We start from the raw sequence: 143221 nt of genomic DNA on the forward strand, positions 1-143221 counted from the left end.
ATAAATTTTGTGTAGTTTACTGGATCAAAGATATCACAATGTTTTGCAATGCACACATTTATTTACCCTAAGTCTCATAATGTCAATTCAGTTTTGAAATTCAACTAAAATTCAGTGCTGATTTGCAGCACTGAACGTAACTAAGCAAGTAACCAAAAACTCTCTACTATTGACCTCACCCCATTTTTAAGAGGTCTATAAGGGCATAAGAGCACAAAACGTACCTACCGTTCCTGTCCTATTGATTCCTTTCATTATATCCAATTAATATAGTTATTACATACTTATGCTCATTTTTTTAATTTCTTTTTGTCACAACGGTATACACAAACATTGTCATAAATAAAACAACATATCATGAAGAAAATATATAGATATATAAGTAAAAAGATATGCATCAACTATATTAATTTGATATAATGAAGGGAACAATAAGACAGGAACGGTAGGCACTATTGTGCTCTTATGCACGCCCCTTATAGTCCTCTTAGGAATGGGGTGAGGTCAATGGTAGACAGTTTTTGGTTGAAGATTTTGGGATTTTGAGTAGAGACTATGGAGTCAGGTAATGAGTTCCAAGCATTAACAACTCTGTTACAGAAGTCATATTTTCTGCAATCAAGTTTGAATCGGTTGACATTAAGCTTGAATCTATTTTTTGCTCTTGTAATATTGCGATTGAAGCTGAAGTAGTCTTTTATAGGAAGGATATTGCAATAGATGATTTTGTGTGTTAAACACAGGTCATGTCGAAGTCGACGGAGTTGTAAATTTTCTAATCCCAGGATTTCAAGCCTGTTGGTATAAGGTATTTTGTTGTTTTCGGAGGAGCGAATATATGCTTATATATTATATGCTTATATATTATATAGTTATTTTCATGCTTATGCTTATATATACTGTTGTGACAAAATAAATAAATAAATAAAATAAAGTAATGCGGCTTTGCCCAATAAAGGAGATTCTTTGAGAAACAGCCTAACGTAATACTATATCTTCCGGGTGGGGCAAGTTGACAAGTAGTTGTTACTCTTCCCCAGGCAACTCTTTCACAAACAGCAGCTTTTCAGGAATACTCCTTTGATTTGACACCTCCCATCTGTAGGCATTCATACACACACCAACTCTATTTGTGTCCAGAAGTTGAATGGCACTACACAAGTCACGGGATCAACACTTCTTACGTTCTGGGGAAGCCTGTGTACTAACCATTCGTGGGGCTGATTAGGAGGGGGGCACCTCTAATTTAAAGTAACGCAGGTTTGTTTCTCGTGGAACTAAGCTGCAGTTCCATTCCAAGCTTCCCTAAGTATCGACTTTGAAATCAGTATTCTGGAGAAGCATTTGTTCTTTCCTCTTTCTTTAGGTGCTTTGACTCAATTCAAAGAGGCCAAGTCATAATTTAGGTCAGGGGTCTCCAACCTTGGTAACTTTAAGCCTGGAGGACTTCAACTCCCAGAATGCCCCAGCCAGCTTTGCTGGCTGGGGAATTCTGGGAGTTGAAGTCCACCAGGCTTAAAGTTGCCAAGGTTGGAGACCCCTGATTTAGGTGGTTGATGAACCATAGCTTGTGACTCCAGCTGGATTGGGCTAACCCACTGAAACACTATGTGATTCCATGAAATATGGATGTGGAACCTAGAAATGAGAAATTTCCTGACACTGAGAACAATCAACCAGTGGAACAGTTTGGCTTCAAAAAGTGTGTGTGCTCCATCATTGGAGAGTTTAAAGAAGAGACTGGACAGCCACTTGTCAGAAATGGTATAGGGTCTCCTGCAAGAGCAGGGGGTTGGACTAGAAGACCTCCAAAGTCCCTTCCAACTCTTGTTATTCTGAAAGTCAAAAATAAATGACAACTTCCTCCAACAGAAGCTTCAAATAAAATCTCAACATTCATTCTGATAGCATCTGTCAACTCCACGATGAAGTTATTGTGAAGTCCCCATTTAAAACTTAAATTGTATGCCCCCAGTATGTATTTTGAAATATTTTAAGTGTGAGAACGCTGAACATCAAGTATGAACATCAAAACCTACCATAAGTAAAACCTAATGTAATGCACTACACAGACACACACACAAAATGAAAAATTGTGAAAATATTTACAAACCCTTTGCATCCTGGGCATAAATTGTTTCAATTCCTACGTTCAAAACAACACTATAGAGCACTGCAAACCAGAACAACTGGACACAAGAATAGTTCCCCCCCCCCGAAACGCTATCACTCTGCTAAACAAATAATTCCCTCAACACACTTGGCCAATAAAAGAATTCTAAACTATCTAAACTAAACTAAAACCCCAGACGAGTGAAAACATCCAACCTTGGCACATTGAGAATAGAATAGAATAGAATAGAATAGAATAGAATAGAATAGAATAGAATAGAATAGAATAGGATTCTTTATTGGCCAAGTGTGATTGGACACACAAGGAATTTGTCTTGGTGCGTATGTTCTCAGTGTACATAAAAGAAAAGATACCTTCATCAAGAATCATAAGGTACAACACTTAATGATCGTCGTAGGGTATAAATAAGCAATCAGGAAACAATCAATATAAATCGTAAGGATACAAGCAACAAAGTTACGGTCTTACAGTCATAAGTGGGAGGAGATGTTTGATAGGAACGATGAGAAGACTAATAGTAATAGTCATGCAGATTTAGTAAATAGTTTGACAGTGTTGAGGGAATTATTTGCTTAGCAGAGTGATGGTGTTTCGGGGGGAAAACTGGGTAGAAGTTGAAACAGTTTATGTCCCGGATGCGAGGGGTCTGTAGATATTTTCACAGCCCTCTTTTTGACTCTTGCAGTAAAAGGTCCTCAATGGAAGGCAGGTTGGTAGCCATTGTTTTTTCTGCAGTTCTAGTGATCCTCTGAAGTCCGTGTTTGTCTTGTTGGGTTGCAGAATCAAACCAGACAGTTATAGAATAGAATAGAATAGAATTTTTATTGGCCAAGTGTGATTGGACACACAAGGAATTTGTCTTGGTGCATATGCTCTCAGTGTACATAAAAGAAAAGATACGTTCATCAAGGTACAACATTTACAACACAATTGATGGTCAATATATCAATATAAATCATAAGGATTATAGAAGTGCAGTTAGCCCTGATCAGCGCTGCTTATTCCAAAAGCCCGCGTTTTATTTTTTTTATTTTATTTTAATTCATTTTAATTTATTTTAATTAATTAATTTTAAAAGCACGCTTGCTCAGTGCTTTTTTTTCCCAAGCAAGGCTGCCTCCGGGGTGCTTGCAAGCAACGGGATCGCCTCGAGCATCCACGCGCCCCCGGGGTGTGCGTGTTTATGTGCCTGCCTGCCTGCCTCCCGACGCTGTCGTCACCCAGAGGGGAGGGGAGGGGAGGGAAGGGAAGGGAAGGGAAGGGGCGGGAGGGGGGGCGCGTCACGCGGCGACCCTCCCTGCGCATGCGCCAGGAGGAGAGCCGGCCGACGTTTAGGGGGGGCGCTGCGGTTGCCGAGCGGAAGGGCAAAACTCGGGAGCGTCGTGAAGCGGCCCTCGCGGTTGGTGGTTGGAGGGGCACTTTCCGCGTCCGGGTCGTCTTCGCTGGAGCGGCCTGACGGGGCCACCGCCTTCACGGAAGCGGCGCCGGTGGGGATCCAGACCCGTGTCAGGGGGAAGGGAACGTGTGAAAGGGGGAGGGAGGGGGGAGGGGCGGCTTGAGGGCAAGGAGAGGGGAGGGGCGCTCTCTTATTCCCCCCCCTACTTCGCCAACCCCGTCGGCCCAGCCTCTGCGACTGGTACGAAGTCGGGGGGGAAAGAGGGCTCCTGAGCTGGTGCAGAGCGCCCAGTTTTGCAGAGACTTTCGGGGTGGGTGAGGGGATATGTCGGCTTCACTTTCCCCGCAACAAAAACCAAGCGATCCACGCTGCACCCCAAAGACCCGTCTGGTCTGGTGCTTCTTCCGCCAGGCTGGTGGGGAGGTTGGGGATGGGGAGGTGGGTGGGGGGACTGCCACTCCCATCCTCCCCATCCAGCTTCCAGCTCGTGGGGATTGTAGTGTGTGCCCCCCACCCCTGTTAGTCCGAGAAGGCGGATCAATTGATTCCATGTAGCTCTGTGTGGAGGTTTGCCACAAAGTCTCTCTTTTTTTAAAAAGAAATTTTTATTAAGATTTAAAAACAAACAAAAACAATGGACATTGCTCCACCTCTCTGGTTTCTAACATCTACGGCAAGTTCAAGTTACTTGAACTTGACGTAAATGTTAGAAACCAGAAGCAAAATCTACAGCTGTGCAGAGATGGACAGACTTACTCTAGAACTCAGAGATAAAAGCCAATCAAGGTACTATGAGGTCTGGAGTAAATTCTACGAATGGCTTGAGAGGAGAAAAATGCCCAAAACAAGAGACAATGAGTGTCTAGAAATGTATATATCAATGTATGTTGTACTTGTGAGGGTAGAATAGATTTATAAAATATGTATATAGTTGTAGGAATGGTATATAACATAGTATATACTTGATATATAAGGAATTAGGAGATATGTAAATTTGTATATAGATTGAGGAATATATGATATAGTAGCCACAAAGTCTCTTTTATTGTCATTATTTTTAAAATAACGTCTCTCATCTCTTTCCTCCAGTCCCCTCCCACCACTTAATAACGATAGTAACAGAGTTGGAAGGGACCTTGGAGGTCATCTAGTGCAGGGGTCCCCAACCTTGGCAACTTTAAGCCTGGAGGACTTCAACTCCCAGAATACTTTGCTGGCTGGGGAATTTTGGGAGTTGAAGTCCTCCAGGCTTAAAGTTGCCAAGGTTGGGGACCCCTGATCTACTGCAATCCCCTGCTCACCTGCTTTAGATACCTATGAAGGGCAGAGCTTCTTTGATTTAGCATCCTTTAAAAAAAACAACACCTAGGTAGTCCTGGGGGAAAATATTTTACTTTCGTTGTTTATTTGTTAAATGTAATAAGCCGATTTTTTTTCTCCCTGTGACCGATGGTTAAACAAAACTTATTCTCCCTGACTGATGACCTACAGAAGGCATCCTGCTTCTTGACGTTAAAAATCCTTATGGAGATATTTTATAACTGCTTATTCAAGCTTTTAAACCATGTCACATTACGTAGATTAGATTTTAAAAGGTGTTTAGGGGGTTGGTGCTATAATAATAGGTTTGCCCTTAAAATAGTTTGGGTTCTCTTGTTTCATTTTGCTGTTTCAAAGTAGCATACGAGACCAGAAAGAGGATTGTTTGGTGAGGATGTCTAGAGTGATATTTGTTAAAAGTAGAAAATTAATATTAAATTATTATTATTGTTAAAGGCAAAGTTGTTCATCTCTTTTTTGGACAGTTCGTAAGTTTCCTATAGACAGCAAGCTGCTGACTCCACAGTAAATTACTTGGAAGAGTTCAGTGTTTTCTTTTTCCAAGTAACTGTGTTATGATGACAAAGTTTTTTCCCCCCCCTTAAATGAAAATACTGGTGATTGAACCAGCTTTTTGCTTTTGTTTGCAGAACATTTAAACCTGAGAGAATTGGCTTTTTTTCTGGAAAATACCTTCACTGAAAAAATCTGAATGTCCCCAGACAGTGATGCTTGAAACTTCAATAGGAACAGTTATTCAAGAATTGGTTCTAGTATTGTATTCTAACTTTAGTCTGCTCATTTAGGGACTCTGGAATAGGGGTGTGTTAAGGCCTCACATCTCCAATGGTACATACATGCAGTGTGGTAGCTTAGATTTTCTAAGCACATCAGCTTTTTTCTTGGTTTCGTTTGCAAATTTGTAATAAGTAGATGTGTGCGTGTTAGATTTTTGTTGTTGTTGTTGTTAGTTGCGAAGTTGTGTCCAACCCATCGCGACCCCATGGACAACGTTCCTCCAGGCCTTCCTGTCCTCTACCATCCTCTGGAGTCCATTTAAGCTCATGCATGTTAGATTATATTATGGTTATTTGTTTTGTTTTAAATTGTAAATGCCTCACACTTTGTTTTTATGACTATAGCCAGCTAACAAAAAATAGGTTGATTCAGTACTGTAAAAGGTTAAGTGTGTTACAGTATGTGAAGATATCTAGTGGATATTCCTGAGTCAGTGGGAGGAAAGAAACATAAACTTTGTTATTTCCTACTATATCCTTTGTCTACGTCAGCCCACCCTCCAACTGATGCCCCCAATAATTTTTGGATGTTAATTTCAGCCAAGCAAGTCTGCAAGGCATCTGACATAAGATAACTAATCTATCTGGAGGTTATTTGTTATTACTTTTGTTGGAATACAGTCTTTCCAAGTCTGGAATGTCATATAAAAGGAAGGTACAGTGAATGCCGTAATTCCATACGGTGGTTAGAATTGGTCCTCAGAGTTCCACCCCCACTTACATGATTGAAATTTGTGGCTCCCATTGAAGACCAGTTGCAGCACCCCTCAATCACATGATCATAATTTGTGAGCTTTCCTACTAGCTTCCCCAGAAAGTCACTGGGCAAACCAGCAGGGAAGTTTGCAAGTTGCCAATGTAAGTTTCCATCACCTGCACATCCTACTCTAACCACTCAGCATTTGCACTAGCCAGTGCACCCTCCCCAAGCCTTGTCAGGCTTACCCCACCACTCATGTATCCTCCATGCTTCCCATGTATCCTTCCTGAAACTCGCTGTGCCTCCCTTGCTAGGCTGGGATTTTTTCCCTTACATGAAATAAAAGTGGAAGATTTTTTAAAAATACAATTAAGTTCTATAATCTGAATTCTAGCACTAATTATGGTCTGTAGGAGGAGAACAACAGTAGTGATGAGCCGTATAGCATAATACGGGAGGTGTCTACCCAATCGAAGCGTTTCGGCTTATTTACAGTGGTGGAACTAATTACTTCATTAAGTGCCTTCCTTTTTTTTCTTAGTAATGCCATTTGTTAAGAATGCATTTTCCCATTTCTGCTCCAGATAATGTGGTTTGCATTAAACATCATAAATTTCACGTGTGGATTTTGAAAAAGATTTTTTCCCCCTTTATTTTTAAGGGCGCTGATACAGTATTGTTCGATCAGTATTGATTTCTGTAAAAACTGGTATTGTCCATTCGATGCTTGGTCTTATATTATCAGGGCAAGCTGGGCAAAACAAATGGCTTATTTTTTTTTACCCCAACTAAATCAGCTGCTGAGTTGTCTTGAGCATTAGCTTTTAATTTCTGGCGTGTATTGTTGCTGTTGATCTCTCTTTGATTTCCTTCTTCCTTCAAGCTGGGCAAAACCAACACCAAAGGGCTCCACCTTCAGCATATCTACATTCTGCATGACATGTGAACTGAGGATGGATAAACACTATATATATGCCTCTGTCTAAATGACTTGTCAATAAACTTTTGCTATTGAGAATAGTTATCCTGGCATGCTGACAGTGATACCAGGAATGGCACATGTCAAACTCTTGACCCTAATTTTGTGTAGATTGGAGAGTTAACTCTCTCTGGTAGGACATATCAGATAATTACTCTTTTTATATATAAAGTTTGCCATGATTAATAGAAACTGTTAATTGGCTCTCAACAGAATAGGAAATCTTATCTAGTTGGCTGGCTTAATGTTTTAGTTAAAATGTTATGTTTATTTCCTTTGTCTTATTTTGCTTTTTCCCCGTGAACGTCTATAACAATTCCTAACGCTTGATATCTGGGTTTTGTTTTTTTCCCCATTCTTATGAGCCAAATCAGGGACTGACTGTGTTTTCAAAACCAAACTAAGTAGTGTACATGACTAGTGAAACTTGGTCAATCTGAAAGCCCATGTCACAAATTTGGGGGTTATCTGTCTTACCTGGTTGGTTTTGGGAACTAGATAATTACATCATAAAATCAGGTGGCTAAGGAGGGAAATGAAAATATAACTCGTTTTTATAGAACAGTGTCTTATGCATTTTACTTTCTACAGACAACATCTGTTCATTTTCATATTCTATAAATAATTTGGTTTATGTTATTATTCAACAGATCAATCATTATTGGAATAATCACCGATCTGTTCTGTGATACCTTTGGTGAATGGGATGTCACTTCACAGATCTTCCATTATGAGGAAAAGCTGAGCTCCTTCAGATTATTCGGTGAGTTCCATATTTAGGAGGTGGGTGGGAGAAGTAACTTCATTGCTGTCATTAACTAGCATAACAGAGTGCCTGGATGTGTGTCATATTTTTAGAAGCCCCCAATACCTTGGGTGGTGGGGAGGGAAAACCTTTAATTTTTGGGGACAAATGGCCTAGTTGAATGGATTTGTAATTGTCCCCATCCTTCGAAGAAATCCACTATTCAGCCTGCCTGGGGGTTTCTGTGAGTTAAAGTCCACCCAACTTCCAATTGTTAAGATTAAGAAATGCTGATCTAGACCTAAACAGCTGAGGATTGGTGGTTTTTGTCAATATAATGAAAGCATTATACTGCAAGCGTAGTGCTTTCACAGAGACAGGCAATGTCCCACCACAGAAGGGACAGAATGTAAAGGCATTATGCCGTTTGTTCACTGGGTCCCCGTCTCTGGTAAAGGCCTCTGGACTGAAACAATGACATTGCATCAGATTTGCCCTGTTGCTATTCTTTTGAGAATGCCGATAGTTGTGTTACTCATTGCATTTTATCCCGTGCTTAGTAGTTGGATTTCAGTGAGAAGAAAATGAAATCTTCAGAATTGGAAAAAATGATTTCAGAAATGGCCACATGGACCTAAGCTGCACCTTTATAGCAAGGATATTCAGATGCCTTGTGTTCATAACTTGAAGTAATCTATGTTTTGCAAACTTTTAATTTTTATTTATTTATTTATTTTATTTATTTATTTTATTAGTTTGTCAAACATGTACAAGATAGCAGGTTTGAATATGGACATGAACATAGGAAATGAGTACAAATGGGACAGTAGGACAGGGACCTACTGGGTAGGCATGTTGGTGTGCATATGCACGCCCCCTTTACGGACCTCTTAGGAATGGAGTGAGGTCCACGGTCAACAGTTTAAGGTTGAAGCTGTGAGGGTTTGAGGCTGTAACAACAGAGTCAGATAGAGCGTTCCAGGCTCTGTTGCTGAAGTCGTATTTTCTGCAATCGAGTTTGGAGTGGTTTACCTTGAGTTTGTATCAATTGCTTGCCCATGTATTATTGAGGTTGAAGCTGAAGAAGTCATTAAAAGGTAAGACGTAGCAGACAATTTTGTATACTAGGCTTAGATCAGACCGCAGGCAGCACAGTTCCAGATTGTCCAAGCCCAAAATTTCAAGTGTGGTGGCATAAGGGATTCTATTGTGAGTAGAGGAGTCAAGTACTCTTCTTGTGAAATACCTCTGGACCCATTCAATCGTGTTAATGTCTGATGTACAGTGTGGATTCCAGGCAGACAAGTTGAATTTGTGAATTGGTCTTGCAAAGGTTTTGTATGCCCTAGTTAGCAATACAATGTTACCGGAGAAGAAGCTTTGAAAAATCAGGTTTACAATTCATAATGCCTTTTTGACAATGCTGTTCCAGTGAGTTCTGGGGCTTAGATCGTTTGAGATGAGTACTCCTAGGTCCTTGACAGAGTGAGGGTTGTCTACGAGGTCGTTTCTGCCCAACTTGTATTTGGTGTTCTGATTTTTATTGCCAATGTATAGGACAGAGCATTTGTTAGTTGAGATTTGGAGTTGTCAAATGCGCGACCATTCTGACACATGGTCAAGGTCTCTTTGTAGGACAGCAGCATTGTCAGTGATGTTAAATAATTTTACGTCATCAACGAAGGGGATGCAGCTGCTTTTAATATGATCACATAGGTCGTTGATGTAAAGCAGAAAAAGTGTGGGTCCTAGAACGCTGCCTTGGGGGACACCACTGTTAACTGGTGCTGGATTTGATAGGGCCCTCCCTATTTTGACTACTTGTTGCCTATTTGACAAGGATCCAGAAATGCCATAAGAACTTAGTTTTAACAGTAGTTTGTCGTGCACCACTGAATCAAAGGCTTTGCAGAAGTCTATGCAAAATGTGTCTGTTGCTTTACCCTGGTCAAGATGTGTGGTCCAAATGTTTCTGCAGTGTAGGAATTGCAGATTACAGGACAAATTTTTCCTGAAACCAAACTGCTTGTTAGGAAACAGGTTGTTTGTCTCTAAATAGAGGGTGATGGATTGATTTATAATTGATTCCATGATTTTACAGATGACGCAACACAATGAGATTGGTCTGTAATTTTCTACTAAACGTGGGTCTCCCTTTTTAAAGATAGGTGTGGCTAATGACCATAGGTCGGACAAGGAGCTGATTCTGAAAGATACTTCATAGATTGTACTTAGACAGTCAGCTATGGCAATGGCAAGCTTTTTTTAAGAAGTAGGCACATAATCCATCGGGGCCAAGAGATAGAGATGGCTTTAGGTTACATAGTGCCGTTTCAACGTTATCTATTGTAAAATCAGTATGTAGTAAATTGTTACAATTAGTTATGCTACGACTAGAGAAATGTGGGGCAGCAGCCATTGCTGTCAACAAAGACTGAACTGAAGAACATATTGGCCTTACCAGCTTCATTGTTACATTCTTCCCCATTAGGCCCTTTTAAGGGTGGGATAGTTTTCGAGTTTGGCATTTATGAAAGTATAGAAGGCTTGGGTGGATTTCGAGTGTAACAGCTCTTCCTCCTGTTTGATGATTGGTTTGATTTGATGGTGATTGGCACATTCTGCCTTTATCTTACAGCATAAGGCTTTATAATAGTTTTTAAAGTTAGCCACATAGCTAGTTTTGTTTTCTCGCCAAAGAGATTTTTTTTTCTTGGATTGTAGCTTTCTTATTGTTATCGGTAATTTGGTTTTTTTTTACTTTAGGGGTTGTTATTATTGGTACATACAGGTTAATGACTCTATTGATGTTGATCAAAAAAGTGTTATAATAATCTTCTGCAGTATTACAACCTGTGAACAGAAGGTGCCAATCGAGATGCGAGGTCGACAGCTAAGAGATCATAGTTGGCTTTTTTAAAGTTATAATTTGGAATCCCATCATTATGACCCTCTTTGCAAGGACATAAATTGAGGCAACAATCAATCATGCTGTGGTCACTGTTGGAAAAAGTTTTTTTAACTTGTAGGCCATAAATAGACTATTGCAGATGATGAGATCTAAGCAGTGTTTTTTGTTACCGCTGTTCCAGCCCCAGAGTTGTAACAGCATTGTACAGGGTTGCATGTATAGGTTCAGATGTACATTCATTTAAGGTCCAAATAATAAGAGGCAAATTGAGATCACCAAGAAAGATAAAAGATAATTCTCTTATGAGGGACATTTTCCAGATGCTATCATCTGAAGGTTTACTTAGATTGTAGCATTTTTTATCACAAAGTAAAGAAATATTAATTGTAATTATGAGGCACTATTCTCTTTCACTTCAATCAGTATGTAATAATAACAGTATGTTTTCTCCAGTCAAAGATGACAGGTAAAAATGGCAAAAGGCCTGGAGAAACTTCTAATCCAAATTCTACATTTTGTGTCTTTTATTTCAGCAATAAAATAGCTTTCCTTCTACCAGGCTTAGCCCTTGTCAACCAAGGAACTACTTGAACGTTATCCTAATAGTTAAGCACATTATCAAGGGAACTTGTGTAATTGAGAGGTTATGTAAGTGTCTATGAGGAATATCTTTTTTAGAGTACAAGAAACTGTCATTTCAGTTTGGCAGACTTATCAGCTGTTCCAACAGCATCATTAAAGGCCTCTCAAGGACTTTCTTACCTTCTTTAAATTACATGAAACAACTGTGAAATCTGCATTCATCTGTGTTTGTAACAAGTCAATTTTCTTCAGGGATGAAATACTGTGCAGCTTATCGATAACTCCTGGGGCTTCAGTTTTTTCCTGTGACTTACCTATGCTTCTTGTATGGACAGACATGGAAGCTGAATCAGTAAGTACCTGAATTTTTTATTTTTTATTTTGACAGTATACTCTTATGGATTGCTTATTTTATTTATATTGTTGGAAATGTATAAGGCCACCCAGCCCTATAACAATTGTGGGTGGTAAAAAGTAAAAACAAATACAATAACATTAAAATGAAAAGAACATCCAAACACTGTAAGACAAGCAACCCTTACAAGACAAATTAGCCTGTTCTTCCAGGTATATTGCTTTAGAGAATGTCGTCCCCTAGTGGGTGAAATTTAATCTCCAAATTGTTATTTTGAAAATTAAAGATACATGGAACCTCGTTTTGATGTTCAGTCCATGATGAAGCTGAGGCCTGAAGCTTCAAGCTTGCCATAGTTTTCAGGGACTAGGCAAAAATATATAGGTACAAGTAAAAGAGAGCCAAAAGTTGTACAATCTGGCATTTAGTCTGAATAGATTATACTGCTTGTCCAAGCAGTCAGTTCCCTTCTTTTTAACTTGATTTGATTGATTGATTGATTGATTGATTGCATGCCATCAGGTCAGTATAGACTCATAGTGACTATCTCAGTATATTTTCTCCAGGACAATCTGCCCCTATAGTGACCCTTTAGCTTGGGGGTATCAAACTGGCGGCCCAGAGGTCACGCTCCCCCCAGCTCCGTGAAGGGAGAAAACTTCGCGAAACATTATGTGATGACAACATGATACAGCAAGTTTGACACCTGTGCTTTAGGTCTTCCGGTGGCGAGTCCATCACTATGGCAATTGAATTCATCCATTTTGCTGTTGGTCCTTCTCCTTTTTTTTTCTTCCATCTTTCCCAGCATCATAAACTTTTCCAGAGTGTCAGGTCTTCACATTATGCGCCGAAAGTATAATCTCACTTGGACATTTGTGTCTCAAGTGAGAACTCTCAAGATAATTTTATTTGATGATCTATTTGCTCTGTGCACCTGTTTAATCATAGTGCCATCAATATGCCAGAGCTGGAGAGTTTGAGCAACATCCATAGGTGTCTTCTTAGGAAGCTTTCTTGAAGCCTCTCCATCCATCCAAATTTTATTTTGAGTGCATCGACCTCCAGTTACTGGGCTAACTGCTCCCATGCCTTGAATGTTTTAGATTCTGCTCCAAATTGTTCTTTATTTCAGGAATCCTCACCTCTTTAAGACTATTGGGTAACTGCAGCTAATTTGGAAAAAACCAATTAGACTGTATTTAGCTGCTATCTGTCAATCCGGTAGCTGATCATGCTGGCCAAGATGGGAGCCAGTTTGGAACTGAGACAACATGCTCTGCTCACCAGTCTTCAAATGGTTGGACTTCTCCCCTCTTCCCCTTTATGATCTGGCCAAGCCCAAAGGTCCTTGATCCCAGACAGCTGCCTAATGGGTTGAGCCTTTTCTCAACCTGTTGAGATTTAATACCTTGCCTTCAGCATTGCTAGACAGGAGACCAGGCCTTGCAGGTCAAGACCTTGAGGTAGCCACAAGTGTTGTTGCCCTGCCCTTTTCACACAGGCTGGCATTCAAGACCTAATTGGCCCCCTGTTGCTAAATTGTTCCAGCAGGTCAATCAAGGAAATGTGTTGTTTCTTCCAGCTGAAACCTCTGGAAACATAGCTAAATTCTGTGCTGTTGCCATTGCCATTTGGAGAAAAAAACATTCAGCCCTTACCCCCAACCCAAGTTCCATCGGTTCAGTTTGTTTATTCCTTTGACCATGGATGATGGTTAAAAAAGTTCCCCAATTCACAGGCCCTCCTCCCACACCGAGACTATTGGCCCCTTTTGCTTTTATCTGTTTCTATATCTTTCAGTGTTTTATGTTTTATAGCGTACATACATATGCTCATTTGGGAAGTTTAATCTCTTTTTATTATGCTGGTTTATGACCGTAATAAATGTTAATTATCATCATCCTCAAGTGAGAATTCCAAAGCACAATTGTCGCATTATAATCATTACGTCAGGGTTCCAAGTTATACATGCCATTCAGTAAGAACTCTGAGGCAGGCAAATTCCTCAAAGGACATTTTATTGGGACATATCAAGCTCTAAGTTGCTGCTGGTTTTTCCCCTAATTAAAAGTAAAACTTCATCACTTTCCCCCCCCCCCCCGAATCTCCAGTCACATGGTCCAATCAGCATACAGTGCAGTTGCTAGGTGACCTCTTCTCCACCTTTTGAACACCTGTCCCAATGTCCTTGATTCTCATGGGAAAGAATTTTATTTAGGCTACAACACCCCAGCTATCTCTATACCCTCCTCCCTGGCACTTTCGCTCCAGGCTGTGTCAGCCCTGAAGCAGTGAGAAGAAAACCTCCCTAGAGAAAACTAACAAAAGAAAAAGGTTCAGCCAACTTCAAGCTTGTCACATTATATGAGTTGGCTCTAGTTTTTTTAAAAAAAATTTATTTATTTATTGAGATTGTACCCTTGTGCAGGAACCCCAATGGCAGACCCAGGCCCAAAAAGGTTTGCCAACCTGTCAGTTACAGTCACTATTAATCTTTCTAGAATAGAGGCAGAGTTCACTTGCCATAATAATAATTTTTGACATATTATGACACAGTATCATATGCAGGGGTGAAATGCTCCCAGTCCAGTAGCGATGGTGGCGGGTGGTTCGGAGAACCAGTAGCAAGAATCCCTGCCCCCCTCCCATGCCCAGCTGAGCCACGCGATCATCAAAGTTTTTTTTTTTTTAACTTTTAAAAGCATTTTTTCTTTGGCCAAAAAAAATGCTTTTAAAAGTAAAAAAAAGCCTCTGATGATCATGCGGCTCAGCTGGGATCGTCAGAACCCTTTAAAAGCATTTTTTCTACAAGCTCTTCGGCCGAAGAGGTTGTAGAAAAAATGCTTTTAAAAGTTAAAAAAAAAAAGTTGGCCATGCCCACCCAGTCACATTACCCACCACCACCAAGCCACAGCCACAGAACCAGTAGTAACAAATTTTACATTTCCCCACTGATCATATGGTATAATTTATTTTGACAATACTTACGTTTTCCGCCCTTATCTTGGCAATTTATATCCTAGCAAAGCATCAGGATAGAGAAGTCTCACTTGTTCCTTTTGCAATTCAAGCTCAGTTACAGAATTGTGGGGAGGCCTTCTAATTCCCACATTGTCTTTATTCCACCATTAAATTACTCTGTTTGCTGTATTTAATCTACATACTAAAATTTCTGAAAATGAAATTTGATGTCCCATTTTTAAAGAAAAGTTCTGCAGCCTTTAGTGACTAATAAACTGCCTGCAGAAAAACTTTTTAAAATGATCAGGCACAAAATGATCAGTAAATAAGCTCCCCCCCCCCCAGGATGCACCAGCTGTATTTATAAAGCCAGTTGTTTTCAAATTCCTTAGTACAATTATAAAGATAAATTCCCTTTAAACAGAACTATCCCAGACCAGCAGTTAATACTATGGATCAAAATATGTTGTATGATATTTCTTGATAATAGCAATTAAATTGTATTAAGGCTGCTGTCTTTAAAACATTTTTATTTTGAATTGTTTCCTTCGTATTTTTCTGATTCATATAATTCACTTTGTATTTGTAAAACTAGCTGAACTAAAAAGCAAGTGACCAAGTCATCACCTGCTTTTCTGTGTTAAACTTTCACTTGATTTGATAAATGACAATTGAACTAATCAGGGTCGTAGTAGCTTGCTGGTGACCTGCAGACAGAAAGAGTCTTCACAGTGTTGTTGTGACTAGGATAGATTACAATGGCAAGACAGATTTAGGATGAAAATTTTGCCCATTGGCCAGTAGTATCCCAACACATTAACATCTAAGCAACAGGAAAGATGCTGCGAGATGTTTGAGCAAACAAGAGCAGTGAAAGAGTCACTCAAGTTCCTTTGAGGGATTTATCTAAAGTTTTGGTTACTCCTACCATTGTTTTGTGAAGATAGTAAAGTTAAGTGCAAGTGCCCAGTATATTTAATCTCTTGCATGAAACTGGGAAGACAGTGGTGTTTTTATTTTATTTTATTTATTTATTTATTTATTTTTTTGATTTTTATACCGCCCTTCTCCCGAAGGACTCAGGGCGGTGTACAGGCAAAATAAAACAGATAGTACAATATACAATTTAAAATGCAATTAAAAAACTTATTTTAAAATTGGCCTGAAAAGTATACACTGAACTAAAAACCCCATTTAAAATTAGTTAATAAGAATTTAAAATTTAATAAAATTCAATTTAAGCCAGCCCCGCGCGAATAAAAAGATATGTCTTCAGTTCGCGACGGAATGTCCGAAGGTCAGGTATTTGGCGTAAACCCGGGCGAAGTTCGTTCCAGAGTGTGGGAGCCCCCACAGAGAAGGACCTTCCCCTGGGGGCCGCCAGCCGACATTGTTTTGTTTACAACTACCCCTTATCTATTGAATAATTGCATTTAATGTTGTATTGGTTCCTCAGACAATACCAATTTGGCAGAACAAACCCTATGGTTCATCTCGCAGTTTTGTGAGAAGAATTGGAACAAGCCTTCCTTTAAAACCATGTCCCAGAGCTTCCTTCCAGGTAAAGTTGTGTATTTGTAATTGTGTATCCAGGTCATGGTTGTCCCAAAGGTGTTTGTTTTTTTTCTCCAAAAAAGCTCCTGGACTTTCTTGGTGTTTTCTTTGAAAACGTTTTGCTTCTCATCCAAAAAGTTTTCAAAAATTTTTCAAAGAAAACGCCGAGAAACTCCAGTTGCCTTTTTTGGGGGGAAAAAACCTTTGGGATAGTTACTGATAAAAGTCTGTTTAATATTTACTACCATGTTTCCCTGAAAATAAAACACCATCTTATATTTTTTTGAACCCTGAAATAAGTGCTTGGCTTTATTGCCAAGTGCTCAAAAGCCCGATTGGCCTTATTATCAGGGGATGTCTTTATTTGGGGGGAAACAGGGTAATATGTTTGGAACTTTTTTTGGAAGTCCTAACTCTGTTTATCATATAGCTTTCAGATTCTATAGAAAGCCTTTAGAACAGGGTTCTCCAATCTTGGCAACTTTAAGCCTGGAGGACTTTGGCTGGGGAATTCTGGGAGTTGAAGTCCTCCAGGCCTAAAGTTGCCAAGGTTGGAGACTCCTGCTTTAGAAGAAATGTGGCTACTTGCTAAAAAACACTCTTTATTGACTATAGAACAATTTTTGATATTTGATGTAACAATATTTGCACAAAGTAATTCACAACCTAGTCTTACATGCATTCTGGAGAACCTGATCCCTGATTAATACAAGTAGGTTTGTAATACTCTAATACTGTAATAATAGGATACTGTCTTCAGTATCAAGTGTATTAAGTAATAATAAACATCAGATAGGAAAGGGCTACTTTGATCATAGAACTTAAATTATACAAAACCAAAAGGCTCCCCACCCATCCCAGCATTCTCAGCAAAATGATCCATTAGTAATCCTAACCAAGGCTTGAATATTGGTGTATATTTTCTAGGCGAAAACCTGCTATCTGTCAAACCTTAGATGGCATCAGCTGACCTTCCAAATTAAATGCTGTTATTAAGCCTGGAATCTTCTAAAATTTCAGTACTCTCATATTTCATGAGATCACAGGATTGAGGAAGCAGAGACTGTGAAATTTAACGATCTGAATAGATGTCATGTGATCAATTTTATGGGAATAGAGCAAGGTCACCAACCTTTCAGACCTCAGGGACCACTAAATTCATAATTTTAAATCCCGTGGACCACTAATATGATCTGCCTAGTGACCGGTTGGGTGGGCGTGGCTATGTGGTCATGTGATCGGGTGGGCATGGCCAACTCAGTGTCATTCACGTTGAGGGGTGCCTCACCAGCTTCTACTCGCCTCTCCTCTCCAAGTCACTTTTCGCCTCCCCGCCTGGGCTGTTTAGGGCCCCAACAGGAAGCAGTTGTTGGAGGTAAGCAGCCACCACGAGAAAGAGTTGGCAAAACAACTGGCTCAGTTAAAATTGGATCTGGCCAAGAAGGCTAGGACTACGAGCGTAGGCTTTCCAAGCAAAGGTAAGACCTGCAAGAGTGCAAGGCCAGATACTGGGGGTTCAGTGGGCTGAGATGGTCAGGCAGTTCCAAGCCATGATGCAGTCCCATTGGAACAAGGCCCTCCGGCTCTTCACCACCAGTGGCGCTTCTCTCCAGCCTTCGACCAAAGCCCCACTCCACGAGTCTGAAGCAGACCCCAGGTTGGAATTTCTGCCCCCCCCTGCCCCACACAAAAAGACCCCAAAGGGGGAGAGACTCTCTGCAGCAACACAAATGTTCATTGCACATATCCGTCCCAGGGGCCGTGGTTTGAAGATCCCTGATTTAGTGCAATATAGAAAAGGCAAATAATTTTTCTACGGACCACCAAAATTTTCTCATGGACCACCAGTGGTCCACAAACCACCCATTGGTAACCGCTGGAGTAGAGGACAGTGCCTTAAAAGGTTGCCAGCCTGCGCTTGTGAGGACACCTATATTTGTAGAACATTACTATTAATCATTCTGTTGTGGTTCCAGGATTCATTTCTGTACACAATACTTGCATAAGAGTTGCTTCTCCAGCTGGGATGAAGCTTTCAGAAAAAATAATTGTCTTATTGTCTTTCTCATCATTTGCATTGCTGTAGGCTTCGGAGGCAATGAGTCACCACGGGGCAGCTTTTCTAGTTTCTTGCAAAGCACACATGCTGGGAAATTTTTATGTGTACTGCACAAACACCTCATGCGTAGATCGAATGCTTTGGGCTCAAGTCTACCCATTCCATGATTGTTTCCAATCTCAAAAAGAACTGAGTGCATCTTTTCAGCATGTTTTTTTTTGTGTGTGTGTGTGCAAAGTAGCTGCTTTCTCTAAATGACCTTCATTTACTCACCCTCCTACAGAAATTGCCCACTTGTGATTTTCTCTTTAAGAGCAAAGTCGCTGTGCCATTCTACTGACAGAAACAGTTGAAACAGGAGAGCTAGTGTGTTCTCCGGGGAAAACGAACAAGTGATTTATTACAGTCACAAAGACAAATAAAGCAAACAAAGCAAGCCACCCACTTCCTCGCTCCTCAAGAGTCAGTCAAAATATGGGTATTTTCAATCAACAGCTGCCAAAATGTGTGATTACCTAGAAAAAGCAGGCAATGAGTGACAGTTGAGCTGCTTCAACCTGTATCACTTTATTACCGGGGTGTGCAAAAGAGGTGTGCCCTCTACAGATGTTTTCAGCTACAACTGCTATAAGGTAGCCAGCATGGCTGGTGTCAGGGATGACAAGATCCCCTAGCTCAGGGGTGCCCAACCCCCGGCCCATGAACCTGCACTGGGCCACAGCATGCCGGCAACCAGTCTGTACAAACAAGCACAGCCCCATCCATGGGATGCAGGCAGCATGTAAAACCACACCCCCTCCGGTCCACAGAAAAAACTCTCCCCACAGAACTGGTCCCTGATGCCCAAAACTTTGGGGGCTGCTGCCCTAGTTTACAATAGCTACGAAAGGCATGGCCAACTGGAATCCAGAACAAGAGTGCCTGATAGAGCAGCGGTCACCAGCTGGTGGTCCATGGACCACTAATGGTCCGTGAGAAAATTTTGGTGGTCTGCAGAAAAATGATTTGCATTTTTTATATTGCACTAAATCAGGGGTCCTCAAACTACGGCCCCTGGGACGGATACATGCGTTTGTATTGCTGTGGAGAGTCTCTCCCCCTTTGGGGTCTTTTTGTGGGGTCGGAGGGGGGCAGAAATTTCGACTTGGGGTCTGCTTCAGCCTCCTGGTGCGGGGCTTTGGGCAAAGGCTGGAGGGAAGTGCCGCTGGTGGCAAAGAGCTGGAGGGCCTTGTTCCAGTGGGACTGCCTCATGGCCTGGAACTGGCTGACCATCTCAGCCCGCTGAGCCTCCAGGCGCCGGTACCTGGCCTTGCATTCCAAAGGTCTTCCCTGTGCTCGTAGTCCTCAGTGAGGAGCTTCTGCTGAGCCTCCTCAGTCAGATCCAATTTGAACTGAGCTCTTTTGCCAACTCTTTCTCATGGTGGCTGCTTAGCTCCAACAACTGTTTCCTGTTGGGCCCTAAGGAGCCCAGGCAGGGAGGTGAAGAGTGGCTGGGAGGGGAAAGGCGAGTGGAGGACGGTGAGGTGGCCCTCGACATGAGTGATATTGAGTTGACCATACCCACCCAGTCACATGACCACCTAGCCACACCCACCCAGCCAGTCATTAGCCAGATCATATTAGTGGTCCGTAGGATTAAAAATTATGAAGTCCCTGAGATCCAAAAGGTTGGGGACCCCTGTGATAGAGGGATGAAGATGTGCTTTTTTCAGATTATGCTGTTTTTCTAGATTCACCAGATACTGGTTTTCGGTACCCTTCTTTAATTGGGCAGATGTAATTTCTAGAATTCTAATCCAACCTGGACCCCAAGGGGAAGCAGGAATTCATTCATAAAAGTGAAGACCTTCCGTAGGACAATGCTTAAAACTTGGTGCTGAGTGTAGCTAATGAGGTTGGTGTCTTCTCTCCTCTAGCCACTACCAGACATTTCTGATTTCTATTTCAATGACACCCCCCCTGTCCCCACTCTGGCAGATGTTGCCTGGATTGCCTCCGATGATGAAGAAACCTATGCCAGAGTCAGGTAGGTGGGGTTCCTTCTCCTTTTTCTACTCTGTTGACTTCTAAAGTAGAACATCCCCAGTGCGGGAATCGTACCCAGGAGAATCAAAAAGGGGTCATCCTCTTGTTCTAGACTTAAATTGTGTTTTTATCGTCATTGTTGGATAGCTTCTCCAAGGCCATCTTTGTGGTTCTCCTAATTAGACAAGCGAGGATCAGAGATGGCTGTGTGCTTTCATACAATTCATCGGGACTGTCCAGCAAAACCACATTTTGAGGTTATGTGTTAGTTCTGAGTGACTGTGGCTGGCTGCGTATGAATGATCCCTGGGGAGAATCTTCAGCAAATGTATCTTTTTTCCAGAATCACCCAGCAGCTGCAGAAGCCAGGAAAAGGCATTGCTTTAAGGCAGGGGTCTTCAACCGTGGCAACTTTAAAACTTGTGGACTTCAACTCCCAGAGCAAAGCTCTCGGCTAGCTCAGCCACAGTTGTGTCAAACTCCATGAGAAGAAACAAGCCAACTTGGTTTTCTTTTCCAATAGTGACTTCGTTTATTGGGTCTGCTACAAACCGGGCCTCTCAGTACAAAGTCAGCGCTGAGATCTTCTGCCTCTCAACCCCTTTTAAACATCCTGCGCTGCTCATGCCCCGCCCCATGGCTGAACTGCTCCATTGATTGGATGCCCGGCTGCTCTCTCCCTCCTCGTCTGACAGCCTCAGCTGCCACGTCATCTGCCAAATCCCGAAACTAAAGCAGCTCTTTGTGATGCCCAGCCCTTATCTCCCTCTATCCCAGCCGCCAGTGTGATGATCCCCTTCCCATGCTTCCCAAATGCAGATCCCTGCACCCCTCGAACAAGTCCTCGATAAATCATCCCTTTGGATCTTTGATTAGGGGCTGCTTCCATGATCCAGATCCCTGTAGCATCATGTGTCGAGCCGGAGCTGGGCTCAACAAAAGCTGGCTGGGAGTTGAAGTCCACAAGTCTTACAAGTTGCCAAGGTTGGAGACCCCTGCTTTAAGGCATTCCCAGCGGGTGCTTTCTGTGCCTCTAAAACAACAATGGCAAACATTTAGGGGCTCAGCATATGAAATGCCCCCAAGATCCAGCGCTCCCTGAGATCTGCCACATACCGCCTCCCTTCAGGCAGTGTTCTCTTTCTGTTGGCAGGCCTTGGTTCTCAAAGCAGCTTTGGGGAACCCTTTTCGGTAGGCCTCGCAAGCTCTGAAAACTGAGCGGAGGCATGCCCCGTACTCATGCCACTTCCAAAGAGTCCAGAGGCTATACAAGAGCACACCGTATTCTCATGTAGTCTCTGCAGCTTCATACAAGAACAGGGTGTGCTTTCAAGAATAGTTGTTGGGAGTTGTTTAGTGCTGTTGTGTCACACCACACACCCCCGTCTCACAGTATGTGACACTCTTTGATAGGGATGTTATAGGTTTGTCATCACTGATTTACAGTCTCTGTGAAGCAAAAGCTGTTTGCATTGCAGAGCCCTTCAGTTCAGGATAGCTGTTGGTCAGGGTCTGTTTCACTGAAATGTTGGGTTCTTGACTTCCAGGACAGACACACGTCCACTCAAGCACAGATGGAAACCCACTCCATTCTTCGTTATTCAGCGGAATGCTTCGGTCCCAAATCTGAGGAAGCAAGAAGAAAAATTGCTGGCTCTGAAGAAGCCATGTTTACCTGCCTTGAGTCGAACCACAGAACTCCAGGAAGAATTGAGTCTCCTGCGGAGTCAGATCGCTAAAATAGTTGCTGGAGATTCAGGTAAATGCCCAGCATGTCATTATTGGAAGCATCATAAGGTAAAGGTAAAGGTTCCCCTCGCACATATGTGCTAGTCGTTCCCGGCTATAGGGGGCAGTGTTCATCTCCGTTTCAAAGCCAGCGCTGTCTGAAGACGTCTCTGTGGTCATGTGGCCGGCATGACTAAACGCCAAAGGTGCACGGAATGCTGTTTCCTTCCCACCAAAGGTGGTCCCTATTTTTCTAAATGCATTTTTATGTGCTTCGAATGGTTACGTTGGCAGAAGCTGGGACAAGTAACGGGAGGTCACCCTGTTATGCGGCGCTAGGGATTCAACCTGCTGAACTGCCGACCTTCTGATTGACAAGCTCAGCGTCTTAGCCACTGAGCCACCGCATCCCCAGTGGAAGCATCATACTAAGAAATAAAACCGAGCCAAAATATCAACACTTTACAGATAGTCCTTGATTTCCAATCGTTCATTTGGTGACTTTGAAGTTGCAACAAAATGGGACTTATGTCCAGTCCTTGCACTTAATGAGCATTGCAGCATCAACCACAGGGTGACGTTATCGAAATTCAGGCCTTTGGCAACCTTCATATAATTTACAACAGATGCAACATCCTGGGCTCATGTGTTTAGCATCTGCGATGTTTCTCTCTTCAACAAGAAACATCTTTTACCTCTGCATTCTCTTGTAACTAAAGAGCCAATTTAATGTCTGCCACTAATTTAGAGGTTGAACTCCGCGGGATCAACCTTTCATAATTTATAAACTATTGTGGTGTATTTTAAAAGTTTACGCTCTTCGACAGTCTCTCTCCTCTTTGGAGAGTCTGTGGTCTGGGCCTGGAATAATTGCAGCAGCCTTGTTATTTAAACACTTATCTGATGGCTGCTGGTGATGAGAGGCCCCAGGCAGGCACGTGAGTGGGTTGGCAGAGCTGAAACATTGCTGTGTTCCTCTCTTGCTAGTCTGTTTAGTGTCTATGCCAACTTAGCTGCCTCTGAGGCCAACATCCATACCAAAACTATTAAACCCTCTTAGCTAATCATGTCACTGCCCTCTTAAAATGGAATTTAACTTACAACTTGATTATCCTCCTGAAAGCAGAAAAGGTGGAAAAATGGGGAGAAACCGGTATGCTTAATGCAGCTGTAATGCAGTTACTACAAATAGCCTCTCATGGTTAAAGCAACAGAGTCTGTGGAACCTTCTGGAAGGAACACAGCGAATGTTCCTTCTACTCCTTTGATGTCCGTTTGCTCCTGTAGCCTGTGTGGCCTGCAAAATTTTCACCCTTCTAGGCTGAAAGGCAGATTCTTCTGCTTTGTGGGTTTTTGTTTTTTTTTCATTCTTGTTTTAGAGGCTGTTAAAACAACCTATGAAAAGAAGCTGTTTCTGGCATGCAAAGCAGGCAGTCTTAGTTCTTATTAGGGGAAAAAATTCTTTGGGTGGTGTTTTGTATCTCTTGTCTATCTGGCACTGATAACTAGATTCTTCTGTTGACCTTATGAGAGAGGAACTGTAGATTTTGGATTATTGTTTCTCAACCTCAACAACTTTAAGACCTATGAACGTCAGCTCCCAGAATTCCATATCTGACTCTGTAAATGGCTTAGAGAGGGCTGAGAGAGCAATAGCAAGTGCTATTGCTATTTCTCTCCTCCTTTCCTTGGCCTTGTGTCAGCTTTGGAAGCCATATTAGCAATGGAAACTTCCATGCTGCCACCTTCTCGTGTGTGGGAAAGTAGGAGGGGGGGATTTAGTAGAGGGAATGTAGTTAGACAAAATAGCATTCTTCCTTTCGGTCAAGGTCAGGACAATCCTGCATGGTCCAATCACGGAGGGTGATTGGACCATGTGATCAACTGATGAGTGAGGGGATGGTTGGGAGGTTTTGAGGGAAAACCCGGAACTCTCAGATTCAGGTTTTTCCAGATGTGCCAGTATAGCTACTCTAATAAATGGAACTTTGAGAAAATGCCTGGCTCAGAGTTTTTAATTGAAATTGGGGTTTTCTGGAACGTTGATACCTTTGTGATGCAGTGGTTAAAATGCAGTATTGCAGGCTGACTCTGCTCACTGCCAGCCGTTCAGTTCTCGCCAGCTCAAGGTTGACTCGGCCTTCCATCCTTCCGAGATCGGTAAAATGAGGACCCAGATTGTTGGGGGCAATAGGCTGACTCTGTAAACTGCTTAGAGAGGGCTGTAAAGCGCCGTAAAGCGGCATATAAGTCTTAAGTGCTATTGCTTTTGCAAGAACAAAACCCTTGATATGGCAGCCAGTTCATGTCTCCTTACATTATTCTTTTTTTTTCAGCTTCCTCTTCATTAACACCAGAGTTATTATCTCCAGGAAGTTCAAATGTCTCTTCTCCTTTGCCCTGCTTTGGACCCTCATTCCAGTCTACAACTTCCTTTGTCATTAGTGACATCACAGAAGAGGAGGCTGATTTAGAAAGCCCCGAACTTCCATCTGTTTCCATGGTTTGTTCTGCAACTTCTGAATTTTGCAAAGGCGACGCGAAGGATTCGGACGACGATGACACAGTGTCTCTCTCAAAGGCCAGTAGTTTTGCGGATATGATGGGCATTCTGAAAGACATTCATAGAATGAAACAGAACAAAGACTCGTAAGTCCTTTTCTCTGAATATTACCCAATATTAATCCAGACAGTGACTTGCATGTGAATCACTGTGTTTTCATTTCCAAAACAGTAGCTAATCCAGATCATAGTATGGCTGCATTCACACAACACCTGAACCTGGCGCTCAGATTAATCCACAAACGCATCACATAGTAAGTTAACCAAACGGCGTTGCACCAGTAGAGTTAAAATTAGACCAGCGTAGTGTAGGTAGTCCTCAATTTACAACCACAGTTAAGCCCAGAATTAATATTACTAATGAGAAATTTGTTAAGTGAGTTTTGCTGCATTTTACAACTTTTTTGCCATATTTGTTAAGTGAATGGCTGCAATTAGTAACATGATTGTTAAGTGAATCTGGCTTCCCTATTGACTTTGCTTGTCAGAAGGTCACAAAAGGGGATACATGGCCTCAGGACACTGCAACCGTCATAAATATGAGTCAGCTGCTAAGCATCCAAATGTTGATCACGTGATCACGGGATGCCACAAAGGTCGTAAGTGTGAAAAATGGTCGTAAGTCACTTTTTTCAGTGCTGTTGTAATTTTGAACGGTCACTAAATGACCTGTCGAGGACCACCTGTACCATACAGTTTCACTTGGGCTTGGCATATTGATAAGTAGGCACCAACGTAGTAACTGGCTGTTAATATTTCCCTTCCACACAACCTTGATTGTTATGAAACCTTTCTGCACGATCCAAGTGAAGATCAAATTGTTTAAGGAGCAGGTTGATGAATACAGACCACTTAATGAAGTCGCCTGTTGATGATGACATTAGGAAGAAGAGGAGGACCTACCAGATTAAAAAGGAATGTTTGGTTGACTATCATACTTCCTGAGTTTAGAGTGGGTTTTCTTAATCTCAATTTCTAATCCTTCAAAATGGCTCAGGGAGCAACTTGGTACAGATAGTCCTTGATTTGCAATTGGTCAAGTAGCATCATTCGAAGTTCTGATACAGTCCCCACCAAAGTTACTTGCAGCCCGGTTCCAAAGTTCTGCACCACCCACCCACATAACTTCCTCCCACCCCCATGGTCACGTGCACTTCAGGTCCTTGGCAGCTGGCCTACATTTACATGTGACCATATTTTACAACATTTACAACATTTTTTTTTCTGAAACCTGGCTCCATTATAGTTGTAAGTCAAGGACTGCCTGTAATGTGTGGATGTTGTGACCCAGGCCCAAGCAGGTAGTAGTAGACGCACTCAGTTCAAAAACAGACAGACTTTATTGGAACATAAAGTCCAAACTAAATCAAAGCAAATTCTTCATAACACAATTTTTCAGTCTTATCACCAACCTTGGTCTAATTAGGCAAACTGCCAAAGGCTTTTCTTGGCAAAAGTTCAAAAGTAGAAGATGCCGACAAATAAATACAGCAAGACAAGGAGCAATTCTATCAACGTTGTTTTCCGGAAAAGAGCCCAAATGCTGTTGCTGGTCTTTTAAGCCTTATGGGAGGGGCCAATCATCTCTTGGCCCTATTCCCGAGTTGTCCTCTTTGCTTGAGCTGCTCTTGCCTTCTGGCAGCTCTTCTCATGCGTGCGTTAGGAACAGGCTCCTCCTATTCCTCTGCCTCACTACTATCAGTCTCTGGAGGCTCCGGAGTCCGCACATCACTCCCCGATGACCCTGGCCCCACCTCTGCCTCCGACGCAGAGCCCTCATCCGGGCCTTCCCCAGCCTCCACGACTGGCCCATGTTCTTCCTCAGCCTCATCACTATCCGACTCCATTGCCAGCTCCGCAGACTACTGGAGGACCATAACACTGGGGCAGAACAGAACTGCTGAAGGAAGTGTGGAGTTCTCTAAAGGATGCTTTTCCATAATATTGGAGCTTAACAGCAATTGTATTTTAAATCCTCCTGGCACCTTTTAATATGCTCATCCATTGGGATTCTTGCTCTTACCTTAAGTTAATTAAACCAGTAAACAGAATTACCTCATTGTCAGGGGAAAACTGCGTGAAAACTAGAGCTGGATCAGATGTGAGAAACACATTATAAATAAGTGAGCTCACATTTAAATATGTTTAATTCCAAACCCCCATGCCAGTCTCTTAGTAATAAAATTGATTTCCTGGGAGTTGAAGTCCCTGGGTCTTAAAGTAACCTGAACAAACATGGTTGCTTATTGCATAGAATTTTCATCGTATTGTTTCGGATTTGAGGGCAATGCATCTTTTGTGGTCATTGACCATAAATATGCCATATGAGCTGCGGTGGCAGCAGTGCTTAAGAGTTCAGTACTGCAGGCTAATTCTGCGTGCCTGCCTGCAATCTGGCAGTTCAAATCTCACTAGGCTCAAGGTTGACTCGGCCTTCCATCCTTCTGAGGTAGGTAAAATGAGGACTCAGATTGTTGGAGGCAATAAGCTGACTGTAAATCTCTTAGAGGAGGCTGTAGAGCACTATGAAGTAGTATATAAGTGCTATCGTGTTTCCCCGAAAATAAGAGCCTGTCTTATTTTTTTATTTTTTTTAAAATCTATTTTATAGACAAACATACAATACATAATCAATCATTCATTCATCTGAGTACATCTTTTGTGTCATCTTGTTCCTCCAATATTAATCATTTCATAATATCATTGTTTCATTTATTATAACATTTCATCCACATTTCATGCTTTACTATTAATACATTTATCAATCTTTACAATATTACCTTATAAATATATCTTCTCTAACCAATGATAAAATTGTCCCCATAGCTTAAAGTATTCAGATTCCTCTCTTCCTTTAATTGTCAAAGTTAATCTATTCATTTCTGCACAATCCAATATTTTCTTAATTACTTCCCCCTCTGTAGAGATTTTCTCCGCTTTCCATCTTTGCGCAAATACTATCCTTGCTACAGTTCTTACATTTTTTTGAACCCTGAAATAAGCGCTTGGCCTTATTGCCATGCGCTCAAAAGCCCGATTGGGCTTATTATCAGGGGATGTCTTATTTTGGGGAAAACAGGGTATTGCTGTATCCTTAGAAGGACTTAGCTAACCAGTCTACACCATTAGCACCCTAAGACATCTTGCTCTGAGCACCACCACTCCCCAGGAGCCCCTTCCCACTCTTACATTCCACTCCATGGTGGGCCTGATTGTTGGGAGCAAAAGAGGCAGGGCTTCACCTGGGATGATACGGGAAGAGAAGTCTCTGCTAGGCAATGAAAGAAAGACTGTTGCAGGCAAGGAAGTCGAGAAGGGAAAGCTAATGAGAACAAGCCAAAGGAAAGAAAAAAATCTAAGCCAGTGTTCTCAGCCTTGGCAACTTTAAGACCTGTGGACTTCCGGAATTCCCCAGGCAGCCATGAGGAATTCTGGGATTTGAAGTCCGCAGGTCTTAAAAGTTGCCAAGATTGAGAAACCCTTTTTAGTTGTAGATCATACCATCTTAGCTGTGATCTTGGAAAAAAATAAACCACTTGGGTAATAAAATTGATGAAAAGGCTGCCAGCTTATTTTAGAATCTTGGTAAATATTTTAGAACGTTGGTAAATAATTCAGGAACGGTTGCAGCTTATGAAAATCTTCCCATACTCTTATGTAACATTCTTCATCTGGTATCTTCCTTTTAGGAACAGAAGTTTACTGAAAGAAGAGGATCCTGCGATTCTTATAGCAGACGTTTTAAGAAGGAAATTTGCTTTGAAAGATGAAGATGTAAATATGAAAAAGAACTGACAGTTATGTTCATTTCTTACGTTAGTATGCTTCTTAAGATTTTTCTCTACAGTGGCTGCCTTCCTTGAACATTAAATATCCTTTAGGGGTTAGGCTTCCTGTGTGCTTTTATGCAAAAGGAACACACTAAGTGAGAGAAACTGACGTTTTGCTGGTTTTTTCCACACAGCCAAACGATATAACATTTTTTTTAAAGGGCAAAACTTTTCCACATTCTGAACTGAAGCGTGAATACGGATTCTTTTAAAGTTGGATTTGCCAGTGGCCGACAGTGATGCTTTTCATTTAAAAAAGAAATTCATGTTATAGTCTTGCTGCAGATCTGAAGCCTGTGAATACGTAAACTCTGGAGTCCCACAATTTTGTTTCGTAAAGGTCGATTTCTGAAAAGTTCCTATTTTCTGCAGCCTCTCTCCACAACCAGCATTCTTCAAACAACTGACATATAGTTGACTAAAGATAGAATCAAGAGTCTAATCTAAGCATTGAATTTAAAATCTGGTTGTTGATGATATACACTAGGGGTCTCCAACCTTGGCAACTTTAAGCCTGGCGGACTTCAATTCCCAGAATCCCCCAGCCAGCAAAGCTGCCTGGGGAATTCTGGGAGTTGAAGTACGCCAGGCTTAAAGTTGCCACGGTTGGAGACTTCTGATATACACTAAAGCTGTGCAGCACTACAGATCTGAAAGTAGACTTGGAGGCCACCTGTCAACACCTCCTTAAATACATCTATGGAGTTGCTGGCAAATTGAGAAGCACACACCTGTGTGCACTCCAAAGTATCTTTACCCCTTTGAATTCAGGCTGCTACCCAGTCTTGTAATTCAGCTCTGTAAAGCTAAAATTGCTCTTTTTCATTTGTTGAGGCAGAGCACAACCACCTGCAGGCCTCACTCTTTGCTTTAAGCTCAGGGACCAGGAGGTTAAATTAACACACAAGTGGAAGAATAGCACACAGTCAAGTTTCTAGTGGGAGGGCAGCAAAATAACCAGTGAATTTGATAAGATACTTTAGCACTGGTGGGGATGGCCAGCACAGTCCAAGAGTGGCTTAGTTTGTTGTGCTGGCATTGCAGAATAAAACGCTATTACAAAGACCAGTTTTGCAAAGTTTGGTCCGGGCAGAACATTTTTTTTTTCTTCATGGGGTTGTGGCACAGCTGCTTTAATGATGTTTGCAATTTATCTTCATGTGCATCTACAAACATCTCTAGTGAAGCATCTATGACCCAAGAACCCTCAAAGCAGTTCCTCCCCCCCCAAGAATTTGCAAAATAATGCCTTGGACGCCATGGCATTTTTTAAAGCAATTGGAAAGACTTTTCTAGGGCTTGTCTGCATGTTTAAAAATATTACCAACTAATAACCTTTCAGAACCTCCTGGCAATTTTTAGAAGGGCAAAAGTGTGGAAAAGTTTTTGCAGTATATTTTAAAAGCCTTTTTGAGCACTGGCCGGTCCTTTTGTCAGCAGCAATTGTAGCATGATAGTTTGTGATGCTGCCACTGTTATCTAGGGGAACCACGATGGTTTAAATCACTAACTTCAACCCTCAGGGAATTTATAACACTCTTTCCCATGGCGCACAAAACAATTTTCCACTTTTTACCCATTCTTTTCTCACTGTTAATATTCTATTGAGTTATTTAAAGATACTGTAAAGCCAGATGTAGAGAACCTGGTGCTTTCCAGTCATTTTGGGCTACAATTCCCAAAAGCACTTGCCATTATAGCCTGAGGTTCAGGCTGATTGGCATTCAAATCCAAAGCCTCTGAAGAGCATCAGGTTCTCATTGCGGCGGAACCAACTGCGAGTCCTGTTCATACTCATTGATCGGAGTTCTTTGTAAACGTACAAACTGGTGTTCTCGTCTTAAAACATCGCCTGAAGGGACACAAGAGAAGGAACCCCATGTTGGCAGGCTGGATCTTGCTGAAATTGCATGGGGTCAGGTGCACTAGCTATGCAGTTTGGTAGGTCTATTTTTTTTTAAACAGAAAACAAGACACTTCCCCCCTCCCCTCCATTTTGAAGCAGAAAGGACTGGTCAGCAATACCAACTTTTAAGTGGTGCTGTGGCTGATGGGTCTAGTTTAAACCCATCTTAGTCGACCTTTGAGCTACCTGAATAAAAGCTAGTCAAATCCCATCTCGTGGAACAATTCTAGAGCAGCCCGACGTCTTTCTAGAACACCAGGATTCAGATTCCATTCCTCGGGTTTCTTTTATTAGCTCACACACCAAAGAAAGCATGTTGAACAAAACAAGGTTAGGTATGCAACACACAGCCACAGGCAATATACAAAGGGGGCCTTTAAGCCAAGTTTGTTTTGTAAGAAGGCACAGAGCAGTTATCTCACAGAGCAATTACGATTTTAGTGTTTAATGACTTTGTTGCCTTCCGAATCCTCTGTGAATAGCAAGTCATAACATGACTTTTCACTATGTTCTGTCAGAGGAGGAACGCCGCGCCTGCCCAGAGACCCAGGGGGGCGTCTGTCTCCAGCCCAACCGTCCCTAAAGCAGCTCCTGTTATTGAAGGCGCTTCTTACAGGGGTCCTTTTGCCCCACCAGAGAGCCTTTGGCAAGGACGGCTGGCTTCCTTCTCCTTCAGGGCGGTGCAGAATTACTCTGCAGCCCTCGGAGTCCTGTGTGAACAGCCGCTGAGTTGAAACAAGGGAGCTGTTCTCATAGCTAGTGTACTTTCTACAGGATCCAGTTTGGTTGAAATCCAAATATGCTGCTTCTGGTAGGTTTTCTTCCAGTTCAGGATCCATATTTTCAGAGTCAGAGGAGTCCACAAAAGTAGCACCCACCCAAGAGGAAGGGAGTCTGCGCCGTTTCTCTGCATCTGCTCTTTGGTTCGAAATTATTTTAAGACTTGGGCTTCTCTGAGAAAACAAAGCGGGGCTCTCTTCTCTTTGCCAGCCATCGTTTTTCTTTTTCAGGGGGGACACCGGAGCCACCTGCTGCTGAAGCGGCCCCTTTTCTTCCAGATGCTGAATGAGATCTGTAGTTAGAAAAGCCTTCTGAGCAACAGGGGGGCTGCTGGCATGGCTCTGTGCTCGAGCGGGGAGAGAATTGCAGGTTGCTGCCTTTGCAGGTTGCCTTTGGCGGTCCTGCAGGCTCGATGGTTGAAGGACAGAAGCCCAGGCCCTGGTCCTTTCCCCTCTAAGCAATTCAGAGTCTTTTAGATTGACAACGTTGTTTGATGCGGAGGTCATTAACTGCTTGTTTGGTTCTGTGGGTTTTTCCCCTGCCAAAAACAATGGAATCCGAATCAGCCAGAGATCAAATACACAGCCTTTATATAGCCTAGCAGTCTAGGGAAATAGCAAGTTCTTTTACTTCAAGAGCCAGAGATACATGACGGGTGGGGATGCTATCAATCCAAAATCCTATTCTGGATCCTTTGCTCCGTCTCTCAAGAGTCTACCTGATTCAAGAGACCAGATGTTTTCCCTGCTAGATAGATGAACTGCCCTTGGAGGAGACCCCGTCTCCCTGTTTGATTTACTGTGGTCCTCAGAAGCTTTGCCAAGACAGGGACTTAGGCAAAACCCTTGGCCAATCTAAAGCTTGTCTAGGAGGGGAAGATGGTTTAATTCAGGAAAAAAGTGTGCCTTAGTCTCTGTGTTTAAAAGGAAAAGTTTGGGGGATGTGTTTGTTGTTGCAAAAACCTGACTGGCTAACCCGCGAAACAAATAATACAAATACTGATCAGGCTCTTCTTGTAACTACTGCTATGCCTGAATGATCAACATGTCTTTCTTACTAGGTCTCAATTATTCCCTCTTGCTCTTCTGTGGAATTGAAAGAAGCAACCAACCAAGAAATGTTATCTAAAGAAAAGACTTGGGTGGGGGGACTCCAAATGTTGCTGCTTTCCTCAATTACCTTTTCCCCAGTTTTTGAAGTGGTAAAGAATACGTAGTGCAACAGGAGGTGTTACACATCCTCCATACCTTTTAGTAGTATTAATGCAGCAGAGACACAAAAGTATTTTGGACGACGTTGTGTGTTTTGTATGTCTTTGCAGTGAAGAGTGCGATGGAATAGCAAATAATAAATCCTGTTATATAGAGCTTGGCATGTGCAAGTTATTTGAACTTACTCCTTAACTTACTACTTACTATCTGGCCTTGAAAATGTGCAATGACTGTAGCTGCTAAAATATTGGGCGAAAAAGCTGACCACTAGATGGCACTAAAAAGTTTACATTTGTTTATCTTTTTGCTGCCATCTAGTGGTGGGGCTTTCTGTAATCCTGATGTGGTAGTTGAAGAGCTTCCATTTTCACAGTGGTTATATCCAAGAAAGTTCATAGGCCTCCCCATCTCTCTCCACTTTTCAAAAGCAGACTGCAGCATTTCTCTAATAATGGGGAGATGCAGGAGTGGGGTGAGGGGCTGAAATGCAATTTCTGACTTTGTTTAGGGCCATAGGGCCATTACATGATAGTAAATAGACATGGTTGAAATTTTCAGGAGTTAAGGATGTGCCTATAATTTCCTGCCAGGACAAAGACTCTGGTAGGCAAACTGTTTCAACTGCCACCTTTAAACTCCAAAATATTTCCACATCCCACTGGAAATGTGGCCAATAGCTTCCAAGTGTCAGCAAAGCTACAGTCTGCATCCCCATCTACCTGCTACTTGGATAACAGACCACGAACCCCCTCCATGCCAGTTCATCCTCCACAACTGGCAACTCTCCTAAGTCAAGGTACTGCAGAGGCATTTCTGGCAGGGTTGATGACAATTCGCCAGCTTGCTAGGGCCAACTTGCCACGGGACAAAAGTTAGATTAATACCAAAGAAATGGAATAGGATCATTAAAGAAAGGATAGAATGAAAGGCGAATGACACCCCCCCCAAAAAAATATTTATTTTAAATAATTGAATTGTTAAATTGTCCATGGTGAGATGGCTGCAGAGTTGGCTAGGGCGAGTTGTCCCATTCAGCTTCTATCAAGGGAGAGGCTCCAACGGATAAGACCCCTCCTGGCATTAATGGGGAGATTAAACCTGGGTGGGTGGGAGTACTACGTTTCCCAGAGACCTAAGATTCCCATTTCTGCCTCATTTTAGCAGGAATCCAGAAGTTCCTTGCTGCATTTGTGACGTTGTTGGAGCAGAGTGTAAAGAAATGGAATTTCTACCAGCTTAGATAGCATGGACTATATCCTGTTTAGTGCAAATTATAACGGAGAGTTTACATTGTGCTAAGCCACTGTTCCTTGCAACCTTAGTGGCCTTATGCCAGAATTTGGCAGACTAGAAGATGATGGCTTAGCACACCCTGTAACTCCACGATGAAAAGAGATGATGGCCATGTGCTCCAGTTCCCTTTGGGCTGACCGGTGCATAGCCTTCATTGCATTCGTACACAAGCATAAACTTAGAAATATTTATTTCAGTATAAAGTATTTTCACTCATTATTCCAAAGCCTAACTCTGAACAATTTCATACGTGTAAGGTCTCCTCTTCCCCCCCAGCAAACAAAATAAAGCAAATAGTGGATTTCTTTACTGAAGGATTATGGAGGAAGAAATCGTGTTTTGGGATCCCTTATTTTACCCAACGTAGTTAACAAACCTACAAGCTGCACTTACACAACACGGTACGCTTGATTTGTCTATGGCGGCTTAGAAAAGAACTTGGGCCATTTGGTCTGTGGATGTTACAGTGCAGTGTGCATAATGAATCAAATTGGTAATTATTTCTGTGAAGACAATTCTCTTTCCATGTCATGAGTACCTTACAATTGTTCCTGCTTGGGAGAAAAAAAATCAAGACTGTACCTGCTTTCTGAGCAGTGAAGAAAGTAGAAATAGTGGTTTGTTTAGTGCATGGATGAGGTGGTCCAATTATTGCAGCAGGACGATGGGATTTCTGGCCCAGGAGAGTTAAGGGTGACTTAGTGGCAACATTCTAGAGGGAACAAAACACAGAATTAAGAGCAACTGTCCTCATGCACTACTTTTAGCATATTGCATACACTAGTTAATCCCAAAGCCTAAATGAATAATGATTTACTTATATAAAACCAATGTCAACAGTATCTGCAAGCAGAAACTGTAACAAATAATCATAGTGCATGGGTGTCAAACTATCGTGACGTTTTTTCCCTTCGTGGAGCCGGGTTGGGCATGGCCTGCATGTGGCAAATCCGGCCCATGGGCCACGAGTTTGACACTCCTGTCATACTGTACTGTGATTTCCTCTATTGACGGAAAACCTTCCTGGCAATCATATCTTCTTCTTGATAAATGCTATCACACTATGACTAACTTCGGTTCCTTCCTCCCACCATGGTTTTGCAATGTGTGACCAGTAATTAAAATAACCTGATGTTTTTTCAACAACGGGTAGTCCTCGGGTTATGATCGTAATGGAGCCTGCCCAGCACGATGATGATCATGACAGTCGTAAAGCAAATCAGCCACGTGACTGATCTAATTTTGCCACCTTGTTTTGCAGCATTTAACATAATAACAGAGTTGGAAGGGACCTTGGAGGTCTTCTAGTCCAACCCCCTGCCCAGGCAGGAAACCCTATACCATTTCAGACAAATGGTTATCCAACATCTTCTTAAAAATTTCCAGTGTTGGAGCATTCACAACTTCTGCAGGCAAGTTGTTCCACTGATTGTTTTCACTGTCAGGAAATTTCTCCTTAGTTCTAAGTTGCATCTCTCCTTGATTAGTTTCCACCCATTGCTTCTTGTCCTGCCTTCAGGTGCTTTGGAGAATAGCTTGACTCCCACTTTTTGTGGCAACCTCTGAGATATTGGAACACTGCTATCATGTCTCCCCTAGTCCTTCTTTTCATTAAAGTAGGCATACCGAGTTCCTGCAAACGTTCTTCATATGTTTTAGTCTCCAGTCCCATGGTGATTTGTTAAACAAATCACCACGGTTGTTAAGCAAACCAATGGTTTACTTTGAGCATGGTTTTGCTGAAAAGAATTGCCAGTTTTCAGCAAAACTGTGATAATATGCAGTCACATGACCATGGAATGCTGCCAAGAGCCGTAAATCTAGCCTGGCCAATGAACATTTGAAGTGCAGTCATGTGACCACAGCCCCCCCGCTCCCTCCCCCCAACCATCATAACTTCAAAAATGTGGGTCACAAGTATCCCCCAGGTAGGTCCATCATAATTACAAATGGTTGCTAAGCAACCAATCTCAAATCAAGGGACTACCTGTATGGCATCGTAATACTGGTACTTAATCTTATTGTTTTATGTGACTCTTGTGGCTCAGACTGTTAAGACAGTCTGTTATTAACAGCAGCTGCTTGCAATTACTGCAGGTTCAAGCCCCACTAGGCCCAAGGTTGACTCAGCCTTCCATCCTTTATAAGGTAGATAAAATGAGGACCCAGATTGTTGTGGGCAATAAATTGACTTTGTATATAAATATACAAATAGGATGAAGACTATTGCTAACATAGTGTAAGCCGCCCTGAGTCTTCGGAGAAGGGTGGGATATAAATGCAAATTAAAAAAAAAAAAAACTTTCAGCTATCTTTCCAGCAATTCTAAAAGGTCAAAGTCAAACTAAGGTAAGATTAATAATATGTCTGATCTAGCGCTGCTTATGGACTTCCTAGGTGCTTGCCAACTTGTTCATCTCCTCAGACTTCCTGTTTGATAACAGTATTCCAGAGTTGCAGAGATGAGTAAATTGCCATTTGAAATTAGAGAACAAGAAGATAAGCAATATCACAAAATACGGGATTTATTTTATCATTGGTTAGAAGGAAAGATATGCTAGAAAAGAGTTAAAAAAGGTCGAGGTCAAGAGAAGTAATTTGAATTAATTTAGGAGAATGGAATGAATAATGTTATTAGACAAAATACTATTGTTTAATTAAAAATTGAAAGAGTAAGAGACTTGGACAACGTAAGACAGATGAATGAAAGAGATGTTTATTTTGAAATTGCACAAGAAGATATCTAAACACTCCACCAGCACATCGTCATTGGATTGATGAGATTTTTATGTTTGTTTGTTGTAAAAAAATAAAAACTTTAAAAAAAACCCAGTATTTCAGAGTAGATACTGGCTAAGCTTTTACATCCTAAATCGTGATTCACTTAAATAACCCATCATTGACAAAATCACAACGGTCTGGTTTCCTATTCAATTTATGATAAATAGAAATCACAATATACCAGCCCCAATCAGGCAAGTTCATCCAATACATTAACCTCAAAACAAGTAAGCCATGATGGCTTAGCTTGGTGTATGAACCAGGCCACAAGGTCTCCACTATCTGAAGGCCTGGAAAGACGAGAAGTTTCAGATTACCCGCACAATGAAATAATGTGTGTTCTTTTTGCTGTTCAGCTTTAACAGTGTATGAAATAAACTATCTTAGTGCATTAGAGCCAGTTTGGTCTATAGATTAGTGCAGGGGTCTCCAACCTTGGCAACTTTAAGACTTGTGGACTCCAACTCCCAGAATACCTCAGCCAGCAAAGCTGGCTGAGGAATTCTGGGAGTTGGAGTCCACAAGTCTTAAAGTTGCCAAGGTTGGAGACCTTGGTCTAGTGGTTAAAACACCAGGCTAAAAACCAGGAGGCTGTGAGTTCTAGTTCCTCCTAAGGCATAAAAGCCAGCTGGGTGATTTGGAGCCAATCATCAAAAGATCAAGAACCTTCTAGTTCTGCTTTAGAGATGAAAACAGGCTGGTTTCAACACACCTTTCAGAGTTATTATAGGGAAAATAGAAAGACGGACAAGTATTGTGTATATTCACCACCTTGAGTTATTTATAAAAAAATAATAAAGGTGGGATATAAATAAATTACCATCACTTTGCGTCTTTTGAGTGCTGAAGGATCCAGCCACACATCGCAAGAGTCCTGCAGCTTTCCAACAGCGTTTCTGCCTTTCCTCTTCATTTTCTGCCTTCGGATTACATGGAATATCCTCCAGGATGAAAACAAAGAGAAGACGCACATCAGGGAACTCCTCAAAACGCATCCTAAAAGTATCGAAGCTCGGGAGGACGTTTGTGAACAAAAACCAGAGTGCAAAATCAAAGAATCCCAACTGACTTAACCTTTGTAATGCTGAAATGTCCAAGAATCTTAACCAATTTGTAAGTGCAACTTCCTCATGGGCTTTTGAGTGTGCTCAGATTAAGGTTACCTATGCACAAATTCCTTACCAAATCACTTGGCCACCAAATTAACTCACCCATTTGCACATCTACTCAACCATAAAGTAATCAAGACTGACTGGATTTGCACACATACAAAAAATTAAAAATCATAAAATTAAAGGTGGGCATGTTTGCTCAACCTTGACAACTTTTAAAGTGTGTGGGCTTCAATTCCCAGAATTCCCCATCCGGCCATACTGTAATTGTAATGTCTTCTTATTTTATTTATTAATTGTAATTCTTAATTCTTCTTAAAATAGGATAGAAAGGCTCATGAAAAGAAACTCCAGGCATTCAAACAACTAAAAACTCCCTTGTGCTCAGCTCCATTCCAAACAACAATACCGACCATGGTCAGTACTAGTTTTCCTGGCAGCAATATAGCATGTTCTACCTTCCTCATTTTTCAACTCCCAAAATATTCCACAGCCCCGGAATCTCTTGGTGGTCTCCCACCCAAAGATCAACTAGGCCCAACACTGCTCAGCTTTGGACTGACTTTGCTCAAAGCAAGCCTGCTCACACATGTTTATTAGACATACACCCCACACAGTGGTGAAAACCATTTTTTAAACTATCGGTTCTGTGGGCGTGGCTTGGGGGGCGTGGTGTGGCTTGGGGGGCGTAGCAGGGGAAGGATACTGCAAAATCTCCATTTCCTCCCACTCCAGGGGAAGGATACTGCAAAATCTCCATTCCCACCCCACTGCAGGGGAAGGATACTGCAAAATCTCCATTCCCATCCCACTCCAGGGGAAGGATACTACAAAATCTCCATTCCCACCCCATTCTGGAATCAGCCAGAGGTGGCATTTGCCTGTTCTCAAACTATTACTCAAAATTTCTACTACTACTATTACTACTACTCAAACTACTCAAAATTTTCACTACCGGTTCTCTGAACTACTCAAAATTTCAGCTCCCAGTTCTCCAGAACCTGTCAGAACTTGCTGGATTTCACCCCTGACCTCACATCAGGAAAGGACAGGTAGGCTGCACCCCGGTTTTATGAGAAGTCTCTGCAGCACAAGTCCCAAACTTCTCCCAGGAACTGCTCTCTTAAGGTGCTATGGATGGCCCCCCTCTGCCCAAAGGGACCTCTGGGGTTGGATGGGGAACCTTCTCAAGTCAGAAGTCTGTAGAGATTCTCAGTCATCCAGGTCATGGTTGTCCCAAAGGTGCTTTTTTTCAGGAGGCAACTGGATTTTGTTTTTTCTTTGAAGACGTTTCGCTTCACATCCAAGAAGCTTCTTCAGCTCCAACAGGTCTCCACTATCCAGTCAGAGCTGAAGAAGCTCCTAGGATGAGAAGCGAAACGTCTTCAAAAGAAAAAAACAATTAAGTCCAGTTGCCACCGGGGAGAAAAAAAGCACCTTTGGGATTTCTCAGGACAGCAAATCTCAACTCCACGGTCAGGATTCCCCCGTGCAAACGCTGTTCACCTTCATGCGTACTCCTATGAGTAATTCCCTTGCAACCCTTATTACAGAGGTCTTCAAACTTGGCTGCTTTAAGGCTTGTGGACTTGAAAGCTTGTGGACTTGAGTTGAAGTCCACAAATCTTAAAGTGGCCAAGTTTGAAGACCTCTGACTTATTAGGAGCTCTCTGCATGAAACGAAGGGTTTGCAGGCTTAGCTGCCTCTTACCAGCCTCCTCTTCCTCCATTGCAGGGTAGAACAGGCTCCAGTTCCAGGAACTCTTCCGGACTCCCAGTTTCGTATTTCCCGCCACCCTGGTCCCGCCCCTCGTGGCTAGGAACCGCCCAATGGCAGAAGCGCCTGTTTACCACGCCCCCTTGGTGCCTTTCTGGGGGCGGTATCAGTCAGGGGCGGAGCCCCGCCTGGGGAAAAGCTCCAGTTCCCGTTTGCGCCTGCGCCGCTTCCAAAGGCGTGCTCGCTTGCAAAAAAAAAGGAGGTTTAGGAGTTGCGCCGATGTTGTGTGGTCAGCGCCGGATCCCGCGCAAGGGGCCGTGGGGGCACCTGACTTGCCTCGTCCGTGTTGTTCGGCTCCGTTGCAGCTGATGCAAAAAAAAGAAAACACCCGCCAGAGCTGCCCGCCCCGCCATGCATGAAATCCGAGCAAATCATCCTCGAAAGCCTTTAGACGTGTCTGGGGATGCGCTAACTCGCCACTTCGTTCCCATCACTCATCTCCTTCCACTGATGACTGTAATTTTGATGCTGGTATCCTTACGATTTATACTGATATTGATTGTTTCCTAGTATGGTTTGATTACTTATTGTATCCTATGACCATCATTAAGTGCTGTAAGTGTTGTGCCTTGATGAAGGGATCTTTTCTTTTATGTACACTGAGAGCTTATGCACCAAAGACAAATTCCTTGTGTGTCCAATCACACTTGGCCAATAAAAAATTCTATTCTATTCTATTCTATTCTATTCTATTCTATTCTATTCTATTCTATGACTATCATTAAGTGTTGTACCTTATGATTCTTGATGAAGGTATCTTTTCTTTTATGTACACTGAGAGCATCTGCACCAAGACAAATTCCTTGTGTGTCCAATCACGCTTGGCTAATAAAACTATTCTATTCTATTCTATTCTATTCTGTTCTATTCTATGACTATCATTAAGTGTTGTATCATTAAGTGTTAAATTTGTACCCTATGACTATCATTAAGTGCTGTAAGTGTTGTGCCTTGATGAAGGGATCTTTTCTTTTATGTACACTGAGAGCATATGCACCAAGACAAATTCCTTGGGTGTCCAATCACACTTGGCCAATAAAAAATTCTATTCTATTCTAAAACGGGAATGAGAGGTGCAGGCCATTATCCCTGCCAGCTCATTTCGTTTTCCAGCAATCTCCCGGGTTGGCTCCCCACCCCACATCCCTGTTCTTCACATGGGGTGGCTGGGTTCACACGAGACGCTGAGCTGCAGATGCAGCGGCTGCCCAAGCGGTAACTCCCGCCCTTGTTTCTGACGACAGGTTGTTTTGACCTGCAGTTCAGAGTTGAGGAAATGTTTGTAGAGATTCTCGGTCATCCGGGTCAAGGTTGTCCCAGAGGTGTTTTTTTCAGAAGGCAACTGGACTTTCTTGTTTGTTTTTTTCTTCTGAAGACGTTCCGCTTCTCATCCAAGAAGCTTCTTCAACTCTGAAGAAGCTTCTTGGATGAGAAGCGATGAGAAGCGAAACGTCTTCAGAAGAAAAAAACAAACAAGAAAGTCCAGTTGCCTTCTGAAAAAAACACCTCTGGGACATTTGAGGAAATGAATTAGTTCGGTAACCTGGTTGAGCAAGTTGTATAAACACAGCTGGTATTGGGGCTTTGAGCAGTCCTGATTGTCCATCACCATCCTTGCCCTCTTCCTTGGTTGACCTTCTGCTCATCTTTCCAATGACATTGGATGTATGCATGTGTGAATTCTGTTTTCTGTTCATGTCACAAAATGGGCTGATATATTTATCCTACTCATTTATTTATTTATTTATTTATTTATTTATTTATTTATTTATTTATTTATTTATTTATTCGAATTTTTATACCACCCTATCTCCCGAAGGACTCAGGGCGGTTCACAGCCAGATAAAAACATGCAAATAATACAGGTAAAAACAACAATTAAAAAACTTATTAATTAGGCCGAATTAAAAATATCACTAGAATAAAATAATATAAAACCCCATTAAAAACTAAATTTAAAAACTAAAACCCTAGGCTAGCCCTGCGCAAATAAATAGATGTGTCTTAAGCTCGCGGTGGAAGGTTCGGAGGTCAGGAAGTTGACGAAGCCCTGGGGGAAGCTCGTTCCAGAGGGTGGGAGCCCCCACAGAGAAAGCCCTTCCTCTGGGTGTCGCCAGTCGGCACTGCCTGGCGGACGGCACCCTAAGGAGTCCCTCTGTGAGAGCGTACGGGTCGGTGGGAGGCGATCGGTGGCAGTAGGCGGTCCTGTAACTAACCCGGCCCTATGCCATGGAGCGCTTTAAAGATGGTAACCAAGACCTTGAAGCGCCCGAAAGGCCACAGGTAGCCAGTGCAGTCTGCGCAGGAGTGGTGTAACATGGGAGCCACGAGGGGCTCCCTCTATCACCCGCGCAGCTGCATTCTGAACCACCTGAAGCCTCCGGATCACCTTCAAGGGGAGCCCCATGTAGAGAGCGTTGCAGTAATCCAAGCGAGATGTCACGAGCGCATGAGTGACCGTGCATAAGGCATCCTGGTCTAGGAAGGGGCGCAACTGGTGAACCAGGTGAACCTGGTAAAAAGCTCTCCTGGAGACGGACGTCAAATGATCTTCAAACGACAGCCGTCCATCCAGGAGAACGCCCAAGTTGCGCACCCTTTCCATCGGGGCCAATAACTCGCCCCCAACAGTCAGCCGCGGATGCGACTGACTGTATCGGGGTGCCGGCATCCACAGCCACTCCGTCTTGGAGGGATTGAGCTTGAGCCTGTTTCTCCCCATCTAGACCCATACGGCTTCCAGACACCGGGACAGCATTTATGCCATGTTGTCTTTAGTTTTTGAAACATTTTATAAACCAACATGTTTTTTTTTAGATGTCATCAATGTATACACAATGTATTGAGATAGTATAAGTTCTCCTGCTTGAGGAGGGGGCTGGACTAGAAGACCTCCAAGAACCCTTCCAGCTGTATTCTATTCTAAATTCTAAATTATACACTCGCAGCTCTCTCTTCCAGTGCTTAAGCTGCAGTTTTATACAGGCAGCCCTTGACTTGCAACCATTTGTTTAGTGACCGTTTGAAGTTACAACAGCATTGAAAAAAATGACCTATGACTCTTTTTTCACACTTACAACCGTTGCAGCCTCCCCGTGATTAAAATTCAAGCACTTGGCAACTGGGGTGTATTTATGACTGTTGCCCTATCCCAGGTCATATGATTACCATGGTATCTCCCTGGCCAACTTCTGATAAGCAAAGTTAATGGGAGAAGCCAGATTTGCTTAATGACCACATGATTCATTTAACACTGCAGTTATTCAATCAATCAATCAGATTGGAGCTGAAAGGGACCTTGGAGGTCTTCTAGTCTAACCCCCTGCTCAAGCAGAAGATTCTATACCCGTGATGGCGAACCTATGGCACGGGTGCCGGAGGTGGCATGCAGCGCTGTCTCTGATGGCACGGGAGCTGTTGCCCCAGTTCAGCTCTGCTGCGCATGCACAAGAGGCAGGGGGCATGCAGAGGGCCCCACATGTGCATGTGTGGGGGGCAGGGCATGTGCGGGTGGGGCACATGCATGGGGACAGGGTGCATGCACGGTGCCCATGCACCCATGCATGGGGGCACATGCACGGGGCATGCGCACATGCACAGGGTGGGGTGCATGCACGGGCTGCACGCACATTGCATTTGCGCACATGCACAGGGTGGGGTTCGGGCGCACGGCACGCATTTGCGCGCGCACACACACACACACACACACACACACACACGCTTTGGGCACTCAGTCTGGAAAAGGTTAGCTAGCCATCACTGTTCTATACCATTTCAGGTAGGTGGCAGTCCAGTCTTTTCTTAAAAACCTCCAGCGATGAAACTTCTACAGCTTCTGGTGGCAAGCTGTTCCGCTGGTTAATTGTCCTCACTGTTAGGAGGTTTCTCCTCGATTCCAGATTGCTTCTCTCTTTGATTAGTTTGCAGCCATTGTTTCTTGTCTTCTGGTGCTTTGGAAAATAAGTTGACCCCCCCTCCTCTTCACTTAACAACTGTGACAAAAAGGTCATAAAATGGGGCACAACTAACTGAACAACTGCCTTACTTAGCAACAGAAATGTTGGCTTCAATTGTGGGTGTAATTTGAGGACACCTATAGTGCAACTATTGTATCAGGTTAATGGAGAGGTAAGTCCGAACAGGAATAGCTACATAAGGTTGCGACAAACCAGAGGTGGGTTTCAGCAAGTTCTGACCGGTTCTGGAGAACCGGTAGCGAAAATTTTGAGTAGTTCGGAGAACTGGTAGTAAAAATTCTGACTGGCCCCACCCCCCATCTATTCTCTGCCTCCCAAGTTCCAGCTGAACTTGGGAGGAAATGGGGATTTTGCAGTAACCTTCCCCTGGATTGGGGTGGGAATGGAGATTTTACAGTATCTTTGCCCTGCCACACCCACCAAGCCACGCCCATCAAACCATGCCACACCCACCAAGCCACGCCCATCAAACCCTGACATGCCCACCAAGCCACACCTACAGAACCAGTGGAAAAAAATTTTGAAACCCACCACTGCTACAAACATCCATGGTAGATCTATCTGTTGCCTATCTATCATCTTTCATCTGTCTGCATCCATCCATCCTACCTTTTTTATCATTTTCCTACAGTCAATCACCTTTGCTTGGGGTGGATGAAATAAACAGGACTTCCTTTTTTTATCATCCCTAAGATTTATGCAAAAAAATAATAATAACCCAACCTGGAATGAATATTGCTTTTCCTTTCATCCTTCAGCCCCCATTCCCCCGCCCCGCTTCCGCCTTCCATTGTTTTCTGAGCAGACGGGCAAATTTCCAGCAAAGGCTGAGTTGCAGCCAAGGACTGTAAAGAATTCTACTATCTAATATAAGGGCTGCAATAATTTTGACAATTACACGATGTCAGCCAACAGAGATTTCAAGCTGAGGGAAGCTGTCCAGGGCATCACCCAGATAGGGCAATGTTCCTCAACCGTGGTGACTTGACGCTGGGTGAACTTCAGCTCCCAGAATTGAAGGTGGCTGGGGAATTCTGAGAGTTGCAGTGCAACACAGCTTCAAGTCGCCAAGGTTGAGGAACCCTGAGATATGGTGAGCTATCTAAGGGTAGCCCTGTGACCTCATAAGGCTCAGAAGTATTCTGAGTAAAATATTTTTATCAGTATTTTTATCATTTTATCAGTATTCTGGTAAATAAAGCTGAGTTTGGAGTTGGCTTTGCGGTAGATCAGATTCAGTACAGGTCATTGAAATCGGATTGTAAGAGATCAAGGGGAAGAAGGGAGCCTGGCTGTCATTGGAGGGAATCTTGAAGGACACATTCAGTCCATGGGGGCCCACTTCTTTGTAAGAAGAAAGGGAAAGATCAAAGCAAAGCAGAACATCAAGGCTCCCTTCCCACCCTTTGACCAGCTGTGGGCGTGGGAGGCATCTGCTCCCATTCTTCTACGCAAGGAAGGAATGCGTTGAATTTCTGGGGTGTGTCTGTGTGTTTTTGCATTTTCTTCCCACGAACTAAACAACCATTTGTCCCAAGGGTGCTTTTTTTTTTTTCTTTTTCAAGAGGCAATTAGACTTTCTGGTTTTTCTTTGAAGACGTTTCGCTTCTCATCCAAGAAGCTTCTTCAGCTCTTCTTTAGAAAAAAAAGCACCTTTGGGACAACCGTGACCTGGATGACTGAGAATCTCCGTAGACATTTAAACGATGATATTTCTCTCTCTCTCTCTTCCATTCTCTCTCTCTCTCTCTCTCTCTCTCTCTGTATTTGTGTCTCTGTCTCTCTGGGTGTCTGTATCTCCCTCTGTCTCTCTGTCTCTCTCTCTCTGTGTCTGTCTGTCTCTTTTTCTTTTTTTGTCACAACAGTATATACCAGTGATTCCCAAACTGTGAGCCGCGGCTCCCCAGGGAGCCGCGCTATCGTCATGGGGGCGCCGCGGAATATCTGCGCCCGCTGGGTCCGGCGCTGATGCGCCATTTCTGGGGCGTCTGGGGCGCATGCGCAGTTGCAGGTCGGATTTCCGGGGGAGCCGCGGGCGAAAAAGATTGGGAACCTCTGGTATATACAATCATCAACATAAACAATAATTCATCATGAGAGAAAAAGTATATATAAGTAAAAGTATAAGTAAAAGTATGCATATAATACTATAATGAAGAGAACCATGGGACAGGAACAGTAGGCACTTTTGTGCTCTTATGCATGCCTCTCTCTCTCTCTCTCTCTCTCTCTCTCTGTGTGTGTGTGTGTGTGTCTCTGTCTCTCTGTCTGCCTGTCTCTCTCTCTCTCTCTATGTGTGTGTGTGTGTGTGTTTGTGTGTGTGTGTCTGTCTCTCTCTCTTTGTGTCTGTCTCTCTGTCTGCCTCCCTGTCTCTCTCTCTCTCGGTGTGTGTATATGTGGGAAGGTCTAATCAGGAAGGGTGCCAGATGTGTGTGCAGGAGAAGAAGACTACTTCTTCTCCTCAAAGACTACTTCAGCTTTAACTGCAATAATACAAGAGCAACCAATAGATTTAAACTTAATGTCAACCGCTTTAATCTAGATTGCAGAAAATATGACTTCTGCAACAGGATCATCAGTGCTTGGAATACTTTACCTGACTCTGTGGTCTCTTCCCATAATCCCAAAAGCTTTAACCAAAAACTTTCTACTATTGACCTCACCCCATTCCTAAGAGGACCATAAGGGGCGTGCATAAGCGCACAAACGTGCCTACCGTTCCTGTCCTATTGTTTTTCTTTTCTTCTATATCTTTATATACTATATAACCTTTCTGTATGATAGTTACATATATTGTTGTGACAAAATAAATAAATAAATAAAAATAAATAAATAAATAAAATAAATAAAGAAGCCGAACATAATCAAGATGCATGCAGAAAGGGCGGGCCTTCAATTGCCTGGGTGTGGCCACCATCTTTATGTTTTGGACTCCGTTCAGCCACACCTGATGTCTGCATATTTTTTGACTCCACAGGTTCCTGTTTTTGTTCTCCTGTCTTGTTGTTTCTGAGTGTCAATTCGTGTCCTGGTTAGCCCAAAAAAGATGGGTCCATGTTAGGTATGCATGAAGTGGCCCAAAACACTCAAGAGTTGCTGCCCCACCCTTTGGTGGATTTTTTTCTGTATTTTTCCTCTCTGCATCCCCACCCAGATTTGAGAACAATTAATCAAAGGAACGTCTGACCTCCCAGAGTTGTTACTCCATCGCTGGAGGTTTTTTAAGAAAAGATTAGACGACCATTTCTCCAGCCCTATGATTCTAAACTTAAGTCTTTCTTTTCCTTTTTGGAAGGAATTATTTTGGAGGATTATTCTACCGACTGGCCGAGTTTCATCATCTTTACATAATTTCTTGAGTTCAAAAGAATTAAAACTCTCACCATTAGTGTAGAGATCATTTGGAAAAAAAATCCATTTTTAGATATCCTAGAATTTATGCCTACCACAAACCTAAAATTTGGCTTTCTTTTCCTGTTTTCCTGCCAGCTCTCCAAAGAATTGAAGGATCGATCTTTACAAGATCTCCTTTGTACACTGTAGAATTTTTCAAAGATCAGGAATATTTTCTACTTTCTTGCAGCTTACAATTTTTTCAGGGAGAACATTTTCTTGCCTTGTTTTCTTCTTCTTTGTTTCGCCAAAGCTGCCGAGTGAATCTGAGTGATCTAATTGTGTTGGTATTTCACTAAAGTTTAACTACTGTATACAGTTGTTTGTTAGAGAGGACATGCAGTGACCTTTTCATTAATGCAGATAATTTGGCTTTGAATCCTCTGCTTGTATTCACTCCCAGGCCAGAATAAACACAGGTGGCTCAGGGACAGAAGCTTTGCTAAGGGGACTGCAGGGCAAAATAGACCCCCAGGAGGAAAGTCATTGGTGTGCTGATTGAATTACAGGTATATAGCCTTCCCAGACTTCAATTATGGGCAAAAAAGAATCTTATTTCCAGTGGGGAGAAAGTATAGGTACCGTGTTTCCCCCAAAATAAGGCCTTGTCTTATATTTTTTGAACCCCGAAATAAGTGCTTGGCCTTATTTTCAGGGAGGTCTTATTATCTTGGGGCGCGTGGAGCAAGATGGGGCTCCTCTTGCCGTCTTACCTGATTTCCAGCTCTGCGTTTAAATATTTTTGGGGAGGGCTTATTTTCAGGGGGGGGGAAGGCTTATAGAATAGAATAGAATAGAATAGAATAGAATAGAATAGAATAGAATTGAATAGAATAGAATAGAATAGAATTTATTGGCCAAATGTGATTGGACACACAAGGAATTTGTTTTGGTGCGTATGCTCTCAGTGTACATAAAAGAAAAAGAAAAAAAAACCTTCATCAAAAGTACAACATTTACTACACAAATGATGGTCATAGGTTGCAATTTAACCCTTAATGATAGCAACAAAAAGTTACAGTCATATAGTCATAAGTGGAAAGAGATTGGTGATGAAAACGATGAGAAGATTAATAGTAGTGCAGATTTAGTAAATAGTTTGACAGTATTGAGGGAATTATTTGTTTAGCAGAGTGATGGCCTTCGGGAAAACACTGTTCTTATGTCTAGTTGTTCTGGTGTGCAATGCTCTATAGCAGCGGTTCTCAACCTGTGGGTCGTGACCCCATTGGGAGTCGAATGACGATTTGCCAGGGGTCGCCTAAGACCATCGGAAATATGGGAAGTATACTGGCGAGTCGAAGAATCTCGCTCCAATGGTTGACTCCACAAGCCAGCTGCAGGCTCTTCAAATCGCTAGCTGAATTCGGCTTCAGGCGCAATGAATTAAAAGAGAGAGAAATCTTTGCTCTGATGTCTCCCTCTCAAGCCAGCTGCAATCACTCCCAATCGCTAGCCTAATCTGGCTTCAGGCGCGATAAACTTAATAGGGGAGGAGTCTCCGCTTTAATGCCTCCGTCCTCAAGGCAATTGCAAGCAGTTCAGATCGCTAGCCAATAAGGCTTCAGGCGCGATAAATTCAAAACGAAAATAATTTTACGGTTGGGGTCGCCACATTGTGGGGAATTGTATTAAAGGGGTCGCAGCACTATAAAGGTTGAGAACCACTGCTCTATAGCGTCGTTTTGATGGTAGGAGTTGAAACAGTTTATGTCCTGGATGTGAGGGATCTGTAAATATTTTCACGGTCCTCTTCTTGATTCGTGCAGTATTAAGGTCCTCAATGGAAGGCATAAAATAAATATTTTAGCGCATGGGCTCAAAAGCCCGACTGGGCTTATTATCAGGGGATGTCTTATTTTCAGGGAAACAGGGTAGTTGACCATATGTAATTGACAGGTGGGATTTTATCATAGATTTTTTTAATCTGATATTTATTATTTTATTCTAGAATTTGTAATTGTATATTTACTGAGTGTTTTTATTTGTTCTGGTCTCTGGTCTATGATTGTAATAAATTGAGTCATAAATATCATGTAATAAATATAATCAGGGGATGTCTTATTTTCAGGGAAACAGGGTAGTCCTCGACTTACAACCACCACAGAGCCCAAAATTTATGTTGCTAAGTGAGAAATATGTCCAGTGAGCTGTGCCCCCTCTTATTATTATTTTTTTTCTTACCATTTTTGTTAAGCGATGCACTGCAGTTGTTCAGTTAGCAACACGGTTGTTAAGTGAATCTGGCTCCCCCAGTGACTTTGCTTGTCAGAAGGTCGCAAAAGGGGATCACACGACCCTGGGACACTGCAACCGTCACAAATACAAACCTGTTGTCAACGTGTAAATCACGTGACCCTGGGGAGGCTGCAATGGTCATAAGTGCGAAAAATGGTCATAAGTCACTTTTTTCAGTGCTGTGGTAACTTTGAACGGTCACTAAACAAACTCTTGTAAGTCAAGGATTACATGTCTTATCTGCTGAAATTCCCCGTTTTATTGGTTCTGCGTACTGGATTGGGCTCACATCCAACACCGAGTCAAAAATTTTTAAAATCATCCTTTGTTGAATAAAACCATAGCAGAGTCATTCCCATACAAGGCTATGTCCCTCTGATGACCTCTGCCTTTGTAATAAAGACTGATTTTAATGGGACGTCACTGTGGTTGGGTTTATCTGTTGGGCCAAAAAGAAATTATTGTGATATTTAACCCCAGAAGAACACCGTGTGAAGGAATTTGGGCACTCTTCCAGACCTCCTCCCCATTAACTGCTATGTTTTCCATCGGGTTACACCAGGGGTCTCCAACCTTGGCAACTTTAAGACTTGTGGACTTCAACTCCCAGAGTTCCTCCCAGAGTTTGCTGGCTGAGGAACTCTGGGAGTTGAAGTCCACAAGTCTTAAAAGAGCCAAGTTTGCAGACCCCTGGGTTACACCAAGGAGCCCTGGAGGCACTGTGATTAGAATGTGGTATTGCAGGTAAATTCTTCCCACAGCCAGGTGTTCGATCCTGATGGGCTCAAGGTTGACCCAGCCTTCCATCCTTCCAAGGTTGGTAAAAATGAGGACCCAGATTGTTGGGGCCGATATACAAATAATGCTGACGTTGCAAATACACCCAGAGAGTGCTGCAATGCACTATGGGGCAGTATGTAAGTCTAAATGTTAGTGCTATTCATATGTAACTTCAGGTAGTCTTCGACTTACAACAGTTCATTTAGTGACCGTTTGAAGCTACCAAAGCACTGAAAAAAGTGACTTATGACTGTTTTTCACAGTTACGACCTTTGCAGCATCCTCATCAGGGGTGAAATTCAGCCGATTCTATCCAGATCGCGCGATCTAGTAGAGCCGACTGCGCGAAGCCCCGCCCACCCACGCAGATGTCATGATGTCCCTTTTTTGTGATGATTTTCAGCCTTGGCACATGTGCAGAAGGCTTTGCGCATGCGCGGAGGGTGGCGCATACACATTTGTGAACCGGTAGGGAAGATAAGTGAATTTCACCCCTGATCCCCACGATCATGCGATCAAAATTCAGCTGCTTGGCAACTGGTTCATACTTATGACCATTGCAGCATGGTAAAATCCTTCTTGGAGTGACACCGGTTCACTGCCTGCGCATGTGCGGTGTGCGCCAAAAGCACGCTCTGTGCACGCATGCACTGTGCGCACATGCGCAGTGTGTACCAAATGCCCGCTTTGCATGGAAAAAGGCGGCTTCACTAGGTAAGTAGAACAGCGAGGGGGCGGGGAATAGCTGTGCCGCGTGATTTAGCTTTTCTGGAAAGCAGGATTTCCTGCTTTCTAGTGAAGCTAAACCGCGCGGAACAGCTGATCGTCGGAAATACCGGTTCAGATGAACCGGTAGCTTTTTTTAACTATCTGGTTGCGTGAACTGGTAGTTTTTATCACTACCGGTTTACCTGAACCGAAGTGAACCAGTAGCATTTCACCTCTGCGTTGCAGTGTCCCCAAGGTTGTGTGATCCTCCTCTTTTGTGACCTTCTGATGGGTGAGCCAGATTCACTTAACAACCTTGTTACTAATTTAATGACCACAGTGATTCACTTAATCACACTGTGGCAAGAAAAGTCATAAAATGGGGGCAAAACTTAATTAACTAATTACTCACTTAGCAACATAAATGTTGGGTTCAGTTGTGGTCGTAAGCCGAGGACTAGCTATATGTGTGAACTAGCTATTGGAAATAAATTATCTGTCCAAGCTCTACCCTTCCAGGTGGAAGACAGGAGAAGGTCACAGTAATTTATCCGCACATGATCTCAAAATGCCAGGGGTAAGAGATGACAATAAACCTTCGGTGGCCCAGCATGTGACACAAACCTTTCTGAACAATGGTGTCATATATCCTCCATGAACGATCCTATTTCTGAAGAAGCAGATGCGAGACTGCAAAAAAAAATGCTTCCCCTTATTAACGGAAGAAGCCTAACATGTCAGAAGAGGATCAGATAAGAAAAGACGACAAAGACGGGGAGGAGAAGTATTTGGCTGTCATTTGATTAGGAACCATTCTGATTTTGCATTTTCCAACCAATCAACCAACCAAAATGCAGCTATTGTTCTACATTCGTGTTTTTCCGGACAATAAAATGTGATCTGTCGACAAAAAAAAAAAAAAAAGCTTGAGAAAAGTCTGTGTGAAAAATTCATAATAGTACATTGTTTATGTCTGTCAAATTTAGAGACGGCTCATCTCACACAGCAAAATGCTGACATTAAAGTATAGAATTGCATTGAATGAGGAGGAGAATGGTTTACCCAGGGGGTGGGCTTCAAAAATGTTAGCAAGTGGTTCTCTGTCCGGTTGCTGGGTGGGCGTGACCATGGTGAGTGTGGCCTAGTCGGCCTCCTGCACCATGGGGGGAGCGTTTTTGCCCTCCCCGGGCCCTGAAGGCTTTCCTCAAGCCTCTGGGAGGGCAAAAATGGCCTCCCCAGGCCCTGGAGGCCAGAAATGGGCCTGTTTCCACCCTTCTCGAACTTCCAGTAGGCCCGTTTTTCGCCCTCCCCGAGCCTCCACACGCGCCCTGCACTTACCTGCATCCAAAACCGGCCATGTGGGGACTCCTGGGAGGTGTTGGCAGGGGCAGCCAGGAGTGGGAATTGGGGGTTCTCCAAACTGCAGAGAATCTCAGCTAGAGGTTCTCCCGAACCCCCGGCAGCCCACTCCTGGGTTTACCCAGACCGTCCGTTAAAGAACAACAATCCAGAAGGTCTCTGTCTTGAGACATTGCAGCAAAATAACATATTTTAGTGCAAAGCTACTGGGGAGAGCACAGCTTTTCCAACAGGCCCAGAGAAATCTGTACAAATGCTCTTGTTCTTTAATCATCCAGATTGTAGGAAGTTTGCTCCTTTCTTCCATTAATTGCAGTGGCTTGATGCCAAAGTAACCCTCTTCCCTCCTGTTTATTTTAATTTTAATGGGAGGTATTTTCAAAAGCTCCGCTGGCGTGGTAGAAGGAAAATGTTCACCTCTCATCTTGGTCCTTGCAAAAAGTCTGGGTATTAAATCCCATTATGTGCTTCAGAACAGGGGTCTCCAAACCTTGGCAACTTTACGACTTGTGGACTTCAACTCCCAGAATTCCTCAGCCAGCGCATGCACTGGCTGAGGAATTCTGGGAGTTGAAGTCCATAAGTCGCAAAGTTGCCAAGGTTGGAGTCCCCTGTTCCAGACCATCCTGCTTTGAATTCCCCTATTGCTCTTTAATAAGCCAGAATCAATCAATCTATCTATGTATCTATCTATCTATGTATCTATCTATCTCTTTCTTTGTTTCTTTCTTTCTTCCTTCCTTCCTTCTTTCCTTCCTTCCTTCTTTCTTTCTTTCTTTTTCTTCCTTCCTTCCTTCTTTCTTTTTCCTTTCTTTTACTCTTTCTTTTTCTTCCTTCCTTCCTTCCTTCTTCCTTTCTTTTTCTTCTTTCTTCTTTCTTTCTTTCTTTCTTTTCCTTCCTTCCTTCCTTCCTTCCTTCCTTCCTTCCTTCCTTTCGTTTACCCTGAAAAAGCAGCCATGCAACTTTTATAACTCTTGTCAGTTTCCCCCCCCCCCCCAGTAGAGCTGTTGTGAAACCAGCTTGTTTTGATTAGGTTATGGCTCAATATACCAGCCAGAAAATGAGTCACTTCAGAAACCAGGGGAAGCTTCGTGAATGATGACAACCAGCATCGGGGAATCTAATGTTTACACAGAAACTCCAGAGCTACTTACAGCTTTCTAAAACAGCTTGTAAACCAGACCTTCTGTCAAAGCGATGTCAAATTTTAGTGGAAAGCTTCCTCCACCCTCAGGAGGAATGTAGTCTGGCCTGATTTTTTAATTTTTTTAAAAAAAATTATGTATTTAAAGAATTCATAAGGCTGCATTCAGAATTTGGGATTTTCTGCCACATACATCCGTAAACATGACAAAAAAATATTTTTTTAAAAAAGGTCTATAACTAATACAGGTAGTCCTCGATTTATAGCCATTTAGTTTAGCAACTGCTCCTCAAACGTATGACTGTGGCATCATCCCCACACTTGCGTGATCAAAATTTGGGCACTTGGCAACTGGCATATGTCTACAACACTTGAAGAGTCCCTGGGTCATGTGATGGCCATTTGCAATCTTCCCGAGTCCCTCAATTTTGATCATGTGATCATGGGGATGCTATGAAGGTCATAAGTAGGAGGACTAGTTGTAAATCAGTGCCATTGTAACTTCAGGTGGTCACTAAATGAAAGGTTGTAAGTCTAGGAATACTTAATCTTTTTTGCAGCCTGCGAACCAGTCTCTCACTCTTGGAAGATCATCAAGAAGCAGCCTAGTCTAACAGGTCCAAAGGAGATCATGACACACAATCATTTTTTTTTCTTCCAATGGTCTTTGGAGTTTCCATCCTCAAATAAATGGATTCTACTTGCTGTCTGTAGCAGGGTGCTGCAGACACCACAGCCGACCAATGGAGCAGACATCCAGGGCTTACTTAGAATTACAGGATAACAGAGATGGAAGGGACCTCGGAGGTCTTCTAGTTCAACCCCCTGCTCAAGCAGGAAACCCTATATCAGTGATGGCAAACCTTTTCAGCACCGAGTGCCCAAACCAGAAATTGTGTGCATGTGTGTGCATGTGCGTGCACCGGAGCACCAAGAACCTGAAGACCACCTGGCCGGCACGCATCTTTGGGTTTCCTGCATACACATACACGTAGGTCAGCTGGTCTTCGTGCATGCTGGAGCACCGGAAACCTGAAGATCAGCTTGCTGGCGCGTGCATGCCTATTTTTTGCCCGTTTTTTGGTGCCATTTTCAAGCCATTTTGGGCTGTTTTCAGGCCATTTTCCAGTCTGTTTTTTGGGCCATTTTCTGGCTCTATGACACCCACGACTACCAGCTGGCCGGCATGCATGTGTGCACCAGAAATTAGAAGAGCAGCTGGCGATGGTGTGCGTGCCCACAGAGAGGGCTCTGTGTGCCATCTCTGGCACGCATGCCATAGGTTCGCCATCACGGCCCTATATCATTTCAGACAAACGGCTGTCCAATCTCTTCTTAAAAAACAGGGTTGGAGGATCCACAGCTTCTGGAGTCAAGCCGTTCCATTAATTGTTCCAACTATCAAGAAACTTCTCCTTAGTTCTAGGTTGGTTCTCTCCTTGATTAGTTCCCATCCGTTGCTCCTTGTTTTGCCTTCTGGTCCTTTGGAAACTAGGTTGACACTCCCCCCTTTTTTGTGGAAGCCCCTCAAATATTGGAAGACTGCTATCATGTCACCCCCTAGTCCTTCTCTTCATTACAGTAAACATGGCTTAAGTCTAGGGCGGGGTGTCAAACTTGATTTCATTGAGGGCCGCATCAGGGTTGTGTTTGACCTTGGGAGGCCAGGGGTGGGCGTTGCCGAGGGCATGGCCAGCTCGATGTCACTCATCAAGGCTCCGTTTTGGGCTGCAACAGCCTCTTGCAGCCTCTGCCCACAAAAACAGAGCTCAGGGAGGCTGTGTGCGGCTGGCCTGGGCTCTGTTTTTGCTGGCAGAGGGCTGCAGGAGGTCATCGTGGCCAAAAATGGAGCCCGGGTGGCAATGGTGGGTTTCAAAATTTTTTACTACCGGTTCTGTGGGTGTGGCTTGGTGGGCGTGGCATGGCTTGGTGGGCGTGGCTTGGTGGGCATGGCGGGGGAAGGTTCCTGCAAAATCCCTATTTCCTCCCAATCAGCTGGGACTCCAGAGGCAGAGAATAATGGGGGCGGGGCCAGTCAGAGGTGGTATTTACCGGTTCTCCAAACCACTCAAAATTTCCACTACCGGTTCTCCAGAACTGGTCAGAACCTGCTGAAACCCATCTCTGCCGGGTGGGCTGTGTACGGCCTCCCAGAGCTCCATTTTTTGTTGACAGAGGGCTACAGGAGGCTGTCGTTGCTGAAAACGGGAGGGCCGCACACTGGCAGAAGCACCACAGTGTTGTGACCCAGACTCGAGCAGGTAGCAACAAACGCAGTCCTTAATGAAAATAAACTTTATTCAAGCAGCTGGGAATTGACCCATTCCCAGCGTCATGAAACTCAAAAGAAAGCAAAGGCTTCTCACACAAAACAGTCTGTCATTATTTCCAACCTGGTCCAATTTAGATAATTGCCAAAGTCCTTTGCAGATAAGAGTCTCGAGCAGAGAATGGAGAGCTGCCAAGGTCTTCTCAGAGAAACATCCAGAGCAGAGAATGGGACGAGCGCAGCTCCAACGTTGTTTTCTGGGAAACTGAGACACCGATGCCTGTCTCCTTTTAAACCTTATGGGAGGGCCATAAGGTTCCCCTCGCACATATGTTCTAGTCGTTCCCGACTCTAAGAGGCGCTGCTCATCTCCGTTTCTAAGCCGAAGAGCCAGCACTGTCCGAAGACGTCTCCGTGGTCATGTGGCCGGCATGACTAAACGCCAAAGGCGCATGGAACACTGTTCCCTTCCCACCAAAGGTGGTCCCTATTTTTCTACTTGCATTTTTTACGTGCTTTCGAACTGCTAGGTTGGCAGAAGCTGGGACAAGTAACAAGAGCTCACCCCGTTACGCGGCACCAGGGATTCGAACCGCTGAACTGCCGACTTTTCGATCGACAAGCTCAGCGCCTTAGCCACTGAGCCACCGCGTCCCATTTAGGCAGATAAGAGCTCCCAATTATTTTCTCAGTGCAGTGGGGTGGATTTGTAAGAGACTCTGGCTGAAGGCGTTCGCAGTCCGATAAAACTGTGGAGAGGATATCCCCTCGGCTTCTAAAGCGGGGCTTTGGTTCAAGCGAGGAAAACAAAGTGTGTTCTTTTTATTAGAAACAGCAGCTTATGGTTGCACCATGAAAAACGTCTCTCATCATTTGCTGGAAGCTGCTTTAGAAACATTCAAGGAAGTATCTTCGGGCGTGGCTGGCTCGTCAAAAGCCATTTCAGATTCACAAGTGTTTGCCTGCAGAGTCACGAGATGGTTTGCAGGGTCCTGAAGAGGGGCCCCGAGGGGGAAGAGACCCATTGGGGCAGTTCTCCTCCAGCAGGGACGGCCACAGAGTGAAGTCAGATATTAATTCCTGTTTATCTGATGCGGCCAACAGGCAGAAATGTTCTTCTCTGTTGTATAACAATGAGGCATCTTTCGTTCATTGTTGTTCTGAAATCTACCAGCTGGAGTCAAAAACAAGAGAACTTCAGGAAGGGGTTTCTGGGTAGCAGCAGTCTCCTCCCCTATCTTTAATAATAATAACAGTAACAGAGTTGGAAGGGACCTTGGAGGTCATCTAGTCCAGCCCCTTGCTCACGCAGGAGAGCCTGTACTAGGGATTTGAACCGCCGAACGGCCGATCTTTGTCATCGACAACCTCAGTGTCTCAGCCACTGAGCCACCTAGTTAGGCTAAATGAAGGAGGTCTGCAGCTCCAGATTTCCCCCCCACCCCCACCCCCACAAAACAACTCCATCACCTTTTAATTCACTGCAACCCTGCGATCATTGACTAGAGAAAGAGCCAGCGCCGAAGAGAGAATTTTTGCGGGCGATTTTGCCAAATTGCCCTACAGATGAGAACATTCTGTTTTGTTAAATAGGGGACCTCAGATAAGCGAGGTCCCTAACCTTAATCATCATGGCAGAGTACAAAGCTTATCGTTTGCGCCTACTTATCTCGCACCAAATGTGTGTAAATATTCTAAGTGGGTCATCAAGATCAAGAGCTAGAAGAGGGGCCACTGGGGGATTTTCCAGGGAAGCTGGAAACAGTTTGGATTACATCGGGCCCTTCAGCCTTGATCTCGGTCCTTCACCAAATATCTTTGGGGCTGCTCAGGTGAGGAGGCTGGCAACAAGGACAGTGGACCTGAGCTGATGACCTCTGGTCCAGCCAGGCAGTGGCAGCTGGTAAAGCTCACGAGGAAATTTAAAAAACCTAGGGGGGCAGGGGGCAGTCTTGTGGGAAGTTCTTCTCTGACTTGGAAGTGTTGGAAGAAATGTCCTTCGGGGTTTGGTTCCAAATGGGGGGAAAAAGACACTGGATTCATGGAAGTTGCTTGGAAAGAAGGTTTATTGATGAACAGGATCACATGCCTTGGCGATCTTGGGCAAAAAAAGGGAAGAGATGTGGAGAATCCCTGGGTTTTATACCCTCTCTGGCTTTGAACTTCCTGGGGCGCAGGAAGGGTATCCTGACTGGTTGCTGTCGAGAGGTCATAGCTAGCTTTTTAGGTTGTCTGTGTGTTAATGGTTGAATCTTGCTGGGTGATGCAATGAAGGGCAATTAAATGGCTCTGCCTGAAGGAGGTATATTTTTGTTATGTAGAATAGATTGGCCCAGGCCTTAATGGCCCAATAACAAAAGTGGGGGGGGGCTGAGTTTCTGCCTCCCTTTTAGGGGAAATATTCTGCCCTTTTAATATTTCCTAAATTATCTCATTTTTAAGGAGAGGGGTGGGTTTTAACTTCCTACAGACTTCAGTGCCATCATGTTTAATCAAGAGGGCTGGGGATTATGGGAGTTTAAACCTAAGACTTCTGGAGAAGACCATTGGATGGAGAGAAGGCTACCCTGAAAGCTACCAGCACAGCAAGGCTGATTTTCCTTGACAAGTCAACAGGACTGAAGAGCAACTCAAAGAACACCGCTCCAATTCACTAGGAAAGCCAGCTTGGTCTAATGCAGTGCTTCTCAAATAGTGGGGCGCGCCCCCCAGGGGGGGCGCGAGGCTCCGTAAAGGGGGGCGCATTTGACCTCGGCAAACACTGTCATAACAAGCTATTGATACTATTTACAGTCGTGCGGGGGGCGCGAAAAATGTTTTCTTCTTCCTAGGGGGGCATGACAGAAAATAATTGACAAGCACTGGTCTAATGCAAGGGTCAGTAACCTGTGGCTCTGGAGCCGCATGTGGCTTTTACATCCCTCTGCTGCGGCTCCCAATTGCCAGTCAGCTCCACAATTGATAGGGCATTCAGTTAGGATAGGTAGAGGAAAAAGGATGTCATGCTAGGAGGAGACACTGTGATGGGGGGAACTGGACTTCCAGTTGGTTCCAGAATTGAAAGGGGGGCTCCAGGTTAGGGCCTCTGTGGTTCTTTGACTGTTTAAGGTTGCCAACCCCTGGTCTAACGGTTAAGGCACCAGACTAGAGACCTGGAGATTGTGAGTTCTAGTCCCGCTTTAGGCATGAAAGCCAACTAAGTGACTTTAGGCCAGTTATTCTCTCAGCCCAACTCATCTCTCAGGGTGTTGTTGTTGCTGTTGTGGGGGAAATAGGAGGAGAGGGTGTTGTTGTTGTTGTTGTGGGGGAAATAGGAGGAGAGAGGAATATTGTATATGCTCGTGGCTTAGAGTTACTTGCAAAGTGATAAAGGCAGGATAACATAAAATATAAATGCAAAAATATCCACAATTTGAGTATCGATTGCTGCAAACTTCCTTAAATTTGTTAAGGAAAACGGATTCTTTTCTCATTCAGGGCAAGTCCTAACTTTCCACTCGGATGAAACTAAGCACATGAAGAAGGCAGATTCCTTCTCTGTGAGCAATAGACGTATTTTTGCAATAAGATTTCCTAGTTCCAGACTTGACCTTGTCAAAAGGACGAGTTAAACCGCAGAGTTGGAGAAATTGTCCCTGACATTTCTGGGAACTTAATGTTTTGTTACTTCCCTGGTTATTATTATTATTATTTTTAAAGAACAACGGAAACCATACATTGTCTGCCTTTTTGTAGTGCATTTGGTTGCTTTTGCGTATTCAATGATTTGAGGCTTGTTTTTTTCTCTCTTTCCACATTTGGCATCCTGGAAAACTGAAAGAATGTAGAGGAGGCGTCTCTTCAGATCTTAATCTACCTGCTTCTCTTAAGGAAGACTAGACAGTGTTTTTGTTTATTTAAACACACACACGTCATGCAACTGTTGTGTGTCGACATTTAGAGCGAGCTTGAAATGTGGTCATATTGCAGCAAAAATTTCCTGAATCTGTCAGCCACTGTTGTCATTTTTGAAATCAGACAATGAAACAAGTTTATCTCCAGAACAGAAAGTTTTGCCCCTGAACACTGTGATGTTACCTAGATTTTGCCTGTCTTCATACATAATTCCCAGAATTCTGTAGAGCTAACAAACATGTCCCAATTTCTTTTGGCAAATATCAAAAGAACTTGTGTGTTGCATTTTTCTTATGTTAGATTTTCTTTTTTTCTTTTCTAAATCAGCCTTGGTTCTCTAGAATAGATGTCGCTTCACTACAACTCCCGTTATCCCAAACTAGCTTATTGTGAGTCAGGTTTTAGCCTAGTGAGATTTCGAAGACCACAACTTGAAAACGGTGGTGGTTGGAACTGCAGGGCCTAGCTGCTCAGATAGACGGCTCTTGTTCATGAGGTGCAGCGCCTTCTTTGCTAATACCATCCTTTTTTTTTCTCTGCTCACATTCAGCTGACGTTGGAGCAAAATAACTAGGAGGAAGAGGCGGAAATGCAACCCACGTTACTCCTTAAGCCCCGAGTGGATTCTTCAGATGTTCACTGTTCACATCAGTGGTGGGTTTCAAATTTTTTTACTACCATTTCTGTGGGTGTGGCTTGGTGGCTGTGGCATGGCTTGGTGGGTGTAGCTTCGTGGACGTGGCAGGGGAAGGATACTGTAAAATGTCCATTCCCACCCCAATCCAAGGGAAGGTTACTACAAAATCCTCATTTCCTCCCGATCAGCTGGGACTTGGGAGGCAGAGAATAGATGGGGGCGGGGCCAGTCAGATTTTTTACTACCGATTCTCCGAACTACTCAAAATTTCCGCTACCGGTTCTCCAGAACTGGTCAGAACCTGCTGAAACTCACCTCTGGTTCACATCTTCTCTAGATGACAGTCCTTAGATCTTTCATTTCCTTCTCCTTTCTCCTTTCCTTTCCTCCTCTTCTTTCTCTCATTTTCCCTTTTCCTTTCCCTCTCCTCGCCTCCCTTCTTCTTCCTCCACTCCACTCCTATCTTTTTGGTCTCTTTCAACTGCATCCCTCCCCTCCCCTGTAGGAACAGCCTGTTCTTTTATGTAGCCAAAATGTTTAACACCCCCCACAAGCAGCCCCCTCATTAAAATAGCCCAGCAAAGGCTGGGGGGAAAAACCCATTCCTTGAATTCTGTCTGTAGCAGAATGGGATATGGACTTGCAAGTACGCATAGGAGCTTCCCTCCTGGCAACATTTGGCTCCAGCCGAACACCCTCCTCTCCCCCACTGATGAAGGTGTTGTGGGATAAATGAAGCAGAAGGTTAGAATATCTGGCTTATAAAATGTTTTTTTTTAATAGAAATAAGTGGAGGCGTCAAAGCCCACCAACATGTACAAAATGTAGGAGAGACAAGAAAACAAAAATCAACAGACACATGTATCCAGAAACTCCTTTTCTACAAAAATTCTGCAGTGTGATTGAAAAATCATCTTTCAGCATCCAGGACAATTGGTGGTAGAAAGATTTCGGCCCAGATGTACACATCCATAAATATCATCCAGTCCAGGGGTCTCCAACCTGGTCAACTTTTAAGACTTGTGGATTTCAACTCCCACAATTCCTCAGCCAGCTTTGCTGGCTGAGGAATTCTGGGAGTTGAAGTCCACAAGTCTTAAAAGTTGACCAGGTTGGAGACCCTTGATTTCCAGTCCAAAGTCTTCGAGCTAGGAAGCTTTGTAATTCTGATAAGAGAGGGGAGGTTGGACAAGAGGTGGTTTATAGCCTGGGAAAAACTAAATTGACAGGAAAAGCTTCTGGCTTTCCCCTCCTCCTCATCCTACGCTATTCCATTTTTCTAACTGATTTTTCCCCAAAACCCTGAATTTATAAGGAGATTGAACCTCGTGCTTTTTCACGATGGTGTCACCAGATCTTTGGACTCGGGGGAAGAGAAGACAGCACAAGGCCCCTTATTGTTGATGTCGAACACACCAAGCTAAACTTCAACTGGCTTAATGTATCTCCAACAGAGCTGGCTCGTTTTTGGGAAGACAGATAAAGCTCAAATACAGAGGAGGGGTGGAATCTCATAGGTGGATCAGGTATTTGACAGACAGATCTGACCCAGATATTTGATTCTTCCCTTTAGGATTTGTAAAATTGGTTCTTTGTACCTTATCTTAAGCTTACTTTTGGTCACAGATTATGGTTGTGGGGTGGGGGAGATACCTCCCCTTTCCCCAATTCTGGCAGTCTGCACTCTCAACTTTGGACACAAGGCAGGCAGGGAATAAAGGCAGGGCCCACCTGTGGTCTAAATATCGAACCATACTAGCCTTTTGCAAAGGTCGAACCACATCAAATTGCTCCGCTTTAGAAAACCCAGGATGAGTCTTGGTGTTGCACAAGTTGTCCGCACCGTGTCTCAGTCTGCGCATGTCGCTCGGCTAGTATTCCCCACAGGAGTTGGGACTTCGGCGTCCATCATTCCCACGGGTTTGGGGAATGCTAATGTAACTAATCAGTGTTTGGGTCTCAACCAACCAAAAACATGAGTAAAAGTGAGTTGGGACAAAGTTAAATCCCACTGCATTCAGGGGAAGCTGGTCATGGGCTCCCATGCTTGTTTACACAGAAGTAGTAGGCCCCAGGGAATTTAGCATGGCTGAAATAAACAGACCATCCACAGCCAACCTGTGATGAAGAGTCCCCAAGTTATTTCTCAACAGACTGTGTTTAGGGATTTTAATTTTGACTCTCCTGCTAAAAATAAGACGTGTGTTTGGTAAATGGAAGATGCAACCTCATTCCTCTTAAGAGGCAAACATAGTGACACTCGTGTTAAGCTTATTTCCTTACTTGCCGGTAAGCCATGTATTGGAATTTGGAATAGTCCAAAACATGAGGAAGAACGTACATGGTATTCTTTGGCATATGATCCCATAACAGCCACAAACGTAGACGGGGTTTTAAAAGAGGGTTGAAGATATGCTCATAGAAGAGTAAGGCCCAATAAAATGATGCCTTCTCAGAGTGCAATCTGGTTGGGAATCGTAGAGTTGGAAGGGATCTCAAAGACCTTCAAATGCAGGGACTGCCACGTGGTGGTATCATGAATGTTTGCCATGGGAGAAGGGCCGCTCTCAACCCTTGGCATTACCATTTTTAAAAGGGCATATTATAGCTGACAATGAAGCCTCAACTCTGTGTTAAAAAAAACAAAACCTAGAGGAATAGATCTCAAAGGTAGTCGATGAGCAGATAGTTAAAAATTTGATACAAGGAACCCATAGATAGTTGGGAGGAAGGGGTCTCCAGAGCAGGGGTCTCCAACCTTGGCAACTTTAAGAGTTGTGGACTTCAACACCCAGAATTCCTCAGCCAGTTTTGCTGGCTGAGGAATTCTGGGAGTTGAAATGCACAAGTCTTAAAGTTGCCAAGGTTGGAGACCCTGCTCCAGAGCAGTGCTTTAAGGTCTGTTAGCTCAACCCATTCCAGTTGCATGGACTTTCTTCTGAAAACGGTACCCATCAAAACCCATCTCTTCCCCCTTCTCAAATCTCACTTTGACCAACAGAGATGCAGCCTTGGTCCACGTTCTCCTCTCCAAACGAGCTTACCACTGCATGAAAAGCATCACAAGTAATAACCATCCCCACATACAAAGTTTTGAGTAGACAGATGCTCTTCTGAAGGCACATCCACCTGGCAGGTTTCCCAAGGCCTGGCTCAGGGTAGACAAGCAAGAAGTCCCAGATGGTTTCCCGAAACAAGGAAGGATGCTTTCGTCTGGATATTGCAGAAGGCAATCCTGTGAAGGCACCAGTGCTGCATGACGAGCGTCCCCCAAGTAGGGTGCAGAATTGTGGGACTGCATAGTGCAAAGGTGCTGGACAAAACAAAACAAAACAAAAAAAACCCCAAATCAGTGAAACCCAGAGCAAGAGCTATTTTTCTTCAAAATATGGAGACTAGGAAGTCCTCTCCTCCAGGGGAAGTGCTGGTTAAGTGCCATTTCTAATCTCTCTTCCGGAAGCTCTTCCACTACTTAAAAAAAGGAAAGAGACCCAAAGGATATATTCAGGTATTTCTCTGTGCGGTTCATGGCCGATAAGCCGACAGTGGAAGAAAACCATTCCACCCATTACTCCCTCAAGCATTGCTGAAATGGAGGAAGTTGGTCTGCTCCATCTAGTTCTGATATTCAGAACCAGTTCTGGGCATCAGGATCCTAAAACCGATCCTTCTGGCCCAGGGTCCCATTTGTGGATCTGGGAACTCTGATAATCATCAAGTGGATTCCTAAAAGGCCCAAAGGCTGCCAGCTCTGATTCAGGAAGAAAGCTGGATGTAGCGGTATACCAACAACGTATTCTCCCTTCAATCGGAGGCAGGAGAGTTACAGTCCCGCCCTCCAGGAAACAAAACACAAATTCCTTTCCATCAAAGAGTTTGGTCACTTCCTTTGTGATGCAACTTCCCACTTATCATCTCAATTGCCTGGACAGAGCAACCCGCAAGCAAGATCTCCAGTGCAAGAGGAAGGGAAGATCCCAGCAATAGCTACCTATCCTATTCAGTTTCCTAAACAACAGCAGGACAGACATTCCCAGAGCAAGTGCACCTAAAGAAGAAACTGGCGGTAAATTCCCAGCAGCCGGCGTCCTCTGAACTCAGTCCCGCTTTGGCCAGACTTTGTGCTTGACTTTGACCGTCATGTAGAGGGCGGTGAGGCCACAACAAGCCATCACCACAAGGCACATGATGGAAAAAAAGGGAGCGAAGTCGCCGTGCAGGTCAGCGTAAATGTGCCGCCTAGTCCGGTAATCAAGAAGCACCGCCTCTAACTGGATGAAGGTACAAAATATGAGGAACATGTGGAAGAGCTGGTGGCCTTGTCCAACAAAGTGACACTTCCCAGGAAACCACTTCTCAGGGTAGGGGTAGGCGAAAAAAAAGGCTGCAACCAGGAAGCACAAAACGTGGCACTTATGGTACGTAGCAGCCAAGTCACTTTGCCCAGAGATGGTGGTGGTGTAGATACGATGGAGCACAGGGCTGATGTCTAAAGCATAGGCTACAGCGGAGGGCATTTCCTGGCAGAGCCTGCCCTGCAGAGGGGAGAGGTGTGGACAACGGTATTTGGCATAGCAGGAACCAGCACAGGACAACCAAGCCAACCCCACTGCGCCTGGAATGTAGAAACTGGAGATCCAGGCGTGCCATTCTGGCTCAATGGCGTAGTAATAATGCACCAAAGCGCTACTGTACTGGTAGGTGGCTACCCCTACATAGTCCAAGAAAAAGAAGGTGTAATGGCAGAACTCAGACTTGGCTTGCAAGAGATGAGCCAAGGTGCTGAAGGTTGAGTAGATGATGGAAGACACAGCCACGATGCAGAAGGGCTGCGCATGCGGGTCGCCCACAAAATCCACTATCTGGGAGAGTTGCCAGAACCGCCCCACCAGCATGAAAGCCGCCAGCAGATGAGTCCAGACGTTGAGCGCTTCGTTGTGCTGCTGGAAGAGGGACAGGAAGTAGAAGGCCCAACTCCGGTGGAGGGGTCGGTAGCCGGCGTGGATGTAGGGCTTCCGGAAAAGCTGGGGCACCTCCGAGGCTGTCACCGTGCAGGATGGAGCAGGCAAGGCCTTGGACAGAAGTTGAGGGATTTTGCACAAGTGCTGGAGGTTGATGAAGAGGTGGCTGAGTTTTTCGGATACAATCGTTGCCATGACAGGAAAGAAAGAGACCTTGAAGTGGGGGGGAAAAAAGACATTCAGTGGGAGATCACAGCAAAGCCAGCAGGACTGATTTTGATCAGCATTCTAGGACAACGGAAGTGGCGGGCCAGCAGGCCATTGGGAGGAAGCAGATGTGTGCACCAACACCCCCCCCCCCCGGTCCACACACAAACACAATTTGACAGGAACTTAAGACTGCGACCACCTGGTGCCTCTTCATCTGGAAATTAAGCTTTGCTGCTAAATGCAGCAGGACTTGCTTTTAAGTAAACACACCCGCTACTACACCGCTTGGAGACAACCAAAACAGGAGTGCAAAAAAGAACAAACTTCAAGACAGCCAAATAGGACAATGCTTGGGGCTTTTGGTTTTACCCCAAACAACCTGGAGCATTTGAAAGCAAGACTTGAAAAGTCAGAAATTGGAGGCTTAGAGGAGCAGCGGGCCAGGCAGAAAACCTCAGTAGATATAATCTAATTGATCACAAACCATTCTTCCCTTGATTCAGATTTGACAAAACACTCCCATCCAGGCACCCGTCTCAGTTTTCTGAAGAGTCCTCTAAATAGTCCAAGAAGAATTCATTCTAATTCTAAAGTTTCTAAATTGTCAAATTGCATAAATCCAGATCAATCTAATCCAGGGGTTCCCAACCCCTAGTTTGTGGAACCAGGCCATGCAAACAAGTGAAGCCACAACTGCAGGATGCTGGCAGCGCACAAACCCACGCCCCCTCTGACCCATGGAAAAACCTCTGTTCTGTCCCTCCCCTACTTCAGTCCGGGAGGCCCAAGTGATGACTTAATTAGCTGGCAATTGAGTCCACGGCAGCTATCAGCTCTGGCAGCAAACTAGCGAGCGTCTGCCAAGTTTGTTATCTTTTCTTGATGCCAGCGAGTCAACCAGGAAACCAGGAACAAACAGTACTTCAGCTGAAGTTCTCTCTAAGCAGTTGATTTGTTCGCCATGGAGTAGTATAGCAGCCCCTGCTGCTTTTATACCCTGTGGGGTGTGGCTCCGTGACTCAGCACTTCCTAGGCGTGCCCCACCCCTGCTTCTGTTGTTCCCACCTCTCCTGTCTATGAAACCTAGGGTCCAACCAGGACTGATTGTCCTCAGCTGGGTCTGGGAGCATTGCCTGGGCGGGGGGAGATACAGGAGACAGAGGCCTCGTTATTTCTTCCACCTGGCCTGCCTCTGGCTCCTGGAGCTGAGCCAGGGAAGCCGGCCCTACAGAAGGGAGCCCTGATGGCCCTTCCCCCTCACTCTCTGAGTCACTCTCCAGGCCTGGGGTGGGGGGCTAGAGCCACAACAACCTCTCTCCAGGGAACCGGTTCCTGGTGGCCAAAAGGTTGGGGATCACTGATCTAACCCAGATACATAAATAAGGGATGAGTAAATCAGATGGGTGCAGGATGTGAATGCACCCAACACCTCGACTTACGAAGCACAATTGAGCCCAACATTTCTGTTGCTGAGTGAGACCATTTGCGAAGTGACATTTTGCCCCATTTTACCACCTTTTTTCCCACAGTTGTTAAGTGAATCACTGCGGTTAGTAAGCCGGTTGTTAAGTGAATCTGGCTTTCCCATTGAGTTTGCTAGTCAGAAAATTGCAAAGGTAACCAGGTGACCTTGGGATACAGCAACATTCGTAAGTATGAACCAGGTTACCAAGCATCTGAATTTTAATCATATGATCATGGGGATGCTACAAGGGTCATAACTCTGAAAAACGTTCATAAATTCCCCCCCCTTTTTAGTGCCGTTGTAACTTTGAATGGTCACTAAGTGAACTGTTGTTAAGTTGAGGAATACCTGTACAAAATTACTTACAAGCTTCCTGGATCACACTTGATAAAATTCTGCTGTACAGCAGGGGTGTCAAACTCAAGGCCCAGAGGCCGGATCCAGCCCACGGGGTGCTTAGATCTGGTCTGAGGGGCTGCCCTGGAAACAGTTGCCTCTGTCAGGGAAAACGGAGCTCGGGAGGGCAGCGGGTTGCAGGAGGCCGTTGGAGGCAAAAACAGAACTCGGGAGCCCGTTTTCGCGGGCAGAGCACTTGGGCTACCACAGGTGCCCCCGACACAAGTGATATCAAGGTGGCCAAGCCCCCTTGCCAAGCCCACCCTAGCCCTCCCGAGGTCAAACACAACCCTGATACGGCCCTCAGTGAAACCCGTTTGAAACCCCTAAAAGTAAAGGTTCCCCTTGCACTTATGTGCTAGTCATTCCCGACTCTAGGGGTCACTGCTCATCTCCGTTTCAAAGCCGAAGAGCCAGCGCTGACCAAAGATGTCTCCGTGGTCATGTGGCCGGCATGACTAAATGCCAAAGGCGCATGGAGCGCTCTTACCTTCCCACCAAAGGTGGTCCCTATTTTTCAACTTGCAATTTTTACCTGCATCTGAACTGCTAGGTTGGCAGAAGCCTGGGACAAATAACGGGAGCTCACCCCGTTACGCGGCACTAGGGATTCGAACCGCTGAACTGCCGATCTTTTGACTGACAAGCTCAGAGTCTTAGCCACTGAGCCATCACGTCCCTTGAAACCCCTGCTGTACAGCAAGGGCCGGTGAATAGCGCAGGCTGGTAAAGCCTGTTATTAAGAACACAAAGCCTGCAATTACTGCAGGTTCAAGCCCGGCCCAAGGTTGACTCAGCCTTCCATCCTTTATAAGGTAGGTAAAATGAGGACCCAGATTGTTGGGGGGGCAATAAGTTGACTTTGTAAAAATATACAAATAGAATGAGACTATTGCCTTATACACTGTAAGCCGTCCTGAGTCTTCGGAGAAGGGCGGGATATAAATGTAAAGCAAAAAAACATTCAGAGGACTGGATTGTGGATTGCCTAAAAACGTACACAAATGAAATCAGGGTCAGGCCTAAAAAAGCAAAGGGTTCCTAACTTAATGGAGATGGAGAAAATTACCGAAGAAATGAGAGGGGCTCAGCTCAGGAGCTGCATTTGTGTGTCCACAGGAGAGAAAGAGAGAGAGAGAGAGGGAAGAGATCATCCTTCTTAAAAGACTGCCTGCTGCAGCACATCTGCACCACCTAACAGCTGGTTGTTTTGTTTTGTTTTTTTCCTTCCTCTAGGCTTGTTTTTCTCTCCTAGCCAGAAGACAAATGTGCAGGGCTAGCGGTCTAAAGGAGGCATCAGCGACAATGCACGTGATGAAGTCTTTCGCCAGGCAGCAGTGAGACCAAATAAGCTTTTTCAACATCACGAGCGTGTTGCTGTGGGCCGCTTTGACAGGCAGAGAATGCGATGCGCCTGGCGCGCCACTCAGGAGCAGCAGGGCTGGGCAGAGGCATTAGTTCCACGACTCTTTTCTTTAAACTGCTGTTCAAGAAGCCTGTCTAAACCTCCAGTAGATTAAAAATAAAAATAATAATAATAAAAAATCCCTCAGTTTGAAAATGATTGCCAGGCATCATATTTATTCTGGCAGCTTTGTTCTGTTGCACAACACAAGAAGCAGATTGGTTACTTCCTCAAATGTCTTCTTCAGTCTGAATGCACTTTCTGGATGGGAAGCAGATGGGCCAGGATTACATTTCACTATCTGTCAGATGCCAGAAGCCGACTGAGATTTTACTCTCAAGAATCAGGTGGGTTGTCCTTGATGAGATCGGGCGAATAACGATCAGTCGCCTTCTCTGCATCGCTTCTCCCCAGTCAGAGGTCCTCCAGGTGTGTTGGACTCCCACCATGTTAAGTACAGAATAGAATAGAATAGAATAGAATTTTTTATTGGCCAAGTGTGATTGGACACACAAGGAATTTGTCTTGGTGCAGATGCTCTCAGTGTACATAAAAGAAAAGATACGTTCATCAAGGTACAACATTTACAACACAATTGATGGTCAATATATCAATATAAATCATAAGGATTGCCAGCAACAAGTTATAGTCATACAGTCATAAGTGGAAAGAGATTGGCGATGGGAACTATGAAACGATTAATAGTAGTGCAGATTCAGTAAATAGTCTGACAGTGTTGAGGGAATTATTTGTTTAGCAGAGTGATGGCCTTCGGGAAAAAACTGTTCTTGTGTCTAGTTGTTCTGGTGTGCAGTGCTCTATAGCGTCGTTTTGAGGGTAGGAGTTGAAACAGTTTATGTCCAGGATGCGAGGGATCTGCAAATATTTTCACGGCCCTCTTCTTGATTCGTGCAGTATACAGGTCCTCAATGGAAGGCAGGTTGGTAGCAATTATTTTTTCTGCAGTTCTAATTATCCTCTGAAGTCTGTGTTTTTCTTGTTGGGTTGCAGAACCGAACCAGACAGTTATAGAGGTGCAAATGACAGGTGATGGACTTGGCAGTCAGACACATCTGGAAGCACTTGGGGGAAGGAAAGGCTGCCTGGGCTGACCACATGAAGATCTTGTAAAAAGCACAAGCCGTGTTCACACAATTATGCTTGACCTCACCCGGGGCCTCAAGAGGACCACTTTCGAGCAAAGATACAGGAGTAAAGTTCTTCACAACTGTAATGGCAGCTTCCATACAATGGGAAGTGGGTAGGAATAATCCAAATTCATCATCTCCATCTTTTTTTCATTCCCTTCTTGCAGATTGCAATAGCACTTAGACTTATATACCGCTTCATAGTGCTTTTACAGCCCTCTCTAAACTGTTTACAGAGTCAGCATTTTCCCCCCAACAATCCTGAGTCTTTATTTTACCAACTTCAGAAGGACGGAAGGCTGAGTCAACCTTGAGCCAGTCAGGGGTTGAACTGCTGGCAGTGAGCAGAGTTAGCCTGCAATATTGCATTCTAACCACTGCACACCATGGAAGGAAGGAAGGAAGGAAGGAAGGAAGGAAGGAAGGAAGGAAGGAAGGAAGGAAGGAAGGAAGGAAGGAAGGAAGGAAGGAAGGGACAACAGCAATACTACCTAGACTTATATACCACTTCACAGTGCTTTTACAGCCCTCTCTAAGCGGTTTACAGAGTCGGCATATTGCCCCCAATAATCTGGCTCCTCATTTTATCCGCCTCGGGAGGATGGAAGGCTGAGTCAACCTTGAGCCTGGAGAGATTCGATTTGCCAAATTGCAGGCAGCCGGCAGGCAGCAGAAGTAGCCTGCAGTACTGCACTCTGACCACTGCGCCACCACGGCTCTTGATTTTATCTGTTTTATTTCTGTAAATAAACGAATGATAATAATAATAATGCTCATCGGTTTTAAGAACATAATCTTCATCCCCCATAAGAAAGCATTCTTGTGTAACCTTCAACCTTCCATAGTTTTGGAGAGGATGATCAAAGGACTATCTCCGTTTACGGTGCTGCCTTTATTAACAATACTCTTGCTAACTAACCACTTTGGATGGCCAGAAAGAGAGGAATGCTTTCTTTTGGTGGGCAGAAATATCTAGGCGAGTTCGCCATATTTGGTGCAGAGTAACTGCCATAAATGGCCCTAGGATTTACAAAGGACATCTTGATTTATTCCCGTGGGATGCGGCTTGTTATTTGTTTTATTAGGTGTGTAGGAAGTATTAACTTTGTGTTTGAGTTCTATCCAAGCATATCTGTAAAAGGCAAGCAAAGAAAGTCAAGGTGCAAATCGTGACCTTGTTGCTTTTTAATGCCCGTTGTGCACAGGAGGCAGAGCTTAGACCGCAATGTGTAAAGAGGGCGGAATATGACCTAGAAGACGGAGATATATGCAGGAACAGTTTCCTGGCACAAAGGACAGAAGCATATTTTAAGTCCGCAAGGAAATAACATTTTGAAGAAGCTCAGGCAGAGTGTTCCCTAATTCACTGAAGTAAAAGCTCCAGCATAATCAGACGTGCAAAATTCTGTTATTACGGCCAACATCTCAGTAAAAGTAGTTTTGGTGTTCCTGGGGAGCACTGGCGGAAGGACGGAAGGACGCCTTCCCTAAGTAAACTAACAAGAGCAACACCGTACAAATCAGGAAAATGAGCTAGGAACAAGGTAAAATGGGCTAGAGAAACAATTGAGTTGGTCAAAAGGATTAGGAAAACTGGGTTTTTGGGGTTTTTTTAAAAAAATATTTTTAAGTACATATGTGTGAGTTGCAGCTTAATGGCAAACACGTGGCCACAAATGGGTATGTCTAGTTTAATGAAAAGAAGGACTAGGGGAGACATGATAGCTGTGTTCCAATATCTCAGAGGCTGCCACAAAGAAGAGGGAGTCAAACTATTCTCCAAAGCACTTGAGGGTAGAACAAGAAGCAATGAGTGGAAACTAATCAAGGAGAGAAGCAACCTAGAACTAAGGAGAAATTTCTTGACAGTTAGAACAATTAATCAGTGGAACAACTTGCCTGCAGAAGTTGTGAATGCTCCGACACTGGAAGTTTTTAAGAAGATGTTGGATAACCATTTGTCTGAAGTGGTGTAGGGTTTCCCACCTAAGCAGGGGGTTGGACTAGAAGAGCTCCAAGGTCCCTTCCAACTCTGTTATTCTATTTCTATTGCTAAATGCACTTTCCATGGGGCCAAGGCTGTCTGATATCTAGTAAGGCTTCTACTAACTTGCATATTTGTTGTGGCGTCTTGCAGCTAACATGGGCTTTCCCTAACATTATCAGGCTACAAACAATGTGTGTTGCAAGGGAGATTCTAAGTGCTGGATAAGTATGATAAGGAGGGTGAAAGCCCATGGAGGGGAGGAGGGGGGAATTGGAATCTATCCACCTAACAAACACTAGCAAAACCCGAAACAGCAGAGTCACAACAGACAGCTTTGGAAGCAAGATGTCGGTTTCTGGATTCCAAGGCCTAAAGATTAGTCCCAGGCTTGGTGGAACACAGGAGAAGCAGGACACGCTGACCGTCTTCGTGTAGCACCCTCAACCTGGCTACACGTGGTCCTCAACGTATGACCACGACTGCACCCAAAATTTCTGTAGCTGAGCAAGACAGGTGTTAAATGAATTTTGCCCCACGTTATGATCCGTATCTTGCCATAGTTGTTAAGTGAATCATTGCAGTTTTAATAACACCGCTGTTAAGTGAATCAGGCTTAACTTTGCTTGCCAGAAGGTCGCAAAAGGGGATCACATGATCCGCAACTGACCTAAATACATGCCAGTTGCCAAGCATTCAAATTTTGATCATGTAATTATGGGATGCTGCAATGGTGGAAAGTGTGATCATAAGCAGGGGTGAAATGCTACTGGTTCACACTGGTTCGAGTGAACTGGTAGCGGCAGCAGCGCGAGGCTCCGCCCACCCGCCCGGACGTCATTACTTCCTGGTTTTAACCAGGAAGTAACCTGTTTTTTACCTTCTGCGCATTCGCAGAGGGTCCAAAATCGCACACGAACTGGTAGGGAAGGTAAGTAGATTTCACCCCTGGTCATAAGTTGCTTTTTTCAATGCCTTTGTAACTTCAAATGGTTTCTAAACAAATGGTTGTCAGGCGAGGGCTACCTGTATTTAAGGAACTGTTTTTCAGCTTTATACACAGCATGGAATTTCCAACCAAACAGGATGGATTCATGAAACACTGCAAACCAATTAAAATGAAGCCATGATTAAAACTAACCAAGTTTAACATGCTGCGTGAATGCAGCATCTAGGGTTAACACAGGCTAGGACAAGAGGGTACATGAACAGAATAACAGAGCTGGAATGGACGTTTGAGGTCTTCTAATCCAACTCCCTGCACAAACAGGAAATCCTATACCATTTCTCACAAATGGTAGTCCAATCTCTTCTTAAAAACCTCCAGTGTTGGAGCATTCACAACTTCCAGAGGCATGTCATTCCACTGATTATTTGTTCTAACTGTCAGGAAAATTCTCCTTAGTTCTAGATTGGTACTTTCCTTAATTAGTTTACATCCATTGCTTTTTTGATCTTCCTTCAGGTCCTTTGGAGCAGAGGTCTCCAAACTTGGCAACTTTTAAGATTTGTGGACTTCAACTCCCAGAATTCCTCCTCTCAGAATTCTGGGAGTTGAAGTCCACAAGTCTTAAAGTTGCCAAGGTTGGAGACCCCTGCTTTGGAGAACAGGTCAGTTCCCTCTTCTTTGTTTCTCCCTCTTAGATATTGGAATACTGCTATCATGTCACCCATAACCTTTCTTTTTCATTAGACGTACCCAGTTCCTGCAATTGGTCTTCATATATTTTAGCTTCAGCCCCCTAATCATTTTTGCTGCTGTTCTCTGCCCTCTTTCCAAAGTCTCAACATTTTTTTTTTTACATCATGGTGACCAAAACTGGACGCAGTATTCCAAGTATGGTCTTACCAAGTGATTATAACGTGGTATTAACACTTCACGTGATCTTGATTCTAACCCTCTGTCATCACCAAACATCCGATCATCACTGAACAATTTTTCACGATGATTCAAAAAATGGCAACCAGAGACCTATAAAAAACTCTCGTTTTATAAAACGAAGGAAAACCCAACTACAAAATCTATCTGGATGGGCCCAGGTGTATGCATCTCCCGTGTTAAGTGCCAGGGAAATCAAAGGGATCCAGGCAGTTCAAATGAGTAATAAAGATTTATTGCAAGCTTAAGCTCTCTACAAGAATCTGAACTACTAACAGCCCAAGCAAATTGGCGCTAGATGAAGATCACAGGAATTCAAGGAGGGCTGGGTTTAGACCTCTTGTGGGAGTGAAGGGACTCGAGACTGATGACGTGTTTGACCCCCTCCCTCAGACTCAGCTTGGTCATCTCCTACCCTTCTTCCCTAGCCTCCTTTTCAAATTCAGTATTCAATTGCTTTGAGAGGTTGTTTCAGAAAGGTGGATGTCTGCAGCCAGGCAGGGAGGAAGGGCGGTAGGCAAGGGAGTGCCAAGATGAAGGGCTACCCGCACTGGCCCGCCCGGGTAAGCGCCGCCACCCAGGCTGAAGGGAAAGCACTGTGGGTTCTGCGGTGGCGTGACATGACTGGGCCTGGCCCTCTCCCTGCGCAGGAGGCTTCCACCCCTCTTGCTCTGCATTGCCTTCCCAACAGCAGATGGGAGGGCGGCTGCGGCTGACTTGGGATGGAAACACGGAGAAATGTGCGGCGAAGCAACTTCCTTTTCCTCTCCAACTTCTGTTAGCAGAGAGAAGGAAGAGGCGGCAGCGGAAAGAAAAGGGCCAATCGCAGCCGGCGTGGTTTCCCAGGTTCCCTTCGCCTGGCTCGCCTCAGCCCGCCAAACACACACTTAAGGAGGTTGCCTTCAGACAAGCTTCAGAGCCCGAGTGGTACTTAGAAAATAGGAAGAGAACAAATGGTCAAGGGCTCGCAAAAATCTCTGAATGCATTTCATTCATTTTAAATCTTTATTTTTCCTTTTCTGTTCTCAAACACCACCCAATGGAGACGACTTCCGGTGTCCAGAGGCAACGGTCGTCTGGAGGCTTCTCCTGCCCCCAGCGCCCGAATCCGGCCGCCGCCGAGGCCCCTAGGGGCCAGGTGTTCCGAAAAGGACACCTGCCGCACGGACGGCTCGCCAGGGGTCTCCCAGCCGACATACAGGACTGGGGGGACCGATGCTGGCGCGCCCTAGGCTCGGCGGGGTTTGGAGGCCACGGGCCACGGCCATTACTTTGGTCGTCGCCTGGGCCGCTGTGCCCGGTGACACCGGGGCTTTGGATTTATAACTGCAGCAGCCTGGTGGTGAACAGGGAACGGAGAAGAATTGAGGAATGGAGAAGGGAAGGGGATATCGGTAAACGCGAGTGGAGTGCCCGGGAGTGCGGGGGGGTTTTCCTCCCCGGCGGCGGGAAGGAGCACGAGTCATTCTGGAGAGAGGAGAACTTAAAATAAGAAGATTACCGGTTTTGTGGAGCTCTGGAGAGAAGAGGTGATGGAGAAATTTAGGAGGGAGGGTTTGAGGCCCCCCCTCCCTCTGGGGAACAGTGGTGGCGCCCAGCTTCCGCCTTCACTATGAGAATCTTGATGACATCACTTCCCTTCGGCTTCCTGGTTGACTAACTGTACTCTGGACTCGTTGCTCCTGTGAGTGCCCCCTGGTGGATCCGGAGGAAATTACAAGGATACTGTGCTTGCCTGAGGATTTTGAATTTTTTTTTAAATGGCAAAAGGTCAGAGACCAACTGCTGGAGAGATGGAGAGAATTCTGGAAAAGTTATCCAATATGGACAAGAAACTGGATGATTTGCAAAGAGGCCAAACGGAAATAAGAGCAGAAATTGTGACTATCCAAAAGGATTTAAAGGATACTCAACAAGTCTCAGCAGAAAACAAGCAGAAAGTGGAAGGTCTGAGGGTGAGATGCGGGGAGTGCAGAAAAAAGAGGAGACGACAGGCAATGCTGTGCTTGGACTACAGATGGATAAAATGTCTTATTTCCTTAGGTTTCAAAATTTGGAAGAAGTGGACCAAGAAGATTTGAGAGATGTTGTGACTAAATTGTTGGGAGAATTTCTTGGGAGAGGTGTTGATTTCATGAATTGGGATGTGGATCGAGTTTATAGAGTTAATTCACAATATGCACGCACGCATGCAGTTCCCAGAGAGGTTCATGTCAAATTTGTGAGAAGAGAGACGAGAGATGAAATTTTAGAAAACATAGGAGTGGGGCACTGACTTACAGGGGCAGGGAGATAGCCATTCTGAGGCAGATTCCCAGACAGGTACGTGAAATGAGAAAGAAATATTACTTTTTGTCAAGCAAATTGTACCAGAAGGGAGTAGGCTTCAGATGGCTGATGCCAGAGGGATTGATGATTTTCCGGGAGGGCATTACGAAAAAATTAGTACAATTATGGAGGCTACGGCCTACGTGGAGGAACACAAAGCCCTCCTGGAATCAGATGACCCAGGAATTGAAGAAGGGGAGGTTATAGACCATGGGGGGAGGCGGCTGCCGCTGTTGCGGCCCTGGAGTTGGGTCAGGCTGAACCCAGAGTTCTGAGATCCAAAACTAGGAAGTGATAAAGATATTTGGTATTGTGTTGGTTTTCCTTATTCTCTTTTGTATGATATTCTGTTTATTCTTGACCCTTCTTTATTGCGTATGTAAGATTTGTAAACTTAGCTACTTCGTGTCACCTGCTTGCCATATGGCTGTTGTATGTGTTAAAAAATTTGAGCAAAATTCTTATCTTGGATGAGAAAAATGAAAATTTACCATACCTGATATGTATTTGTATAAATCTTTTTTGACCAATAAAAACTTTTTGAAAAAAAAAAAAAAAAAAAAAACACACCACCCAATAAGGGCTAGTTAAAATAGAAATTACACTCAGATTTTCCCTCAAAGCGATGGTGCTCAAACCCGATTGCCTTCTGTATAGAATCCTATACAGCAGGGGTCTCCAACCTTGGCAACTTTAAGACTTGTGGACTTCAAGTCCCAGAATTCAAAGCAAAGCTGGCTGAGGAATTCTGGGACTTGAAGTCCACAAGTCTTAAAGTTGCCAAGGTTGGAGACCCCTGCTTTACAGCAACAGAGCGTGGGATAAGGGTTTATATGAGCATATCAGGAATACAACGTCACTCATGAAAGGAAGTATTTTGCATGTCCCCTACTACACAAAAGGATTCAGTTTGGAGGTATTTATTCATATGGCAGCTGAAAACGGAACCTCCATCATCAGAAATAGGATAGCTACACCTCGACACTGGAGTGGATGTTGTTGAAAAATCGTGAAATTATACTTTGGGTTTAGAATAGAATAGAATAGAATAGAATAGAATGGAATGGAATGGAATGGAAAAAATAGAATAAAATAGAAAAAAGAATAGAATAAAATAGAATAAGAATAAGAATAGAATAGAATAGAATAGAATTTTTTATTGGCCAAGTGTGATTGGACACACAAGGAATACGCTCTCAATATACATAAAAGAAAAGATACCTTCATCAAGGTACAACACTTACAACAGTAATGATAGTCATAGAATGGAATGGAATAGAATAGAATTGAATAGAAAATGGAATGGAATGGAATGGAATGGAATAGAATAGAATAGAATAGAATAGAATAGAATAGAATAGAATAGAATTTTTTATTGGCCAAGTTTGATTGGACACCCAAGGAATTTGTCTTGGTGCCTATGCTCTCAGTGTACATAAAAGAAAAGATACCTTCATCAAGAATTCTAAGGTACAACAACCCACACCAACAAACTTTGTGACGATTTAATAGCCAACAGATGGGACAGGATATCTTAGGTGTTTCAAATGTAAAATTAGATCTCCAAAGAAAGTCGCATTTTTGACAAAAAAAAATGAAAATATTTTGCAGATGAAATAATTAGAGCATTTTTAAAAATAAATAAATAAACAAATCCCTGGCTTTGATTTCCCTTTGAATAATACCATGCTCAGCCTTAGTCCCCCTGGAACTGTTGCCCCTGCCTTACAGTTTTCAAAGGCAGCTTTTCATCTCCTGCCAGAGATGGCTAATTCAGTGCTCTAGCCAATGCTTCATCTGACTCAGATCGCTTCATGAAATAACAGAGATGGTCTTGCAACACTTTAAGGGGAAAAAACACCCCCCCCCCAGTCTACTCTGAATCCAGCAAGCACAGCCAATGGAAATTCACCGGGTGTTTGGTGAGGCCAGATTAAAATCCACAGCCAGGATCGGGATCTTTTGTGGACTATGGGTAGCTGTGCTTTTTTTTAATTTTGTTTTGTTTATATGCAACGCATCTCGCTAGGGAGTGGCTCGGGGTATGTGGGTGTCTTTTTATTTTATTTCTTTTTTTAATCTGGTTTCCTGGGGACCCACTGGCTGGATCTGGTGTTGCAAAATGAGATTATTTGCGAGTCGGGAACTCAGTTTTCTGGGTGGGTTTAAACAGGTCCTAACAAATCCATTTTGGTCTCCCCCCCACCCCGGCAAGAAAACCTATGCACTGAAAATCAGCAAATGTGCAGTTGAATATTTTCTGCACAATTAATGGTGCTTTCTGGTTGCTATAAAAACCAGTTAACCAGGTCCGGTCAATTCTCTGGTTTTGCCCTACAGAGCAGTGGGGTGGGGGTGGTGAAACCCCCCCCCTTTAAAAAAAATGAAGAAAGCGCGCCCGTTCTTTGCTTCACACTCAGAAAAAGACATGGCATGTATTTTGCATAATTCCTCCCTAGGATTCTTCAGAAATTCACCTTCCTTCCTTCTTTCTTGGTACACTGGAAAAAACTGGTCAAAGCCAATCAGCATCAGTTACACCCAGGCAGGTCAGCCTTTAACCAGGTTGAGAAGGACTCAGCAGATCCAACTGCCGTTTGTGCAAAGACTTTATTAGTGTTACCTCCTGTTTTGTCTTCTTGTCTGACCGGACCTGCTTAAGATAACAACTGGAGGGCACTATTAGCAGTGCCACAAATATTCAGGCTTCTTGTAGCTTTGTGAGTCACGCAAACCAAGCACCTTTATGACCCCATTTTCCCGCACGCAAGCCGAAAATCGGGTGGCCAGGCAGGTCCTGTGAAGACAGCCAGGGTTGACGCCGAGAGCTGTGGTCCTCACGCATCCAGACGGTGCCTGAGCCATCAATGCTGATGCATGGGGCCTGGTCTCTCCTGTCATCTGCTGTTTGTTCCTTTCTACTTGGGATCTTTCTTGATCTACAGCCAGCATCTCAGCAAGTGACTTCAGGTGGCATACATCGTAAAACATAAAAGCAATTAAAACAGTAGCAAGCCCTGAAGCCTGGGGGGGTGGGCTTCAAAAATTTAACCAAGGGATTCTCTGCCCAGTTGCTGGGTGGGTATGGCCATGGTGGGCGTGGCCTAGTTGGCCTCCTGCACCCTAGCGGGGGTAGGTGGGGTATTTTTGCCCTCCCCAGGCTCCAGAGGCTTTCCTCAAGCCTCCAGGAGGGCAAAAATGGCCTCCCCAGGCTCTGGAGGCCCTCTGGAGGCCGAAAATGGGCCTGTTTCCAGCCTTCCCAAACTTCCAGCAGGCCCATTTTTCGCCCTCCCCGAGCCTCTTAGCTGCATCCAAAACAGACCCCGTGGGGACTCCTAGGAAGGGAAGGGCGGGGTGAGCGGGGCCAGCTAGGAATGGGATTTGGGGGTTCTCCGAACCGCACAGAATCTTAGCTAGAGGGTCTCCCGAATCCCTGGGAACCCCCAGCAGCCCACCCCTGCTCTGCACCAAGTAAAACTGTGGATAATCGTACAGCCAAGAAACGGGGGGGGGGCAGGCCTGGGCACAACAAAGAAGGCTCCATGATGTTGTGAAAGTTGAGCAGGCTAGGGGTCATGCTGATATCTGAAGGGGGAAGTTCCCCAAGGGCAGAACTATGGCAGAGAAGGTGCCACTCCTAGTTCCTGCCAGACAACGTTCCTTGGCTGATGGGACCTGCAGCAGGTCCAACCTGCCTGACCAAACTGGACAGGTAGAAATGACAAGAAGATGGATCTTCAGGTAATCCAAGCCAAGCCACGGAGGGCTCTAAAGGTGACAACCTCTCGGTATAAAACAGGGACCGCAATATCTTTTAGACATGCAAACCCGGAACACCACATATTTGCCTGCCTGCCTGCCTGTATTTGTTCACTATCAGCAACCTTCTAACAAAACAGCTGTAACAAAAGAAACTAGCCAGAAGAGGTTTGAAAAGGAAAAAGGAGTTGATTCATCATGTCCCATTCTAAACAAGGCTGCAGGGAGCTAAAAGATTAACACAATATAGCCATACATGTTGGCACAAGCCTTAATTCATTCCCATGATCCTTATCACATTTATTTATATTTATTTTAATTTCAACACAGCCTGACTCTCAAAGGCCTCTTGGGCACTTCCCAAGAAACACTATAAAACAAGAAAAGAACCAGCAAAGATCTTCAAAGACTATTACTGTAGGTCTGAATTGAAGTAATTAAGTAAAATAGTCAAAGCCAGATTGGCTCAGACATGCAGCCCCATGAAGGCAGCTGCTTTGGGGTCAAATCTTACATGCTCCAGCTCCAGACAGAATATTTAAAGGCCAAGGACACAGATAGTTCTGTGAAAGCTCATCTGGAAAACACCAATCTTGTTATGTAGACCAGTGGTTGTTAATTAACAGCATGCGTCTCACTGAAAGACTCAGAAAGAGTTCAGGCGAGCTACAAGGTGAAGAATTGAAACCCAAATCAACTCTTGAAAGCTGCTGTAAAGGATAACATAATAATGGGATGCTTAAACATGTATGTATATCAGGAGGAAAAATTATTTATTTTAATTTATTTATTTGTCTATCCAACTTGTATCCCAGCAAAGGTGACTCTAGACAGCTTGCAAGAAGTTGAATAGAATGCAGCACAAAACATTAACACAATAACTAAAGATCTTAAATTTAAAAAGTCAGTTAAAATAAAACTAAGCAGGAGGGAGGGGGGAGCAAAGTGCATACAGGGAACAGGTGGGGTGTTCTCTGTACTCCATCAGCCACCTCCAAAGTGCCACACCCCCATCGGGATCACAGACTAGTTGGCATAGCCATGACTTCAAGGCCTTTTTGGAAAGCCAAAAGGATGGGATGGGTCAGATCTACTGCAGAGAGCAGGAGCCATGGCAGAAAAAAACTCTTTTGGACCCCATCAGCTGAGATCTCTTGGCTAAGCTGGTCTGTACTGCAGTAGGCCCCTTCTACCTGCACAGGTGGGGCTGGCTAATCCCATGGAAGAACCAGTTTCTCAGATTTCTATCAAGATCCAGGTTCTTTGATCACAGTGATAGGTGGAAGGCAAAGATGCAAAGGAGTTGAGAATCAGTGGTACAATCTGTACAAACTTTCTCCGAAGGTGGGGAAAATGCATTTAAATACAATCCTTTTCTTCATCCTTGAACTTGGTTTGAACATGGTACATTCTGTCCTACACATGGAGAACTAGCACAGTAAGAAGAAAATGTTAGTTCAGTGCTTGGAAAAGTGCAGTGGATCAGATTTTTTTTTAATCCACACCATATTTTCTATGATATTATGTTATATTCTACCCACAGATGATTATTCTGTATCACTAATAATCAATTCGTTGGGAGACCAATTTTGAGTTTCCTTTCTGAAATTCTTTGGGGTTGTCTAGCCTCTTCTCATCAATGCAGTATAAGAATTGGGTTCTGCGTCCGCCTTAGCCATAAAATCTGGCTGGGGGACTTTGGGTGAGTCCCTCTCAGCCCAACCCATCTGACAGGATTGTTGTGGTGGAAAATGGGAGGAAGGAAGAAAGATTAGGTATGTCCATTGTTTTGACTTATTTGTAAAAATAACAAAGGATCAAAAATAAAAAAATAAATAATAAAATGAATAATCTTAAAGCATAATCTCCTTTCGGTTTCTTGCATGACGTACTTTCCCAACCAACAAGGGCTTGTCATGGATGAGTTGAATTTTGACTCCCATTGCTTCCACCCTCAAATTTTATTTTTCTCTGGGCCAATTTAATATCTTCCTGTTGGCCTCATTAACCCTTCTCTGAAGCTCCACTGGCAATTTGGAAAGCCACAGATGGGCTATCTGAGGAGGTGGTTTAGGTAGAAGATAGACTTAAATCCCCATAACCGTGGAGCAGAAAAGTCCGTTTTATAAAACTGAACCACTGGAGCAAAACTGGGGCGATCCCTTTAAATAAAAAGCAAGCACATCCAGAACCAAAGTCAGCACATTCACCCAGTCTCGTGCTATGTACCATGTCACTGACAATGGAACAGCTTTCTGCTTTTTGAATAATAACCCTCCCTGTGCCATTTCTATTACTATTAGAGGGGTGGGGGGAGAAAGAGTATTATTATTGTTATTATGGCTGGTCACCCAATCAGTCAGATGTCTAGACTCGATTTGGCATTTTTACCCACCTTTGGAGGAAGCTCCCTTGGGATAGGCGAGTGCTGTTCTTTGATGGTGTTCAAGGTATATTATTATTTATAGTAGTATTATAAGCAGAAGGTGAAGGAGAAGCATCAGCTGCAGCTTCCTTGTTCTTCTTTCATAGCCTCAACAGCCACCCAAGTTTATATGGCAGGAGGCAGATTTAAGTGCCACTCGATTAATAAAAAAAAAATAAACCACTAACACAGTAGCACTTTTTTTGCAAAACAGGCAGATTAGCTCTGAAGAGTACCTCCCAGTTACATAACTCAACATGGTGGAAAGGAGGGTGTGTGTGTGTGTGTTTGGATGTTTCCTTAGAAGCAATTCAAGAATCCGTGCACAAACTTAAAAGGCCCTGCCCCTCCCCTTCTGATTTTAATATATACATGCTTTGGGATTCGAGCGGCATTAACAAGCCACCGAAATTGTCCTCATTGTAGTTTGTTTTTCTTTTCTTTGGTGTCTCCAGCTTAACCCGCTTTCTCCAAGCCTTCCCAGCTGTCAGAATGTCCGGCCAACAAAGGGTGGGATAGTGGTCAACCCACACTTTCCCCACATCGAAAGGTTACCAAGTGAGGAAGGCCAAGGAAAGGATCCTTTTCTCCCCACTCTTCCCATAGTTGAGAAGGCCGGGCTGCTTCCAGAGAGACTTCAAAAGTCATTGAGGCTGCATTGTACACAAACAGGTGAAGCCTAAACCGCACAATGGCTTGGACCAGGGGTCTCCAACCTGGGCAACTTTAAGCCTGGCGGACCACCCAGGTTGGAGACTCCTGGTCTAAGCAGTTTAGGCTGATGGTTCAAGTCCCAGAAAGCCAAGCAGAGCAATCTTCTCCACAAGCTGTTTTCAAAGAATCCAAAGCTACCCAAGGGGCTGGGAGTAACCCAACAGCAGCCCCCCCCCAAAGAATAAACTTGTAGTGGTCTGAGCAAAACCTCCTCTTTTGGAACAAAGGTTAAGGTATCAGCAGGACGCTTAGCCGCCCTCCAGGAATGCTGAATTGTAGCTGTGCCACCCGTGTTTATTGACCATAGCAAGGGTGGCGCTGAGGGTAATAGACCTTTATAGTCCAGCAGCACCGCCGGAGGGCAGGAGTTTTGACAAGCTTGCAAAGAGACGGGCGAAAGTTCCAAAGCCCCCCCAAAGGTGGCAAAAGCAGACCATCCTGCCTTCCTATCCAGGGTGATTCCCAAGTAAGCCCTGCTGAGCCCACTGGAAGGGGAAACGGCACGCGTGGCTTTTTTCACAGACCTCCTTTGCGAGAAGCTGCCGCTTGACTTCCTCCGAAGCGGAATCCTTCAGCAGAAGTTGGTCTTGCCTCGGAGTCGAAAGCAGAACCCCCCCCTCCCCACTCTCACACCCCACCCGCGACACACCCGTCCTCGCCTCGGTTCACCCCAGGCGCTAAACTCCAAGCGGCTAGCCTCTTAGACCGCGCGGACCCGCCCGGCTGGAACCATTCATAGTTTTAGGAAACCACGAGGACACGCCAACACCGACTGCAAACGCGCGTTAGGGCGCCCGGGCATCGTCTAAAGCTGGGCTTTGCCGAGCAACTCGCTCGCCTCCTCCTCCTCCGCCAAGACCGGGAGGCTTGCAGCGTCCCAGTTTTCCCCTCCTCCAGATGCGCCCCCTCCCCGTTTTTTTTTTCTTCTCCTTTTCTTTTTTACTGACCTCCTCCTGGCTCCTTCCCGAGGATGCTGGTCGGAAAGCCGAAAGGGCTGCGAAAAGCACAAAAGCAGGAACGGGAGAAGGGCCCCGGTCTCGCAGGGGAAGGCCACCTCTCTGCGGCAAGAGAGCCGCCTCTCCCTGGGAGACCCGCCTCGCCTGTTTTTTCCTTTTTCCCACGCAGCTGCGCGGGCACGAACCAAACAGAAGCAGCGCCGCCGCCGCCGCCGACTCCGGCCGGCCCGGCGCTGCGCCCCCTGGAGGTTGCAGGCCGACGGTTCCCCTCCGCCCCCCGCCCGGTGAGGAAGCCGTAAGGAAGAGAAAGCGAGAACGCAGCGCCATCCGCCCCCAAGCCATTTCCAGGGCGCGCTGCTTCTTTTACGCCTCCTGGCAAGGAGAGCACCACTAACTCTGGCCAGTAACTTCCTTTGGGTCCAAATCCTGAACGAGAGGAATTGGGGACTGGGCTTTTCGTCTATCCACTTGGAATTTCTCTTGGGGTTGCAAAAGGGCGAAGGAAAGTCATGTTTGTAGTGGGGTCATGTCTCGAGAAGATGAAAAACTTGACACAGTTTGTGGTCTGCCCAGATCTTGACAAGAAGGCATATCTAAAGTGAGACAGCAGCTGAACCATCAACTGGGGAACTGCTTTTTTTTTTTCAAGAGGCAACTGGACTTTTTGGGTTTTCTTTGAAGACATTTCGCTTCTCATCCAAGAAACTTCAGCTTTTTCTTGGATGAAAAGCGAAATGTCTTCAAAGAAAAACCAGAAAATCCAGTTGCTTCCATCCTTTATAAGGTAGGTAAAATGAGGACCCAGATTGTTGGGGGCAATAAAAGTTGACTTTGTATATAATATACAAATGGATGAAGACTTTTGCTTAACACAGTGTAAGCCGCCCTGAGTCTTCGGAGAAGGGCGGGATATGAATTCAAATTAAAAAAAAAAACCAGCTTTGGGACAATCATGACCTGGATGACTGAGAATCTCCATAGACATTCAGGCAACTGCATGTTGCATAGGAAGTTTTGAAGCCATCCATATGTGTAGTTTAGACATCATTTTGTTAGGTGAAGCCACACAATTCGGTTGAAATAAACAAATTAAACTAACCATTAATTTTGAATGCTGTTTCCAGTTAAGTTGGTGCTACGTAAAGGTAAAGGTTCCCCTCGCACATATGTGCTAGTCGTTGCCGACTCTAGGGGGCGGTGCTCATCTCCGTTTCAAAGCTGAAGAGCCAGCGCTGTCCGAAGACGTCTCTGTGGTCAAAGGCGCACGGAACGCTGTTACCTTCCCACCAAAGATGGTCCCTATTTTTTCTACTTGCATTTTTACGTGCTTTTGAAACTGCTAGGTTGGCAAAAGCTGGACAAGTAATGGGAGCTCACCCCGTTACACGGCAGCACTAGGGATTCGAACCACTGAGTTGCCGACCTTTCGATCGACAAGCTCAACGTCCTAGCCCGAGCCACTGCGTCCCTGTACTACTTAGTCCCTGTGCTACTTAGAACTTCCATATTCAAGGCATCTGTTCAATTATCTCAGTGGCACAAACATTTATTTCAAGTCCAATCAAATCCAACTTCAGTCATTCCCAGCCTGGCTCCTAACTGAAGTATTGGCTGACTAGGAGCATTCTGCGTTGTAAGCCAACATGCCTGGAGGTAAGCCAGGCTACAGAAGGCTGTTCCAAAACATGGATGGAGACTGGAGCTGTGCTGGTAAAAAAAACCTGTGGTATTACCAAGATTCTGTGATACTATCTGTTCTTCAAGGAATTGTGATCCAGAAGGGCCTCCAAATTATGGAGAAGCAGACGCCTAGTAAATGTTTTTAAAACCCCACAACCGGGGTGGGTCTTAAAACCCAGAGCCAATCATGCTAGGAATGAATATGGAAATTGGCACAGCTTCCTGGGAAACTTCTGACAGCAACACCTGTCAAATGAAGAGATAGGTATCATCAGGAAGTTACTAAGACTGACTGGAAGTGGGCTCAGAGAAAGGAGAGCCATGTAAAACTGTGCCTCTTACTTCCCAAAGCCAGCCCAGAGGGATACCAAGACTGATAATACTGAAAGCTACTGAGAGATCAATGGAAATTGAATGCACTACTCCCAGGATGGGCTGACCAAAGGTCTTTAATTAGTAGTCATTGCCATCTCAGTCTATGGTCAGACCCAAATCCTGACTTGGTCTAGATAATCTCCTTCTTCAGGACCCACCTGGAGCTGCAGACTGACCACCTTTTCAACAGAAAGGTGGAGACTGGATGACAGTTGTTCAGATCCATTGGGTTCAGTCATGGTTTCTTAAGCAGGGGGGCAGCCACCATCTCTTTAAAGACAAATGGAACCATTATCTCCTGCAGAGAAACATTCACTATTGCATGGACCCATTCACCTGTTATTTCCTGGAAGATTTTAATCAAGCTGGAACAGGGATCTAAAAGATACAAGTCAAGCTTATAGTTTCGGGGATCCTGTAACTTAAATCGGGGCCAACAGGTTCAAACTCTTCCTAGATAACTGGGCAAGACTCTGGAAGCATGGTATCACAGAATGCCAAAGCCAATAAGAAGTTATGTCTATGACAAAGGATTGATGTAACACACCCCAACTCCAGATTGTACTGCTGCTGCCCCAAGGTCTAAAGTATGGCCTTATTAGACCTACACCTTCCTTTAGTCATCAACCAAACAGACCACCTTCCACACACCTTATCCCATTCTAACCTAGGTGTGTTTATGAAGAAGCCACCAGCCTATAAAGGAGAGGTAAACTTGGGATACAATGCTGCAGCCATTGTCAGAAGGAAAAACAATGGCAATTACCTTCTTCTTCCACCTGATGTGGTGGGAAGTCTTGGTAGCTTCAGTGATGATGAAAGGAACACTGGATGGAGTAGGAGATTCACCTCTGTAAGTAAAGTCAAAAGGGAACCAGTACACAGTACAAGAGGAAACGAAGTGGGGCTCAGTAGCTTCAAAATCAAACCCAGAAAAGGCAGTGGCAAGCTACAATATTATTGTTTATTCCCAACATCTGTTTCAAGAAATATAAATGCAGACACTATATACGGATATCTTCTAATACAATATCAAAATTAAATTGACTGCACAATAGGAAACAGATGATGATGAAGTACAATCTTGTTATCCAAGACATTTCCAGATGCAAACTGTGGAATGAATGAATTTTTATTTTTTTATTTATGACTTTATCCACCTCCTCAATCCAGACGTCTCTAGGCAGCCCAGATACCAATAATAAAATTTATACAATTACAAATAGAAAATGATACACTATCAAAACTAAAGCCACCACCAGTGACTTGACAATCATTACCCAAAGGCATTCCAAAGAACTGGGTTTTTCTCAGCTTCTTCCAAGACCACAAGAGTAGAGCCCATCCCTTGTCTGTCACAGGAGAGCCCCATACAAAATGCCTACTGTCTGTCCCCCTCCTCTTGGATGTAAACAGCACTCTGGCCATCTGCACAATAGGTGGTTTTATAGATATCCAAGGCCCAAGCTGAATTGCTGCCTTTCAGAAGTAGCAATCACAACCACTTGGAAATGCACCAAAAGCTAGTACAACTTGGACAACCACAGTGTAACCTTATCAACAGCATCACCAAGCAGTAGCTATCTGCTTTGCTGAGGGGAGAGGGAGATGGGAAGAGAGAGAGAACCAACTCTGCCACAAGCAAATTAGGAGAAAACTGAGTTTTAAGGTTTTTTTTTATTGCATGCCACCTAGGGTCACCTTTATAAGATGGACAGCTTATAAATTAAACCATCCATCTCTTTTCTGAAACAAAACTGCAATTCCCCAATGTAAGAACATTTTAATTCAAATTAAGAATTATTCAAATACATCAAGAGGTATTCCAAGCTTTCAAAATGAACTTTTCCAATTGGTATTTTTCCAATGTTATCCCCAGATGTTTTAAGACTACATCTAGTAACTGCTGTGGATATTGGCCAAATTAAGCTAAAGTATTTTAGAATTCTGAGCGGCATCAGCTTGAAGAGGTTTCTATTGCTAAATCGATACTTCCTAAGGCTAGGATCCAAAGTTATACAAGCATTATATTACTGTATGAGCGAGATGTATGGCAGGGCAATTTCACTTGAATATCTTTCTGTTTTCTAACCTTCCTGATATAATTTAAGTAAAATCCAAGATACAACAGCATTTAGACAGGAAGCAACTGAGGAAAATAACTGATGTTTCTCCAATTGGGAAGCATGGATTAAAAGTGTAAAAATATCTTCCTTTCCCATTGAAAGGAAGGAAACCTCATGCACAAATCTTGTATTTGAAAACCAAGACTTTTTACTTGAAGCAATATTGGTGCTTGTATCATGACAGGATGTATTTATTATTCCTAAGTAACATACTTTATGCAAGCGCACACATGCAGAAAGCAAAACATATAGCCTTTGTTTTAAAAATGTTAGCCTACTTAAGAGTGTTTATTTATATGCTTTCTGAAGTGTTCTCAATATTCTGACTCCAACGGCTTTGCATTCCACCCAAAAAACCTGTTAAATATTAATTCACCTATTTCGCATTGCAGAATGCAACAGCACATTAATTCAAGCTCTAACTTCTGCATTGGTTTGCTTGAAATTTTAGTTCACCAGAATGATGCAAAAATTGGGGGGGGGGGGGGGAAGAGGTTTTCAGTTGTTAAGCAAATCTTTCAAATTAAGTTACAGGTAAGTTCTGGAGACATGTTTTTCAATAACAGAATATACCGTGTTTCCATGAAAATAAGCCCTCCCCAAAAATATTTAACACATGCGCAGCCAATCCCAGCCATTTCCTCTGGTTAGGGTTAGGGAAATACAGCTCGACATCAAGTAAGACAGCAAGAGGAGCCCCATCTTGCTCCACATGCTCCAAAATAATAAAACCTCCCCGAAAATAAGACCAAGCGCTTATTTCGGGGTTCAAAAAAATATAAGACAGTGTCTTATGTTCAGGGAAACACGGTATATTTAAAGCTTAGAAAAGACAAAGGTGCTCTTAAAAGATTTGCAATGGTTCCCTTATTGTGGTTAATATGTTTTGTGTAACATTTTATCTGTTTTTCAATTACAATATTTTTTAGAGTATAAAACACACCTGATTATAAGATGCAGCCTAGTTTTTGGGGAGGAAAATAGGAAAAAAAATCTGCCTACCAGGTATTCATCTGGCTAGCGTCCTTAGTCTGCTCAGCTTCAGTGCATTAGTTTGCTGGTTTTGAGAGTGTGCACGCTTTTTATCCCCAGCTTGGGGATAAAAAACAGCTGCTAAAGCACAACTGATTTTTGGAGAGAGAAGTGCCTTGCTCCTAGTGCCTTGCTAGGGTTGAAAAAAAGCTTCTAAAGAACAGCTGAGAGTCGGAGGGAGCAGGCACAGTAAGATTGCCTCGTTAGGGCTGAAAAAAAAAGCTACAAAGTATAAGACGCACCCAAATTTTCAGTCTCTTTTGGGGGGGGGGGGGAAGTGTCTTATACTCCGAAAAATACAGTAAGTGTTGTAAGCTATCCAGAGTCACTTTTGTGTGAGATGGGTAGCTGCATAAATATAATAAAATAGATTTGGACCCTTAGTGAAACATACTTTCCATTATCTTTGCAACAATGCACATATGGTTTGCAATTACCCTTTTCCGACATTTTTAACTTCTGTCAGCCTAGCAGCCTAAAAGTATCTTGACAATCTCCCATTCAAATATTAACAAGGTCTGATGCCAATATGCTTTTTAATACAGTCAAAGATCAGGCAGATGTCTCTATCTGCTGAGATCCACACTTACCTGAACACTAACAGTCTCACTGTAACTAACCGAATCATTACCAAATAGACAAGCATACCATTTATACATCAAAGCATTTCTTTTTTAAATTCTTGCTCTTTAGTGCTATATTTATTTTATGTTGTTTTAATAAAATGTACCTGACAGCTAGCTATACTACTTCAAATATGTGTTTTTGATAGCATTTTCTGAACCCAACAAACACTTTCAATAAATTTCTAATAAGCTTTTATAGTGGCAAAACATTCACTATCTAAAGACAGCAGAAAAGTGCACCAAACTTGATTAAGTCTATTTATTAATAACTGACTAAGTCTAAGATACAGATATGGTAATTATAAATTTTATTATTTTGATGAAATGAGCAAGGAGATCAAGCACATATATCTGAACACAGGCATGCACAGAAGCAGTTTTACGTTTAAACTATTAAAAATTACAGCATGAACCACTTGGCACCAATCATATATTTTAATTAAAACATCCAAAGGCCTGGGGATGGCATATCAGATAAATGTTTCTCATATCAAGGTAAGATGGCTACAATCACAATTTTAGTTAACCCAATCAATTCTCTTTACTGCAGCTAATGAAAAACTACTTTTAAAAGTGTAAAGATGTTGAAAAAGTATTTTAACTGCAGTAACCAATTGCCACACTGGGTTCCTGAAGCTTAAATGTATGCTTTTTCCCCCAACATAATCCAGTATGCAACATACCATTCTTGACTATATAGTTACCACTACTATTGCCACATGAGGGCGCTTTTAATTCCCATATCCATTCTACAACAATGATACAAGTTAAACAGATACTATGCCAGGCTTTTGTCATCATCCCAAGATACGAACATTTTTGATGGCATATATTAAGCTTAGTCTTACTTTAACAGTATCTCTAGAATCAAATTGTAAAAGCAGCAGAACCAAATGTTCTTACCTAATAAGGTTTGAACCTACAAGTGCAATTATTTTTACTGTTTTTACAAAGTAAGTTTCCTTTTTGTGTGCTGTTTAAGGAAAGCTGTTCTTTATTTCTAAACTTAATTTTGAAGATACCCTAAATTTTAAGAGACTTCATCCCTTTGAATTCATCCTATGTTAACAAGGAATTATTTGTTTTTGTTGCAAGTACTAGAATAGTCAAGAAGGGAGGTGGTTCTGGGTTGTCTGAATAAATAGCAGCTGACAACTGCTAAGGTAGAAGACAAAGCTCTTATTGTAAACCTAGAACAATAGGCAACTGCACAGAAAACAGTACTAAGGAATATTATGCCACTGTATTTAGTAATAATTTGTAGATATTTTAATATTGCATTCCAATATTCTAGCTATAAATATGCTTGAACTGCTTATGTAGTAATGCTAGTTTCAAAAACACTCACCTGTGATAACAGCATTGTGCAGCTTTATTAAATCACTTGGTTACAGTAATATCTTAAGACTGACAGATTCTGAAGTGTAACAGATTCAGCATGAACATTACACTACATATTCAGTTCACAAAAATGTCAGAGCTGAACATAGCACTAGCCATCAATCCAGGAACAAATGCACTGGAATAGAAGAAATGCAACAAGATAGCTACACTGGAAAGACAACAGTTTAGAAAAAGAGTGAACATGAAAGGGCTCCCCTCTAATTCCCCAAATCAAGTGTACAGTCAGATCTAACTATACAGCTCTACATCAGTTTCTAGAAACTTAACAAAAAACACTGGCCAATACAGTCTTTGGATATTTAGACAAAGGGGAGAAGTTAATTTCCATTATGAAGTCAGTCGCTTTCGTTCTCACCAGGTTCTTTGCCTCCTTCTTTGTTCTTTCGTACTTCTTCAATATGCTTTTCCTAGGAAAGGAAAGCAAAATTAAGAAAATGAGAAAACAGTAAATTCTTCAGAAATTTTAAACTAACACTGTCCAAATAAATTGGATTACAACTAATCTTTGGCTCTGCTGTGGGGAATTCAGTGAGCAATTTCCTGATGGTAAATGGAATATAGGTATATACTGGACTGAGAACACTGATTATCGATGTAACAAAAGACTAAGTCTTAAATAACCTACATATAAATTCTATACAGATTATATTCGATTTTTTCAGATTGTAGTAGTGATGGGCTCAATAATATATTGAGAATTTTCATTCCAGCTGGCTAGCTTTAAGATGGAGTAATTTTTATTGTTAAAATCTGCCATAGCAGTCTAAAGCATAAAATCTCTGGAGGGCCAGGGACAGGGGTTATTCCTCTGCCCTGGTCCTATTAGACCTCTCAGCGGCTTTTGATACCATCGACCATGGTATCTTGCTGCGCCGGTTGGGGGGATTGGGAGTGGGAGGCACCGTGTATCGGTGGTTCTCCTCCTATCTCTCTGACCGGTCGCAGACGGTGTTGACAGGGGGGCAGAGGTCGACCGTGAGGGACCTCACTTGTGGGGTGCCGCAGGGGTCGATCCTCTCGCCCCTTCTGTTCAACATCTACATGAAGCCGTTGGGTGAGATCATCAGTGGCTTTGGGGTGAGATACCAGCTGTACGCTGATGACACCCAGCTGTACTTCTCCACCCCAGGCCACCCCAATGAAGCTGTTGAAGTGCTGTCCCGGTGTGTGGAAGCCGTACGGGTCTGGATGGGGAGAAACAGGCTCAAGCTTAATCCCTCCAAGACGGAGTGGCTGTGGATGCCGGCATCCCGATTCAGTCAGCTGCAGCCGCAGCCGCAGCTGACTGTTGGAGGCGAGTTACTGGCCCCAAAGGATAGGGTGCGCAACTTAGGTGTCCTCCTGGATGATCGGCTGTCGTTTGAAGATCATTTGACGGCCGTCTCCAGGAGGGCCTTCCACCAGGTTCGCCTGGTTCGGCAGTTGCGCCCCTTCCTTGATCGGGATGCCTTGTGCACAGTCACTCATGCGCTCGTTACCTCTCGCTTGGATTATTGTAATGCTCTCTACATGGGGCTCCCCTTGAGGTGCACTCGGAGGCTTCAGTTAGTCCAGAATGCAGCTGCGCGGGTGATAGAGGGAGCTACGCGTAGCTCCCATATAACACCGCTCCTGCACAGACTGCACTGGCTACCTGTGGCCTTTCGAGTGCACTTTAAGGTTTTGGTTACTATCTTTAAAGGGCTCCATGGCTTAGGGCCTGGGTACTTACGGGACCGCCTGCTGTTACCACATGCCTCCCACCGACCCGTACGCTCTCACAGAGAGAGACTTCTCAGGGTGCCGTCCGCCAAGCAATGTCGGCTGGCGGCCCCCAGGGGAAGGTCCTTCTCTGTGGGGGCTCCCACACTCTGGAACGAGCTTCGCCCGGGTTTACACCAAATACCTGACCTTCGGACATTCCGTCGCGAATTGAAGACACATCTTTTCATTCGCGCAGGGCTGGCTTGAATTGAATTTTATTAATTTTAAATTTTTATTAATTAATTTTAAATGGGGTTTTTAGTTTATTGTATATTTTTACTTCTCAGGCTAATTTTAAAATAAGTTTTTTAATTACATTTTAAATTGTACATTGTATTATCTGTTTTATTTTTGCCTGTACACCGCCCTGAGTCCTTCGGGAGAAGGGCGGTATAAAAATCAAATAAATAAATAAATAAAATAAATAAATAAAATCAAGCATAAGTCTATCGTGTTACAGCATTTTTACAGTTGCAAAATTGTTTTTTTATTGAGGAAAGACTAGGTTTGATCCTTTTACTCTATAAACATAAGTTATTTGGACAAAGCCATGTCTAGATGAACCTACTGTGTTGGAATCTTGCTAATCTCAATTCACAAGATTTTTTAAAAAGAAGTTTCTTATCAAATTTTATCATTAGTTACCTATCACCCCTGCTTTTTCTGGGATCCACACAATCACCCCAAATACAAACCATTTTTTAAAAGCTCCCACCCAAATTCTAGGAGTCACCCACAGTTGGTTATAAGATGGATGGCTATATAGGTGTTCTAAATGAATAAGAGGAGCAACAAAAATGATTAGGGGACTGGAGGCTAAACATATAAAGAATGATTGCTGGAATTGGGTATGTCTAGTTTAATGAAAAGAAGGACCAGGAGTGACATGATAGCAGTGTTCCGATATCTCAGGGGCTGCCACAAAGAAGGAGTCAAGCTATTCCCCAAAGCACCTGAGGGCAGCACAAGAAGTAATAGATGGAAACTGATCAAGGAGAGAAAAAACCTAGAACTAAGAAGAAATTTCTGGACACAATTACTGTATTTTTTGGCGTATAAGATTCTCCGGACCATAAGACGCACTTAACCTTTTTTGGGGAGGAAAACAAGATAGGGCATAGATATGGGAAATAATATGAAATTTTACCAGTTTGAAATTGTTTTTAAGTTTTTTTCTTTGCATAGATTGGTATTGTAATCAGAATCAGTAAGTTATTCAGCACTTAATCTGTTAGATGTAAAGCATTTTCCCCCTCTATTTTCCTTCAGGTAACATTTTAATTAAGTTAGTGAAGTGCTTTTTAAATTTCAGCTAATCTTGATTCCACTCACAATAATTCTGCCTCTGCCTCCCAGCACAGCAAACAGTCTGCTTTAGTTTCGTTTTCAGCAGAGTTTGATTAGCAGAAGAAAAAATCTGCCTCCCAGCAATTTGCCTGTTTGCAGGAGGCCTGCGGGGTAATAGGCAATGGCAAATTCCTCCAGCCTGAAACAGCTGAGGGTCAGGATGCCAATCCAACAGACAATCAACTGCTTGTGCTAATCAGACTGTGCTGAAGCTGAAACAGGGTGTTTGCAGTTTGCTGCAAGGAGGTAAATTGCTGGGAGGTAGAGGCCAAAGGGTGGGGGCTGGCGGGTGGGCGGGGCTACATCTGGTGTATAAGATGCACCCAAATTTTCACCCTCTTTTAGTGGGGGGAAAGTGCATCTTATACTCTGAAAAATACGGTAATCAGTTGTTCCAACACTGGACGTTTTTAGAGATTGGACAACCATTTGTCTGAAATGATATAGGGTTTCCTGCCTGAGCAGGGGGTTGGACTAGAAGACCTCCAAGGTTCCTTCCAAGTATTCTGTTCTGTTCTGTTCTGTTCTGTTCTGTTCTGTTCTGTTCTATTCTATTCTATTCTATTCTATTCTATTCCTAAATAAAAAATAAAGCAAATTAAGATTACTCCTGATCACTGCTTTAATTTCAGATGGAAGATTTGTAATTTTTCTTGTGTCTTTGGGAAAAGAGTTTTCCTAGTTTTCATTTTGGGGGAAAATAGCTACATAAAGTCTGATTTAACCAAAAGTTAACATTTCGTTGCCATACTAAGCTGTCTAATAAGCTTGTCTCAGGTAAGCTTTTCTATTTTTCTGAAAATATGGTAATTATTTAACATGACACTTACATATTATTGTACTGTATTGTTGATTAAACACACCTCATGTGGCAGCCAATTCATAGTCATGCTCAATGATTTCCCAAGTCCAAATAGGCCAAAGGGCCAGTGAAGTATTTGTCATTTTTATTTCTTGTAAAGTTCAGTGCCTTTCTTTGTAGCATTCAAATTGAACAGCCACTTCTTAACCAGATTATTAGCTTTTATTATATGTATGATTTCTGAATTTAGCCACTGCATGTTTTTAAAAAACAAAACTCTTATGTGAAATCTGAAGAATTAATTATTGCCAGATATTCTGTGTGTAACTGGCAACCTAAGTTCAGTTTACTAAATGAAGTGAATTGCACAGCACTTACTTTCTCTCTCAAGCGTTCCAGTTTAGCAGCAATTTGTGCTTCTCTGTTCTCTTTGTTGGCTTCCATTTTATGAGTCAACTTTTCCTCTGCCATTTTGCTAAAGTTGTTATTTTCTTCAATTGCCTTCTGCAGCACTTCTTTTTCATGTTCTCGCTTTTCAGCTAGTTGCTTCAAAACTTCAGCTTCATGGGACTAGAATATAGATCCATCTTGTATTTAGCTGAGAGCAATCTATATACAATTACAGTTCTTGCTTAGGTTAATATTACCCTCATATCATTCATAGGATCCAATAAATGGTTTGTCAAATTAATTTAAGTCAAGCAGTCCCACTTTCTGCAATCATATTACTATTTTTATCAAACTTCTGAAATTCTTAAAAATAACTTAGGATCCATGTTAAAAATACTTAGTTTTGTTAGAGTTACCATATTTGCACCACAGCTGCAACTATTAATTCCCATTCAGTTAAATAGGAAGTACTGAAACGGCTACAGCATGAGGAATTTCTAAATTGTAGTTTTCAATACTTGTTTAAAGTCAGCCATTAGTTGCTAAAGTTTAAACAATCCACTTTTCACATATGAAAACAGAACAGTATATATTTACCTTGCGTCTTTCTTCTGCAGCTTCTAATTTCCTCTGAATTTCTTCCAATGAGAGATCTTTTTTCTTTGGAGGAGAGAGAGGAAATTCTGGAACAGCTTCTTTTGGAGGAGGACCCAGTATCAATTCAAATGCCTGTCCTGAAGCACGTTTTTCTAGTTCTTTCACCTGAATGTCTAGATGAGATATTGTTTAGTTAATATTTGAGCCACATTCTGAGTCTTGTCAGATTTTAAAACCTGTTATACTGGTTAATTTGTGGCTACTCCATCTGCCCAGGACCTTTCACTTTATGGAATCAATAAAATTCCACATACTTGTGCAAAGAAAAAAATAGTATATTCCTTACAGAAAACTAGATGTTTATATCTTTATTGTATATCTAATTCCATAGTACTGCAGCATATTCACGAAAAATAGTCCTACATCATTTTAAAACAGAACACTGGAACACTTTTAAGGATTACATTAACAATTTCAGTAAAATTAATTACAATTGCTTTAGAACTACTATTACTTTTAACCTTAGTTGCTATCCTCCAGAAGATTAAAAAAACCTTTAAATTAGGAATCACTCACTATTTTTCAATTTATATATTTATACATATCTCCATTATTTGCAAATACAATTTTTCTTTAGAAATAGCTGTAATCAAAGGATGACTCATAATACCCATTAAAAATAATTTGACATTTTTTTCCCAAAATGCTGAGAAAGCATTTCTCTTATTCAATTATGATGCATTAGAATACAATGAAACTAATACTTACCAGAAGAAGCCATGGCTAAACAGAATATCTCCAAAGGGTATTACAGCTACTCCAGTAAATGAGCCCTAAGAAAGCAGACACATCCTTAAATAAATTGAAATATGCAGTACCATTAACATGACTGATCTCAGTATTTAACAATTTAAAATAATTCTAAATGATAAGCATTATTGATAAGTCAAATCTTCTACCAGAGTCTAGCCCTTGTTTTTCAAATTTAGAAGATACATGTGAGGTAATGCATCTAAAAATGTCAAGCAGTATGGAATGTATCAAGCTAGAATACTCAGGCTTAGGTCATATCTGCTGTATCCTACTTTTCACCTTAAGACCCATTCAAGATCCACTAACACGTAGTGGTAATATGTCTATGTGGAATGAACAAAGACATGGTACCACGTGGTTGTTCTTCCTGAGACTATCATCACCATATTCTCACGGATGACAGTATGGGTATTTTATTGTTTATCATAAAGCACAGAACTTATGCCCATTAAACAATTAGCTAAGATGATATCTATTTCCTTACACTAATATCACGTGCAAAGATTAAAGTTAAATATACTCAACGTTTAAAATAGCTTGATTTTTCTTAAATTAACAGTAATTCCTCTGTAGCAGTAACAAAGAATCCAGCACTGTACAATTCACAATTAGACAGTAATTGCTCTTAAAGGCAGTTGCTCTTAAAGGCAGACATACTAGCTTTCTCTTTAAAGATATCTAGATTGAAGGGACCCCTGGAGTGTTTGTTGCTTGGGCCCCCCCAGACATCTGATGCTGGCATTAGGGGTTATTTAACACTCAGGGGAAAGCACCTAAAAATAAGGTAAAGTACTTAAGGAAATGTATTTCTAACACAAACACTTATCAACTAAGAGCTGTCTATACTTTCTAGGGCAATGATCAAACCCCTTTTGCATATCAAATTAGAACTCCTGAAGATCTTCCTCAAGAAAATGCATATTTCTAATGACCTGACAGCCAGAGATCAGTAATGCCATTGTTCTTGCTTTTTGAAAAAAAAAAAAGCACAAAGGGTGTCTCAGTAGGACAGTTTGTGCAACATTAGCATCAATAAAGCAACCACATTGCTGTTGGGTCTCTTTAAGGCACATCCACACAAAGGGTTTGAGATGAAGCAGGAATTCAACAAAAAACATGAAATAAAAGGACCACTAAGGTTTAAGGCTCTTAGGTGTGCGGTGATACAAGAAAGGGTGGGGGGAGAAGCACTGGGGGGAACGGGGACTATCCTTTTTTGCAGAAAAAAAAAAAAAAAAACAACACCGTTAAAGAAAAGCCAGATAAACAACGCCCAAGACTGAAGAGGAAGGAACAGGGTGGAGAAAAGCACCCCACCGCTGCCCCTCAGTGGGGCGGGGCCATCGAGACAGCAAATCCCCACAACTAAAAGAGCAGATTTTTTTTTTAAAAAAAGGGAGGGGAATGGGAGAAAGGAAGCCCCGCCCTCCCCACGCGCCGCTCTCGAACGCACCGAATTCAAACCGCCTGAAAGAGAGCAAGAGCGCGCGCGCGCGCGCTAATCCCCTTCGGAGGGGAGGGGGCGAGGGCTTTGCAACGGTAACATCCGGGCACCGCCGCTCGGGCTCCCCTCCCTGTTTTTCCCCCCCCTCCCGCTCCCCTGGGGAGTTGCCCCTCCCGCTTTGACCCGCCAGAAGAGCTGGAGCGGGACGAGCTCTTTGATTTTTGCCTTCTGCTTCCTCAGCCTGCTGAACGGGGGGGAGGGCGGCTTCTTTTCAACCCCCCTCAACACACCCTTTTTCGCTCAAGCGTTTCTCTTTTTCTCCCACCCCCACCCCCACGCTGAGGGAGACGGCGCGCGCCAGGCGGGTGTTGTCTCTGGCGCCCCCTCCCTTCCGAAGCTCGCCAGCGCGCGCGGCAAGGCGGCGGCGGTCCCCCCCCCCACGTTCCCGCCGCCGCCGCCCCTTCCCCTCGAACAATAGATCAAAGCGCTCCACTTCTGTCAAACCGTGGAAGGGCCGGGACAAGCCACCTGTTCCATGCGGAGCTGGAGGCGAAGAAGCCGAGCGCCCAAGTCCCGCAGCGGCCCTTCGTCGACGTAGCGTCCCGGGTTGGTTTGTTTTTTCTCTCTCTCTCTCCCGCAAACCCCCCCACCCCCGAACCACCGCGAAGGGACAAGAGCCCGCCGAGGTGAACGGAGCCGCCCACGACAAAGCGGTTTTTGTGCGGAGACCTCGCCCACAGCTGCCCGTGCCCCACCAGGACCTGTTTTCGTTCTCTCCTCGCGAAGAGAAGGCTCGGTCACTCGCCCGCCGGAGCCACCCCGCCCCGGCCCTACCTCGCTTCCCACCCAGCTTTCGCCTCGACCCACCTGCTCCCGTCACCACACACGGACTCCGCGCCTAACTGCCCTGCCTGCTCCACAAAAGCGCCAAACAAAAGCACGTGACCCGCCCCCGACACGCCCTCTATTGGTTGAGGCGGGCGGCACGTGCCGCTCGGCGGGAGGGGAGGAGGGCGAGAGGAGAAGGGAGGTGTGTGTGGGGGAGGGGGGAACCGTCCGCTACCCCGCATTTTTTTTTTTTTATCTAGGTTTGATGGGAAACGTAGTCCTGCTGGATTCTTGTTGTTTGGCGGGCTTTTACCTTCCCTCAGTGGTCTCCGGTTGCTTCTCGTAACGTTACCCTGAGGGAAATCAAATCGGGGTTAATGCTTAGCGAGCTTTTGCGCGTGATTGAGGCCGTTGCAATTGTTGCGAAGCGTGTGAGGGGCCATCACAGGCAGCCTTTGCGGGTAGGCTAGGGCAGAGCAGGCTCTACTAGGGCTTTTAGGTCAGGGGTCTCCAACCCTGGCAACTTTAAGCCTGGCGGACTTCCAACTCCCAGAATTCCTCAGCTTTGCTGGCTAGGGAATTCTGGGAGTTGAAGTCCGCCAGGTTTAAAGTTGCCACGGTTGGAGACCCGTTTTAGGTGCAGGCCAGCTTTGCTGGACCTGTGTGCCTTCAGCAACACATCCAGTGCCTCTGTGTCCACCTCGCTGCTTCTACCTGGGTCTTGTTAGGCAAGCTGGCAGTGGGCTCGACCGGGCTCTTGTATGCTTGGCATAGGATGAATTGGGTGGTTCAAACTGGGGGTTCACTCCACTTCCTCCCCAAGTTTTGGCACTTCCATATAGGACTGAAGGAGCAGATTTCTTGGGAAGTGGGGACCACACCCTCCACAGCCTTATTGGGGCAGGTGTTGACTGTTTATTTCAGTGTTTCTCAATCGGGGCATGGACGTCACTTCCCAGAGTTTGCCAAGATTTGAGAAATGCTGGCTTATTTGTTTCAGTTTTGTTCAGCCTGCACTTTTATGGTTTGCAGCAGACAGTAATGCAGGTAGTCCTCGACTTACAGCAGCTCATTAGTGACCGTTTGAAGTCATGAGCATGCTAAAAGGAAAGTGCCTTATGACCATTTCTCACATTTTAGAATTTACAATAAGTATTGAGCTGGAAGGGACCTTGGAGGTCTTCTAGTCCAGCCCCCTGCTCAAGCAGGGGAACCTATACCATCTCAGACGAGTGACTGTCCAGTCTCTTCTTAAAAACCTCCAGTGATGGAGAGCCCACGATTTCTGAAAGCAAGTTGATCCATTGATTAATTGTCCTCACTGTTAGGAAGTTTCTCCTTAATTCCAGGTTCCATGGATGACCGTTGCAGCAACATTGCAGTCATGTGATCACCATTCGGACATTTGGCAACTGACTCAAATGTCTGAGGGCTGCAGTGTCCTGGAGTCATGTGATGACTTTTTGCAAACTTCTGACAAGCAAAGTCAATGGGGAAGCCAGATTCACTTAACAACTGTGTTACGGGCTTAACAAGTGCAGTGACTTACATAACAACTGTGGCAAGAAAAGTCGTAAAGTGGGACAAAACTCACTAAAAAAATGATTAATTGAGCAACAGAAATTTTGGGCTCAGTTGTGGTTGTAAGTCAAGAACTACCTGTATACAATAAACCATCATCCATAATGTAAGAGTGTAAGAGTAGCTTTTCACAGTGAGAGAGGTAACATATAAATTTAATAAATGATAAAATGAAAATGGAATACAAAAGATAAAAGATGTTAAGTTCCTGTAGGGAAAGTGCACAAATAAATTGCCATATAGTTGCATTCAAATTTCAAAAGCATAATTTTGTTCAGGTTCTTCAAATCTCTGTGAATGCTCATTGTCTACCCATCAGAATTCACCTCTTACGTGATTAATTAGGTTCAAACTTTAGGCTAAGCTGCAGTGTGTGAACTCAGTCATTATATGCTTAAACATGTTTGGAAAGGAAAATTAAGAACCAAGAATCCTCATATATACAAGTCCAATTTGTTAGCAGTTTTAGTGCATGCTAAACATACTTCTTGTATCATGTGAAATCTGTCAGACATTCTGTCTTGGGCATTATGTATTGTACAGATTTAAATGGGTTTAATAGCAACAGAAACAAAAAGCAATAAAGGATTATGTGACACTTAAATATTTAAGAAAGTATTGTGTAATTTTTCCACTTTTTCAATTAGAACTAGATGGAATCACAAAATGATTGCAGCACAATAAATACCTTAGATTTAAGATGCCCTAGGTTCCTCCATATTTGTTCTACAAAAGATTGATGGGACAGCCACTTGACTTAAATCTCCCCTGTTTCGTTCAACCTATGGCACATTTGTTCTGTGTTCTTAAATCAAGTGTGTTTAGAAATTGTTTTGGTTCATTCTTAGAGCTTTCAAACAGAGAATATCAGAGAATTCAACTTCTGGCACAATGCTGACACTAGAGATTCCTTTACCGAATGAATTATTTTTGAAGTTCTTTGGATACAAAGCAAAATACATTTGAAAAGCGATTTAATTTTTTCAATAAGACAAAGCTTTAAACTGTTTTTCATCACCTTAGCCATATAGGGTAAAAATCATCGAATGTGAAATACAAGACATCTGGAGGAGATCAGATCAGGGTAAATAGTTCTAAACACATTTTTTTACAAATCGCTTTACTCTGCTTTTCATCCCACAATCTTTTTGAATACTTCCCTGATTCATAGAATAATAGAGTTGGAAGACACCATTGAGGTGATGAGACCCAGATCACAGCATCCTCAACAACTGGCTGTCTAGCCTGTGCTCAAACAGATCCCCCTAAAGGCTCTAATAATTGATCCCATTCAAAACTGCTCTTTTTTTAAAAAAATTGAATTTATATCCCACCCTTCTCCGAAGACTCAGGGCGGCTTACATTGTGTTAAGCAATAGTCTTCATCCATTTGTATATTATACAAAGTCAACTTTTACAAAGGTTTTCCTGCCCTTCAATCAAAATTTGCTTTCCTATAATTCACACTGGGTAAGGATACTTGGGGAAAAAATTAGTGTGATTTTTGCACAAAAACTTAATGAAGATCTGAAAACCCTGACCTTCAACATTTTTGGTAAGGACTTGCGGGAATCTGAAGATAGCACAAATTTGGCTGAAAAATGAAAAGCTCCAGTTTTCCCCGTGTGTTACTTGTTTGCATGTTTAAATGTGTTTGACTCCAGGGAACTTCTGCCTCATTGCGTTTCAGCAGGTGTTGACAGCACATTTGTTGATTTGAAATATAGGAAGGAAGTGACACCCTGGAGGTACTCTGCAACTTGGCAAAGGCCCTTCCATGTGTTCTGATCGAAGTTCATAAATCTCAACTAATTGACAGGAAAGTTGTTAGGCTTCATTTTTGAACATTTATAAAATATTGCTGTGTGCTTCCAGGAGAAATTGCTTTTAAAAAGACCCAGTTTTGTATCGAAAGGTCCTGACAATTGTCAGCACAAATTGTTCACTACAACTATAAAGAGAATAAAGTACATATGTCAGGCTTCAAAGGGCAAAACACACTGGCTGTCATGACAAAAAGTGCAACATACAGTTTCAACTCTATTGTGGCACATCCATTAACTATGTTTTTTTTTTAGCTTTTCTTTTTTTCAGCACACACACAAAAATTTTAAACTGAAAATATTTAGTCTTAATGATTTCATGCATGATATTTAGAATTAAGAGTCTGATTGGATTCAACCCCACAAAAATCTGTATTGGATATCATGAAACGTGTTTAAGCAATTCTACACACTGTGCTCATTAAACTCACTGGTTGTTAAGATCAGTTGCATCTTTCCTTAAAAATAAAATGGCCTTATCTAATCACATGTGAACATTCAAAAAATTCTAACATTGATAATGTATCAAAATCAATAAATAAAAAGATTACTAATTTTCTTCCAATACTGTGCAGATTTATTAGAAAATATTTAGTTTTCTAATCATGCAGTCCTATGTGTTTACCTGTATATTTATATAGAATATAATATAGAATATAATATATATATTCATATAGAATTTTTATTGGCCAAGTGTGATTGGACACACAAGGAATTTGTCTTGGTGCATATGCTCTCAGTGTACATAAAAGAAAAGATACCTTCATCAAGGTACAACATTTACAACACAAATGATGGTCATAGGGTACAATTTAACACTTAATGATACAACACTTAATGATAAGCATAGGGTACAAATAAGCAATCAGGAACAATCAATATCAATATAAATCATAAGGATTACCAGCAACAAAGTTACAGTCATACAATCATAAGTGGAAAGAGATTGGTGATGGGAACGATGAGAAGATTAATAGTAGTGCAGATTTAGTAAATAGTTTGACAGTGTTGAGGGAATTATTTGTTTAGCAGAGTGATGGCCTTCGGGAAAAAACTATATATTTTTATATATTATATATATATATATATATATATTTCTTTCCAAAGTTGATTATAATCTTAAAACAAGCTCAAAGCAATCCATTAGGAAAATAAAAAACAGATATTCAGAGGGAGCTAATAGTTAGGAAAGGGCAGTATAACAGTGAAATTCTAATATAGATAGTCCTTGACTTGCAACCCACAGTTGGGACCAGAATTTCTGTTGCTTAGCAAGTTAAGTAAGTCATGCCCAATTTTACAACCATTTTTTGCCATGGTTGTTAAGTGAATCATTGCAGTTTAATGAATCACATGATCATTAAGTGAATCTGGATCCCCCATTGATTTTGCTTGTTGGAAGCCAGTTGGGAAGGTCGCAAATAGTGATCAAGTGATCCCCCAGAACAACATGCTAGTTGCCAAGTGTCCAAATCCTGATCATGTGACCATGGGAATGCAGCAGTGGTTGTAAGTGGAAGGACCATTGTTTGTTCAGTGCCACTTGGTTGCTAAATGAGTGCCTTCCATCCTTCCAAAGTGGGTAAAATGAGGACCCAAATTGTTGGGGGCAACATGCTGACTCTGTAAACAGCTTGAAGAATGCTGTAAAGCAGGGGTCACCAACCTTTCAGACCTCAGGGACCACTAAATTCATAATTTTGAATCCTGCAAACCACTAATACAATCTGCCTAATAACCAGCTGGGTGGGTGTGGCAAGGGGGGTTATGTGACTGGATGGGCATGGCGAACTTGATGTCACTCACGTCAAGGGGCACCTCGCCAGCCTCTACTTGCCCCTTCCCTCCCAGCCGCTCCTCACCTGCCCACTCAGGTTCCTTAGGGCCCCAAAAGGAAGCAGCTGTTGGAGCTAAGCAGCCACCACGAGAAAGAGTTGGCAAAACAGCTCAGTTCAAATTGGATCTGACCGAGAAGGAGGCTCAGCAGAAGCACCTCACTAAGGTTTAGGAGCAGAGGCTTTCCAAGCAGAGGGAAGACCTGTGGGAGTGCAAGGCCAGGGACCGGCGTCTGGAGGCTCAGCGGGCTGAGATGGTCAGACAGTTCCAGGCCATGAGGCAGTCCCACTGGAACAAAGCCCTCCGACTCTTCACCACCAGCGCCTCTTCTCCCCAGCCTTGCCCAAAGCCCCGCACCAGGAGGCTGAAGCAGACCCCAAGTTGGAATTTCTGTCCCCTCCGACCCATACAAGAAGACCCTGAAGGGGGAGACTCTCTGCAGCAACATAAACATTCATTGCTTGTATCTGGCCCAGGGGCCGTAGTTTGAGGACTCCAGATTTAGTGCAATATAAAAAATGCAAATAATTTTTCAGGAGACCACCAAAATTTTCTCACAGACCATCAGTTGGTGACCGCTGCTGTAAAGCACTATGAAGCAGTATATAAATCTAAGTGCTATTGCTATTATAAGTAAAGGAAAACTTTCAGATGTCTGAAAGTCATCAGTTCCATGGTGTAGCATCATCAAAGCTAATATCTCATGCATCTATTGTGTGAACCAGGCTGAGTCCACAACTCACATATTCCAAGTGTTTGGACTGAAGCAAGTTGTGCCAAGTCTGTGGCATTTTAAGACAGCTGTAAATAATCTGTAAATTGTTGGCCCCAGGGGTGGGTTCTACTTACCTTTACTACCGGTTCGCAATGGGATCGCACAAGCAAGTGAGCGAAGCAAGCATGGGGAGATTGCCTATGATGACATCTGGTCAATGAGCAGAACCTCCCACCAGTTTTACTACTGGTTCTACAGAATCGGTCCGAACACGGGGCAAGTCACTATTGGTTGGCTCTTAAACTTAAGTTGCATTGAATGAAACTGACATTTCCTCCTCCTGACACACCCATAACATACCTACAAAGGTTGCCTTTTTCTCTGATAATGATTTAATTATATTTTTATCCTATATCAAATACAGCAGACATTTGGATTTCTCATGGACAAATAACGACACACAAAAAAGCACAACTGATCCATTATGTAAAAAAAAAGATTTTCTTCTCTAGCTCATCCATTGAGCTTTATCAAGATGATTTTTATCTATAACCAAAAAAAACCCATGCTAAATATTTTCAGCAAACCCATTCTTTTATTAGGGGAAGTTAATATTGTGACAAACCAGGATAAAATATTCAAAACACATATTACTTTAAAACCGGAGAATTTTTCTTTCTCTTCCCAATTGGATGTCTGTTTCCATGGAAACAGCACCCAGCAGCCAAACATTTTTTTTTCAGATGAATAAGCTGAAATAGAAATTTTTCACAAGCAGCTTTTTACAGCCAAACTATGTACTATTTCTGATATGGTTCAGCTGTTTCACTGTGGATGTGACCTCCTATGGCAGAATTCATTGTATTTACTTATTTTATTTAGATTTATAGTCTGCCTTTCCTTGAGGAGGTCAAAAAGCTACTAGGGATCCCAAAACAAGAATCTTGTAAACTAGGTTGGGCTAAAAGAGAAAGACTGCCCAAAGTCACCCTGTAGGTTGAAGGGGGACTTAAATTTAGATCAACCCTGTAATCGCCATACTTCATTGACTATCCATAAGTACCTTCGGTGGTTTGTACTATGAACTGGCTAACTTATTATTTTTGTACCATGCTTTGTTAACTAACTTACAGTGGCAATGTGTAGATAATGCACTAAACTACAAATAAATCACATTAGCATGATGGTTGAACCAAACCAATGCTTATAGGACAAAGCATCTAGGTACCCCAACTCAGCCAGAGCCCAAAGCAATCTATTAATTTCTATAAAAATTTTTCCATCCTTATTGAGGGTCAAACAATTTTGCTATTAGGTAAAACAAGGCATTGTCCTTAGGTACCACATCAAGAAGAGGAGTCAACTTATTTTCCAAAATACCAGAAGGCAAGACAAGAAACAATGGATGGAAACTAATTAATTAAGGAGAGGACTAACCTAGAATTAAGGAGAAATTTCCTAACAGTGAGAACAATTAACCAGTGGAAGGGCTTCCCTTCAGAAGTTGTGGGTGCTCCATCACTTTTAAGAAGAGATTGGACAGCCAATTTTCTGGAATGGCATGGGGTCTCCTGTTGAAGCAGGGGGTTGGATTAGAACAGGGGTCTCCAACCTTGGTCCCTTTAAGACTTGTGGACTTCAACTCCCAGAGTTCCTCAGCCAGCTTTGCTGGCTTAGGGGCTCTGGGAGTTGAAGTTCACAAGTCTTAAAGGGACCAAAGTTGGAGACCCCTGGATTAGAAGACTTCCAAGTTCCCTTCCAAGTCTGTCATTCCATTATCTGTTACCAAATGCTGGAGAACAGTGATTAAGGGTCAAGTGAGGCAGCTCAGATCAGAGTTTTAGTACATCTAAAATTAGTCCTACTTCCTAAATTAACTTTATATTAATATTATTTTCAATAATAAGTGATTTTCCACAGCTATGAGGTTGCTACTATTGAAAAATTCTCTCTATAATATCTATCTATCTATCTATCTATCTATCTATCTATCTATCTATCTATCTATCTAGCTATCTAGCTAGCTAGCTAGCTATCTTTCTTTCCTTCCTTCCTTCCTTCCTTCCTTCCTTCCTTCCTTCCTTCCTTCCTTCCTTCCTTCCTTCCTTCTTCTTTTTGGCCAAGTGTGATTGGACACACAAGGAATTTGTTTTTGGTATATATGCTCTCAGTGTACATAAGGAGAATAAAATGCATTCATCAAGAATAAAAAGATACAACACTTAGTGATAGTCTAGGTTACTAATAAGCTAGCAAATCGTACTAGGAAACAAAAACAATATAAATTGAAAGATACAAGCAACATGGTTATAGTAATAAGTGGGAAGAGACAGGTACTAGTAAGGAAGAGAAAAAGAAGATGGATATTGGGGACTTCAATTTTAAAAAAATTTATTGGGTTTTGAACAGTGCACTGGAATAGTATTCAGCAAATAAGGGTGGGTCAGCTGAGTTTGATTTAATGTTAATATGAATGCTCTTCATATTTTAAAGCATTTTTTCCTATTGCATTACAAATTATAATTGGATATTAACTTCCAGAGGATATCTGGAGAAGCCATAATGAGACATTGGCTTGTCCTCTGACTTGGACAACAGATTGTCTTGATGGGACATTGCTAGACAGTTATGACCTGATGTGTGGGAGGCAATCCCTATAAACATAAATAGTACAGTAAATAGTGGCTTTTTTTTTCAAAATCTAAGAAATGCAGTATCTTCAGCAAAGGGTAAAGCTAAACTAATTTCTTTAGCTAATGTTGCAGGAGATGCATGATAAGTGGTCTGCTAGATTATTCCTTTTAAGGTTCTGGCACGTTTTATTCCACTATTTTATTTATTATCCTTTTAAGACTTCTGAAATCAGCCCATAAAACAGTTAAATTGAACTTACAGTGAAAGACGAAATATAATCAGTTAAATACAACGCTGCTCCTTTTAACTAGCAGAAATGGAATTTATTTGTAATGGAAATTTCCACCACCACCCAACTGAACAGCAACTCTCGAGATACCAGTTAAAAATGAAACCATTGGGCTAAAAAATGGTGATTATAACAGGGAGATACCAAAAACTAACACAACTAAGGGTCTGGAGGAAAATCCAGATCTCCAAACCTGGTTTAAGGGAATTGGAGTGAGGGCTGTGTGAACTTTCGTAGGATAGTGTTCCAAAGGGGAGACATTTCTTCCTAGGTCCCACCAGACACATCACATGAGAGATGAAACATGAAGCAAGCATGCTCTTCAGATCTTACAACTAGAAACAACCAACCTCTATGGCATAAAGAACTTTATAGATGACATCCAGAACCCTGAAGTGCACCAACACCTCACAAACATCCAGTGCAGCTTGTGTATATAAGAGAAGTGCTACGTGGACCTACGTGGACCTTAGTATCTGAAATACTAAGGTGATGTCAGCCCTTCAAGTAGACTTGACCAGTGGTGGGATTCAAATTTTTTTTACTACCGGTTTGGTGGGCATGGCTTTGTGGGCATAGCATGGCTTGGTGGGTGTGGCAGGGGAAGGATTTTGTAAAATCTCCATTCCCACCCCACTCCAGGGGAAGCTTACTGCAAAATCCCCATTCCCTCCCAATCAGCTGGGACTTGGGAGGCAGAGAATAGATGAGGGAAGGGCCAGTCAGAGGTGGTATTTACTGGCTCTCCGAACTACTAAAATTTCCGCTACCTGTTCTCCAGAACTGGTCAGAACCTGCTGAATAGCACCTCTGGGCTTGACTATGAAAGTCATGCCGAAAAGTCAGTACTGACTGGCCCTTTTATCATAATAATATCATAATAACAATCTTGAAGATCTAAATGCACTTCATACCCCCATCCCTTTGTGTGAATTAGGGAGGGGCTTGTCTGATTTATTCACATTACAGGTAAGTCCTTGACTTACGACCACGATTGAGCCCAAAATTCCTCTTGCTAAGTGAGACGTTTGTTAAGTGAGTTTTGCCCCATTTTATGACCTTTTTTGCCACAGTTGTTAAATGAATCATTGCAATTGTTAATTTAGTAACACGGTTGTTAAGTGAATCTGGCTTCCCACTGACTTTGCTTGTCAGAAGGTTTCAAACGGTGATCATGTGACCCTGGGAAATTGCAACCGTCATAAATATGAATCAGTTGCCCAGCATCTCAGTTTTGATCAGGTGACCATGGGGATGCTGCAATGCTTGTAAGTATGAAACACAGTAATAAGTCACTTTTTTCAGCACCATTGTAACTTTGAACAGTCGCTAAATGAACTGGAAGTTGAAGACTACCTGTATTTTCTTGGCTCTGGCTGGAGCCTTTTATCTGATTGTTGCCTATGTAGCAGCTCTTCCTCCTGTCTTTCAAGGCCATTCTCTCTACCCTCTATCTACATCAGGGGTCCCCAACCGGTCCATGAACTGGCAGTGGTCCGCAGCATGCCAGAAACTGGGCCGTGCAAACAAGCAGAGCTCCATCCACAGGATGTAGGCAGCACCTGAAACCACAGCCCCTCCTGTCTGGGGAAAAAACTCTCTCCACGGAACCGGTCCCTGGTGCCCAAAAGATTGGGGGAAGCTGCTTTACCTCTAAGGGCATCCCTTAAGAAGTTTGATGTAATTATAAAGTCTTCTCAAGAGTGGAGAACAAGAATGAGATCTCCCACCATTGTCATGTGTGCTCTGCACTGATAAATCCTTATTTAACTTTGATGTCCAGAAAGGCCTGCAGTGTTGAAGGAGAAAGACTTTTCTGGTTCTTCTCTGATTCTTCTTCTCTCCTACTTTTGGTGATACCATTTTCCTTCACCGTTACACAGTTTAGGAAGGCTGCCAAAAAAAGCCAACACAGTTCTGGGCTGCATAAAGAGAGGGATAGAATCAAGATCACGTAAAGTGTTAATACCACATTATAAGCCCTTGGTAAGGCCACACTTGGAATACTGCATTCCGTTTTAGTCACCACGATGTAAAAAAGATGTGGAGACTCTAGAAAGAGTGCAGAGAAGAGCAACCAAGATAATTAGGGGGCTGGAGGCTAAAACATATAAAGAATAGTTGCAGGAACTGGGTATGTCTAGTTTAATGAAAAGAAGGACTAGGGGAGACATGATAGCAGTGTTCCAATATCTAAGGGGCTGCCTCAAAGAAGAGGCAGTCAAACTACACTCAAAAGCACCTGAGGGTAGAACAAGAAGCAATGGGTGGAAACTGATCAAGGAAAGAAGCAACTTATATATACTGTTATGACAAAAATAAAAAAATAAAAAAAATAAATAGAACTAAGGAGAAATTTCCTGACAGTTAGAACAATTAATCAGTGGAACAACTTGCCTCCAGAAGTTGTGAAGGCTCCAACACTGGAAGGTTTTAAGAAAATGTTGGATAACCATTTGTCTTGATATGGTGTAGGGTTTCCTGCCTAAGCAGGGGGTTGGACTAGAAGACCTCCAAGGACCCTTCCAACTCTGGTATTCTATTCTATTCTATTCTATTCTATTCTATTCTATTCTATTCTATTCTATTCTATGGCATGTTACAGGGGTCTACCACACCACAGTGTTCCTGCTGTTCTCTGATAAGCAAACAGCTGCTGTGAAAGTGGGTTTCTACCCCACACTACCTTCATCAAAGACACAAAACACATTAATTGCTTGTTGCAAAGTGTGAGCATTGGTTTCTTCACCTTGGATCTAGACTAAAGACCTGTCGTTTTCCAACAACCCCACCACATAGCCACACAGAGCAGACAAGCTATGAAATATTCAACAACCGGAGGAAAAAGCGTGTTCCGACAAGGCATTTGCTGTGAAACTAAAATAGAAGAGTCTAAAGAGATTAGGCGAAGCACTAAAAAAAAAAATCCCTAGTCCCTAATTAGACTGCAAGGCATAAAAAGTAAGCTCAGGCCTAACAAGCTCAGAAAGTCCTTTGTATTATTAATACCTCCTTCTGATGAGATAGCGAAATGTTTATTTCTGGACCAAGCCTGCCTCGTCTCAAAGGGATGAATTGTCTTCACAAGGACTCCCTCTTAAGTAGCATGCCTTGTAAGGAAGATCATTTGCAATATTGATCTGTGGTTGTAGGAATTAATGGGTCAATCCAGGTGCTTCAGTTAAAGGGAAGCTTAGACATTCCTTCGCTTCTGAATAACCGAATGCTTTTGAAGGTCAAATCCTACTATTTGTGTGTGATGCTTTCTATGATCTTGGTAGGGGAGGGTTACAAACATCATAGAAAGCCAGCCAACAGGGGAGGACTCACTCAACCTTGGCAGTTTCAAAACAGGTGGATTTCAACTCCCAGAATTCCCCAGCCAGCCATGCTGGTGGGATAATTCTGCAAGCTGAAGTTTACCTGTCTTAAAATTGCCAAGGTTGAGAAACTCTGGATGTAAAGGTAATACAGGAGAGGTGCTTTTTCTCCCTAATGTCTTGTTTGGCTACTAATAGCTAAAGACAGGGCTGTCAAAATCGATTTCATTGAGGGCCACATCAGGGTTGTGTTTGACCTTGGAGGGGGTGGGGGAGACATTCGTGGCCAGAGTGGGTGTGGCCAGCTCAATGTCACTCATGTCAGGGGTGCCTGTGGTTGCCAGCGAAAATGGGATCCCGAGCTCCATTTTCGGCTGTGATAGCCTCCTGCAATCCTCTGCTGGCAAAAATGGAGCTTGTGAGGGCTGCATGTGCCCCTCCCAAGGTCCATTTTCACTCGCAGAGCCACCACGGGCCGGTCCTTCGCTGTTTCCAGATCTAAGGCCCCCGAGGGCCAGATCTAAGCACCCCACAGGGCCAGATCCGACCCCCGAGCCTTGAGTTTGACACCCCTGGCTAAAGAGGTGTATTCTAAACATGGATGCCAGGGGCTAAGGCCTTACTGAATGATCTTTGGAAGCTAATGGTTACCAGATGGTTTCAGGTCATGTCTTTTCGAAGGGAATGTCTCTATTAGCATCTAAACATTACAGAAAAATAAATGCCTGGAACAGGAGGCATGCACCTTGTAGTTGACTGTCCTTATGCTAAAAAAGCCAAAAGACCTGGCAGGTTTGATTTTGAGCTGAGAGGTTTTTTTCTCCCTGAACTATGAATAAATTTAACTTCATTCTTTATACAGTACTGATGTGGGTTGTTTTTTTTAATGAGAAGCTGCAGCAGAAAAGCAACCCATATTTTCATCTGCAGTAACCTTTTAAGAGGAGTGGATTATGGAGGCCTCTGTTCTTCTTCATAGTTCCTTTGCCAACGAATGTCCGCAGGACAGGTCTAAAAGTCAAAATAATGCCTGTGGCTGCACAATCAAAGCTTTGCTCCTGTATAACCTGTGCCATGTGCACGGCACAAGTAAAAAAGAGTGAGGTTTTGGTTGTGCAGTTGCAGCAAACTTCTTGACTTTTTTGACCCTATCCCTCATCGTGGACACCCCTCTCCTTGGCTCTTTATGTTTTAATAATAAATACAAACTTGAGCCGCGGTGGCGCAGTGGTTAGAGTGCAGTACTGCAGGCTACTTCTGCTGACGGCTTGCTGACTGCAATTTGGCAGATCGAATCTCACCAGGCTCAAGGTTGACTCAGCCTTCCATCCTTCCAAGGTGGGGACCCAGATTGTTGGGCGCCAAGAGGCTGACTCTGTAAATAGCTTAGAAAGGGCTGTAAAGCACTATGAAGTGGTATATAAGTCTAAGTGCTACTGCCCTCCCCCCTTCCTTCCTAGCTGTGGTGGTGCAGTGGTTAGAATGCAGTATTGCAGGCTCATTTTACCAACTGCCAGCAGTTCGATTCTCACTGGCTCAAGCTTGTCTCAACCTTCCATCCTTCCGAGGTGGGTAAAATGAGGGCCCAGATTGTTGGGGGCAAGAGGCTGAATCTGTAAACCGCTTAGAGAGGGCTGTAAAGCACCAAAGTATATAAGTCCAAGTACTATTGCTATCCATCCACCCACCCATTTATCCATTATTCCTCCCTCCCTCTCTTTCTCATACAAAGATCCAGACATCAAAATGTTGAATAACTACCATACATGATCTTGGAATCAATGGGGACAGACATGACATTAAGGAAGACAAGTGGTTTTGTGCTAAACAATTTAGGGCAGAATTTTTCAAACTTGACAACTTTAAAACGTGCGGACCTCAACTCCCCAAATTCCCCAATCAGCATGCTTAAGTCTACGCATCTTATAAGTGGCAAGTTGAAAAACACTGGTTGGCTGTAAAAAGCGGTATATAGTCTAAGTGGTTTATAAGTCTAAGTGCTATTGCTAATGGTCAATATCACAATTTCCTTGGCTACCTTTGATAAAAGTGTATCTCTTCTTTTCTCGCTGCCGCATTGTTCCATGTTATTTCTTTTACGTCTTTGTTATGATTTGATTTCTTTATTTTTATTTTATCAAATCTAGATGGCCATCTAACCCCAACATGGAATCTGGGTAGCAAATAGAATGAAAACTCAATTAAAAGAAACCATTACTTATTAGTTCTGTTTTCTGTGAAAAACAGACAAACCCAAGATTGTCTTACAAGACATGGTAACACGGTTGGATTTGCAAAAGTCATTTCCCTATCAAATTCTGCATTAATACTTTAACAATGTATTTAGCGCAGAATACAAGCAAAATATTTTAAATAAGGACAAAGTACGAGTGCACAGCCCTGGAAAAAAGGCAATTACATTCCATGCATAGGAACATGAAAAATAAGACAAGCTGTAGTATACCTGTAATCCCCTCAGCAGCAGCAGTAGCAGCAGCTAAAGATTTCCATGTCCTTCAAGCATTAATTTCTGGATGCATGAAGTACATTCTAAAAAAAAATGCAATTATTTTCCATGAGTCTACATAGCATTAAATCAATCCGGATTAATACAAAGCAGACACCTTTTTCCACTATCCAAGTATTTATCAAAGCTTATCAATTTATCAAATTTATCAAAACACGATCAAAGCCTTCAGAACAATCCCTTGGGTTTTGAGCTTTGTCAGGCAGATGCCATTGGCTGTTACTCAGTAATACGCATTTACATTTCCTATATAGAGCATCTTACTCTTTGAACCTAATTTTGACTTCCGTCTTAGTTCTGTGGCTGGGGATATATTTTGTTTTTTAACTAGGAATGAGTGACTTCACATAAAGGCAATTAGAATAGGCTGTGCTTTTACATGTTTATCAAGTTGATTTTTTTTTAGCAGAAATAAAATAGGTGTATTAAGGTTATTTGAGGCTACTGCTGCTGTCCTACTTACTTTCACAAAAAAAAAAAGACGAAGCAGAAAAACCTCGTTAGCATCTGGGGTTCTTTTACCAACACATTTTGGAAAGGAGCTGCAAAAATCTGGAGGGCTAGAGGTGACCTGCTCCCATCCTAAATTTATAATATGCAATTATTTTTGTCTTTTTGACAGGAAATATTTTATGCATCATGGTTTTCCAGCGTATCTTGTACCTTTATTTCCTGATAAAGTATTCAGATGTGATTCTGTTATATAAGGATTGCTTTCAGCATTATTGCAGGAGAGATTGTTCAAAACATTATCAGCAGAATGCTTTCTTATTATACAAACCAGAAATGTTTTTCCTTTCTTCTTGCTGTTTAAAATGGCTTAGCTGATTTTTTTTAAAGATAATTTTGCAGTTGGACACGAGATAACATTCTAAATGAATAGAGTTTACTGAATGGCTAGCCAGGTCATTATCATAAATTTCATAATGAAGCTGGCTAAACATGTGCTTATTTTAATAATATTAAAATATATGAATATGTATGTGTGTATCCTCTCAAAACATAATACTGTATTTTTCTTCTTCTCAGTATGCGTTAAATTTATTACTTTTATAAAAAGCTGGAAATAACAAAGGTATGATATGGATTTATAGAATTGTACAAATTCTCACTATCATATCTCATCTGTCTCTATCTCTATCAATGCAGGTCACATAATATGCTTCTATAGGTACAAGATTGTTCAAGAAACAAGAGATTGGTTCAACAGGGCATATAAGGCCAACAAAAACAGCCTATTAAACAGGTCAGGAAATCAGGAACAATCAAGAGGCAACCCAAGGCAGTGTGTACACAATAAATTGAAACAAAAACTAATCACCCTTATTTTAATCTAGCACCGTGTTTCCCAAGCTTTGTAATTTCCATCTACGTACATTTTGGTGTATAAAATTCTTAACAATAGCCATACTGGCTAAGGAGTTGGTCTTGGGATTTGGGAGTTGGTTTTGAGAGTTGGTCCACCCATTTAAAATGTATTCAGATTGTGAAACTTTGCCTAAAGGCAAAGTTGTTAACAATCCAAGTCTTATTTAAAGTTTAAGAACTGTACATATATATTATACTGAGCCAGAATATGATAAGTATGGTTTCAACTGAGTACAGCTTTCCCCAAATTGGAGACCCTCCAGTAGTATGGAATTCCAGCTCCAGAATTCTCCACAATGGCCATATGTTGGCTAGGGCATCTAGGTGTTTGAAGTCCACATGCCCAGTTGGCTCTCAGACTGTTGAAAACTTGTGATACCTACTTGTAGTTTAATTAAAAATGACAGGAGTTACCTTATAACCCAATAAAAACGTACAAGGAGAAAAAATGACAGGAGTTACTATGATGCCAAAAAAATCTGTTGCCAAAAAAATCTATTCCATCTATACGTGTAAATCAAGATATGCAAAGATTATGCAAATCCGTGCTAAGGTTTATCACCGTTTGGAGATGCTCTTGATTTCTTGGGAAATGACCTATTTATGGACCCTAAGATACACGTTGGTTGTTTGGCTTGCAAGCTGCAAGTTGCATCAGGAAATCTGATGTCTGACATTGTCCATCTGAGGCAGATCCATGACATCTGATCCATCTGTGGGTACAGTCTGTCATGGCCATCTTGCAGCCTCCCCTTAACAGCTGCTCTCTGTCTCCATGGCAACAAGGGCAAGGGCCTTTCTAATGAGGTTTGTAGATAGGCCTCAGACTCTAGTAGCCTTTTTTCCCCCGGATCAGCTTTTGCTGGTTTATGTCAACAGATGCTAGGAGCCAGGTCACTGAATGTTTAATTTCTATTAAAAAGAGGCAAAGCGTAAACTAAGGGGTGTTCTTCTGTTCTTTGTTGTATTTTGCTACCTTGGGCAAAATCAATGTGCTACGCTAAACAAACTGCAGATGCAGTTGACTCAAATTAAGTGTTGGCTTCTTCATCCTGCTTCAGTTGTGGTACTTTGCTCAGAAATAGAGACTGGATACTTATGATAAAAGAAAAAGACAGAGGAGTTGTTTGGCAAAAACAAGGTTTTTTTTTAAAAAAAATGGTACTATCCCAAGGCAAAAGAGCTGCCTTCTTATTTAATAGTGTAACGGAAGCTGAATATAGCTGTGAAATAAAGCCAGAAGATCTCACGACAAGCTCAAGGACCTTCAATGTCTCAACAATTCAACTCTTAAGCTAAATTATATTCTCTATTCTTTGATCTAGAAATCATCAAATTAAGACTTCCATATTTGTTTTGAATTACAAATCCCAAATATACAATTTAGAGTGATAGTGATCTATCTATAGAGTGATCTATCCTATTTCTAAACTGCCCATCTCCCTCAGATTGTGAGTTCCCTTGGTTTGTTAGGTGCTATTGCCTGACTCTAGGGGACGGTGCTCATCTCCGTTCCAAAGCCGAAGAGCCAGCGCTGTCCGAAGACGTCTCCGTGGTCATGTGGCCGGTATGACTCAATGCCAAAGGCGCACGGAATGCTGTTACCTTCCCACCAAAGGTGGTCCCTATTTTTTCTACTTGCATTTTTACGTGCTTTCGAACTGCTGGTTGGCAGAACCTGGGACAAGTAACGGGAGCTCACCTCGTTATGCGGCACTAGGGATTCGAACTGCTGAACTGCTGACTTTTCGATCGACAAGATCAGTGTCTTAGCCACTGAGCCACCGCGTCCCTAGTGAGTAAGCTACACCTCTATTAAATACTTTCATCAAAGTGATTCTAGAAGAATTTGAAGCTGGCTTCTGCTCAGTTGATCCTTGTGCAATTGGGATAAGTAGATTCAGATCTCAAGGCAAGTTTGAGCCTGTATATCACTCTCTGGATTTCTGCAACACACCACAGTGAAAACATTGTCCTCCCTTTTGCCCAAGGGGCTACATCAAGTTTATCTCACCAAGACAGATGGCTTTCGGTGATCATACTAATGGTGTGTATAGTCTCCAGCGTATGACAAAAGGAGCCCCTTTCTAGACTGGGAAGATAGGGTTTGCTTGATTTTAATCTTTCAAATGGCAATTGTATAAATTATTTCTGATCCTTCTTTTAATGGACTGACTGCAGCTATTCGCGGGGAAGGTTGGTGGTGTGTGAAGACCGTAGAGAAGGCAGCCAGCTGCCCTCTCTGGAATTCGTGTCACAGTTCTGTTTAAGATATCAATTAGCAGAGAAATGAAGACATTAAAAGCTTTTTTCTTATCGTTGTAGAACGCTTCCCTCTCCAAACTTCAAAGGCTTCAGCAGGATCCCCACTTAACTTCCTTTTCCAAGTGAAAAAATATCAACATGAACATTTCATTATGAACTAGATCTAGGTGTATTTAATTGGGAACAAACTTTGTTGAATTATAAAAGCATTTGCTTTTTGGAAGGGGCATCGGCAGGGAGTCCAGAAAGTCAAGATGGCAGCTGTGATCAACCTTCTTACCATTTTTTTTAATGTGACTCCCACATGTAACAACTAAAAAGAGGGCAGGTTTTTCAATTGCAAAGCTATTTAACACCCCCACTGGACATCTGCTTTTGAGTAGACGCATAAAGGATTCTTCTGTCCCTTCTCAAATCCGAAACCCTCAAGAAGATTCCTTATGTTGAGATACGTCGCATTTTCAGGAATAAATTGGAGCAGCTGTTGGATTTGGTCCAAATTTGCCATGTCCCTTATTTTCAAAGAATGCTGCCCCATTTCAGGATTTCTTATTGTGCTTCACACATACACACTATTTCTGAGTTAAATTAGCGCTAAGAAGACCCACTGAAATTAAAACCACAGAATTGGAAGGGATAATTTTGGGTTACTGAGGCCCAACCTTCTGTTTGATACAGGAGAAAGCCAGATGTCTAGCTTTCATGGGGATCTTGCCAGTGAAGGGACCCTGTTCTCTATGCAGCTAATTGGTTCCACTGTTGAGCTGTTCTGCTAAGAATTGAATTTTCATTCAATCAGAATCAACCTTAATGGGACTGAAATTAATTGTTATACCTAGTGGTTTTATCATTTGCTATGAGGCTTTTAATTAGTTGCTTAGTCTGCTTCCTCTGTCTCATTCCCAAAGTGGTAAGTTAAATATAGGTGTATTATACAATACAGTACATGTTTTAGGCCTACTGCTGCTAATAAAAAATAAATAAAACATGCCTGGAATGATACCGCTTATTCAACGATCTGAACAATTTCTACTTCCAGAAGCATTTTACGGTAGGGAGTCCCTACTATAGACCAGGGATAAAATCCAGCAGGTTCTGACAGGTTCTGGAGAACCGGTAGCAGAAATTCTGAGTAGTTTGGAGAACCAGCAAATATCACCTGGGCTGCCCCCAGAGTGAGGTGGGAATGGAGATTTGGCAATATCCTTTCCATGCCATGCTCACCAAGCCATGCCCACCAAGCCACACCCACCAAGCCACACCCATAGAACTGGTAGTAAAGGGGGCGTGGCCATGACCGTGGTGGGGTAAGGACCTTTCCTTCACTTCACAGGGCTTAATAATGAAGATTTATGAGGATTAATGCTGTTTGGAATGCACCGTTATGGATGAAAGTTAATAAATCATGAAGTGGAAGTGTTAATAGCCCAGCAGACTGAATTTAAAACTGGTAGGTCATCTGAAACTGCTTGAATTAAGGAGTTTTTACTGCGTGGGATGACCGAACTGGCAGATACAATGAGTTTGGAATAAACTGCTGTCTTTTGCTTTTCTTATTATAATTATCGTGTTCTGTGTTAAATGCTGAGGCTAAGGAATATCAAAGATTGAATTTGCTAATGAGAAGAATTTTAATTGAAGAAGATCGATTTTTTGTGCTGGACTGACTGGCTGACTGGCTGAAGAAGCTTTTATTAGGTGGATAATTTTTTTTATTATTTTTCTTTTGAGAGGAAATTAATAGCTTGTTTATATTACAGTAAACAAAAAAAGGACTTTGTTTTGAAGTTCAAGCGGGTTTGTTTGTTTTTTTTTTCTCTCTGCCGACGTGGAGAAAAAATGGCGCTGATTAAACTGTGAGGTAATTGTGTTTCTTTGTGGAGTGAATATGACTCATAAGTTACTGATAAGCTACTAACGAGTGCAAATAAGCCGTTTCGCTTCAATTAAAAGATTGTCGTCCCTTGATCTTCATCAAGACCCTCTGTAAAATTGGTTTGACTGCTGTCCTTTGATCTTCACTAAGACTCTTTGAAAAATTGGAATCCCAGTTTGAGAAATTTTTGGTTTTGTTTTTTCAAAATGACTCAACAACTTTCAGAAACGCAGCAAATTGCTGCAGCTTTAAATAAAATTGGGGAAAAAATAGCAGCACTATCAGAGCGTATAGATAATTTGACATTTAAACTGACATCCGAAGTGCAAAATTTAAAGCAAGATATGGATGATAACTTTGCTAAACAAAAAGAGGAAATGACAATGATTAAAGATGAAATGGAGCAGCTGCATGTGCATGAGGCAAAAGTAGATCGGCAAATTGGCAAAATATTTTATAAAATGAGCAGCAAGATAAGAGAATTTGTCTTTTGGAAGAAGAGATGAGGAAATATAATTTTGTTATCAGAGGAATCTCGGAAGAAAGGGAAGATAAATTGAAACAGCGGGTTTTGAAATGGATTAATGATTTGGATACGCAACTTACGTTCACAATAGCAGACCTGCCAAGTGTTTTAGAATTGGATATAGAAGGCAAAATGGTTCTAACAGGAAGGTGCTTGCCAGGTTCGCAAATCTTGGTGATAAGTTGGAAGTTATGGCCAAGTTAAGAGAGTTGGGAGATGCTTTGAAGTTTGAAGGGAAGACTATTCAAGTCTTCCCGGATATATCAAGAGAAGAAAGGGCATGGAGATTTTTTTTAAAACCAATTACAAAAGTTTTGAGAGATAATGGAATTAAATACAATTGAGGCCACCACAACAATTGAAATTTTTTATAAAGGAAGGATCGTACAATCACCCCAGATATAGATGCATTATTATATTTACGGGAGCTTGGACTGATTGAGATGGAGGATTTAATGGAGATAAAAGATCAAATGCTTCAGATGGGTGGAACATACGTGGAAACATCAATCTCAGAAGAAGAAAAGGGGCTATTGGAGGCAAGACTCTAAAGGGTTAAAGAGGAAAGAAATATCACCTGTGTTGGTTGAACAGAAGAAGAGTCGTGAGGATACAGTAGGAGAAGAAGCAGATAAGAGTCTTGGAAAATATGAAGCTGAATGCGGTCATCGCTATCTTTTTTTGAGTGATGAATTTAAATAGACAGCCCGAAAGAAGTGCCCGGGCATTGGCACGTCCCTCTCCCCATTCTCTTTATAGAGGCGAAACCGATGAGGATGTGGGGAAGAAGATTGTTTGTACTTTATTGTTTGTTTTGTTTTTTTTTTTTTCTCTCTGCCGACGTGGAGAAAAATGGCGCTGATTAAGCTGTGAGGTAATTGTGTTTCTTTGTGGAGTGAATATGACTCATAAGTTACTGATAAGCTACTAACGAGTGCAAATAAGCCGTTTCGCTTCAATTAAAGATTGTCGTCCCTTGATCTTCATCAAGACCCTCTGTAAAATTGGTTTGACTGCTGTCCTTTGATCTTCACTAAGACTCTTTGAAAATTGGAATCCCAGTTTGAGAAATTTTTGGTTTTGTTTTTTCAAAATGACTCAACAACTTTCAGAAACGCAGCAAATTGCTGCAGCTTTAAATAAAATTGGGGAAAAAATAGCAGCACTATCAGAGCGTATAGATAATTTGACATTTAAACTGACATCCGAAGTGCAAAATTTAAAGCAAGATATGAATGATAACTTTGCTAAACAAAAAGAGGAAATGACAATGATTAAAGATGAAATGGAGCAGCTGCATGTGCATGAGGCAAAAGTAGATCGGCAAATTGGCAAAATATTTTATAAAAATGAGCAGCAAGATAAGAGAATTTGTCTTTTGGAGGAAGAGATGAGGAAATATAATTTTGTTATCAGAGGAATCTCGGAAGAAAGGGAAGATAAATTGAAACAGCGGGTTTTGAAATGGATTAATGATTTGGATACGCAACTTACGTTCACAATAGCAGACCTGGCAAGTGTTTTAGAATTGGATATAGAAGGCAAAATGGTTCTAACAGGAATGTGCTTGTCAGGTTCGCAAATCTTGGTGATAAGTTGGAAGTTATGGCCAAGTTAAGAGAGTTGGGAGATGCTTTGAAGTTTGAAGGGAAGACTATTCAAGTCTTCCCGGATATATCAAGAGAAGAAAGGGCATGGAGATTTTTTTTAAAACCAATTACAAAAGTTTTGAGAGATAATGGAATTAAATACAATTGGAGGCCACCACAACAATTGAAATTTTTTTATAAAGGAAGGATGCGTACAATCACCCCAGATATAGATGCATTATTATATTTACAGGAGCTTGGACTGATTGAGATGGAGGATTTAATGGAGATAAAAGATCAAATGCTTCAGATGGGTGGAACATACGTGGAAACATCAATCTCAGAAGAAGAAAAAGGGGCTATTGGAGGGCAAGACTCCAAAGGGTTAAAGAGGAAAGAAATATCACCTGTGTTGGTTGAACAGAAGAAGAGTCGTGAGGATACAGTAGGAGAAGAAGCAGATAAGAGTCTTGGAAAATATGAAGCTGAATGCGGTCATCGCTATCTTTTTTTGAGTGATGAATTTAAATAGACAGCCCGAAAGAAGTGCCCCGGGCATTGGTACGTCCCCTCTCCCCCATTCTCTTTATAGAGGCGAAACCGATGAGGATGTGGGGGAAGAAGATTGTTTGTACTTTATTGTTTGTTTTGTTTTTTGTTTTTTTTCTGTTTTCTTATTGTTGTTTATATGGTAGTTTAATGTCGGGTGGTGGGGGGCACAGAAAGGAAGATGCGGGGATAGGATTAAAAAATTTATATTTTAAATGGGAGTTATAAAAATAATGTCATGGAATGTGAAGGGTACAGGGAATCAGATTAAAAGAAGAAGATTGGAGCTTAAGATTAAAAGGGATTTACCAGACATTTTATTTTTACAAGAAACCCATCAGAAATCTGAAGATTCAAATAGAATGTATATAAAAGGTATGCAAATATATGAAAAGCATTTGGAACTTCAAAAGCTAGAGGAGTTGCAACACTGATATCAGATAGGGTGTACTTTGAAAACATAAGGTAATTTTGGATGAAGATGGAAGATATGTAATAATTGTTGGAAATCTTAATGAGGAAAAAGTGACACTTGTTAATTTATATTTACCGAATGAAAAACAAAGAGAATTTCTTGAAAAAATAACAAAAATTTTGGAGAATGAAAGTGTAGGGAAAGTAATTGTGGCTGGGGATTTTAATTTAATCAGAGATAAAATAGACAGTACTAATCCCACCCGCTGTGGAGGAGCAAATAAAATGGGGATTTTAAATATGTGGATGCTTCGAAACGGCGTGGTTGATGTGTGGAGAGAGGTTAAAGGAATTGAGAGAGTATACACTTTTTTTCCCAAGATATATAATACATATTCTAGAATTGATTATATTTTTCTTTCTAAAGATTTGTTGAATAATGTGGATAAGGTAGATGTGGGAATTTTTAAAGACTCTGATCATGCAGAAGTTATGGTGGACTTAGATTTTAATTTTGAGAAAAAGAAGCTATTGGAGATATGACGAGAAATTGTATAAAATGAAAAGGATAAAAATGGATACTTAAAAATTGGAGGAAAGTTGGAGATTAAATGATAACGGGAGGTTAAATTTGAAATTGTTTGGGATGCGATGAAAGTGGTGTTTAGAGGAGAGTATTAAATTATCAAGTAGGAAATATAAAAATTATAAAAATTAAAATGGAAAGAGATAAAATCAGATTAAAGAATTGGAAAATCAATTTTGCTTACTAAAGAAAAAAATTCTTCAGGAGCTTAATATGTTAAGAAATAAAATGATAGAAGAAGATACAGAGTTAGTAAAAGAAATTTGAGATTTTAAATAGGAATTTTTGAATTTAGTAATAGAAATTCTAAATTATTGGCAAAGATGGCGAAAGATAAAAGAGAGAAGAGAGAAATTGGAGTTTTGATAGATGATAGAGGTATAAGATGTTATAAAAAATTAGAGAAATGTGAAGTGGTTAGAAACTTTTTTCAGAATCTATATTCAAAGAAACCAATTAATCGGGGAAAATTGCAAAGCTATTTAGAAAAGTATGTGGTGAAAATTGATCAAACATATAAGGAATTGATGGAAGAAGATATAACACAAGATGAGATTAATGGAATAATACAAAAATTAAAATTAGGGAAAGCTCCAGGTGAGGATGGATTACCTGTTGAGTTTTATAAAGAATTTAAAGAATTAATAATACCAAGACTGCAAAAATTATTCAATGGAATATTACATGGTGGGGAAGTACCTTCGTCATGGAATAGAACGGTGATATCCCTAATTCCTAAACCAGATAAAGATTTAGAAAGGATTGAGTCCTATCGGCCCATTTCTTTAATTAATCAGGATGCAAAGATATTTACTGCTATTATAAGTAATAGATTAAATAGATTTATAGATAGATATATAAGTTATAATCAAGTAGGTTTTGTGAAGGGTAGATACATGAGTGATATTGTTAGAAGAGTATTAAATATTATAGATGTAGCTGAATATAATGGTGATAAAATTGGTATAGTATCATTGGATATTTTTAAAGCTTTTGATTCTGTACAATGGGAAACAATTAAAGTAATTGTGGAGGCTTTAGGCTTTGGTAATAAGTTTATACATGTTATTTCAAAATTGTACCAAAAGAGCAGTGCAAGAGTGAAGGTGAATGGAATATTAACTGAAGAGATAAAATTAGAAGCTGGTACGAGACAAGGATGTCCCTGTCCCCAACATTATTTTTATTGGCTATGGAAATATTGACAAAATGATAGAAAAGATGAAGAATTAGAAGGATATAAGGGTATAAGATAAATTTGTATGGATGATACTTTAATTATTTTGAAAATGTAGAGAAAGATTTGAAAAGATATATAAGCATTTGATAGAATTTGAAGAAATGACAGGATTGAAAGTAAATTGGTCAAAGTCAGAATTATTGATGGATAGTAATGGTAATGAGTCTGAGAATATGCAAGAGCAATTTGGGATAAGGATTAAAACACATTGAAATATTTGGGTATAGTGCTTTCACTTAAGGTTAAAGAATTGAAAAACTTAATTATGATGTGGTGATTAACGAAATTGAGAAGAAGATAGATAAATATAAAATTTTAAAGTTGTCTTGGTTTGGTAGAATTGCAATGTGTAAGATGATGTTGCTGCCCAAGTTCAACTTTTTATTCGAGATGCTACCACTAAATCTGACAGAGAAAGATATTGAAGGATATCAGAAAAACTGGATAAATTTTGCAATGGTGGCAAAAGACCCAGATTAGTGAAGAAAATGTGGTATCAAAATCAAAAGGAAGGTGGATTAGGAATCCCCAAATTATTTAATTATTACTGTGCGTATGGTATCCGGATAGTGGTAAAAATACTTAAAGGTGAAGATAATTATTGGAGAGATTTAGAGTTAAGGGATATAGAGAAATTTGGATCAAGGTGGTTTTAGATAAAGCAAATTTAAAATGTGTAAGTAGAAGTTATTGGTTAAAGGGATTAAGTAAAAATGTGGAACAAATTTGTTAAAATTTTAATTCGGATATAATCTTTTGGGGAGACAACTGGAATTTGGCGATTAAAAATAATATAAAACGTAATGAAGTGATTAAAGAGGAAAATATAGAAATTATTAAAGATTGGATAAAAGTTATGGAAATGAAAGGAGGAATAAAGAAATTATTGAAAAATTAGGGTTAAGTTGGTTTGAAAAATACAGATAGAAAATGGACAAAAAACTAAAGGAAAATTATTCGATAAATAGATGTGAAACTGAATTTGAATATTTAGTATCTCGGATTATGAAAGATGAAATTGGGCTAAAGGGACTCGTTAGTAGGGTTTATAAGATTATAAATTCTGATGAAAAATTACAAAGAGTGATGAGGACAAATTGGGAAAAAGATCTTAATATTGAAATACCAGAATCAGATTGGAATGTGAATTGGAAGAGTAGAATTATGAGAACTTTATCTATAAGGATTAAAGAGCACAATTATAAAGTTGTTTGGAAATGGTATTTGACTCAGTAAGATTGTCACAAATGGATAAAAACTAGTAAAAATGTTGGAGATGTGAGATGGAATTGGGGACTTATGAACATATGTGGTATAATTGTGATAAGGTTAAAAGTTTTGGCAACAATTGAGAAAATGATATTTGAAATGATGGGGAAAGTAATAACATTGAGAGTGGAAACTATATTATTGTTGGTAATTAAGGAAATAGAATTAACAAAATATGAAAAAGAATTGATTAGAATTATGATTATAATAGGTAGAATTATAATAGCTAGATATTGGAAACTAGATGTGATTTTTAGAATAGAAGAGTGGAATTCTGAAATGTGGAAATTAGCTTTAAATGATAAAATGACATGTGATATTAAAATTAGAAGTGGTGTGTATAAAGAAGATATTTTCTGGAAGACTTGGAAACCATTTGTGGACTTTGCGCTTGGAACATTGGACGCCTCAGTACCTGTACCTCGAGAACGTGGATTTTGGCAATCATGAGGATATATCCGAAGACCCAAATCTTCCTTTTATGTATAGCACAAGGGTGTAATAATGTATTTTCTTTTTCTTTGTTTGTTGCAAAAAAAATAATAAAAAAATTTAAAATAAAAAAAAAAAAAAAAAAAAGAACTGGTAGTAAAAAAAATTGGATTTCACTCCTGCTATAGACCTATATATTTGGATTACCATATACTAATGCATATGTTTAATTTCTCATGTTTTCTTATTATTGAGAAAACTACATTAAATGTTAATAATTTAATTCTGTCGTTCGGCATGATATAAGAATACTAAGAGAGATTGGCATTTGTGTGCTATTTTTGTTTTTTTAAAATAAATAAATAATGTAAAATGCTTCATTTATGATGCATTTCCTCCAATATTAAAAAAACAATCTGTATTTCGCATCAACTTCATAGGAAAACTGTATCTAAATGTTACATATAGAGAAATTGGTTCAAATAAAGGACAGGTGACACAAGCAGAAAACATGATGTCCACCAGGTGTTTTGGACCCAATTCTTAATACAGTACTAGCAATGTTGGATGGGGCTGACTGAAGTTGGTTTACCTTTGCAGGTAAATAAACAATAGGGTAGGTGAGCTAATTCAAGGAGAGAAACTGCATGGTGGCGCAGTGGTTAGAATGCAGTACTGCAAGCTACTTCTGCTGACTGCTGCTGGCTGTAGTTCGGCAGTTCAAGTCTCTGTGGCTCAAGGTTGACTCAGCCTTCCATCCTCCCGAAGTGGGTAAAATGACGACCCAGATTGTTGGGGTCAATATGCTGACTCTCTAAATCATATAGAGAGGGCAGTAAAGCACTGTAAAGTGGTATATAAGTCTAAGTGCTATTGCTATAGGGGGCATCTGGTCACAACATATTCCAAAATCTGGCAATGAAATCAGTTAGACTCCTCATTTGTCCTCATCTGATCCTCTTAAGAACCCACAGAGTTGTGTTTTTCAAACTTGGCAAAGTCAAGACATGTGGACTTCAACTCCCAGAATTCCCCACTCAGCAATTTGGCTGGGGATTTCTAGGAGTTGGAATCCAGGTGCCTTCAACTTGCCAAGTTTGAAAAACACTGCTGTAGAGTTTTTGCACAAAACAAATGCCAATTTTAAGGAGTTTCAAGGTGCCTTTTCAACGTTGCTGTCCAAATACAATATTGCATTTGATGACTTTATCAGTAGTCTTCAGACTACACAAAGGAAGCTCAAGTATTATATATACTGTGTGACAAAAATAAATAAATAAATAAATAAATAAAATAAATAAAATTAAAATATAAATTGAAATTAGTCCAAAGATAAACCTGATCGTTCTCATCAAGATTGCCTGTTGAGAGAGGTCAAAAATAGAAGATGGCAACCACAATGAAGTGACAGAAGTTTTGCCCCTTCTTAACCTCTGCTGCTTTGCATAAATTCTATGCCCCGACCATATGCATACATTTCATTTCTTTTGTGCTTGAGGCTACAGAACGAAAAGGCAGTCTGCTAAATGTTCATGAGTTTTAGTAGGTCATCTTTGTATGAGTAATCTGACACTCTCACCAGGGCCCGTTTTGTCATTCGAGACAGCAAAGAAATTGCAGAGGCAAAGAATAAAGCAGCTGGAGATGGATGGATGGATGAATGAATGGATAGATGATAGACAGACAGATGATAGCAAAAAATAAAATTGGGGAGCAGACACTGGCGTCTCTGTTTGTGAAATGACAGATGGTACCATTAATGGAACGTAAAGATTATACACGTAGCCGCAGAATACACACTGAGCGTTCCTAATTCATCTTCCAGCTTTGAAACAGGACTAAGATTCTATGGTTTTATAATTCTTCCCTACTTAGAAATTCTCCCCCACCTGAATGATTTCATATAAGACAATGCAATCAATGAATATCAGTTCTGCTGCTAGTATTTAAATCCAACCATTGCCATACTGTGATAGATTAACATACACTGGACAGCTATTTAAATTTATATCATAATTATATAAGCCATCCATCAATTATAAACCATATATCACAATTATAAGCCACCACATGATCAAAATTGGGGCACCATTTGGACCTTTCCAGCTGGCTTTCAACCAAGTCGATGAGGAAAATCAGATTTGTTTAATGACCACACAATTCATTTAACAACTGCAATGGTTTGCTTAACGATCATGGCAAAACTGGTCATAAAATCATCAAGCCCTTCCTTAGCAATGAAGATTCTGCTCCCAGCTGTGATCATGCAGAGGACTACCTGTAAACCAAGATGGATTTGGTTCACACCACATGCTGTACTACAACAAACCATGTTTCACTAATCATAACACCCAAACTCATGCTGTCAGAAAAAGAGGAACCCATGGTTAGCACAATGTTTGTATACATATATATATATATTTTAAAAAAGAGGTACATTCAACCTCTAAGCTCAAGGCACCTATTTTAACGTTTACAAATTCTATCCTCCCTTTACTCCTATCCAAGATAAATGAATAAATAAAAATGGAAAAGAGTTCCAACATTTCAGCACTAGTCAAGGAAAGGAGTTATGGGTAGACCATCACCAGGCTTCCTCAGTTTCTTGGAGGTTGGATTTTTCGAAGAGGAAAATCTTCTGAAGGAAAGAAATGGGTCTTTTCCAGATGCTGAGGGATGTTTGGCCTCTGGATAGAGCAAAACCCTCTCTCCTCCAGAGGCTGGTGCTGCTGCCTTTAAGGACCCTTGGAGACTGGCTCTCAAAGGGAGGCAGATGTTCACGGCAGGACAAAGCTTTTGCTAGCAGCCGTCTTTGTCTCCCTTGAGAAGGACGTTTCTCTTGAAGAAACAAGTCTATTTCGGATGTTCAAGTGCGCTCCTATAGTTGCAAAACCTTTCCCAGTATGCTATGTGAAAGGAAACCCTGTTTGGGAACGATTGCACAGAACAGCAAGAGTTAAGACGCACAAAAGGAGCTTCAGCCTTTGCAAAGACACCTCCAGGGGTAACCACGTCATCTGCTTTTGATGCCCCCCCCCAATGCTTCTTCCTTCCTTCCTCCATCTTCCTGTTATGTAACCATAACTGAATGGCTTCCTCCGAAGCGCGTCTTTCTCTCGCACGTGACCGCCCTGAGGATAGATGGGACAAGACACAACAGATTCCCTGAACAATTGTGTGGCTGTCAGAACAAATCCCCGTCTTCTGATGCAGCTAAAAAAGGAAATGGCTAGACTGCCTTTTGCTGAGCAGCTCGATCGTCAAGACCTGTTTTCAACCGAAGTATCTTTCATTTATCTTACCTTTCTACTCTTCTTGCTGCACCCAGTGCATCCATTCGCAACCGTTCCCATTCTGGGGATCTTCCATAAAGGTTCTTATACAAGGTCTCCAACAGTAAACACGCTTCAGGCTGAGGAAGAGCCATCTACTTCCGTGATGGCGAACTTATGGCACCCGTGCCACAGGTGGCACACATAGCCATATCAGTGGGCACGTGAGCTCAGCTCCCAGCTGATTTTTGGGCCTTCTGGGCCCACCAGAAATTGGGAATCAGGCTGTTTTCTGCCTCCAGAGGGCCTGGGTCGTGGTGGGGAAGGCCCGTTTTTCTCTCTCACCTGGCTCCAGAGCCTCTATATGAGTCCGGGGAGGACAAAAACGGCCTCCCCCCACCCAGGCCCTCAGGAGGCCAGAAACGGCCCATTTACCAACTTCTGGTTGGATAGGAAGTCAGTCTCTGGAGGCTGGGGACAGCAAAAAAGTCACTTCCTGTCCAACCGGAAGTTGGTAAACAGGTCATTTCTAGCCTCCAGGGGGCCTAGGGTGGGGAAGGCTGTTTTCGCCCTCCCCAGACTTATAGAGAGGCTCTGGAGCCAGGTGAGAGAGAAAATCGGGCCTACCGGGACATCATGTGCCAGGAGCGGGGGTGGGGGTCGCATGTGCAGGGGCAGGGTACATAGAATTATGGGTGTGGGCACGCACGTGACCCCCCCTCCCTCCTGGCATGCGATGGCAAAAAGGTTAGTCATCACTAATCTACCTTATCAAATATTTAGGCTGCTGCTTGTTTGTTGGGCAACACAACTGTTGGATACATTCCTTCATACTGCACAATGTTCTTGAACAGACTTCTTTGTTAAATGCTCCATCGCCTCTTCACTGGATGCTTTTAAGCCTGGCTAGGTGGCTCACTGGCTAAGACGCTGAACTTGTCAATCAGAAAGCTCGGCAGTTCGGCAGTTCAAAGCCCTAGTACAGGTCTCCTGCATGAGCAAAGGGTTGGACTAGATGACCTCCAAAGTCCCTTCCAAACTCTGTTACTGTTAAGAAGAGATTGGGGCAGCCACTGGTCTGAAATGGTGTAGAGCAGGGGTGGTCAAACTCAAGGGGTGCTTAGATATGGCCTGTGGGGCCGCCATGGAAACAGCAAAGGATCAGCCCACAGTGCCTCTGCCAGAGAAAATGGAGCTCAGGAGGGCTGCGGGCAGCCTTTCCGAGCGTTGTGTTCACTGGCAGACGTTTGCAGGAAGCTGACACAGCCAAAAACGAAGCTCAGGAACCCACTTTCGCTGGCGCTACCACAGGTGCACCCAACACGAGTAACGTCAAGCTGGCCACATCCACCCTGGCCCCCCCGAGGTCAAAGACAACCCTGATGCGGCCCTTAATGAAATTGAGTTTGCCGCCCCTGATGTAGAGTCTCCTGCTTGAGCAGGGGATTGGACTAGAAGGCCTCCAAAGTCCCTTCCAACATTTTGTTATTCTCTTTCAAACAACCTGCTGTACCATAATGTTGCTTGCTTGGCTTCACTGTAGTGAGATGTGTGAATCCAGCTATTCTGAGTCATGGTTTACAGCTTAGCATCTTATATTTACCTGGAAAATTATGGTATATTCCAGTGATGGCTAACCGCTTTGCCATCGTGTGCCAAAAGCGGGGGGTCACACAGAGGGGTCACTCATGCGTGTGCCCACACCCTTAATTCTGTGTGCCCCACTCCTGCATATGCACGCAGGACCCCCTGTGCTCCCCCCGCTTTTGGCATGTGATGGCCTGGTGGGCCCGGTAGACCCATTTTTGCTCTCCCCAGGCTCCAGAGCTGGTCCCACCGGAAGTTGGCAAATGGGCCATTTCTGACCTCCAGAGGGCCTCCAGCGGGTGGGGAAGGCCATTTTCACCCTCCCCAGGCTCCTAGAGAGGCTCTGGAGCCTGGGGAGAACAAAAAACAGGCCTTCCCCACCCCACAGGCCCTCCAGAGGCAGGAAACAGCCTGTTTCCCTACTTCCAGGTGGCCCAGAAGACCTGAAAAATCAGCTGGCTGGCGCACACATGCGTGCCAGAGCTGAGCTTGCGTGCCCACTGAAATGGTTCCGCGTGTGTTCTGTCCTCCTTCGCCTCCGTCCGAGTGATGGCTTAATTAGCTGGCACTATCAGCTCTGGCAGCAAAATAGCGAGCGCCTGCCAAGCGTCTGTTATCTCCCTCAACGCTGATGAGTCACCCAGGAACAAACTTCAGTTCTTAGTTACTCAGTTGATTTGCCTGCTACGAAGAGGCACAGCAGCTCTGGCTGCCTTTATATCCTGTGGGGTGTGGCTCCATGACTCAGCACTTCCTAGGCCTGCCCCACCCCTGCTTCTGTTGTTCCCTCCTCTCCTGCCTACGAAACCTAGGGTCCAACCAAGCCTGATTGCCATCAGCTGGGTCTGAAGGCGTGGCCTGGGGGGGAAGAGTCAGGGGACGGAGGCCTCGTTATCTCTTCCACCTGGCCTGCCTCTGGCTCCTGGAGCTGAGCCAGGGAAGCCGGTGCTCCCGAGGTAAGTCCTGACGGCCCTTCCCCCTCACTTTCTAAGTCACTTTCTGGCAGGAGGCCCCGCTCCAAGTCACTTTCTGGCAGGAGGCCTGGCTCGGGGGGCGCAGACACAACAGTGTGCCACCTGTGGCACACATACCATAGGTTCGCCATCACGGGTATATTCTGTTAACCATAGTTACAACAAGTCAAACTTTAATTCAACCAAAGCTGGGCTTTCTGTTCAGCCAGAGGTCATGAAGGTTCTGTTGACCAAAGCTAAATAGTTTGCATGGAAGCAGAACAGGGAAGGAATCAATATGGTTTTTGCGGATCACAGCTGGCTGCTGAGTTCCATACAGTACAAGCTTAAATGTCTAAACAATGTACAAAGGAAGTCCATGCAAAATGCCCTTCAGTGGAGATTATCAGCAAAGCTTCATTAATTTAGATTGTTTTCTTCCTGAAATGGATCCATGCACACCCCTCCTATGGAATCCAGAAACTTTACCAAATTGTATATTTAATTTTCTAGGGAAAGTGGCCCATGCAGAATTAGTTTTCCAGAATAAACACCCCTCCCAGTAAACAGTCTTGCTTATTTTAATTACTTCTGCAATGGAAAATAATTTGCCAGATTTAAGCGTTCTGTCAAGCCACAATGTAGCTTGGCATAATGTGCATAAGCCCAGCTATCTGGTTTGCCAATTGCTTTATGGCTTAGCCTTGTGCGTGAACACAGCTAATTACGGTTGGCTCGAAATGTGTATTTAACTGAAGCCTGAGGAATGTTGGAGCCCAGAATGGTTGAACTGGTGGCCTCAAAAATAACCACTTGGTCCAATTTTGATTTATTCTGTCAGGACTGAATAGCCTGCACACTGTTTTGTCCCAGGCTGTGGGTGTAAAGTGTGGTTGAAACAGCTGGAATAGTTTAGCCAAAGCCTTTGAATCAAATAACAGAGTTTCATTTTTATTTGTTTTAGAAATGTGTACCGCTGCTCAACTCTACGATGAGCCTGGAAGTGTACAGTAAAAGCAATAATATAATACAAGCGAACCCTATCCCTCGCCCCCCCCCCATGCCAGAAGGAACATAACTATTAAAAGACCATCAAACACGCGGAGGCTGCTACTGTCTCTTAACCCAAACCCTGGAGAAAGCGTCAGGTTTTTTAGAGGTCTTTTGAACATGGCTAAAGTAGGGGACAGAGAGAAGGTGTCCCACAGTCAAGCGCTGTGATGGAGGAGAAGATACGTTGAAGACACTGCTTAATAGATGACCTGGAACATGGTCACTCTGTCCAATTACTTGGGCTGGATGTAAACCACAGAAGTCTGATGGTCCTTTAGATCAGGGGTCTCCAACCTTGGCAACTTCAAGACTTGTGGACTTCATCTCCCAGAATTCCACAGCCAGCAAAGCAGGAGGCTGTTCAGGCCAAAAATGGGACCACGCCACGCCCCATTTTGGCCAGCAGGGTCCTGCAGGAAGTGTCCATCCCGCCCTCCAGGCTGTCATTTCCCCCACCCTCCCCTGACCTGTGAAGAACTACAATGCTGATCCCGTCCTCGAAGAAATCCAGTCTGTCACCCCTGATCTAAGGTGTACAAACGGGTTTGCAATTGTAAATATAGATTACACTGAAGAAACTGAGGATTTACCAAGAAGAGGTAGTACTTGATTTACAATCATTTGTTTAGCGATTGTTTGAAGTTGCAATGGCTCTGAAGAGTTGTTTCCAAGGCAAGTTGGAAAAGGATGCGATCAGGATCCTGCAAGCAGAGCAGCAGTGGTTTTCCTGCTATATTTTACTTTGAAGTGCAAACAGATTTCCCTGAGGGCTACACCTCCACCCACCCCAACTTATTTCAATTTCTTCACTCACAATTAGATCCATCCTTTTCTTAAGCTCTTGCTGTAGTCCTGGGAGAAGGAGAGGCACATTTAAGGCAATAACTCAAAATGTTTCTAGGCAGTAGACGATGCTTCCTAAAGAAGCGAAGCCTTCGTAGCAGGAGGTCTCAGCAACATGTCCATCATCATGAAGAGCAATTCTGCAGAAGGTCCAACATCTGGAGAGCAATTTTAGATCAAGGATCCCCTCAAAGGAAGGGGAGAAAATCCAGAAGATACCCCAAAACAATTCGGGGACAGATATTTCTTGCCTAGAGGCTAGACTTTGACACGGGACTATCCGGGACCACTGAGTCGCCTATGCCTTCCAGAAGATTATCCCACTGGTCAAAATCTTCTTTGAGCTCTACATGGAGAAATCAAAGTGTTATTGCATCAAGAGGCTATGACGCTAAGTTCTAAATTCAGGCGCTTGGCAACTGGTTCGTACTTATGACCGTTGCTGTGTCCAAAGCTCATGCGATCCCCTCTTGCAACCTTTTGACAAGCAGAGTCAATGGGGAAGCCAGATTCACTTAACAAACAGGTTGCTAACTTATCGCCTGCAGTGATTCACTTAACTTGTGGCAAGAAAGGTCATAAAATGAAGCAAAATTCACTTAACATATGCCTTACTTAATGTTGTGACCCAGGCCTAAGTAGATAGTAGGAAACTCAGTCCATGAAAAAAAAAAACTTTATTCAAACAGCTGAGAATTACTTCATTCCCAGGGTAGTTCAATTAAATTAAAGCAAGTTCCTCCCAACACAAATTCCTCAGTCCTATCGCAAACCTTGGTCCAATTAGGCAAACTGCCAAAGGCCTTTCTTGGCAAACATTCAGAAATCACAAAAATAAATGCAAGACGTAGACGAAGCAGAAGATGAAGCTACCAACATTGTTTTCCGGCAAAGCCCAAATGCCGTTGCTGGTCTTTTTTAAGCCTTATGGGAGGGGCCAATCATCTCTTGGCCCTACTCCTGAGTCGTCCTCTTTGCTTGAGCTGCTCTTGCCTTCTGGCAGCTCTTCTCATGTGTGCATTAGGAACAGGCTCCTCCTGTTCCTCTGCCTCACTACTATCAGGCTCTGGAGGCTCTGGAGTCCGCACCTCACTCCCCGATGGCCCTGGCCTCACCTCAGCCTCATCGCTGTCCAACTCCATTGCCAGCTCCTCAGGCTGCTGGCGGACCACAACACTTTAACAACAAAAATTTGGGGCTCAATTGTGGTCACCCTCACCATTTGTGAATCTTCCGAGTACATTATGCAGGGAAATTCAATAGGGGATAGGACACCTTTTTCATCAGGTGACCTATTTGGAAATTTAAAGGCATCTTGTGATACCTTCTAGAAATAGCATGGAAGGGTTTGCCCATTCATAAAAGAGTTATTGTGCCATGCAGAGTAAGCACGCACACTTAGGAGAAGGCAAACTGGTGAAATGATGGTATCTGGCTCAATAGTAGTAACTGTGAGTTGGATCTTGGAGTCCTAGTGGACAATCCCTTAAATATGAACCACCAGTGTGCTGCAGCTGCAAAAAAAATAAAAAAAATAAAAGCCAATGCAGTCCTAGGCTGCATTAACAGAGGGATAGAATCAAGATCACGTGAAGTGTTAGTACCACTTTATAATGCCTTACTAAAACCACATTTGGAACACTGTATCCAGTTTTGGTCACCACAAAATAAAGAGATGTTGAGATGCTAGAAAGAGTGCAGAGAAGAGCAACAAAGAGGATTAGGGGACTGGAGGCTAAACCATATGAAGAACGGTTGCAGGAACTGGGTATGTCCAATTTAAGGAAAAGAAGGATGAGAGGTGACATGATAGCAGTATTCCAGTATTTGAGGGGCTGCCACAAAGAAGAGGGATCCATTTCCAATCCAGTTTGGTAATGACTGGAGTGCTGATCTAACTTAATCTTGGGTTCATTCATTTCCAATCCAGTTTGGTAATGACTGTAGTGCTGATCTAACTTAATCTTGGGTTGTTGTAAATAGGGATTTTTTTTCTAGGTATCTGAGATATAGACAGAGTTGTACATAATTTTGGTATAGACTTTACAACTTTGTTTGATCTTTTAATTACTATCTGTCCATTGCCATCCTTTATCAATTTGGGTTTGGAAACCTCAGTTCTGAGTTTGGAGATCAGAGGTGGGTTTCAGCAGATTCTGACCAGTTCTGGAGAATCGGTAGCGGAAATTTTGAGTAGTTCGGAGAACCAGTAGTAAAAATTCTGACTGGCTCTGCCCCCATCTAGTCTCTGCCTCCCAAGTCCCAGCTGATTTGGAGGGAATGGGGATTTTGCAGTAATCTTCTCCTAGAGTGGGGTGGGAATGGAGATTTTACAGTATCCTTCTCCTGCCATGCCCACTAAGCCATGCCATGCCATGCCCACCAAGCCACACCCACAGAACCGGTAATAAAAATTTTTGAAACCCACCACTGGCGTCAACCTATTCTCCAAAGCACCTGAAGTCAGGACAAGAAACAATATATAGAAACTAATCAAAAAGAGAGGCAACCTAGAACTAAGGAGAAACTCCCTAACAGTTAGAACTAGTTAGAACAGTTAGAATTAATCAGTGGAACGACTTGCCTCCAGAGATTATGGGTATTCCAACATTGGAAGTCTTTTAAGAAGAGATTGGATGGCTATTTATCTGAAATGATGTAGAGTTTCCTGCTTGTGCAGGGGGTTGGACTAGAAGACCTTCAAGGTCTCTTCCAACTTTTGTTATTCTGAAATTGGGTCTTCTCAGTCCTCATCCTGAATGCTGTCCACTAACCTAGTTTGATTTTGCCTTTTATCTGATGGGTATCTTGTTCTTTGTAGGATGACGTCTCTTTTAGAGGAAGAAACAACTTTCATGACATCGACTTACGGAGATGCTTTTGTAAGAAAGCCAGAGCAGCCTGGTTGGTGATATTCAGGCCTTTGTAGGGATCAGTGGTACCCCTTGTCTTGTAGACCCGATTGACAAAGTTCCCGGCTAGAAAAGTGAAATCAGTCTGACTTTGGTGGACGGTACCCCTAGGAGGAAAAAGTATATCAACATTAAAAGTGAATCGCTGAGAGGAACAGGATACAAAATGGATCCCCAGGTCCAAAGATGGGACATCTCCAGGTTTGAAATGCTCCCGGTTCAGACCGGATCGGCCAATCCGGTAGCATTGGTGGCGGGTGGTTCGGAGAACCGGTAGCAAAAATCCCTCCCCCCACGCCCATGCCCAGCTGAGCCACGTGATCATCAGAGCCTTTTTTTTTTACTTTTAGAAGCATTTTTTCTACAACCTCTTTGACTGAAGAGGTTGTAAAAAAATGTTTTTAAAAGACTCTGACGATCCCAGCTGAGTTGCCTGATCATCAGAGGCTTTTTTTTTACTTTTAAAAGCATTTTTTTTACATTTTTTTAAACATTTTTTTTTTACATTTTTACATTTAGGTTGTAATAAAATGCTTTTAAAAGTAAAAATAAAGATCGCGTCACTGCTGATCACCCCCTGCGCCCTACTTACCGCACGCCCTCCTTTTGCCGTGTACTGCGTGCGCGCAATTCGCATTTGGTGCATGGTGTGCACCGTGGATGCACGCACAGCGCAGATGTGCAGGCAGCGAACCAGTAGTAAACTGGTTCAGATTTCACCACTGGACATCTCCCAGATTTAGCAATTAAAAAAAGGTCATTTCAACATCTGCTGGGAAAGTCTACGCAATAAAAGAAAACCGAGCTGGAGTTTCAGAAGATACTGTGAAATCCAGTGGCTTGAAAGAGGAGTTAACCACCTGAAATTTCGAACTTTTCTTTAATCTCAGCATGTACTGTTAACTCCCATGTTTGAAGGCAGCCAAGCTTCCAAGCATTCGCCTTGGAGAGCAACGGAGGGATACTGCCTTATGTCCATTCCCGGTGCTTTGTGAAACAAAGGAAAACACCACAGCACTAACTAACACCCCTTTCGCCATGTTAGCAGTAGAGTTCTTTGGGAAGGACGGAGAGATTAGACAGAACATTGGGTCTGATTTAGCAGAGCTTAAAGGCTGGGGGAGGAAAGAGACAGTGATGTGTTTTTCCTCATCTTCACACAACCCTCCATTGTCTGCAGATAAAGCAACTCTATATAGGGGATTTTTGGACAAGGGATTCTGACTTATTTAGCAAGACGACAGAGATCTTTCCTCCCCTTCCTTCTTCAAGAATCAGCCAAAAAAGCTTTGCCAGTGCTATTTTAAGAAGCAGACCTGACGCTGCCTTTGCGTTCCTGCCTGAAATGAGCGTCAAAACCATTCTACAAGAGTGTCAGCCTTCAGCACCAGCATGGGGAGGGGGGGTGGAGAAACCACACACACACACACACACACACACATCTGGTAACATCTCCCTTTCAAAGGCTCTCAGTTTTAAGGGGCCAGTTTGCATTGATTTCACCTCTGGAGTCAAAAGGATTCTCTGGTTTGGGGCTATGCCAAATCCCAAATTAATTTTATACGATTTATCAAAAAAAAAAAAGAAGAAGAAAAAAAAAGAGGCGATCTTAAAAGGATGCAACTCTGTTGACTTTGTTAATCCGTGCTGTTCTTTGTTGTTTCCCATTTTTTTCTTACAGATTCTCCCCTTTTATTCCCTTAAATGGTCCCTCCCTCTTCTCATTTCAGATACCACCTTATTTTTAACCTCCCCCTTGCCACCCACCCCCACTCATTCCTTGTGTCACATCTTCTTAGACTGCAAGCCTGCAGGGAGAGGCTGTGTGTGTGTGTGTATGTGTGTGTGTGTGTCTAATCTGTGAATGACACCTCCTCTGATTGTGTATTCTCTACTACTACGGCAAAGGCGTTGATCACAGTTGGAGATCGGGCAGACTCACAGGATTGTAATGATCTTGCTTTCACGGCTGGTGGTGCAGATTTTTTTCATCTTGGCCACGCTCTCTGCAGTCTGGAATGATTCTGTGTTGATAAACAACACTGGCTTGGTCACTTTTGGGTAAGCAGAATTCTCCAAAGGAAACATCCATGCATCAAGGGCAACAGCGCATCTACAGGAAGAAAATAAGCACAGGGCCCCTAGTGAAGCAGGAGACCAAAACCTTGACTTCCCACATAGCAATAGCACTTAGACTTATATATCACTTCACAGAGCTTTACAGCCCTCTCTAAGAATAGAATAGAATAGAATAGAATAGAATAGAATAGAATAGAATAGAATAGAATAGAATAGAATAGAATAGGATTTTTTATTGGCCAAGTGTGATTGGACACACAAGGAATTTGTCTTGGTGCATATGCTCTCAGTGTACATAAAAGAAAAGATACATTCGTCAAGAATCATACAGTACAACACTTAAAATGATAATCATAGGGAAACAGTTTACAAAGTCAGCCTATTGCCCCCAAAAACCTGAGTCCTCATTTTATCGACCTCGGAAGGATGGAAGGCTGAGTCAACCTTGAGCTGGTCAGGATCAAACTGCTGGCAGTGAGTAGTACTGCAATACTGCATTCTATACTGCATCACGGCTCCTTTGTTTGTCATTTGTTAGTAATAAGCTCTTTGAGGTTGCAATTTTCTTTAAAAAAAAAAGAAGTTTCGGAAAATACTCACTTAAATTGGGCTTCTTTGACCAGAGCTAGCACAGCTGTCGCGCCTCCAAAAGAATGACCCATGACAACGGCTTTGGTCAGATCCACATTGTCCTGCAAGGGATGGGGTGAGAGACTTAAGGAAGCCAGCTCATTAACGTCACGGCCCAAGACTCTCCAAAGTGGGCAATGCTGAAATGCTCCAGGTGGTGAAACCTGCCATTCTGCTACTGGGAACTGCAGCTCCCATTAAGCCCAGCCAGCTGTCCATTACAGGTAGTCCTCAACTTACAACAGGTTGCTTAGCAACTGTCTGAATCTACCATCTGCCTGAAAAGGGGACTTAAGAGCCCAGATCTGATGTTCCAACAGTTGCCCACCCCAGTCATGTGACTGTATTCAGTGCTCAGCAACATAATTGCATTATGGTATTTGCAGTGTCCCAGAGTTATGTGACTCTTCCGTTTTCTCAAAAACCTGAACTTACTTCCTGTTTCCTGCAAACAGCATGCCCATAGTGAATCACTGGTTTACTTAACTGCTGTGTTTGCTTAATGAATGCCGCAAAAAAAGTTTCACCAAAAAATTGCATTTGATCAACATAAAAAAACCATTTTATGACCATTACAACTTAAGGCTGTAATGAGCAGCCTCTATTAGGGTTGTAACAAGGACTACCCATAGCCGTGATGGCGAACCTATGGCACATGTGCCACAGGTGGCACGCAGAGCCATATCAGTGGACGCACTAACTCAGCTCCAGTGCACATGTGCACGCCAGCCAGCTGATTTTGGGGCCTTCTGGGCCCACCGGAAGTAGGGAAACGGGCTGTTTCCGGCCTCCAGAGGGCCTGTGGTGGGTGGGGAAAGGCCTGTTTTTCTCTCTCCCCAGGTTCCAGAGCCTTTCTAGGAGCCTGGGGAGGGCAAAAACGGCCTTCCCCATCCCCCCAGAGGCCTTCTGGAGGCTGAAACAGCCCGTTTGCCAACTTCTGGTGGGACCTACTGGGCCTACCAGGCCATCACGTGCCCAAAGCGAGAGGAGCGTGGGGGCAAGGCACATAGAATTATGGGTGTGGGCATGCACATGAGTGCCCCCCCCGTGCGCTCCCCCCACTTTTGGCACGCAATGGCAAAATGGTTAGCCATCCCTGACCTATAGGGAGGAATGTTGGGAACTGTAGTTAGGGAAAACCTCAGACTGGCCCTCCATTTACAAGAACAAGGGGAGATCTAGGATTCTATCAAAAATAGGATATCTCCTATTTATGGAAGAGGGAGAGCTATTATATCCCCAACCCATTTCAATTTTCCCACAGGGAAAATCAGAGAATTATACGACACGAATTCTGGAAGCCATCGGATCCGTGAAGGTGGAAGCACATCTTCCAGCTGTCAGTATTGTACTAATAATTCCTGGTGGTTTACACAATGTCTTTATGCACACAATTAAAAGACTATACATTCCAAGCTGTAGCAATTCAAAACGCTGTCTCTAAATTCCTTTTAATCTTCACCCTTTCTCTTAGAAATTATAGTTACCGAGGCATTGACAAAATCCCCATCAGTCAATTGCGAAAGGCAGCTTTACTTGGAACAGTTTACATTCCGAGATTATACCTTTTAACACCATCAAACAACAACATTTGCCCATCCCAGGTCCTCGGGAAGGATTCAACAAGTGGATAAACATGCCAAACCTAAACATCTGGCTGACTGTGTGACCAATAACAACAACAACAATAATAATAATGTGAAGTCCTTGGTGCTATCTGAGTTTGATGGTCTGCTTGCAGATGTTTCATAACTAGGTAACATCACCACTTACCTAGCTGGATAAGGAAACATCTGCAAGCAAACCACCAAACTCAGTTCAACCCCGAGCTATAGACATCCTCTTCTATCATCATCATCATCTCATTTCTCATATATACTTTCCATATGCACAGATGGGTTCACTTATGAGAAAAACAGGTCCTGGCGCCCCCTGGTGGCTGATCGAAATCACAGGGATTCCTTTGGGATGGAGAGACAGGAGCAGTTGCAACCTCTAGTTTAGATTCATAAATTGGGAGGTTGCCAGGGGGAAGGGGGAGGATGCAAGCTACTTTTTTTGCCAAAGAAGGTAGGCAAGTCGGCTTTACAACAAAAGTGAAGTATCTCAAATATTCAGGAAAGCACATTTCAGATACAAGACACTGATGTGATAAAAGACAATGTCCATTCTTTTGAAGACAGCAAAGCCTACATTTTGGACAGAGAGGACCACTGGTTTGAAAGAGAGATCATAAGAGACCATTTACCAGGGGTGAAATCTACTTACCTTCACTACCAGTTCGGGCGCACTCCCGAGCACCACTTCTGCACATGCACAGATGGTTAAAAAAGGGACATAATGACATCAGCACTACCGGTTCGGTGAGCCGGATAGAACTGGGGGGGGGGGGATTTCACCGCTGCCATCTGCGTCAAAATTGAACAGCCCTCTCTCAACAGAGGAGGAAGGATACGACATCACCTATCTCCCGTCTATAACAAAGACCTTTCAGCAGTTCCCAGAAGGCTCCACACCCATTTGCACCACTCAGGTGACCCTGAAGAACAGACAACCCCCCGCCCCCCCCAAGTCGGCTCAACAACTCTATAAAAGAATGAAAACGACCAGATGTCTGCAAGGAGTATAAATCCTTTCGTTCCCCCACCGTCCAGTCAGAACTGAAGAAGCTTCTTGGGTGAGAAGCAAAACATCTTCAAAGAAAAGCAAGGAAGCCCAGTTGCCTCCTGAAAAAGCACCTTTGGGACAACCATGACCCTGGTGACTGAGAAACTCCACAGACATTAAATAATAAATAAATAAATAATATTCATACAATAGTGTTCAACCTTGATAGACGGTTTCCAAAATTCCTTTCCCCTTAGGAAGACTTCTGCTGTATTGATGGGGGAGGGGAGGGGTGTAGGGGGATGGATGGGAAGTCCAATGGGCCCATCAGTAGTGTCCCACTCCTCCGCTGACGGCCGGGTCAGGGAAATCTGAATCAGGCGTGCCTCTGCAGCTCTGCCAAAGTCCTAGCAAAGTCCTCAGGGCAGGCAGGAGACCAGAAAGTGACTTCAGCAAGATATGTTTAGACTTTGCCTGACTCAGAGAATGCCAGAAAGCACATCCTTTATATAGGCCATGGGGTGTGGCTCCATAACTCAGCACTTATCCAGGCCTGCCCCTCCCTTCCTTCTGTTGCCTCCGCCTATCAAGTCTTCTGACGCGAGGGTCACTCCAATCGGCAGCTGTTGGTAATAGACCTCCCTCAGGCTCACATGCTGTGGAGGAGGGGGAGGAGTCTTGTTGCTCCGTTTGCCTGGGCATGGAGCCAGAGCTGGGGGCTGGAGGTATTTCTTCCTCTTCAGCCTGTCTGGGCATGGAGCCAGGGCTGGGGCTGGGAGGCATACTAGAACATTCCTCCGTGTTCGGAAGCAGATAAGAAGACCCCGGCTGAGGTGAGATTGGACGAGACACAACACCATCTGACAAAAACAGCATCGCACCCGGGTGACGCAAGTCCCGCCTCTTTCCTAAATCCATCTAAATATTGTGCGTGTGTTCTAAAGGGGCGGAGCCTGTGGAGCTCAGCACGTTTACCTTTAGTGTAGAGAGGTCAAAATCAGTGCGCAGAAGGTTTGCAATGGCCTTGCCACTGTTGATGCTTTGGATCAGCCTGAATCCCCGTTTGCACTCGTTTGCTCTTTGATGGAGCTGCAATGAAAAAAGTTTTAGAATTACCCTTTGGCTCCTCAACTCTCTCTTTCTCACACACGCACAGGGTTACGCCCAACGTTGCAGCAGGATGAAGAGAGAGTGTCAGGGAGTGTAGACCCATAGCAAGCAAAACTCTGAGGCAAGTAGATTCCTCAAAGAACAGCATTATTTGATATATCATATTGGCAGGGACAGGTGGCAGCGGCAGCGATCCCTGCCGCTTGGAGTGGGCCAAAAACGGGACACGTGGAGGCTGAAAACGGGATGCGCGGAGGCCGAAAATGGGGCATGCAGAGGCGGCGATAGGCGGCAGCAGTGATGGGCAGTGACAGCTGCGACGGGCGGTGGCAATCCCCGCAGCCTGGAACAGCTGATAGGCAGTATTCCGGGAGGCTGATACAACCGCCGATCAGCTGCTTGTGCTAAATCAGGCTGTGGTGAAGCTGACCAGGTTTGCTGCAAGGAGGTAAATTGCTGGGAGGCAGAGGCAGATTTTTCCCCTTGTTTTCCTCCCCAAAAGCTAGGTGCGTCTTATACTTCGGAGCGTCTTATAGTCCAAAAAATATGGTAATTAAAAGTAAAAGTTTTTCACTTTCTCAAAATAATTAGTCACATGG

General features: G+C 42.9%; 5 protein-coding genes and 1 long non-coding RNA gene across 9 annotated transcripts in view; 2 read left to right on the forward strand and 4 right to left on the reverse strand.

Annotated features, from left to right (window-relative positions):
* The first annotated feature begins 3430 nt into the window (after window positions 1-3430).
* Window positions 3431-31991, forward strand: MTFR1L (mitochondrial fission regulator 1 like). The gene is made up of 8 exons (XM_058195120.1): window positions 3431-3621; window positions 7977-8089; window positions 11817-11916; window positions 16340-16444; window positions 20413-20522; window positions 22069-22280; window positions 24586-24898; window positions 28501-31991. The coding sequence occupies exons 3-8, from the start codon at window positions 11881-11883 to the stop codon at window positions 28604-28606; spliced, it is 882 nt and encodes a 293-aa protein (XP_058051103.1). The 5' UTR covers window positions 3431-3621; window positions 7977-8089; window positions 11817-11880; the 3' UTR covers window positions 28607-31991.
* Window positions 30985-39404, reverse strand: LOC131204528 (aurora kinase A and ninein-interacting protein-like). Its single transcript, XM_058195913.1, has 3 exons — window positions 37433-39404; window positions 34225-34543; window positions 30985-31865 (listed from the first exon to the last, which is right to left on the reverse strand). Exons 1-3 carry the CDS (start codon window positions 37583-37585, stop codon window positions 30985-30987), a joined length of 1353 nt encoding a protein of 450 aa, XP_058051896.1. The 5' UTR covers window positions 37586-39404.
* A 72-nt stretch (window positions 39405-39476) lies between these two features.
* LOC131204182 (uncharacterized) lies at window positions 39477-70893 on the forward strand. Of its 2 annotated transcripts, none has more exons than XR_009156549.1 (3): window positions 39477-39972; window positions 59814-59917; window positions 68169-70893. It is a non-coding gene; the product is annotated as an uncharacterized LOC131204182 (long non-coding RNA). The 2 variants fall into 2 exon arrangements; XR_009156550.1 differs by lacking the exon at window positions 39477-39972 and adding an exon at window positions 55346-55849.
* PAQR7 (progestin and adipoQ receptor family member 7) lies at window positions 60656-84064 on the reverse strand. Of its 3 annotated transcripts, none has more exons than XM_058195117.1 (2): window positions 83522-84064; window positions 60656-65074 (listed from the first exon to the last, which is right to left on the reverse strand). In XM_058195117.1, the coding sequence occupies exons 1-2, from the start codon at window positions 83870-83872 to the stop codon at window positions 63998-64000; spliced, it is 1428 nt and encodes a 475-aa protein (XP_058051100.1). In that variant the 5' UTR covers window positions 83873-84064; the 3' UTR covers window positions 60656-63997. The 3 variants fall into 3 exon arrangements, with proteins under 3 accessions (XP_058051100.1, XP_058051102.1, XP_058051101.1); XM_058195119.1 differs by lacking the exon at window positions 83522-84064 and adding an exon at window positions 83099-83153; XM_058195118.1 differs by lacking the exon at window positions 83522-84064 and adding an exon at window positions 81831-83039.
* A 2466-nt stretch (window positions 84065-86530) lies between these two features.
* Window positions 86531-98864, reverse strand: STMN1 (stathmin 1). The gene is made up of 5 exons (XM_058195747.1): window positions 98777-98864; window positions 96421-96485; window positions 95653-95825; window positions 95044-95235; window positions 86531-91180 (listed from the first exon to the last, which is right to left on the reverse strand). The coding sequence occupies exons 2-5, from the start codon at window positions 96431-96433 to the stop codon at window positions 91109-91111; spliced, it is 450 nt and encodes a 149-aa protein (XP_058051730.1). The 5' UTR covers window positions 96434-96485; window positions 98777-98864; the 3' UTR covers window positions 86531-91108.
* Window positions 98865-132423: 33559 nt separating this feature from the next.
* PAFAH2 (platelet activating factor acetylhydrolase 2) overlaps window positions 132424-143221 on the reverse strand; it is a 32074-nt gene continuing 21276 nt past the window's right edge. The window contains exons 6-10 of the mRNA XM_058195506.1: window positions 142488-142601; window positions 138876-138967; window positions 138139-138309; window positions 136155-136303; window positions 132424-133630 (exon numbers count right to left, since the gene is read on the reverse strand). Of these exons, the coding sequence (XP_058051489.1) occupies window positions 133536-133630; window positions 136155-136303; window positions 138139-138309; window positions 138876-138967; window positions 142488-142601 (621 nt within the window). The 3' untranslated portion in view covers window positions 132424-133535. The remainder of the gene's footprint in view (window positions 133631-136154; window positions 136304-138138; window positions 138310-138875; window positions 138968-142487; window positions 142602-143221) is intronic.

This window comes from Ahaetulla prasina, chromosome 10 (assembly GCF_028640845.1).
Source record: "Ahaetulla prasina isolate Xishuangbanna chromosome 10, ASM2864084v1, whole genome shotgun sequence".
Lineage (NCBI taxonomy): Eukaryota > Metazoa > Chordata > Lepidosauria > Squamata > Colubridae > Ahaetulla > Ahaetulla prasina.

Coding starts and splice junctions, on each gene's coding strand:
- STMN1 (XM_058195747.1), bottom strand. Junction 95,236..95,652: donor CTGCAGAAGAAAGACGCAAG/GTAAATATATAC, acceptor TCTATATTCTAG/TCCCATGAAGCTGAAGTTTT. Junction 91,181..95,043: donor TGGAACGCTTGAGAGAGAAA/GTAAGTGCTGTG, acceptor TTCCTTTCCTAG/GAAAAGCATATTGAAGAAGT.
- MTFR1L (XM_058195120.1), top strand. CDS start 11,881: ATGCTTCTTGTATGGACAGACATGGAAGCTGAATCA. Junction 11,917..16,339: donor CAGACATGGAAGCTGAATCA/GTAAGTACCTGA, acceptor TTGGTTCCTCAG/ACAATACCAATTTGGCAGAA. Junction 22,281..24,585: donor AATAGTTGCTGGAGATTCAG/GTAAATGCCCAG, acceptor TTTTTTTTTCAG/CTTCCTCTTCATTAACACCA.
- LOC131204528 (XM_058195913.1), bottom strand. CDS start 37,585: ATGTGCGTCTTCTCTTTGTTTTCATCCTGGAGGATATTCCATGTAATC. Junction 34,544..37,432: donor TCAAAAGACGCAAAGTGATG/GTAATTTATTTA, acceptor TGTTCCCTCTAG/AATGTTGCCACTAAGTCACC. Junction 31,866..34,224: donor AATCAAGCGTACCGTGTTGT/GTAAGTGCAGCT, acceptor TGTTTTTGGCAG/GGGAAAAACCCACAGAACCA.
- PAQR7 (XM_058195117.1), bottom strand. CDS start 83,872: ATGGCTTGGGGGCGGATGGCGCTGCGTTCTCGCTTTCTCTTCCTTACG. Junction 65,075..83,521: donor CGGGAAGGAGCCAGGAGGAG/GTCAGTAAAAAA, acceptor CCCCACTTCAAG/GTCTCTTTCTTTCCTGTCAT.